The sequence below is a fragment of the Phocoena sinus genome, chromosome 8, assembly GCF_008692025.1.
Source record: "Phocoena sinus isolate mPhoSin1 chromosome 8, mPhoSin1.pri, whole genome shotgun sequence".
Taxonomy (NCBI): Eukaryota; Metazoa; Chordata; class Mammalia; order Artiodactyla; family Phocoenidae; genus Phocoena; species Phocoena sinus.
In genome coordinates, this window is record NC_045770.1 from 99429451 (window position 1) to 99556530 (window position 127080).

At 41.5% G+C, this 127080-nt stretch overlaps 3 protein-coding genes and 1 non-coding gene across 4 annotated transcripts; 1 reads left to right on the forward strand and 3 right to left on the reverse strand.

The window, feature by feature from the left end:
• Positions 1 to 15238: 15238 nt before the first annotated feature.
• Positions 15239 to 51074, reverse strand: PATL1 (PAT1 homolog 1, processing body mRNA decay factor). The gene is made up of 19 exons (XM_032639015.1): positions 50836 to 51074; positions 48749 to 48860; positions 40684 to 40901; positions 40300 to 40380; positions 39521 to 39715; positions 38483 to 38584; positions 37963 to 38052; positions 37521 to 37741; positions 36040 to 36129; positions 27139 to 27319; positions 26507 to 26630; positions 25942 to 26039; positions 25438 to 25497; positions 24252 to 24400; positions 22436 to 22595; positions 18433 to 18588; positions 16510 to 16601; positions 16265 to 16414; positions 15239 to 15947 (listed from the first exon to the last, which is right to left on the reverse strand). The coding sequence occupies exons 1-19, from the start codon at positions 50848 to 50850 to the stop codon at positions 15926 to 15928; spliced, it is 2316 nt and encodes a 771-aa protein (XP_032494906.1). The 5' UTR covers positions 50851 to 51074; the 3' UTR covers positions 15239 to 15925.
• A 6-nt stretch (positions 51075 to 51080) lies between these two features.
• LOC116758400 (olfactory receptor 10V1-like) lies at positions 51081 to 97748 on the forward strand. Its single transcript, XM_032641208.1, has 5 exons — positions 51081 to 51264; positions 52146 to 52205; positions 81166 to 81278; positions 95787 to 95898; positions 96570 to 97748. Exon 5 carries the CDS (start codon positions 97017 to 97019, stop codon positions 97746 to 97748), a length of 732 nt encoding a protein of 243 aa, XP_032497099.1. The 5' UTR covers positions 51081 to 51264; positions 52146 to 52205; positions 81166 to 81278; positions 95787 to 95898; positions 96570 to 97016.
• LOC116758922 lies at positions 78481 to 78586 on the reverse strand. Its single transcript, XR_004351303.1, has one exon. It is a non-coding gene; the product is annotated as a U6 spliceosomal RNA (small nuclear RNA).
• Positions 81747 to 82652, reverse strand: LOC116757450 (olfactory receptor 10V1). The gene has a single exon (XM_032639019.1). The coding sequence runs from the start codon at positions 82570 to 82572 to the stop codon at positions 81862 to 81864; it is 711 nt and encodes a 236-aa protein (XP_032494910.1). The 5' UTR covers positions 82573 to 82652; the 3' UTR covers positions 81747 to 81861.
• Positions 97749 to 127080: the final 29332 nt, after the last annotated feature.

The window sequence follows — 127080 nt, forward strand, 5'->3', positions numbered from 1 at the left end:
GATTAATTGTTGTTGTTTTAACTCAACTAAAGTGAATCCCTTTATGCTTGAGTCCTGCCTTTGCTACTTACTGGCTCTCTGGCTTTGGAAAAGTCATTTAAGCAGTCCAAGCCTCAGTATTCGTTTCTGTTAAATAGGAATAAAGCCTTATAGCGATTCTGTTGTGATTAAATGCATACGAACGTGTTTGATAAACTAAACAGCTACAAAAACATAAGGTGTTACAGGGACTGGAGGAACCAGATAAACAACACCCCCAAGGAGACAATCAAGTAAATAAAAAATGTGAGACATTCTATAAGACAACTGGTTTCACAGAAGATAAGATATAAAGATTAAGGAAAAGTGATATCATAACAAAGAGTCACGTGGTGATTGTTGTAACTTTTTTTTAATTTAAAAAAGAAACCCACACAATCAAATGCTTGACTGGATTCTGGTTCTGAAAAAACAAACAAACAAAAAAACCCAAAAAACTGCTTTTCAGACATTTGGGGGATAACTGGGGAAATTTGAAAATGGACTGGTATTAGATGACCTAATACCAGTAAAAAGCAGTTATTACATTTGTTCAATGTATTTGTTCAATGTATGTATGTTCAATGTAGGTATGATGGATATGAATGAAAGCATCTTTAGAATCTGGAGAAATAGCCTCTTCAATAAGTGGTATTGGGGAAACTGGACAGCTACCAGCAAAATAATCAAACTGGACTACCCTCTCACACCATATTGAAAAATAAATTCAAAACGGATTAAAGACTTAAATGTAAGGCCCGAAGCCATAAAACTTCTAGAAGGAAACATTGGCAGTATGCTCTTTGACATAAGTCTTAGAAATATTTTTTGGGATATGTCTCCTCAGGCAAGAGAAACAAAGAAAAAATAAACAAATGAGACCTAATCAAACTTAAAAGCTTTTGCACAACGAAGGAAATTATCAACAAAATGAAAAGGCAGCCTACTGAATGGGAGAAGGTATTTGCAAACAATATATTTGATAAGAGGTTAATATCTAAAACATACAAAGAACTCATACAACTCAACATCAAAAAGCCAAACTACCCAATTAAAAAATGGGCAGAGGATCTGAATAGACATTTTTCCAAAAAAGACATACAGATGGCCAACAGACACGTGGAAAGATGCTCAGAATCACTAATCATCAGAGAAATGCAAATCAAAACCACAATGTTATGTCACCTCACACCTGTCAGACTGGCTGTTATCAAAAAAACAACAAATAGCGAGTGTTGACGAGGATGTGGAGAAAAGAGAACCTTTGTGCAGTGTTAGTGGGAATGTAAATTGGTGTAGTCACTTTGGAAAAGAGTACGGAGGTTTCTCAAAGAATTAAAAATAGAACTGCCATATGATCCAGCAATCCCACTTCTGGGTATTTATCTGAAGAAAATGAAAACACTAATTCAAAAAGATGTCTGCACCCCCGTGTTCACTGCAGCATTGTTTACAATAGCTAAGACATGGAAACAGCCTGTCTACTGATGGATGAATGGCTAAAGAAAATATGGTATACACACACAATGGAATACTACTCAGCCTTAAAAAAAAAGGATGAAAATTTGAATTTGCAACAAAATGTATGGACCTGGAGGGTATTGTGCTTAATGAAATAAGTCAGAGAAAGGCAGGAAAGAAAGTATGTTATCACTTATACGTGGAATCTAAAAAAAAAAAAAGAACAAACATAACTAAACAGAAGCAGAGTCATAGATATAGAAAACAAACAGGCAGTTGCCAGAGGGGAGGGGGCTGGGGGAAGGAGAGAAATAGATGAGGGACGTTAAGAGGTACAAGCTTCCAGTTGCAAAATCAATTAGTCATGGGTATGAAATGTACAGTGTGGGGAATAAATAATTATGTAATATCTTTGTATGGTGATAAATGGTAACTAGACTTATTGTGGTGAACATTTTGAAATATATAGAAATATTGAATCACTATCTTGTGTAACAGGAACTAACATAGTGTTGTCGGTCAGTTATACTTCAAAAACAAATGGGGCTTCCCTGGTGGTGCAGTGGTTGAGAGTCCGCCTGCTGATGCAGGGGACACGGGTTCGTGCCCCTGTCCGGGAGGATCCCACATGCCTCGGAGCGGCTGGTCCCGTGAGCCATGGCCGCTGAGCCTGCGCGTCCGGAGCCTGTGCTCTGCAACGGGAGAGGCCGCGGCAGTGAGAGGCCCGCGTACCGCAAAAAACACACAAAAAAACAAATGAATAAACAAATTTGTAGAAAGAGAGACCAGATTTGAGGTCACCAGAGGCAGGGGTGGGGGAGGAGCACTTGGGTGAAGGCAGCCAACAGTTACAAACGTTCAGCCATAAGATAAATAAGTACTAGAAACTGTAATGCACAACATAATCGATATAATTAATACTGTATTATAAATGAAAGTTAAGAGAGTAATTCCTAAGAGTTCTCATCACAGGAAAGAAAATATTTTTGTTCTATTTCTTTCCTTTTGTACCTATATGAGATGACAGATGGGTTTTAAACTTACGGTGGTCATCATTTCATGATGTATGTAAGTCGAATCATTATGCTGTACACCTTAAACTTACACAGTGCTGTGTGTCAATTATATCTCAATAAAACTGGAAGAAAATAAATAAATAAAAACAAAGACAAAAAAAATTTTGAACAAATGTTAGGAGTCTGTTGATTTCTTTTGAAATGTTTAGAAAATGAAAGAAGGAAGGAAGGAAGGGAGGGAGGGAGGGAGGGAGGAAGGAGGAAAGACGGGAAGAAAGAGAAAAGTAACACAAACTTTGAAATGCTCACACACACATATCTATATATCTACATCTGCGTTACTGTATATCTATATATAAAGCAAATAGGCAAAATGTTAATTGTTGAATGTTGGTGAGAAGCATGCAGGTATTTATTGTACTAGTATCTCTACTTTTACTGTATACCTGGAAACATTTTTAAAAGGTTTTCAAAGGGTGAGTTGAGTTAATGTTGTTGCCCCACCGCTGCCTCCAGAATACAGTCCAGACTTCTTAGCCTGGCAAGTGAGCCCTTTGACAATCTGGTGTCACTTCTTTCCCAGCTTCTCTGACTCTTTTGTCTTGATATACTCCACACTCCAATTAAGTTGATCCCTATGTCTTATCCACATTTGCCCTCCACTTTCCCTCCTTTCAGGCCCAACATAGTACTCTCCCTCCGCAGAGTCTGCTCTGAATTCCCTGCCTAGAATAATGCCCCTTCCTCGGGACTCATAGAATTTCCTGTGATGCTCATTGTCTCGCTCTACAGTTATTTATGTTCCTGCCGTATCACCCCTACTCGAGGGTGAGTTCCTCCAGTGTTTCGTCTTTGGTTCCCGCATGACAGCACACAGCCTAGCATATTCATTCATTTCAGAAATATGAATTGAGCATCTCCAGGCTTTTGCCAAGTGTTGGGGGCAGAGTAACGAATGTACCGATAGGCTCTATTTTCTCATGGAACGTAAAGGATCTTGGGGACAGGCAGGTATTAAACTAGAAGCATACAAACGAATATACACAGTATTTGCATAGAGAAAATATGTACAGTAATGATATACCTGAGGTAACATGGAGAACAACCAAGGTGCTATGAAAGAGAATGACGGTGTAACCTGTTTCAAACAGGGATTAAACTCACTTTAAGCAACCGGGGAGGAGTTAGAAAAGAAAGGAAAGGATGGAGATAGTCTTTCTTGTGTGAAGACCTGAGGGGGAAAAGAGAGGCAGTACCTGAGGTAGAGGGATTAGAGGTGGAGAGTGTAGATGTGAAAGGCCTACAAGTCCTCCTGAGGAGTGTGGGTTTTGTTACAGGTACAACAGGAAGCAACTGAAGGGATTAGGAGAGTGAGCCCGTTTTTTTAGACCCACCACGTGGCATGTGGGACCTTAGTTCCCCGACCAGGGATCCAACCTGCACCCCCTGCAGTGGAAGCGTGGAGTCTTAACCACTGGACAGCCAGGGAAGTCCGTGAATTTGGGTTTTTAAGATTCTACATATAAGTAAGGGGCTTCCCTGGTGGCGCAGTGGTTGAGAATCCGCCTGCCAATGCAGGGGACACGGGTTTGAGCCCTGGTCCGGGAAGATCCCACATGCTGCAGAGCAACTAACCCCGTGTGCCACAACTACTGAGCCTGTGTGCCACAACTACTGAAGCCCACGTGCCTAGAGCCCGTGCTCCGCAACAAGAGAAGCCCGCGCACCGCAACCTTGCCACAACTAGAGAAAGCCCCGCACAGCAACAAAGACACAACGCAGCCAAAAAAAAAAACAAGATTCTACATATAAGTAAGACCATACAATATTTGTCTTTCTCTATCTGACTTATTTTACTTAGTCCATCCATGTTGTTACAAATGGCAGGATTTCCTTCTTCCTCATGGCTGAATAATATTCATATGTATATATAACATTTTCTTCATCCATTCATCCATTGACACACAATTAGGTTGTTTCCATGTCTTGGCCATTGTGAATAACGTTGCAGTGAGGGGTGCAGATCCCTTCGATGTACTGATTTCCTTTCCTTGGGGTACATATCCAGAAGTGGGATTGCTGGATCACATGGTAGTTCAATTTTTAATTTTTTATGAACCTCTATACTGTTTTCTATAGTGGCTGCACCAATTTACATGCCCACCAACAGCTATGCATCCCTTTCTTTACAGGTCCACTTGTGCTCTTTTTTTTTTAATATCATTTGGAATTCTACCTGGTCTGGTGTTTTATTTTATTTTACTTATTTATTTTAATATTTATTTATTCATTTACTTGGTTACGCAAGGTCTTCGTTGCAGCTCGCAGGCTCCTTAGTTGTGGCTCACAGGCTCCTTAGTTGTGGCATGCAAACTCTTAGTTGCGGCATGCATGTGGGATCCAGTTCCCTGACCAGGGATCAAACCCAAGCCCCCTGCATTGGGAGGACAGAGTCTTATCCACTGCACCACCAGGGAAATCCCCCCACTTGTGCTTTTTACCTGCTTTTTCACTACTCTATTTGCCTCCACTCTATCTTCCCGAATTCTCCTCACACAATAGCAGCCAGAGGTTTATTCCTACAAGTCTGTTCTTTACCTGAGTTCCCTGCTCAGTAATCCTCAACAACCCCCGCTGACTTACAGGCTAAAGTCCCAATTACCCACCTGACTGTCTAAGGCCCTTCACTACTGGGTTCAAACTTTCCTTTCCTATCCCATTGTTTTACTCCTCTGTTTAGTCCAGACTGTTTTACCTGACAATCACCAATGCTTTGGGTACTTTCATGCTTTTTAAACATAGGCTTTTAAAGAGCAGTTTTAGGTACACAGAAAAATTGAGCCAAAAGTACAGAGAATTCTAATATCCCCCATCCCCGCACACGCACAGCCTCCCCTACCATCAATACCCAGAGTAGTACATTTGTTATAATTGATTATCACCCAAAGTCTATAGTTTACGTTGGGGTTCACTCTTGGTGTTGTACATTCTGTGAGTTTTGCAAATGTATAATGACATGTATCCACTATTACAGTATCATGCAGAATCGTTTCCCTGCCCTAAAAATCCTCTGTGCTCCTCCTTCTCCCTGAACCCCTGGCGACCAGTTATCTTTTTACTGTCTCTATGGTTCAAATCCTGCTTGTGCTAAGTGAATGCAATCTTGGACTGCTGGGAATTCCCTGGCTGTCCAGTGGTTAGGGCTCCGAGCTCTCACTGCCGAAGGCCTGGGTTCGATCCCTGGTTGGGGAACTAAAATCCCACAAGTTGTGCCGTATGGCCAAAAAAAAAAAAAAAAAGTCTTGGACTGTATACTTGACCTCTCCTAGTTTCCTTATGACCATATTAATAGCATCTATTTCTCAAGGTTTCGGGGAAGGATTAAATAAAAACGCATGAAATGTGCCTGGTCTATAGTAAATGATCAATAAACGCTAACTGAAATTATTAATTATTTAAGATTATATTTGCAGCACAACATAACTCATCCAGGTGGGACCCACAGGCCTTCCTTGGGGGTATGACAAGCCTAGAAATACTGGAACTTTATATGAGGTACAAATGGATTAATAAAGTGAGGGAATAGCTTTTACTGAGTGTTAAGCACTTTTACAAATGTAATTTCATCTATTCTTTGTCACAATCCCAGTTGTTTTTGCCATCCCTTTTACAGATGGGGAAATTGAGACTCAAACAAGTAAAATAATTTGTAAAAGCAAAGCCAGCTTTCAAACACAGATATGAATAGGCCTTCAGCCTTGGCAGCCTTCATACTGCTGGTGGCTTGGAATCTTTTTTTTTTCTTAATAACAGAAACTATTCAAATAGTTAAGTCATGTGTCATCCACACAATGAACTGATGTTTAGTTAAAATTGATAACAGAAAATAGAATTAGTTTCTTTTATTTTTAAAAAGTTATCACTAGCCCTGCCCCTGTTCTTGTTCCTCCCGGGAACTTGTACCAACATTTTAACCACCCTCTTTAGGCTACACAAACCCTCCTGTTTCACATCAGATAATCAAGCATTGCACTTCAGGGAAAATGGAGGCTGTGGGTGGAGAATTCCCTCAAATTTGTAATAATTTTTTTAAAAGATTACTTAAAAAACTTTTCCCCAATAGCACTTAATGAGCTCTAATATCGAATGACTAAAAAAAAATCCTTTGGGTTTCCCTGGTGACGCAGTGGTTGAGAGTCCGCCTGCCGATGCAGGGGACACGGGTTCGTGCCCCGGTCCGGGAAGAGCCCACATGCCGCGGAGCGGCTGGGCCCGTGAGCCATGGCCGCTGAGCCTGCGCGTCCGGAGCCTGTGCTCCGCAACGGGAGAGGCCACAACAGTGAGAGGCCCGCGTACCGCAAAAAAACCAAAAACAAACAAACAAAAAATCCTTTGTAATAATTAGGATTAGGTTTATTTGCAAGTAACAGAGGTCCAATTTATGTTGGTTTAAACACATAAGAGTTTATTCTCACATTGAAAAGAAACGCAGAGGGAGGCAGTTCAGGGTTGGTATGGTAGCTCACTGAAGTCTTCAGAGACACAGCCTCCGTCTTTCTCCTCCACTGTGCATTGTTACTATTGTTGAGATTATCTTTTGCTCCAAGATGGCTGCTGGAGCTCCAGTCATTACAGCTCCATTCTAGGCAGGAAGAAGAGGAAAGGAACGAGGACAAAAGGGAATTTCCTTTCTTCCTCTCCCGTTGCGGAGCACAGGCTCCGGACGCGCAAGCTCAGCTGCCATGGCTCACGGGCCCAGCCGCTCCGCGGCATGTGGGATCTTCCCTGACCAGGGCACGAACCCGCGTCCCCTGCATCGGCAGGCAGAACACTCAACCACTGCGCCACCAGGGAAGCCCCTCCTTTCTTTTAAGGAACAGTTTTGGAAGTCCCATACAACATGTCTGCTTCTCTGTTAGATGGAGAAATGTTGGGAAATGATTGTAAATGTAATCCAGTTTTTCTTTTTCTGCCACTCACTCACTACAGTATTGGACAAATCATGTCCATGCTCTCTCTCCCTTTTCTTCCTTCCTTTAAATACAAACCAAAATATACTCATTATAAAAGATATGAAGGGTTCAGAAATGTAAATATAGAAAATCAGAATTCCCCATAATCACACCTTCCAGAAATGACCATTGTTAACAGTTTGATACATACTTTTCTACTATCCTATGGATTTTTAAAAATTAAAAAAAAATTAATGATGGAATATTTGACACCTAAACTTATTAGTTTTCCAGGACTGTCATAACAAAGTACCAAAGATGGGGTAGCTTAAACAATGGAAATTCATTTTCTCACAATTCTGGAGGCTAGAAGTCTGAGATCAAAGTGTTGGCAGGGTTGGTTTCTTCTGAGGTGCTGACTTATTTATTTTTAATTTTTTTTTGGCTGTGTGGCATTCAGAATCCTAGTTCACCTACAGGGGGTCAAAGCTGTGCCCCTTGCAGTGGAAGTGCAGAGTCTTAACCACTGGACCACCAGGGAAGTCTTGAGGTGTTGACTTTTAGATGGCTGTCTTCTCCCTGTATCTTCATATGGTCTCCTGTCTGTGCCTGTGTCCTCACCACCACTTCTTGTAAGGACACCAGTCATATTGGATTAGAACTCACCCTAATGACTTCAGTTTTTTGGCCATGCCATGCAGGATCTTTCTTCCCCGACCAGGGATTGAACTCACACCCTTGGCAGTGAAAGCTCAGAGTCCTAACCACTGGACTGCCAGGGAATTCCCCTAATGACCTCATTTTAACTTAATACATCTTCAGATGTGCTGTCTCTAAACATGGTCACATGCTGAGGTACTGAGGGTTAGGACTTCAACTTGAGTTTTTTTTTTTTTTTAATTTTTATTGGAGTATAGTCAATTTACAACATTGTGTTAGTTTCTGCTGTACAGCAAAGTGAATCAGTTTTACATATACCTATATCTGCTCTTTTTTAGATTCTTTTCCCATATGGACCATTACAGAGTATTGAGTAGAGTTCCCTGTGCTATACAGTAGGTCCTTATTAGTTATCTATTTTATATATAGTAGTGTGTATATGTCACTCCCAATCTCCCAGTTTATCCCTCCCCCCTTCCCCCCTGATAACCATAAGTTTGTTTTCTACATCTGTGACTCTATTTGTGTCTTGTAAATAAGTTCATCTGTATCATTTTTTTAGATTCCACACATAAGGGATGTCGTATGGTATTTGTCTTCCTCTGACTTACTTCACTTAGTATGATGATCTCTAGGTCCATCCACGTTGCTGCAAGTGGCATTTCAGCTTGAGTTATGAGGGACAAAATTCAGCCCATAACATTCACAGAACACATGATATATAAAAGTGACGAAGCACAAAAATAAAATGAATCCGTCAACCCACAACTCAACGTAAGAAATATAAATGACCCATTTCCTACATCTTTATACCAATCCCATTCTCTTAACGACAGCCCCCTACACACCCCAAGGTAACATCCGTCCTAAATCTACTTAAAAAAAAATTAGTCCCTCGGTCACTTTGCCTTTTAAAGGCTCGCTCTCCTCATTCTGTAGAGCAGGAACAGTGTTGTGAGGCCTTCTCATAAGTGGCCCCTTCTTTTGCCGATTTCCTTTTCCATACAACAAAGTGATTTTTATTTTTTATTTATTTTAAATTTATTTTATTTTTCGCCGTGCAGCGCGACTTGTGGGGTCTTAGCTCCTCGACCAGGGATTGAACCCCGAGTCCTAATCACTGGATAGCCAGGGAATTTCCAGCAAAGTGATTTTTAAAAAATTGAAGTAGAGTCGATTTACAATGTTGTGTTAGTTTCAGGTGAAGAGCAAAGCGATTCAGTTATACACCTATCTATCTATCTATCTAATCGTTCTCAGGTTACTTCCCTTATAATTACAAGATACTGAATATAGTTCCCTGTGCTATACTGTAGGTCCTTGTTTATCTATTTTATACAGTAGTGTGTATCTGTTGATCCCAAACTCCTAATTTATACCCCCCAGCTAGCAAAGTGACTTTTAAAAGCATAAATCAGATGTTTTGTACTTTTTCCTTAAGAACTCTGCAAAGGCTTCCCGTTGCAATGTGAATAAATCCCTTCAAGGTAGTGTGGTCACTCTACCAGCTCCCTTCACTCTAGCGACATTAACCCGCCGTGGTCCCACGAACTCCTCACCCATTCTCATCTCAGGGAGAGGCCATCTCCTGCATTTTACTTGGGATGCTCTTCTGAGACCTTCGCATGGCTGTCCTCTTCTCATTATTCATGTACCTGTTTAAATATCATATGCCCATCAAGGCCTTTCCTGGCCTGTCTAAAGTACAAATCCCATCACTCTTCATTCCTTTACCCTCGTTTGTTCTCTTCTTAGCACTTATCACCAACTATCCTCCCAGGGCAGAGCCTTTGTTTTTGTCACCACTGTACCTGGAGTAACGCTGGACATTCACAAACGCTTGTCTGATTTACCTTATCGAATTGTTCCTGACCTAGGGGCTGTTGTGATAAAATGGGTGACAATGTAGTGTGGAATGGGCCTTGCACGCACAGATTAACTTAGGACATTAAGGTCTGTCCTCTGAATAACCCCTTTAAGCTGTTTCTTCACAGCCCAACTATTTTATGGACAAGACGTTTGTTGGATGCCTGCTAGGTGTTGCCTTGTGCTGGGAATTGGGGCACAGCCGTGAACAAGGCAACTGCTGCATTTGTGGAGTTCACATATTAACGCAGTGAACTAATGAGTGAGCCAACCACCTGTGACCGAATACATCTAATACAAAAAATGCATTTCAAAATATTGGGATGAAGTGGTGTGGAAGGAAATCTCTTCTTAAATCTCCTGTTCAAGATGCTTAAACCAAAAGGGTCATACAGATGCCTGACAGCTGCCTTTCTGTGATTCAGGTCCTTATATATTGCAATTGGCTCCAATAGTTAAAACCTGAATTACCCTTTTTGGGCATTACTGAGAGGGAATTATTTAATCTGTCTACTGAAAATGAAGGCATTAGAACCCAATCAAAAGGGTTTGCAGATGTGTCCTTCAATGCTTGTAGCTTCTCAGGTGGCTCTTACATGAAACTTGAGTCCAGGAACAGGAGACTTCTTGTAGCCAGGACGCTAGAGGTGGAGCTTGAAACTTCACGGGTTAAATCCTAGTGTTAGCCCTTACTAGCTGGATGGTCTTGCTGATCTCGTTTTGGCACTGCACAATTACAGTTGCCCGTTCTATTTCAAAAAGTTACAGAGAAGATCTGAACTAGTAAGTGAATGTTAGTGTTCTTTTTACACTATAAAAAAAACCTACAGAAATGTAAGGCGATATTGTGGGTTTACCTTTGTTCACTGTTGGATGAACAATAATGACTGGCAAAAAATATTTGGAGATTGAATCTATTAATAGGGGAATTATGGCACACAGTGGAACACCACACAACCATTAAAACAAACATGATACCTCTCTATATACGAACACAGAAAGATATCCACAATGTACTGAGAAAAAAAGTAAAAAGATCTGCCATTCTGTCTATGTATGCAATTGCATAGAAAAATCACTTAGAGGACGATATGCCAAACTGTTAGCCATGGTTTTTCCAGGGTGGTGGTGGTGGTGGAATTCTTTTTAGATTGGTAAAATCTAAGCAACTTATGAGAGATTCTATTCGCAACTGGCAAAGTGCACACATCACTGATTACCTAGCCCCCTTCTAGACGTTTCCCAGCTCTCAGGTCTGATTTAGGTTAATACTGCCTTGGAGAATGAACTTGCCTAAATTGGGGAGCTTAGAGAGTCATGCTGAGTAATAAACGACAAGCTCCTTGGAACAGCCTTACATGCAACATTCACAAAATAAAAGGCAAAGTAGAGGCTGTTATGAGACCTGCAATCTATTCACAACTGTGCCTCTGCTTCAAGAAGGTAAATGGTGATTTTAAGATACGGATTCCTCAGATTAAAGACTTGTTGCCTGAAAACCCATATATAAATTTCTTAAGGATCACAGTATCAATATATTTAACCATAGCTGGGTGAAGGAAAGTATAAGACGCCTTCCAACCTCCCACTTCGACTTTTCACACAATGGACATTATTGCTCTCCAAAAGTAGATGGTGGAGGGCATCCAGTGACTTCTATCAAATTCAGAAGATCGTCCTGGCCTTCCTGCCGACTGACAGGGCAGGTTTGGTGAAAGCTAGCTGACTGGAACTTAGACCAAAATGGACTTGAGCAGATCATTCTGGAGATGGAGCTGGGATCCATCCATCTTGATTTAGCAGTCAGGAAAAAATGCAATTTCGTGTACATATGGAAGCTTACTGGGAGATATGGCTTGGACTTATCAAAGTGGTTCTTCGACCCCCTCAACTGGTACATCATTTTATTTTTTCACCATGCTGAATGGCATGTGGGATCTTAGTTCCCCAATCAGGGATCGAACCCGTGTCCCCTGCAGTGGAAGCACAGAGTCTTAACCACTGGACAGCCAGGTAAGTCCCTAGTATATCATTTTAAATGTTCAATAGTGGAATACCTGACCACATCTCAGGATAATTGCCTTGCTTTCACATATTTTTTTTCCAGCGCATTCATCTGCTACAAAGTCAAATGCACTGGCTCTGAAATCAAGTACAACTAGGTCAGACATTTTTGTCCCACTAGAACTTATTTTCTCACCAGAAAGTTGAGGGTTTACTAATTTTAGCTGTTTTTAGAGAATAACCCCCTTTTGGTTGTAACAGCAGTACATGCTCATTGAAGACAATTTGGACAATGGAAAAGCAGGAACAATCAACTACACACAAAATCCTCCACAACCCTTCCCCTTAAAGGCATCCACTGCTCTCTGATCACCCTTGATTGCATTCCTTTCCCATTTTTTTCCCCACACAGATTAAGTCATATACATATATAAAAACTATTTATACTTAACATTATATTAAGTATTTTCCCATGTAACTAAGCTCTTCAAAGACAATATTTCCTCTAAGAATATAAGCAATGCATTTTCTCTATAGAAGACTTGGAAAATACTGAAAGCAAAAGAAAGTTCCCCATAATCCCGCCATCTACAGATGGACACCTTCGGGGGTAACTGCAGGGGCATATCCTCCCAATTTTTTTCTCATCAAATATACATTTTCTTAAAAAAAAAATTGGATTCAAAGCATATATACTTTCTGCTTTTCCCCCATACTAGATCATAAACACTTTCCGTGGTTAAATATTCCAATTGTCCATGACACAGATTATCATTTACTTAGCCATTATTGTGATCTTGGGCACTTAGGCTATTTCAAATTTTCTATTATGAATAATGCTGTGATAAGTTTGAAATAATTAACATGAATTTACTATAAAGAATGACCAACTTTTTTCCACCTCTTTTGAGGAGATATGAATGAGAGCTAAGGAAATACTAACCATGAGGGCAGCTTAAGGCCAAACTGGGCTACGTGAAGTTTCTTTAAAAAGTCTCATATGCCGGGACCTCCCTGGTGGCACAGTGGTTAAGAATCCACCTGCCAATGCAGGGGATATGGGTTTGATCCCTGGTCCAGGAAGATCCCACGTGCCGCGGAGCAACTAAGCCCACGCACCACAACTACTGAGCCTGCGCTCTAGAGCCCGTGAGCCACAATTCCTGAAGCCTGTGAGCCTAGAGCCCGTGCTCAGCAACAAGAGAAGCCACCGCAACGAAGAGTAGCCCCCGCTCGCTGCAACTAGAGAAAGCCTGCACACAGCAACGAAGACCCAACGCAGCCAAAAAATTTTTTTAAAAAGTCTCATATGTCTAGAGATGAAGATGAACTGCAGTCCATCTATTGAAATTTATAATTCTGCTTTGTAGTAAAAAGTTGGAGAGGAGAGACTTCCCTGGTGGCACAGTGGCTAGGTTCTACCTGCCAATGCAGGGGACACGGGTTCGAGCCCTGGTCCAGGAAGATCCCACGTGCCATGGAGCAACTAAGCCTGTGTGCTGCAATTGCAGAGCCTGTGCTCTAGAGCCAGCGAGCCACAACTACTGAAGCCCGTGTGCCTAGAGCCCATGCTCCACAACAAAGAGAAGCCACCACAATGAGAAGCCCGCGCACTGCAATGAAGAGTAGCCTCTGCTCACCACAATTAGAGAAAAGCCTGCGCACAGCAATGAAGACCCAACGCAGCCAAAAACAAACAAACAAACAAATAAATCTATATAAAAGAAAAAGTTGCGGGCAAATGACAATGGTCGAAAGCAGCCTAGGTTTTTTTTAAAAGGCTTTTTGTTTTTTTAATATATTTATTTATTTATTTTTGGCTGCATTGGGTCTTCGTTGCTGTGCATGGGATTCTTGCTGCAGTGGCTTCCCTTGTTGTGGAACACGGGCTCTAGGGTGCACGGACTTCAGTAGTTGCAGCACGTCGGCTCAGCAGTTGTGGCCCCTGGGCTGTAGAGCACAGGCTCAGTAGTTGTGGTGCATGGGCTTAGCTGCTCCACGGCATGTGGGATCTTCCCAGACCAGGGCTCGAACCCATGTCCCCTGCACTGGCAGGCGGACTCTCAACCACTGCGCCACCAGGGAAGCCCTGAAAGCACGCTAGGTTTTTAAAGGAAAGTTATCATGTAAACCTAAGATCTTCATGTGTTGTCTCCCGTATGACAAAATAAAAAAGATAAAAAATTAGGTAATAATATCCTTACCAATCCACAACACCAAGAGGTCTATCTAAATATGCTAGAAACACATTACAAAGCATGTTCATAAGTAATAAACAGAAATGGAGGCACATATTTTTTTCAAGTATACAATTTATTTTTATTTACAATACCCTATAAAAATGTAAATTTAGAAACTTTAATTTTTATTAATTAAAACCAAACAAAAAAGATAAAGCACAGAAAAGAAGAAATAATAATCGAGCCTTCACTTGATCGGTTGTGAAGGGAAGGTAGGAAAGGCGCCTAGTGGAAAATAATGGCAGAGGGCAAGCTAGGGAATGTCATGGGGAACAGCTGGTGGAACCTAGGGCCACTGGATGGGAAGAAATGGAGGTGGAGAACAAGGAGAGCTGGATATAACTGAGGACCTTACTGTTGTACATTTATGTGCAAAATGTTCAATCTCATTAAATATCATAACCTGTCCCCCACTACATTCGAAAAGGCTAGAACAGCAAAATGTGCATCAGGACAGTCATGTGAAATTAATTCAGATTGAATTTTCTTAAGGGCTATCATCACCAGGGATCAAAACCCCTTATCCTGGTTGACTGCTGAATGGGGGAGGGATAAGTGACTAGGGTCACAGCAGGCTTGTCCCTGCTCGCATTCAGACCCAGGCCCCTGGCTGCCTGGGAATGGGACCTAGGTGAGATGAAGCAGCGAGGACGGCAGCCCTGCCCACAGTGTGGAGGAAACTGAAGAGCAGCACAGGCCGGACTTAGCTTCCATGGTTAGGTGTGGAGGTTTCTCCCCATGGCACCAAATAAAAACAGAAAAGAGAGAAGTGAGAGCATGGCTTACTGAAGTAGTCTCAGGAAGACAGACTGAGTGTGCAAAAGCTACACGGTGGAAGCGGGCTCTAGGTTAGGGTCATCTTGGGCAATCTTCCATGCACTCGAGGGGACAGGCTCAAGTACACTGCAGTTGTAGCAGGAAAAAGGCTTAACCGTGTGCTGTTTTCACTGAGGTGGACAGAACCAAAGGAAATACAAGTGGGGAGGAGATAAAGAACTTCTCAGCCTAGAGCTGGGCAGCAGCCAATTAAGAGTTCTGGTTTTATTAAACGTGCTCCATACCCTATATTTATATGAAAACAAGTAGAACCCACCAAATTCATTACAAGAGGGACGAGAATCAGATTAAAAATACATCAACTGGTTTGTGGTTAAAGAAGGGTTGTGTCACCTAAATATTTCTCAATCTAAAACTCATTCTTTAAGCATCCTTTGGAGACCACATAAGTGTGTGTATAGGGGGGTGTGTGCGCGCATATATATAGACTTCTACTTAATTGGCTCTCCTACAGTCATATTAATATGGGGCAATGAAAAAAGACTTCAGGAGGATTAGGGAAGGAATCCTTTGGCAAGCTACAATCTACTCTGAACTGGAGTAGTGGTGGTGGGATAAAGGGAGAGATTATATTTGTGTTTCTAGGGCAAAGAAAATGCAAAATTGAGAAGAATTGGGTAAAAGTAGGACATGCAGAATTGTAACACAGAAGGTAAGAAGAAACCAGCAGAAGTATCACCCAGCCAAATTTCACAGACCAGTGGGGAAATACCTGGCATTCAGAGCCAACCCCTGTGAACAGGAATCGGTCCCACAAGACGCTCTGGGGAATAAGCTACCTTCCCTCCCTCATTAAAAACAACACTCCATTGGTGGTGGCAGCAGTGCAGGTGGCAGCCAAAAGGAGGTACAGGACACATGTGGAGATCTTTTATCGTATCCCCTGAACTAGCCTACGGTACAAAGAAAGAGAGAAAGGAAACCTGTATAAATGAGTTAAAACAGAAGTCAGTCATTTGTATCAGAGTCACATCCTTGTATGAACTCTCATAACAAAACACCCACGGTATCTGTACCCTTCGCATTTATTTAACGATGAGGGTTCTGGTGCATCCAATACAGTCTTTTATATCTCGCAGATACTCGTGTGTTTGACAGAAATCTTTAATCTCTTCCACCAAATGCAGTTTTATGCCCCCCCCCCAGCCTCAACATAACTTCTAAAGTGCCAACTTCAGTGAGATGTGGAACTCTCCTGTTTCCAACTTACTGCAGTTTTGTCTCCAGCAAGTTCAGTTTCTGTCGGTCAACGTAACGAGAAAACAGGGATACTAGATTTGTGGGTATAGAGACTGGCTTGGCCAGGGCTGCCTGGGGAATCCGCAGAAGTTCTCGGGTTGCCACGAACATCACCTCCGTCCTGAAAGGGAAAATCAAAAATAACAATATAAAAAAGGAATGAAAAGATTACCTAAAAGAACTTAAAATAAGAGAAGAAACACAGTCTAGACTGACCACTGGTTGCTCTGTGTTGATTCTGAAGTGGGGTCTGAGCCCTGCAGGTCTTCCCCCCGGCTCAGCACGACGAGAAGCAGTGACAGGCCGAACTGCGAGAGGAGAGAGGGCGTCACGCGGCGCTGCACCCAGTCCTCCTGGACCGCTGCTGCGCGGACCGCCGCGCTAGACGGGCAACGGTGCTGGATCAAAAGAACCCCACTGCTGTGCTGCTCTGTGGAATCGGGCCGAGCCGAGAGGCTGTGGCCTTCTCCTGGTACAGCAGCAACAAGCTCCCTCAAAGGAAACAGGAAGCCCCAGTGTCCAGCAGTCCGCTACACCCCACCCCACCCTGACAGGACAAGACAATTTCTCCTTGCCACGGGCAATGTGGGATTTAGCTTTTCTCCTGTTCACTAGAACAGAAATGGATTAAAAAGGAGAGTTAAATGAAGACAAACTTTGATACAGAAAATTAAAGTTCATAGAATAAAAAACATTAAATAGAATTTGAATTAAGAAAAATGGTGTTAAGACCTGTGAGAAAACATACAAAGAAAGGTAACTGGGATGATCAGGGAATGAAGAGAAAATTTCCTTAAAAAAGGACACACATATCTGGAAATATAAAGGCTTAGAGAGGATGTTCAAGTCCTAGGTTAAACGTATGAATCACAGCTATAATGGACCATAAAGAGAAGCTGGGGATATTTTGGGATTCCATCCCCTCCTTTCTGAGTTCACCTCGTACAGGATAACCTTGCCTTTCCAAAAAAGCTCCCTTCATGTCATTGTCAGAAAAACAACGGGTTACATAACCTTGTCTGACTTCATGCTTTTCTACTGTCTTTATCAAAATTAAAGCTAAGAGACCAAATAACATGGAAGGCACACAACTGATTACCCCAGAACCCCTGTCTTATGTCCCCTGAGGCACCATCACCCTCTCAGCCTCTGAGGTACTCACAGCCCTGCCGAGCCATGCTTGGCAGGTTTTCAGGTATAAGAAGAAAGAGGCCTTGGGTCTACTTTTCCCTCTGCTGTAACAGACGGCCCGTAGTGAGTGCTCACTGTGTACCAGGCATTATACTGAACCGTTCACGGCTGCTTTCTCATCTAAGAAACAGGACAACTCTGACACTGACCTCATCACCTCCACATTACAGATCAGGAAAGTGTGGCTCAGCAAAGTGAAATAATGTGTTCAGGGTCACAGAGCTAGGATGTGGCAGAGAAGGAGTGGAAACCTGCTCTGTCTCAAAGCTCATGTTCTTCTTCTGTATCCTGCTTCCCCTAGGAGTCTCTGGGTCTTTAACCTGATATAGATGAAATATGAAATAGTCTCTTATGACAGAGACCGTTAATTATCTACCTAATACTGTATGCTTTCCTTCTCCTATTAGATCTGATTTTATTTGTGGTGACAATGGCGTGAACTAAAAGACGTTCTCCAGCCTTCCCTGCAGTTTAGGCATGGCATGTGACTAAGATCTGGCCATTGAGATTAAGTAGAAGTTGGTGGTTAGAGCTCCTGGAAAAGGTCCAAATACGGAGGACAGACAGCTACTCCACACCTCTTGGCCTTCTAAACACACCTCTCTTCCTGGTGCAAAGTGGAACCTTAAATTCCACAACCATCGTGGACCATCAGAGGTCACAAGCATGGCAGCCACTGCTAAGGATGGCAAAGAAGGGAAACTGAAGGAGCCTGTACCCCTGACACCATGCAGTCACCATACCAGATTTATTCCACATGAGATACAGAACGTTCTATTTTGTTGAAATCACTGTTATTTCTAGTTTTTATCACTATAAGCTTAATGTAAAAGGCCGAAGGAAGCCTTTTTTTTTTTTTTTTACAATTGCCACAGCGGTCATTATTTTTACTCATAACTCAAATTTAAATGCCTCTCAAAGTTCAGGGACATAAAAGGGCAAGGCCACCTTGTTCTGGAGCACAGCAGTGAGGTGAGGACTGGAGGGTGCTGGTGCAGCTGCACTCTGAGGTAGGTTCATTAGCTGTTGCAGAAGGCTGGTGACAGTCACTGATGGAAGATGATAGAGGAGAAGAGAGAAGGGACTCAATAAGCATGGCAGCACCTACCAAAAAAAAAAAAAAAAGGCATTACATCTCGGCAACTGTTACTTCAGTCACACCCCATCAGTGGGCAGGGATGGAAGGATGCTCAGTTGTATATTCAACTTCCCGAGGCAAGATTTAACCAAAAAGGGCTGACAAGCCTAGCAGATGCTACCAGCATTTTAACAGCGGATTCTATGGTAGCTACTGAGAACTTTTTCAACTCAACTTGTAAAGGAAACAGCATTACTTGTGTTTACCAAGGTTGTAAACATACCTTCTCAAATACATAGCCAGATTCACGATAAAACATCAGTATTCCCTCCACAAATATTTAGATGCTTTTACACATTTAGATGTGTTCCAGGCATGTGAGGTAAAAACAAATAGTAAACAGGACAGACCCTCAGGGGTCTAAGGCATAGAGGAGAAGCCATGAGTAAACTGGCAACTTTAATATATTGTGAGACGGACTCTAACACAGGTAAAATTCTCAGTGCTACAGAGTTATCGAGAAGTATTTTCAGAGTTAACTGTACCTTGTTTTATCTTTTTATAAAAGCTGAATGAGGAAATGATTAATCAATTTTTATAGATTATTAGAGAAGCTAAGTGATCAGAAACTCAGTGTTCGGTTACAAAGCTAGGAGCTAGAACCAGACTCCAAGGCTGCTGGATTCCAGCCTGCTGGTCCACTCATTCCGTTTTGCCTTAAGGCCCGGACTGGGAAGTTAAAATACAGAGCTACTGGTATAACTAGGTTATGACACTTGAAAGGAAATTGAGGGTCCTTCCAGCACTCAATGCCCATGGCATAAAAAGTGATGGCTGGTTCTACTTTAAACAGCATCCAAGGATGCAGAAAACTCCTTTTCATGATCTACTACTCTAAATAAACAGAGCTTTAAAAATGAAACCATTCTTAAACATACACAAAAGTACAAAGACCAGTATCGCGAAGTCCACACACCCATAACCTAACTTCAACAACAATTCAATCAACAACAGGTTGCCAACCTTATTAAATCTATGTGCTTCCCATATAAGACCATTCCATCCATAAATACTTCAATTGGCATCGCTAACAAAATCTCTCACAATATTAGCACACCTAACAAAGTTTAATTCCTTAATTATCATCCAATATTTATTCCAAATTCAGTCTGTCCAACTGTCTCAAAAATGTCTTTTAACAGCTGATTTATCCTTTTTTTTTTTTTTTTTTTAAATGCCATCAGTTAATATAGTCCAACACAGCAAAGGCTTTCCTCAATGCTCTGGCCAATATGGTACATGCCCATCCTAGCTTGATGGACATTCAGTCTAGGACCAGCAATGTGAATTATTATTTTTATTTTTTAAATATTTATCTATTTGCTTGCGCTGGGTCTTAGTTACAGCATGCGGGATGGTTAAACTCTTAGTTGCAGCATGTGGGACCTAGTTCCCTGACCAGAGATCGAACCCAGGCCCCCTGCATTGGGAGAGTGGAGTCTTAACCGCTGGACCATCAGGGAAGTCCCAGTAGCTGATTTATTTTAATCTTGATTCAAATAAATCCACACATTGCATTCGGCTGGTAAGGCTTTTAAAATCTGTTAATAGCTCCTTTGTCACTGTCCATCTCCTTTTCTCATGCCATTTATTTGAAGAAACTGGGTCATTTGTCCCATAGTTTGGATCTGGCTAATTGCACCCCTGTGGTGTCACTAAACAGGTTTCACCATCCTCTGTTTTTTCCCATAAAAACTGATAATTAGAGGTTCGATTCAATTCAAGTTCAATGGAGGGGTCAGGGTGGTGCATGGCAAGAAAACTTCATGGAGAGAGCTGTGTGTTTTCTACCGCATCACATCAAGATGCACATAGTGTCCGGTTGTCCCCCTTAGTGGTGTTAACAGTCAACACTGGGGGACTTCCCTGCTGGCACAGTGGCTGAGAATCCACCTGCCAATGCAGGGGACACGGGTTCGAGTCCTGGTCCAGGAAGATCCCACATGAGGCGGAGCAGCTAAGCCCGTGCGCCACAACTACTGAGCGTGTGCTCTAGCGCCCGCGAGCCACAACTACTGAGCCCACGTGCCACAACTCCTGAAGCCCCCGTGCCTAGAGCCCGTGCTTCACAACAAGAGAAGCCACTGTGATGGGAAGCCCGTGCACCGCAATGAAGAGTAGCCCCCACTCGCTGCAACTAGAGAAATCCCGCGCGCAGCAATAAAGAACCAACGCAGCCATAAATAAATACATACATACATAAATAAAACCAAAAACAGTCATCAGTGGGTTCAGGTGTCGCCTGCCTGCTCCAACCACCATAAAGGTCCCCATCCACCTTTTACCTAATGCTTTTGTAGCACCAGGAATGGTTGCTGCCTAGATTGATTGCTTTTCCATTAGGAGCTGTAAAACTGCAATTTTCTAATTTTATCATTTCTTTTGAATTTATTAGCTGATATACCTTCTATAAAGAAGAACTTTTCTATTATCACTCTCTGGTCACCATGACATTTGGTTGTAATGCGGCAGGATAAATGCTTCTTTTCCTTTATTTACCACTTTTCAGAATAATGAGTTGATAGCCTAGCAATCTCTGAAGGTGATTAGTATATTTTTTTCATACCATTATGAACTCATTAAATTAAATATATTTGATTTACTTCAATCCACTCCTATAATTTTTCTTTCTGATGCAAATTATCCCATTTTGACCAAAAGGAGACCCCTTCAAATTGGTCTGTGCATCTTTTACACAGGACCCTAGTAATCTTTTAGCTTCCATGCTTTCTGATACAAGATATTCCAGAATTATCTTGTACATTTTATGCCTCAGGACCTGGAACACGCTATTACTTCAAAAAAATGGTGTTTAGAGATGTGGTCTATTACTCTTTAACGCATACAAGTAAAAACTTAGCCTCTACACTTAACCAAGTTTTCCTCACTAGCAGATAAGCTCTACCAAAGCAGGCATCTTTGGATTCCTAACTCTCAGCACCTAGAACTAGGTGCTATATTTCTAGGACCTAAATGTGCCTGGTACATAGAAGTATTCAATAAATATTTGCTGAATGAAGAAATTCTTTCAATTCTATTATCATTTCAGAAGGAATAATTTTCACATCTTTCAGGTTCACGCTCATAAATTCTATTATTCTGAATCTCACATTGAGTAATACTAGCCCTTTGTGCTAACCTTATCAATTCCTTGTTTTGAAATTCTAAGACTATTTTAAATTGTGCTAATCTTTCAAGTATTACGACACGCATAAGCAGAGAGCAATTCTTACCAAGAGTTAACTTATAAACTTGCTAATCATGTTTCAAATTCCAGCCCAGCTTAGGTTAGATAAAATTACTTAAAAGCACTGGCCCAATTCCTGTGGGACACTATTCAACTAAGTCTACAGGTCAATGTTAGCTACTAATAACAGCCCAATGAATGATACTTTATATCTGACAAAGTAAGCATGATCGTAAGTTGCAAATTTAGTGAGCATCAGATTCAGCTGGGGATGTTGTTATAAACCCAGAAGCCCTGATCGTCTCTGTAAATTCTGATTCAGCAAGATTGGCGTAGGGCTGAATTATCTGCTTCCTAAGCGATTCTGATACAGACCACAGCTTTTACAACTACTTCAAGTAAGACAGAATTACTGCTTTCCTCCTGTTTAGGAACATGGTCTGTTGGATAAAAAGTGACATTAAAAATACAGGCCTGGAGTAAAGTTTTTGCCTTAAATAATCATATCACTCTGCCAAAGACAAAAGAATACAAAAGGGAAAAGGGGACAAAAAGAAATCTGGATTCTAGAAATCTTTTCAACTATGAAGACCCAAAGGAAAGATGTCCCACACATGGTGGATCACCTCATCTTGTGCATCCTTCTTGATAAGGAAAGGGAGGTTCCTGGCTGTTGTCATGAGAATGTCAGCTGCTTGCTCTGTGGAGAGGAAAGGAAGAATACGGGCAACCATTCTCTTCCCTTTTCTGATGCACATGATCTGTACAAAGTGGTCATCATTGGGCCTGCAGGGAAAGAAGAATGCTAACTTAGGGCAGCAAGAATAATGTAAAAAAATCCCTTTTTTCCTCTTACATGTTACTGAGTGAATACACTGCATTTATTTTCACTCTACAATTATCTGTACTACAAAATAGAATTACTTCTCCAACTCTCAACCAAATAATAAAAAGTAATTCTTCGGGGCTTCCCTGATGGCGCAGTGGCTAAGAATCCGCCTGACAATGCAGGGGACATGGGCTCGAGCCCTGCTCCGGGAAGATCCCACATGCCACGGAGTACCTGAGCCCGTGCGCCACAACTACTGAAGCCCGCACGCCTAGAGCCCATGCTCTGCAACAAGAGAAGCCACCGCAATGAGAAGCCCGCGCACCGCAACAAAGAGTAGCCCTGCTCGCCGCAACTAGAGAAAGCCCACACGCAGCAACGAAGACCCAAATGCAGCCAAAACTAAATAAATAAAGAAGCTACTGTGGAGTTTTGGTATAGTCTCAAAGAATAATAAAAAAAAAAAAAAGTAATTCTTCATTTCATAAATACTGAAAATCATCATTTCAAAAATTGTTATGTTAAAGAATTGATCAAACTATTTGCCTTAATTTCCTTTATTAACTTTTAAGTAACTACACAAATGACATGGGTAAAACAGCAAAATCTGAAAATATATATAAGAAAAAAGGAATAAAATATTCATAATCTCAGAGATAATTTATTAGTGTTATCATTTTGAAGATATTTTTGCTGTCTATTGTATATTTTTATCTTTCATTTAAAAGAAAGGGTCCATATAATTTATATGGCTTTGTTACTTGACTTTTTTCACTCAACAACTTCTTGTAAACACTTTTCTACGGCAATAAATAATACTTTAACTACATACATTTTAATGGCTGCATAACACTCAAATCTATGGATAAACCCAAACTTATTCAACCAGTTCCCTGTCAGCCCGACTCCAGAAAAGGTGTGCCGAAAAGAAGGTCCTGTTTTGAAGTTCTGTTTTGCGTATGTCCTGGCTTAGAAGAATCATCAATTCTCTTGAATGGGCAAAGAGAAAGGGAGTGATTAGGAGACACAGTCCTCTTGCATTCATCAAATAAATATTGTGATTTATAGAACATTTACCATTAGCAAGATTCTGTTCCAGATACTGGGTGGGAGAGAGATGAGAGAGATATAGAGAAGTTATATTAAGGAGCTTAGTCTCCACTGGAAAACCAACTGGTTTCCATAGCAAATAAGTATTGTATGGGAATCCCAAGGAAGTGTAAGAGTTAATACTTTCCCTCCTAGTAGGAAAGAAAATACATAAAGATCACAAGGTTGAACATTAGTAAGCATAAACCAGATGCAATCTGTAAGCTCGACAACACAAGCTAAATAATGCTCCCCACTGTATCTCCAGTGCCCAGCACAGTTCCTAGCAGATACCTGAATAGGTACTTGCTGAAAAAATGAATTCAGGATAAACAGATTTTTTTCCTGGCTGGAAAGAATTATGAAATATTTTATATGAAGTGGCATTTGAGGCCAAAAGGAAAGACTTTGAGCTTACTGAGATGGTAAGGAAGGATATCCAAAGGGTAGAACGTATAAAGTTCAATGTAGCAGAGGAAGGAGTCTAGCTAGTCTATGTTTTTACCGAAGTACACTACTCTTACCTCTCCTGTCCAGGCAATTTCCCCCTTAAGTTGTCATACATGCTACAGATTTTGTGCTTTCTTTCATCCATCAGGGCAGGTCGCTCTTCTTCCAGACTTAGGAGGTAACGCCTTTCATAATCCTCCACATCAAGGAGTAAGCTATAGGTCTAAGTGAGAGACAAAGCAGGCCTCAGCAAGCTCAGAGTATTAGATAAACAACTTCACAGTTTAGGAATACCAGATAAAGACAAAAGAGTGAGAGTGCATTGTAATAAGATTGAGAGGGAAAAAGTGCTCTTTTAAACCCAGAAAAGCATAGTGGAATAACTTAAAAAATTCTTTGAACATCATTCCCTGTACCTCCTTGACCTCTAATCCAGAAGGCAGACAGTGAAATGATTACACACTTTCCAAATTCTCCAGCAGCGGCAACAGCACCGTAAGATAAACAATGTGTACCACTGCTCCAAGTAATGCCTTATATTAATAAAAACGGTCACAGCTAATTTTACTACTGGGTGCCAGGCATACTGCTCTAAACACTCTGCAAGTACTCATTTACTGAATACTAACTCACCACAGCCCAGCGAGAAACAGACTCTTATAGTTTTCATTTTTAAAGATAAAGAAACTGAGGACAGCATAGAAAGGTTAAATAACTTGCCTCAAGTCACAGCTCTGAGAAATGGAAAAGACATGATTTGTAGACTGTTTCCAGGGTCTGTGCTCCTAATCCCTATGCTCTATGCCTTGCAATATGTATTTATGCTTTAACACTAACTGCTTATATATCACCTGATTGTCCTTAGAACCCAGGACAGTGCCCAGCACCCAGGGAATGTCCAATAAGTATATGTGAGCTGACTGAATAGACCTGAATTAATTCATAGGCAGAACAGTGTAATTTTTATTCTCATTTTCTTAGGAAGATGACCTGCCCCAAAACATTCACAGTTGTTAACTGAACAAGCCTGGACAAAAAACCCACGACTTCTAATTGCAGTGTTCTTTTCATGAGGCCATAGGTGAGGCATACCACATTCCTTTCTAGTGTGCCCTGTACACAATAGGCACTTTACACAAATATATCCATTAATTAAAATCATGGAACACTAACTGATTGTTTACTTTCCATTGTTGAGCACACATACATTTAATAGTTCCTTATTTGAAACTAACTACAGTAACAAATTCTAAAACTTACCTTCTCAATTATGACAAGGGTTTTTCGTCTTTTGTCCCGAACCTGTTTTTCTTTTGTCTCCTAAAAAAAGACAAGACTACTCAATGTGAACTCTTTACCCATGTTAAAAATAATTTACTGGCACACAGGTAATTCCATTTGTAACAATACTTTGAGAATATTGACTCTTTGAAAGTCAATACTCTAAAACAAAACTAATGTGGACAAAGGTCATAGAGTTGACTGAATCAACCCACACATAAACTGAATTCACAGACAGGCAAAAGGTAATTGCACAATGCAGTGGAAGATGAAGATATCATAGGAAAATCTTAAAACACAGAGAAAATCATAATTTTAAAAACTGGAGTCAATAGCTGATGCTGCCTGCAGCCAGACTGACCTAGTTCAAAGGCTCCTGCCACCCCGGTCCCGCCTGGCTGCCTTAGGATTCCAATCCACTGACCCCCAAAGAAGTGGTGATGACGCAGACTTTTTTAAACACACAATTCTACAGACACTTACATCATCCTCACTCCGAGATGTCACAACAGCATCAATCATTTTTCGGGGATTATTCACACTAGAGACAGTAAGCTTTCCCAAAGAGCCCTCAAACTGCACTGCAGGGACAAAAAATTTCCAACAAATAAAAACTCAGAAATGCAGGCAGACAGCTTTCAAAGATCTTTATATTCTCTATTCTTTACACAGAGCCTAACAATTTACTACAAAAATCTATGTATTATCTAAAGCAATCTCTTATCAACATCTATCCTTTCCCATTTTTTTGGTTGTAATAATAAATAAAAATCTGAAGTATTTCCCCCTTATCTATTTTATGGATACTAGAAATTATAACAGGTTTTAAAAAGTCATGGAATCTCAAGTAGAAAAGGATCTAAAAGGCCATCTGTCAAACCATTCACTCCATGCTTGAATAAGGCTGACCTGTGCATTTGTCAAGGACAATGATACTTTACACATCAGTTTCAAACATCTCTATCCAGTCATCTTTACAGTTATTTTTATTCTATCCTATCAGCAGCACCACACCTCTCCATTATGGCTGTGGGGATAAGGACCTCACCTGGCTTATAGGCGTGCTCCAGTTTGGCCACCTGAGGGGTAATGAGCTTGGTGCGCTCCTTTTTTGGGCCATCACCTTGCACTTCTTCAGCAGCTGACAGTTTCTCCAGTTTTTCAAAATAATTCTACCACATGAGAAGATGATTTCAGTTGCAACAAGCCCAGAATATGGTCTCTCTTTATCATGAAATAATACTTATACTAGCGGTAGCAACACTACTTGTACTCTATAAATATATTGATCTTTAATTTTTGTTAGACTGCTATGAATTTACTTTATCAAAAAATCCCAGCCTTCAAAATAATCATCAATGGAAATATCTTTAAAGTTAGACTGCCAATATTCTTCATTGAAAGAACCAGATTATTGATGCCGAAAAGATTTGAAAATATTGGTCTGAGAGCCTCCGTAGGTAAGAAATAAAAGGCATATATGCAAACCTTTGAGTGAATAGTGGGACAGGTTCTTCAGCTTGAAAAGAGGACAGAATTTGCTTAGTCAATTCTTATCCACTTGAAGACTACCTCAAAAGAAAATTCTATCAATATTTAATTCTACCAATATTTAAATGAGTACCTTCACCAGGGTAAGGGACTAAACTATTATCCTCAAAACTAGCACAGAGTACTTACCTGGTAATAAAAATCATCCAGGTAGGGATCAGTGCTTTGCAGCTGCACCATCTGGATTTTAGAGACCCAATCTTTTTCTCGCTGCAACATGAGATTGGCATATGGATCCTTTCGGAGATGATCCTGATGACTGCTCCGGTGACTTCCTCTATCTCCTGCACCATTGAGATTCCGATGCTGACTGAAAAAGAAATACATGCCACATTCACTCCACGTGGATGCATGAATTATGCCTTGTAACAGCACTAGAGTAAACCAGGCCAATTGAAAAGTAAGTTCCCCTTTGCTTCTGTTAAAAGAGTGAAAAAGAATCGAATCTTAACAGAATTTGAAAGGAAAGAGCTGTGCAATACATAATTAAGGAGATAAAACTAAGATCCAAGTGCCTTACCATAAGCTAAGCACTTTCACCTATGGACTTTTGTATAAGCCCCACAATAACCCCATGAGGTAATAAGGTAGATTTATTTTCTCCACTTAAGACAACAAGCCGAGGCCAAAAGAGATCAAGTAGCTAGCCTCAAGCAGGATACCAGGCAGCAGAGTGAGAGATTTTGAACACATGCCAATTTGACCCCAAGTCTATATACTTTTAAAAAAACTTGATGAAAATCATGACATACTTCAAACATATAGAAACGCCCAGCAAATACTATTTTAAAAAAATCCATTTACTCACCATCTAGACTTTATGAAAAAAAAATTATTTGGTCAAATTTGCTTCAGACTTTTAAAAAGTAATATTAAAGTAATACAGTGTGACATTTACAGTTGAAGGCCCACCTATACCCTCCAGATCATGGTTTCCACCTTCCCTTCCTTCCTATAGGAACCACTATCCTGACTTTGTCATGCAACCTCCATGAAATGTTTTTATACTTTTATTACTTGTGCATCTACCTTTAAATATTACACAGTGTTATTCCACTTTACATAACTGGTGCTAGACATACAGTTCCACTCCTTGTTTCTTGTTCAACATTATGCCTTTCATATTTATCCATGCTGGTGATAACATACACAGGCATCTACTGAAAAGCAGAGCTGCTAGGATGCAGTGTATCCACATTATCAACCTTATTATTTATCGCCAAATTCTCTCTCAAAAGGCTGTGCGTGCCATTCCTGCCAACAATGACAGCTGAGACACTTCACGTTTTGCCTGATGATATAAAATGGTTATCTAATTTGCATTCTTCTGATTACAAGTGAATCTGAAAAATCTTTTCACTTTTATGAGCCATGTAGGTTTCCTCTATTGAAAATTACATGTTTGTGTTTGATGCCTTTTGTTACACAGAAGTTTAATATATTTTTGAAATTTTATTAAAATACTTTTAAACTGCTTTATTAAGTGATAACTGATATACAAAGAACTGCACATATTTAATGTGTACAAATTGGTAAGTTGGGACATATGCAAACATTTGTGTTATCATCACCATAAACAAAGTAATGGACATATCCAACACCTACTCCTTGTGTCCCTTTCTTTCTCTTTTTTTGGTGGTGGTAAGAACACTTAACATGAGATCTACACTCTTAAATTCTGAAGTACATAATACCATAATGTTAACTGCAGGCACAAGAAGTTTCATATTTTAACAGTCTAATGTATTAATCTTTTCCTTTATGGTTTGTACTTTTTGTGTCTTAAGAGTCCATATTGGTTTTTTTCCCCCTGAAAAAAATATTCTGGAATTTTTTTGAAAGAAAAAATAAATTATACACAAAGAACCATAAAATGAAAGGTTGAAAAAACCCCTCAAAATTATGTTTAATTCTCTTATTTTATATATAAGAATGGTGATAGAATGTAAGCTCCATGAAGGCAAGGGTTTGGTATGTCTTGTTCTTCTTTCAAACCCCAAAACTGACTACAGTGCCTGGTACACAGCTGAGGTCACATATATAAATATATATTTGGATGAGGATTAAACAGAGGCAAAGATAAAGAGTGACTGTTGGCTTTACGTAAGACTCAAATGTAATGCTAGAGACTATATTCAAGATTATGTCTGAGATGAGATGGTCAACAAAAGGTAGTTAAAAGTATGGTAAGAACTTGGTAAGCAGTGAATATAAAACGTTGATTCCGCACCCCCCAGATCTAAATTGTATTTCACAATTATAGTAACTTGGAAACAAACTGATAAGCTCTTGTCATTTAAAGCTTGTGCACTGGTATGCAGGCAGGTATTAAATCTAATAACATAATTTAAAGTTCAGGGCTCCAGTTTTTGGAAGGTGGAAATGGATGGAGGACATTCCCTCCTGTGAGAGCACCAGAATCACAACTAACTGCTGAACAATCATCGACAGGAAGACACTGGAACTCACCAAAAAAGACACCCCACATCCAAAGACAAAGGAGACGCCGCAATGAGACGGTAGGAGGGGCGCAATCACAGTAAAATCAAATCCCATAACTGCTGGGTGGGTGACTCACAAACTGGAGAACACTTATATCACAGAAGTCCACCCACTGGAGTGAAGGTTCTGAGCCCCACGTCAGGCTTCCCAACCTGGGGGTCTGGCAACGGCAGGGGCAATTCCCAGAGAATCAGACTTTGAAGGCTAGTGGGATTTGACTGCAGGACTTTGACAGGACTGGGGGTAACAGAGACTCCACTCTTGGAGGGCACACACAAAGGAGTGTGCGCAGCAGGACCCAGGGGAAGGAGCAGTGATGCCACGGGAGACTGAACCAGACGTACCTGCTAGTGTTGGAGGGTCTCCTGCAGAGGCTGGGGGTGGCTGTGGCTCACCGTGGGGACAAGGACACTGGCAGCAGAAGTTCTGGGAGGTACTCCTTGGCGTGAGCCCTCCCAGAGTCCACCATTAGTCCCACCAAAGAGTGGGTAGGCTCCAGTGCTGGGTCACCTCAAGCCAAACAACCAACAGGGAGGGAACCCAGCCCCACCCATCAGCAGACAAGTGGATTAAAGTTTTACTGAGCTCTGCCCACCAGAACAACAGCCACCTCTACCCACCACCAGTCCGTCCCATCAGGAAGCTTAAGCCTCTTAGATAGCCTCATCCACCAGAGGGCAGACAGCAGAAGCAAGAAGAACTACAATTCTGCAGCCTGTGGAAGGAAAACCACATTCACAGAAAGATAGACAAAATGAAAAGGCAGAGGACGTGGTACCAGATGAAGGAACAAGATAAAACCCCAGAAAAACAACTAAATGAAGTGGACATAGGCAACCTTCCAGAAAAAGAATTCAGAATAATGATAGTGAAGATGATCCTGGACCTCGGAAAAAGAATGGAGGCAAAGATTGAGAAGATGCAAGAAATGTTTAACACAGACCTAGAAGCATTAAAGAACAAACAAACAGAGATGAACAATACAATAACCGAAATGAAAAATACAACGGAAGGAATCAATAACAGAATAACTGAGGCAGAAGAAAGGATAAGTGACCTGGAACCCAGAATGGTAGAATTCACTGCTGTAGAACAGAATAAAGAAAAAAGAATGAAAAGAAATGAAGACAGCCTAAGAGACCTCTAGGACAACATTAAATGCACCAACAATTGCATTAGGGGTTCCAGAAGAAGAGAGAGAGAAAGGATCCGAGATGAAGAGATTATTTGAAGAGATTATAGTCAAAAACGTCCCTAGGGCTTCCCTGGTGGCGCAGTGGTTGAGAGTCTGCCTGCCGATGCAGGGGACACGGATTCGTGCCCCGGTCCGGGAAGATCCCACATGCCGTGGAGCAGCTGGGCCCGTGAGCCATGGCCGCTGAGCCTGCGTGTCCGGAGCCTGTTGCTCCGCAACAGGAGAGGCCACAGCAGTCAGAGGCCCACGCACCGCAAACAAAACAAAACAAAAAAACAAAACAAACAAAAAACACGTCCCTAACATGGGAAAGGAAACAGCCAACCAACCCAAGTCCAGGAAGCACAGAGTCCCAGGCAGGATAAACTCAAGGAGGAACATGCCAAGACACATAGTAATCAAATTGACAAAAATTAAAGAAAAATTATTGAAAGCAACAAGGGAAAAATGACAAATAACATACAAGGGAACATCCATAAGGTTAACAGCTGATTTCTCAGCAGATACTCTACAAGCCAGAAGAGAGTGGCCCGATATATTTCAAGTGATGAAAGAGAAGAACCTACAACCAAGATTACTCTACCCGGCAAGGATCTCATTCAGATTCAATGGAGAAATCAAAAGCTTTACAGACAAGGAAAAGCTAAAAGAATTCAACATCACCAAACCAGCTCTACAACAAATGCTAAAGGAATTTCTCTAAGTGGGAAACACAAGAGAAGAAAAGGACCTACAAAAACAAACCCATAACAATTAAGAAAATGGTAACAGGAACATACATATCAATAATTACCTTAAACGTGAATGGATTACATGCTCCAACCAAAAGACACAGGCTCGCTGAATGGATACAAAAACAAGACCCATATATATGCTGTCTACAAGAGACCCACTTCAGACCTAGGGACACATACAGACTGAAAGTGAGGGGATGGAAAAAAGATATTCCATGCAAATGGAAATCAAAAGAAAGATGGAGGGGCTTCCCTGGTGGCGCAGTGGTTGAGAGTCCGCCTGCCGATGCAGGGGACACGGGTTCGTGCCCCGGTCTGGGAGGATCCCACGTGCCGCGGAGCGGCTGGGCCCGTGAGCCATGGCCGCTGGGCCTGCGCGTCCGGAGCCTGTGCTCCGCAACGGGAGAGGCCACAACAGTGAGAGGCCCGCATACCGCAAAAAAAAAAAAAAAAAAAAAAAAAAAGAAAGATGGAGTAGCAATACTCATGTCAGATAAAATAGACTTTAAAATAAAGAATGTTACAAAAGAAAAGGACACTACATACTGATCAAGGGATCAATCCAAGAAGAAGATGTATCAATTATAAATATATATGCACCCAACATAGGAGCACCTCAATACATAAGGCAAATGCTAACAGCTATAAAAGAGGAAACTGACAGTAACACAATAATATTGGGGGACTTTAACACCTCAATTACACCAATGGACAGGCCATCCAGACAGAAAATTAATAAGGAAACACAAGCTTTAAATGACACAACAAACCAGATAGATTTAATTGATATTTATGGGACAATCCATCCAAAAACGGCAGATTACACTTTCTTCTCAATGCACATGGAACAATATCCAGGATAGATCACATCTTGGGTCACAACTCAAGCCTCAGTAAATTTAAGAAAACTGAAATCATATCAAACATCTTTTACGACCACAACCCTATGATATTAGAAATAAATTACAAGGAAAAAAAACACAAACTTATGGAGGCTAAACAATACATTACTAAATAACCAAGAGATCACTAAAGAAATCAAAGAGGAAATAAAAAAATACCTAGAGACAAATTACAGCGAAAACACGACAATCCAAAACCTATGGGATGCCAGGAAAAGCAGTTCTAAGAGGGAAGCTTACAGCAATACAATAAGCCTACCTCAAGAAACAAGAAAAATCTCAAATAAACAATCTAACCTTACACCTAAAGGAACTAGAGAAAGAAGAACAAACAAAACCCAAAGTTAGCAGAAGGAAAGAAATCATAAAGATCACAGCAGAAATAAATGAAATAGAAACAAAGAAAACAGTACCAAAGATCAATAGAAACTAAAAGCTGGTTCTTTGAGAAGATAAACAAAATTGACAAACTTTTAGCCAGACTCATCAAGCAAAAGAGGGAGAGGACTCAAATCAATAAAATTAGAAATGAAAAAGGAGAAGTTACAGCAGACACTGCAGAAATATAAAGCATCATAAGAGACTACTACAAGCAACTCTATGGACAACCTGGAAGAAATGGACAAATCCTTAGAAAGGTATCACCTTCCAAGACTGAACGAGGAAGAAATAGAAAATATGAACACACCAATCACAAGTAATGAAATTGAAACTGTGTTTAAAAATCTTGCAACAGGGCTTCCCTGGTGGCGCAGTGGTTGAGAGTCCGCCTGCCAATGCAGGGGACACGGGTTTGTGCCCCGGTCTGGGAAGATCCCACATGCCGTGGAGCAGCTGGGCCCGTGAGCCATGGCCACTGAGCCTGCGCGTCCGGAGCCTGTGCTCCGCAACGGGAGAGGCCACAACAGTGAGAGGTCCGCATACCACAAAAAAAAAAAAAATTCCAACAAACAAAAATCCAGGACCGGATGGCTTCACAGGTGAATTCTATCAAACATTTAGAGAATAGCTAATACGCATCCTTCTCAAACTCTTCCCAAAAACTGCAGAGGAAGGAACACTCCCAAACTCATTCTATGAGGCCACCATCACCCTGATACTGAAACCAAAGATACTAAAAAAAAAGAAAATTACAGACCAATATCACTCATGAATATAGATGCAAAAATCCTCAACAAAATACTAGCAAACAGAATCCAACAACACATTAAAAGGATCATACACCATGATCAAGTGGGATTTATCCCAGGGATGCAGGATTCTTCAATGTATGGAAAACAATCAATGTGATATACCATATTAACAAATTAAAGAATAAAAACCATATGCTCATCTCAATAGATGCAGAAAAAGCGTTTGACAAAATTCAACACTCATTTATGATAAAAAGTCTCCAGAAAGTGGGCACAAAAGGAACCTACCCCAACATAATAAAAGCCATATATGACAAACCCACAGCAAACATCATTCTCAATGGTGAAAATCTGAAAGCATTTCCTCTAAGATCAGGAACAAGACAAGGATGTCCACTCTCGCCACTATTATTCATCACAGTATTGGAAGTCCCAGCCACAGCAATCAGGGAAGAAAAAGAAATAAAAGGAAATTGGAAAAGAAAAAGTAAAACTGTCCCTGGTGCCAATGACATGATACTATACGTAGAAAATCCTAAAGACCCTACCAGAAAACTACTAGAACTAATCAATGAATTTGGTAAGGTTGCAGGATACAAAATTAATGCACAGAAACCTCCTGCATTCCTACACACTAACAATGAAAGATCAGAGAGAGAAATTAAGGAAACAATCCCATTTACCATCCCACAAAAAGAATAAAATGCCTAGGAATAAACCTACCTAAGGAGGTAAAAGACCTGTACTCAGAAAACTGTAAGACACTGATGAAAGAAATCAAAGATGACACAAACAGATGGAGAGATATACCATGTTCTTGGATTGGAAGAAGCAATATCATGAAAATGACTATATTACCCAAAGCAATCTACAGATTCAATGCAATCCCTATCAAATTACCAATGGCATTTTTCACAAAACTAGAACAAAAAATTTCACAATTTGTACGTAAACACAAAAGACCCTGAATAGCCAAATCAATCTTGAGAAAGAAAAATGGAGCTGGAGGAATCAGGCTCCCTGACTTCATACTACAAAGCTACAGTAGTCAAGACAATATGGTACTGGCACAAAAACAGACACATAGATCAATGGAACAGGATAGAAATCCCAGAGATAAACCCACACACTAATCTATGACAATGGACAAGACAGTCCCTTCAGTAAGTGGTGCTTGGAAAACTGGACAGCTACATGTAAAAGAATGAAATTAGAACACTCCCTAACACCATACACAAAAATAAACTCAAAATGGATTAGACACCTAAATGTAAGACTGGACACTATAAAACTCATAGAGGAAAATGTAGGAAGAACACTCTTTGACATGAATCACAGCAAGATCTTTTCTGATCCACCTCCTAATGGAAATAAAAACAAAAATACACAAATGGGACCTAATGAAACTTACAAGCTTTTGCAAAGCAAAGGAAACTACAAACAAGACAAAAAGACAACCCTCAGAATGGGAGAAAATATTTGCAAACAAATCAGTGGACAAAGGATTAATCTCCAAAATACATAAACAGCTCATGCAGCTCAATATTAAAAAAAACAACCCAATCCAAAAATGGGCAGAAGACCTAAATAGACATTTCTCCAAAGAAGACATACAGATGGCCAAGAAGCACGTGAAAAGCTGCTCAACATCACTAATTATTAGGGAAATGCAAATCAAAACTACAATGAGGTATCACCTCACACCAGTTAGAAAGAGCATCATCAGAAAATCTACAAACAACAAATGCTGGAGAGAGTGTGGAGAAAAGGGAACCCTCTTGCACTGTTGGTGGGAATGTAAATTGATACAGCCACTATGGAGAACAGTATGGAGGTTCCTTAAAAAACTAAAAATAGAATTACCATATGATCCAGCAATCCCACTACTGGGCATATACCCAGAGAAAACCATAATTTAAAAAGACACATGCACCCCAATATTCACTGCAGCACTATTTACAATAGCCAGGTCATGGAAGAAATCTAAATGCCCATCGACAGATGAATGGATAAAGATGTGGTACATATATACAATGGAGTATTACTCAGCCATAAAAAGGAATGAAATTGGGTCATTTGTAGAGATGTGGATGGATCTAGAGACTGTCATACAGAGTGAAGTAAGTCAGAAAGAGAAAAACAAGTATCGTATGTTAATGCATATATGTGGAACCTAGAAAAATGGTACAGATGAACCGGTTTGCAGGGCAGAAACAGACACACAGATATAGAGAACAAACATATGGACAAGGACACCAAGGGGGGAAAGTGGCGGGGAAGGGTGGTGGTGGCGGGATGAATTGGGAGATTGGGATTGACATGTATACACTAATATGTATAAAATAGATAGTTAATAAGAACCTGCTGTATAAAACATAAGTAAAATTCAAAAATTAAAAAAAAAAGAATTTGTGCAGTGGAAACATAAAATAACAGCATATATGATCTGACTTAACCAGTTAAAATAAGTGCAATACTGATTACATTTACTTAAAAAGTAAACTAAATCAGTCAAAAATGAAAGCCAAATTAAGAAACCACAAAGGAGTAGGATAAGTACTTACTTCCTATTCTGTTGCTGTCTCTGATGCAAGAGTCGACGGTGCTGTGGATGAAGGTGGGTTGTGTCTGGTCTAAACATTGGGGCCTGTGATCTAAACAAAAAGGGAAAAGATGTGCAATTCTGTCATCCTGATGACTTGAAGTTTTTAACAATGTGGTCAGTACAGGATAACTTCATACAGGTTCACCCAAGGGAATGCTAAAGTCTATTCTAAGATCTTTCAGAAGGAAGACGCCACTGTATTTTTGCGTCTTCCACAAAAGCCAATTCTCAACTCCTAAGAGGACAATCATAAAATTAGAATGAATCAGCAGTAAAGCAGTTTAACTCTTTTTCTTTTTGCTCCTGTTAAAGAGAAGTCTCTAATAGATTTAGTGTACTTAGTTTCAAGTATTTGGGAATGACACTGAAACATATATGTGTGATAGTTAATTTTATATGTCAGCTTGGCTAAGCTGGCCAGTTGTTTGGACAATCACTCAACTAGATGTTGCTGTGAAGGTATTTTGTAGATGCGACTAACATTTACAATTAGTTGACCTTAAGAAAAAAAGAGATGACCCTCGATAATGTGGTTGGGGGCTTGCCCAATCAATTGAAAGGAAAACATGTTTCCCAGGGAAGGAATTTTGCCTCAAGACTAGAACACGGAAGTCTTGACTGAATTTCCAGCCTGCCCACCTGCCCTATAAATTCAGACTCAAGGTTGCAACCTCAACTCCTACCAAAATGTCCAGACTGCTGGCCTGCCCTATGAATTTTGGACTTGCCAGCCCCACAATCATGCAAGCCAATTCCTTTCAGTAAATTTCTTCTTAACTTATTTATCTATATCCTACTGGTTCTGCTGCTCTGGAGAATCCTAACTGATACAATACGATATGTAATAAAACACAATTTCACTGAAGCAGGAACTTAAACCCCTCCTGTTATAAAACCACAGTGGAAGCAAGCAACTAGCTAGCACTGAGATTAGCTGACAACTCAACATCTATATCTCTGTTCCCTTTTTTTTTTTCTTTTTGGCTGAGCCGTGCAGCTTGCAGAATCTTAGTTCCCCAACCAGGCATTGAACCCAGGTCATGGCAGTGAAAGCACCGAATCCCAACCATTGGACCGCAAGGGAACTTCCTCTCTGTTCCTTAGTATATGATAATTCTTGTTAAATGACAAACACTTCGTGCATACGTAAGTCTGTGTGTGTTTGTGAAATAAGTGAGACATAAGAAACTTCAGGAGAAATAAAAAAGGTGATTAGTAATGTGCAAATGTACACAGGAAGCATGTGACTGGAGGGAAACGTGATTCATAAGAAAGCCTGGAGACGGTCAAACATTTCTGTGTTTGGCAACTTGAGGATCAAATAACATCTCAAAATATATCACTTGCAAATATCAACAGACTTCTATGTTACAGCACTAAACGTCAATGATCAGGAGGCTTAGATGACAATGGATAAACGGAGGCATCTGTTTTGTGTACCTTAGGTTTTGCAGGTGAGGCCCTGGGCCAGGAGGGTGCTGCTGAGGAGGAGGCGGTGTAGCAGGGGCTGGAGCACTAAAGAAGGCACGGAAGCCTGGTGCTGGGGGAAGCATCTGCCCAACTCGCCCTTGCAGCAACTTGGGATTCATGGCAGCAAGTGGACTACCAACAAATCCAGGGACCCGTGCAAACTGGCTGGGAGACATCCGTCCAGGCTGTAGCTACAAGAGGCACAAGATCTCAGATTCAGTTGATCAGCAAGTCCCCTTACTTTTATCCACAGAAAAGTGAATACTGCTTCCATCAGTAACTTTGTCTGAGAAAGTAAAGGAAACAATAAGAGGCGGCAGTGACTGATTAACAGCAAAAAAGGGGGATATCAGCTAGTGAACCTTTGGAAAGTGAGAAAGCTCTTTAAGGGCTGAGCTAACCCTAGGCTTACCTGTGCTCCTCCAAGAAGCTGGGCTCTCTGGAGGGGGCTGAGAACAGGAGGAACACTAGGAGGGAAAGGGTGACCCAGTAGGGAAGAGTTCTAAAAAAAAAAAAAAAAATTATATTTATACCATGAAAACAGGTAAATAACAGGGGAACTCAATAGAAATACAGAATTAACTTAGATAGAAAAACTCTCAAATTGTAGAGCTGAGCTGTCCACTGAAGGAATATGAAAGAGTAATGCTGGAAGTTAGAAAGCACTGTGATCATGTAACGTGAAAGAGAAAGAAGTAGAATGAGGGACTATAATAGCAAGAAACCTGATCACGTCAAGTTTAGATTTTTAAGATAAGAAAAGAGTTGAGGTAAGAAATAGCTGAACGTGATGAACTATGTCTTCTGACCCGGGGACTATAAGATCCAGAAATTCAAGTATGGAGATTATAAAAAACATGTAAGATTTAGGAGATGTCTATATACTAGGCAGTGATCAAAAAATATTTTCATTAGATTGTAAAGTGACATACCGGGACACTGCAGAGCTGGTTTGGAGACATCCTCTCACCGTAGGGAGCAGGATAGCGTGGTGGCATTGGGGGTCGAACATGGACAGGCTTCGGACACAGAACCTATCAGGACAAACATATGTACAACTACACTCAGTGAAGTCAGTTTTTCCTCTACCTCTTCTTCCTCCCCTCGAGTACCGGCAGAGACACAGAACTCAATGCAAAACCCTACTTCTAAGCAAATTGCTATGGCTTTGGTCCACATACAGAACCTTTGGTCACTTCCTCTCACAAATATCAAGCAATGTGCCACTTTTAACTGAGGAAGATTTAGCTAATTCTCCAGTTATCCCCACCCTTCCATGCTATCTGAGGGAGGTACCAGCAGATATTCTGACTTGCAAATTCTCTCCAAGAGGATATATTTTGGTAGCAGTGAGGGAGATGGAATGATAAGAAAGCTGGAGGATTAACTAAGTCCTATTCTGAAGTCCCTATGATATGGCCGCCATGCTCAGCTCTTTCGTGTACGTTGTGACTCCACCATTTCATAGGATATTGAGCCTAACTAGGCCATACCAATACCACCCTCCCCCCATACCTTCCAAATTGGCCTTCCTTTTCAGCTGCTGGTTTCAGGTGGAGGAAAGTCTATGGAACAGGACTGCACAGGCTCTAGGGAAAGCAGGGATATCTTAAAGGTAAAAAGGGATGTGGACAATGCTGTGTGTTCCCACTCCCCCCAGCTTTCAGTTACCTCTCTGCCAATGTTTTGGGCAGCCAGCAAAACACTTTAAAAAGGACATTTACACTAAATGTGGTTCACTACCCTTTTCCTCCCCCAATTAAAAGGCAGCAGCAACAGTAGTAGCACCAGCAATGGGCATTGGGGAATGTGTCTCTTATTTGTACTAACTTTTCCTCTAATTGGCTACTTTTCTTTCTAATCTAATGCCTACCCCAAACTTCCACCCTCCTCCCAGCATCACCAATTTCCCAAATAATTTTGCCCAGATTCCCAATATCCTGGGCTGAGTGCCTGTTAATGAGAGGTACCTGTTGGTTGAAGCTGGGTACAGCCATCTGCTTAGGTGGGGTGCCTATGGGGACAGCTCTAACAGGAGGACTCCCAATGATAGGTGAAGTTGACCGCCTCGGTAATGCACGCTCAGAAACGTCCCGATCATCTTCTGGGCCCTGTGGGGGCCTCTGAGGCAAGGCATATTCTAACACAGACACTGTAGGCATTTCCTAATTGAGGAAGTAGTGTTAAAAAAATTAGCTACCTTGAAATGTTTTAATAACCTTTACAGATGCCAGATATCTTGAGAAATTATTTTAAAACTTTTTGTTTAGTTTTATCTCACATCCAGTAAAAATGTGTACCCTCTTTAGTGTATAGCATTAAATTTTGATAAATGCAGAGAGTCCTGGATCTAACACCAAAATCAAGACACGTAAGTTTTATTACACCCCAAACTTCCTTTGTAGTCAACCTCTCCTACCACCCCCAACCACTGGCAAACACTGATCTGTTCTCTGTCCCTATAGTTTTGCCTAAAAATGACTTTAAGTAATTCAAATCATAAGCTGTCAAATTTGAGTCCCAATGGCCCCTTTCAACCATTTCAAAGAAAGCACAGTCAAGTGAGCATTACCACAGAGTCTGGGGGAGGGCACAGTCAACAGGTCCAGCTATGGGTGCTGGGCGACATAATCAACGTTAAGACCGGCAAAGGATATGCATCCATACATTGTTCCAGTAAGGAAAGGACAACAACAGGAGCCAGCTTTGGGGTATTAGGATTTTTATACAACGAGAAAACGTTTAATACCTGAGCAAGCAGTGGTCCTCGGATTCGCCTCAGAACTTCAGATCCATCCCAGATGCTGGAATTGAGACTTCCTGGTCGGGGCTAACAAAAAAGGAAAACACACACACAAAGTCTAGAAGAGGGTGGGCTTGCTGGGCAACTTACCAGCTTTCGGTGAGCAAAGCTCCCAAAGAGCCTCAACTGCTTGAGAACAGAAACCACAGTGTTCTAGAATCGACCTTATTTCCCGACTTCATCTCTAGAATTGCTATCATCAGGAATTATACTACCAAATTTCTATAGCACATGTAATTCTCTCAGTATAGTAGGTGGAATAAAATAGCCAAGCCCAATACTTTGCTTTAATTACCAGTCTGCTATAGCTCTCAGATCACAGTAACTTACTTGCAACACTGGCCTGGTCTGTACTGCCCTCATGATAGCTGGATCTTCTAGTTCATTTTCAATCACCATCTTACTGAGCCTTTCTGCCAGATTCTCCTCATGATCACCCAACAAGTCCATCTCATCCCTTTCTCCATTGCCTGTTTGTTCATTAACCGCCACAGGCAGCTTTTCTTCCAATTCAGCCAGGCGCTCATGTGCTTCCTGCCAATCATCATCTATAAGGAAATCATAAAAAAGAAACAGAGTTCATATTGGAATAAAAGTTTTATAAAATTCTTCTGTTATCCATCTAGAGTCATGAAATAAGGTTTAAACTAAGGGGCACATTTAAAGTGGGCTTTGCACTATTGAGAACAACTAACATCCTACCAGGAATAAACTCAGACTTTTGGAGTAATAGCTTAATACATTAGCAACGATGTGCAAACTATATTCTGAAACCAATTTCTAAGTTGGTGATATAGTACAACCTGTTGGTTTGAGATTCTGTGATATTTCAGGCAAAAGCTCGCGCTAGCGTACAACTTTCTCTTAGGTAAGTGGCATCTTCTTTACAAGCTTTTAAATCCATTTGTGTCATTCAATTAGTATTTTTTGAGCATCTCTTATGTGACAGACATTGTTTTAGGTGCATGGGGTACACTGGTGTACAAAACAGACAAGGATCCCTGCCCGCCTGTGGCTTTTTAAGCAGGGAAGAGACAGATAATAGATAATGAACATAACGAATAAGTAAATTAGATACTATATTAGAAGATGATATGCTACAGGAATACGGTGGAAGAGAAGCAAATTGAAACCTTTAAATAGGATGGTCAGAGGTATGTCTCATTGAGAAGGTGACATTTGAGCAAAGTATCAAGAATAAGCTAGCCATGTGGATATCTAGGAGAAGAGTGTCGCAGGCAGAGGGACAGTCAGTAAAAAGGCCTTAAGATGAGAGACTGACGATTTTGAGAAGCAGCAAGGACTGTGCTTGGATTGGAATGAACAGGGGTGAAGAGGAGAAGAAAAATGAGGTCAAAGTGGGAGAGCTCCTACAGGGCCTTTAGAGCCACTCTGAAATGGGGGCCACTGGAGGTTTGGATGTGGCTTGACTTTTTGAAAGAATCACTCTGCCTGCTGTGTTGAAAACAGATTTGCAGAGAAGGGGGCAACACTATTGGAAGCACGGAGGCCTGTTAGGAGGCTACTACAAGTATGCCACAGGAAAGGTGAGGGTGACTTGGACCAGCGTCGGTCCTCTTCTGCTTTAACTGTCTATTTCTACATACTACTATATAATCTGTAGCACTGGCACTAGGTTATTTTGTTGTTTTTTGTTTTTTATGCTGACACAGCATTGTTTTTGGGTCTAGCTATAGCACAGATGAAAATCTTCAGAACCTTCTATCGGCTTCTCTAGAACCAGACCTTACTTCCGTCACTTCTCTCATTCCAGTTCTCCTCGACCTCATCGCTCATCATGCCCTTCTGACTCCATCATAAAAGCTCTACTACTTTGCTCCTTTCAGCATTCAAATTCAGATACCTTTCCCTCCTCACTGAAGCTTTCCCTAAATAATCTTTTCATTTTAATTCTACCTTCACCTCATCTGAACATGCACTACTTTCTAACCCACCAAAACCCCATGTATCCTTTTGTAAATGTTATATATTTTTATTCTTATTTTAGTTTTGTTTTGTATGTCCTGCAAAATTCAAAACAGAGAGATAACAGGTAATTACTAACATAAAAACACAGAATTCTGAAAAAGTGTCCTTAATGACAATCCTCTCCATATTTTTCTATATACCTCATTTAAAGAAAGGAGAAGGAAGAAGTGGGAGCACCACGACAAGAAAAAAAGAAAAAAAAAAGTGCCTGATATATACTAAGGGTGTAATTAATGGTAGCCACTTAAAAAAAGATTTAGACTTTCTGAAGGGCTCATATGCAACTTGTTAAAATACATGTTTGTTAAAAAAATTTAAACATTACACAAATATGTAACTTAGAAAGTGAAAGTTCCCCATAATTCTTCAGGTATGTTAAATTTTTTAAAGTGGGAACACATAACTACTGATAATATCATCTCATTCTTTTTCATACCTATATAAGATTCTACTCTACTAATAAAGTAATTTAACTTATCCCTTACTGATGGAAATTTGGATTATTTGCAATTTTTAATTTATTTATTGAAGTATAGTTGACATACAACATTACATTAGTTTCAGATGTATAACAAATTTAAGTAGCCTAAGTCCCTTTCAGGGTCAGATTATAAACATTTAAAATTGCTACTTTTATTATATAACAATGTATCATATAACACTAGTGATCCAAAAAAACAAGGTAAGGGATTTCCCTGGCGGTCCAGTGGTTAAGACTCCATGCTCCCAATGCAGGGGGCACGGGTTCAGTCCCTGGTCAGGGAACAAAGATCCCGCATGCCGTGGCCAAAAAACAAAAAAAACGAGGTAAGTGGGACTCCCAAATTTATAATTTGTATGATCAGAACCACTGTCTAGTCTTTGAGCACTGTGGTAGATGTGAATGTACTACTTGTGGTAAAGGGAAAAATCTACTTTAGATGAAAATTACAGCACTAATTTAAATTATCAGCTATTTAAAAAATATGCTTAAAGAACAGTGTAATTAAAAATCAATTGTGATATTAATATTTGTAACATCTTTGCTAAGGAAGAGTAAGCTAAGCATCTTTTGAAGGACTAACTGCTTTTTGCAATTTTACTGACTCAACAATGCTGGAAAAAAAAAAAAGGGAGTCTATAATCCTGAATTAAGGGATTTTTTTAAACATTTATTTCCCAAATTTAAGAAACTGATTTGTTAAGATTGATTCTAATGCAAAAGAGCTCTAATTTGCATTGATTTCATTCACTTCTCATAATCCTATTTACTAACTTTACTAGGTCCCACCAAAGATGATAATCTATTTGTCCTTAATAATTAATTTAAAAAATGCTGGTTAAGTAGCCATATTCTGTGAGAAAGGCTCTGTTGTGAATTGTTACTTTTTCAAACATGTAAGCAAAGAAACCTATGCCACAGAACACCATCATGTTCATTTTAGATATTTCTTGCTCTTGCGAAAAATCACCTGAAACAGTAATGTCAGAGATCACACGTCCTTAGTATAAAAGGATACCTCACTCTGTATCTTTTTCAAATGACCTAAAAACATACTTAGATATGCCAATGCTTGACCTCAACCCACACTGGTCAAAATGATAAAGGGCAGGGGAAAAAAATAACAGAGAAATGAAGGGAAAGAGATAACTGTTTTCCTTCAACTAATTAACCTATACCCTGAGGTGGGTTACTGAATTCCTGGCTGCTTTTATAAATGTATGCTTGCTGTGGTAATTCCCCTCAAGTCTGTCTCAGAGATATTTGCTTCTGAATAAAAACAAAATGAACAGGAAGTAGAGGTGATTTAATTTTAGAGCAATCTCAGTCCCTAAAGATTTTAGCAGCTATCAATAAAAAGGAAGTAGAAAGAATGGGGAGCCCTTCCATGTGGAGGCAGGAGATTCCCAAAGATCCCCCAGAGACTGTTAAAACATAACTGGTAGCTTACATTGACTGTATTTATAGTTACTTAACATCTCTGGCATTTTCCTTCTTCATTTGTTAACATGAGGATAATAATAGTACCTACCTTGCAAGGCTGCTACGAGGATTAACAATATACATGAAACACTCAGAATGGTCTCTAGCACATAATAAGCACCTTGTAAGTGTAAGCTTTTATTTTTAGAGAACAAGTTGAGATTACCGTGGCCCATTTACTGCTCAAAGATAATGCAAACATTTTTCCATGCAGAAGACAGTGACTAGTTTCTTAAGGAAAGGTGACATCAGAGCATCTGTAGCCAGTGACTTAAAATAACTACGGTACTAACAGGTATTACTCAAGATACTCACTCCTTGAGTTAAAAACCAACAAACCAAAATGTATGTCACAGGTCTGACATTTTATCTCCTGGTTTAAATTCTCTACACCAGCTGTATATCCACCTTTAGAAGTATATTAAATAAGTCACAGGTTGACTTAGAAAGCAATTTTCTTTTTATAAACCCGTATAGTATTTATATCAAGATGAGGAACTAAGGTTTTAACTTCACAATTCAAGTATATTATACTCTCAATGGAAAGGGCTCACACTGGGAAATCTTTTCTCCATTATAAACTTTGTTGACCAAGAAGTCCTTAATCATCCTTGTGCCTCAGGGTACAAAATAGGCTAACCATATGCTACTTCACTGCATTTACTTTTTTTTTTTTTGCGCAGTACGAGGGCCTCTCACTGTTGTGGCCTCTCCCGCTGCGGAGCACAGGCTCCGGATGCGCAGGCTCAGCGGCCATGGCTCGTGGGCCCAGCCACTCCGTGGCATATGGGATCTTCCCGGACCGGGGCACGAACCCGCGTCCCCTGCATCGGCAGGCAGACTCTCAACCACTGCGCCACCAGGGAAGCCCAACTGCCTTTACTTTTTATCACCTGTTCTTTTACTGTGTAACCCTAGGGGCTTTTTCATCACATAAAATGCAGTTCTGCACACTCTAAAATTCTTTTAAGGCAATACTTTCCTCATCTTGTGAGGAACATAGGAACTCAGAAAAAAAGACTGTCTAGCACTCTGGAAGTCAATGAGAAGGCCAAACTATTCCTCTTCTGTCCAGGTTACAAACTGAGGACATTTACCATGCTGGCTAACCTCAGCATACTTCATTTTAATAAATTTCATTTTAGCACAGATGAATTTGCTAAAAAATGGTAACATTCAGTACAATATTTTAAGAGAAAAAGAGCTCCAGAAACAAGCACAGACTGTTTATAGCTTCTATTGTATTCTATAGGTTTTTACTAAAGTTTCAAATATAATTTGCAATTCACATCAATTCCCTGCTTTTGTCATTCTATTCTATGTCCCTTTCCCTGTGATCTCCATGGATAGAGAACAGCATCTGAGATCATGTCATCCTCTTGGACAATCTCATCCCCTAAACTATGGCTGTAATCCAAAAGGTCTTCGGTTCCCTTCTGCAATAAGCCTAGCTTCTACCTTAAATGCTTCTCTTGCTGCTTCCAACAGCAGCAGTTTTAGCTCTTCAAGGAATTCTGTAAACCCTGATTGAAAATAGTATGCTCTTTCATTTTTGCCGGTTCATTCAACTCAGTCTAAGCTTAAATAAACTTAAGCTGTTTAGGTCAGTGCAAAACCAGTAACCAGTACAACTATTTTATTGTATTTTTGGCTGCATTGGGTCTTTGTTGCTGCACGTGGGCTTCCTCTAGTTGCGGCGAGCAGGGGTTACTCTTTGTTGCGGTGTGCGGGCTTCTCACTGTGGTGGCTTCTCTTGCTGCGGAGCACAGGCTCTAGGTGGGCGAGCTTCAGTAGTTGTGGCGTGCAGGCTCAGTAGTTGTGGCGCACTGGCTTAGCTGCTCAACAGCATGTGGGATCTTCCCCCACCTGGGATTGATCCCATGTCCCCTGCATTGGCAGGTGGATTCTTAACCCCTGCGCCACCAGGGAAGTCCTAATACAACATTTTTAAGACCTCTTATTTGTTTTTGATATTGAACATTTTAGGGTTACCCACTACTGATAAATTTCCTCTTCTTATTACTTAACTTGAATATTTGAAATCCCACATATTCACACATCCCAACATAAATGTGGTCATTGCTGCTTTTCAACACCAACAGTCAAAGCAAAGAGAGTTCCATGGACTCTTACCTATTCATCTTTTTTTTTTTCCAAATGTGTTCATCAAATCTTATTGAAATGGAATGGACAAAATTAAAGCTACAAGATAATATTTTAAAACAATTACAGAAATTATTTTAAAACAATACTAAAACAAAACCCCACAATACTGACAGAATTGTGGTTAAAATGTTACCTCTATAAAATGTTTTGGGTTTTTTTTTAACATCTTTATTGGAGTATAATTGCTTTACAATGATATGTTAGTTTCTGCTGTATAACAAAGTAAATCAGCTATACATAAACATATATCCCCATATCTCCTCCCTCTTGCGTGTCTCTCCCACCCTCCATATCCCAGCCCTCTAGGTGGATACAAAGCACCAAGCTGATCTCCCTGTGCTATGTGGCTGCTTCCCACTAGCCATCGGTTTTACATTTGGTAGGGTATATATGTCCATGCCACTCTCTCACTTCATCCCAACTTCCCCTTCCCCGTGTCAAGTCCATTCTCTACGTCTCCGTTTTCATTCCTGTCCTGCCCCTAGGTGCTTTAGAACCATTATTTTTTTAGATTCCATATATATGTGTTAGCATATGGTATTTGTTTTTTGTTTTTCTCTTTCTGACTTATTTCACTCTGTATGAGTCTCTAGGTCCATCCACCTCACTACAAATAACTCAATTTCATTTCTTCTTTTTATGGCTGAGTAATATTCCATTGTATATCTGCACCACATCTTCTTTATCCATTCATCCATTGATGGACACTTAGGTTGCTTCCATGTCCTGGCTATTATAAATAGTGCTGCAATGAACACTGTGGTACTGCCTATTTTTGAATTATGGTTTTCTCAGAGTATATGCCCAGTAGTGGGATTGCTGGGTCATATGGTAGTTCTATTTTCAGATTTTTAAGGAACCCCCATACTACTCTCCATAGTGGCTACATCAATTTACATTCCCACCAGCAGTACAAGAGGGTTCCCTTTTCTCCACACCCTCTCCAGCATTTATTTGTAGATTTTTTGATGATGGCCATTCTGACCAGTGTGAGGTGATACCTCATTGTGGTTTTGATTTGTATTTCTCTAATGATTAGTGGTGTTGAGCATCCTTTCATGTGTTTCTTGGCCACCTGTATATCTTCTTTGGAGAAATGTCTATTAAGGTCTTCTGCCCATTTTTGGATTGCGTTGTTTGTTTTTTTGATATTGAGCTGCATGAGCTGCTTGTATATTTTGGAGATTAATCCTTTGTCAGTTCCTTCATTTGCAAATATTTTCTCCCATTCTGAGGGTTGTCTTTTCATCTTGTTTATGGTTTCCTTTGCTGTGGAAAACTTTTAAGTTTCATTAGGTCCCATTTGTTTATTTTTATTTCCATTTCTCTAGTAGATGGGTCAAAAAGGATCTTGCTGTGATGTATGTCATAGAGTGTTCTGCCTATGCTTCCTCTAAGGGTTTTATAGTTTCTGGCCTTACCTATTCTTTTTTTTTTGGCTGCACGGGTTATGCGGGATCTTAGTTCCCCGACCAGGGATGAACCCAGGCCCTTGGCAGTGAGAGCGAAGAGTCCTAACCACTGGACCACCAGGGACTTCCCTTACCTATTCATCTTTCCAAAGTACAGTTTAATTTTAACTTATTAGTATACTTGTTCCAGGATCTTAACTCTCAAACTTTATTATGTAAGCTTGCTCCCTAAACCTTTCATCTCAGTAATTATAACTGTGGCCTCTAGTTTAGCTTGGCTCTTTAATTTTTTAACCACTTCCAACACCAGGAATATTTATCTATACCCAAGGATGAGAAAATTTCATCTGTGCACAACACTTTTCTAACTTATGAAGACTTTCTATCACCAAAATTCTTGGAATAAAAAACTTTATTTATTGAATATACTATAGGGCAATAGCAGGGTCATGCAATACATTATTGATCAACTGAATTTTAAAACATATACATCTGAATCTGAGTTTTCTCCTAATCCACTAGTTTTCCTTAAGTTCCATGTTCCACAAATAAAAATTTCCTTCTTTTAGGATTATTTAAACCTTTGTAAAATGTCCACTTCTCTAATCATTTGAATTCCTTATAGTGTCAACTTAGAGCCATAGATCATAAAGCTGGAAGGGACAGGGCTTAGAAAACACTTGATTTTATAAGTGAGGCAAAAAGAAGCCCAGAGGAGGAGGGTAGATGCTTGGAGTGAAGAACAGAACAGTTTGCCAACTTTGTGAATGAGGTTACGCCTACTTAGACAAAAGTACTTATAAAAGAGAGCATCTGAAAACAGCAAGAGACCAAGATGACATTATAAAAGAAAGACCTCACTTACCAACTGCACCTGACCCAAATGTATCATCATTGAATTGATCAATCTCTTCATCTTCCTCTCCCAGGCCCTGAAATGCATCTTCATCTTCATCCAGAGGACAATCCTCCAAAGACTAAAAAAAGAGAAAAAAGAGATCAGCTATTCATGAAGTTCACAACCTCGCTCTAAAAAAATGTTTTTATCTTCCCGATCAACACAATAGCTTCATCATGACTTTTTGTGCACGTGGCATTTTTTCTATCCCCCAATTTCCCTGACACGGGAAGACTTCAGTACCTTTTCCTTCGGCTTCTCGTTCCTATTCCTTATTTAACCTCTTTCCCCAAACTTCCATTTCTCTATTTATCAAGAATCTAATAACAGCATTTCCTCATGCAACCAAGAAATGAGGCCTGCCAACTTCCTTTACATCACTGGTTACAATAATAATGACAAGTGAAAATGAACACTTTATTATTTTGCTTGAGTTCTACCTATATTTTTCAACGAAATTCTCATCTTCCCCATATTCATGTCACCTTTTCAACTATTTTATTATTCCCTTTTAAAGCTTTCTCTTCATTTTCCTTTTCCCCTTCTGTTTTCCTACAGATCCAAACTCTGGTGATAAAGGAGAAAGCTAAGTGTTCAATCACAATTAAGTGAACTCTTGAAAAGCTGTGATGTGACAGGTTTAAGTTGTGTCTCTACTCTTACAAGTGATACCAACTTGGGCAAGTCACATCCTTTCTGATTAATTCATTCAATACCTCCTGAGCATCTATTTTGTCTCAGGCTGTGTTAGCCTCTAAGCCACAATCTCTTAAGTGGTAATGCAGGGACAATACCACCTACCTCAGAAAGCTGTTGTGAGGATCGAATGAGGCAAAGATTTAGGCAAACATTGGGTATTGTTAAACAACGCTAGATATCACCAGTTTAACCACTTAGGTGTGTTCTATCTTAAACGTACCCTCCCACCCCCATTTCAGTTTTCAACTGATTTATTTTCCAAGTTTTCTTTTCTTTTGGGAACTTTGCCTACTGCATCTCATCATCTCTCTCCATGTTTACATAAAGGCAGTTTGATCTTGGACCATTCCTATCAAATACCAAGTATACGTGTCCCCAGTTTTCAAAGACTCAGGATCGGAATTCCACACGCTCTCTGCAGTCACATTTCGGATACACCCTGACTGGCTACCTCTTAGCCAGGATGTTCCCAAATGAAAGGTTAGGTCAAACGGCCATCCTACCCATCTTAAGTCTCCCAAACTTACACAAAGCAAGCATGCAACTGCTTCCCCATCACAGGCAACTTCCAGAAGCACTCCCAAATCACAAAGATCTACTTAACCAAATCACTGCTTTTTACACTGGAAAGACTCTTAGGGGTCATCTAAACCAACCCTTTGGTTCTACAAATCCAGAAACCCTGTCCAATGATTAGGAGTCGCTAAAGGTCATACAGCGAACCAGTGACACTGTCAGGACTCTCGACTGTTGCTACATACCCGGACCGTCACCAAACCCACGTCCCCCTCCACTCGCCCAGAAGGAACTTCTGCTGGACACGCCCCTTCCCAACTCGGAGTCCTCTTTAGTAAACGGTCTTTGGCCCCAGTCAAAGGGCGAGTCCAGGCCCCCGGGACCTGACGGTCGCCGGTTTGTAAGCGGGTGTGTATAAGTAATTGGAGGGGAGATGGTTCCGGGTCCAGGGCGGGAAACGCGTCTCTGGGCTTTCTCGGGTAAAGCTTCCTCAAGAAACACCGAGGGTGGGTGCAACGCTCTCTACTCCTCACTCCTCCGGGTGTGCGGGGTGGTCCGGTTAAGGCACGTAAGGGGCCCTCCCCACCCCAAAACATAGGTCAGCTCTCCTCAGTGGCAACTGATAGGACAGTCCCGCCCCCCGAAGCCAGCTCACAGCCCTCGGATTAAACCCGCGACCCCAGACCCAACGCACTCCGTTTGGTACCGCGGGTCCCGCCGCCCGCCCCCTCCCCCCAGGAGCGCTGGACAGACGCGCGGAGGGCGAGGGAGAAAGAGGGGCGCGTGCGGGAGGGAGGGAGGGAGGGAGGGAGGGGTCACTTCCGGTCGAAACAACTCACCTCGTAGCGGAACATTCTTGGGGGGGGGAGGGAGCGGGGAGGGGAATAGGGGAGGGAGGGAAGAAGCGCTGACTCTGCGGGCTCCTCCGCGCGCGGGTCCTCCACCGGCTCGCGACCCCTGGCCGCCGCCGTACGCCGGAGCGTGCGTGGGAACGTGCGCAGGCGCGCCTCGGGGAGGGCGGCCGCCCCGTTCGGCGCCCGGCGGCGGCGGCTGCGCGGGGACAGATTTGGCGTCCCGCTTCCTAGTCTCAGCGGCGGGAAGGAGGTCCCATGGCGAGACACTGCGCACGCGCCGCCCGTCGGGGGCTTCCTCGCGATCTGGACTTGTAGCTCCGCCCCTGGCTCCTGTGTGTCCGCCCGGCGCTCAGGTTCGAGTCACGAGTTTTCCGTCACCGACGGGGCGGAGAAAAGCCTTGTGATTGTCACAGGGTAAGGCTTTGAAGAGTCCCAGGATTAGCCTGGGCTGGGAGAAATGGAGATTCCTAGACTGTTTTGCCAGCGTCCAACACGGTCTTCGCGGGTTTTGCTTGGCACTCCTCATGACATACGATAATGCGCCGAGTGGAGGGGAAAAAATAAAAGTTCAGGTCATTGAAATGGGCAATATTCGTCGCCACTTTCAGCGGCACGTCACCCGCTGAGTCGACAGCGGGTCAGGGCTGTGATTTGTGTGTCTCAAAGTGATGAGGGCGATTTAAAAAAAAAAAAAGCCGAATGCATGTTCCGGGAGGTCCCACCAGGGAGGTATTTTTAGGTCCCAGGCGCTCCAGGCAGGTGAAGTGGGAGAGCCAAGAAGGGCAGCACAGCCGTGGGCAGCAAGGTCATCGAGGCTGAGTGCGCCGCTGGGTGACACCACCTGCTTAGAGGATCAAGCCCAGAAAAACGTTTGTCCTGGGTGTAAGCCTCGGCAGCCTGCCTCCAGAAGTCTGTTTGGGGGGTATACCTCCGCTAGCACCTTGCATGCCCTTTCGGCCCTGGAGAACTCTTTCTGTCCCCATAAGGACTAACCTTGGACCGCAAAGAATTAATTCGAAGAATTAAAGAGTGGATTTCGCAACTCCTTTCTCCCGGTGTCTTAAAATGCAGCCTCGCCTAGGAGTGGCATAAATTCCTTACATGTTAGTATGACCAGATTGATCAATCAGAGTCTGAGTAGTGGAAACTTTGGATTTGGAACTAGAAGTTATGGGTGGGAATCAGTACTTTGTCACTGGCTGTCAGATGTGGAGCAGGTTATCTAAACACGTCTGAGGCTTAATTTCTTTGTAAAATGGGTTTAATGAAACCTGCCTCACAGAGTAGTGGTTCAGTGATGATTTTAATACTACTTCTACTAATGACTGAAGTCTGCCTTGTGCCAACCCTGTGAGGTAGGTACTGTAATTCTCCCTATAGATGTGGAACCTGAGGATTAGAGATGTTAATTCATCTATCCTAAACCACCCAGTGGAAAGTGACAACCAGTTCTCTCTGATTCCAAAAATCCAATCTCTTAATCACTGTGACAGTTTTACAAAAGCGAATGCTTGCATGGGCCAGGCCTAAAGCTTAAAGTGGAGCAGGCCAAGGATAAGATGATAATTAGCTTTCAAGCATGCATGGAACATTACAAAACCTCATGTAGTACCGGTAACAGCACAATGACCAAAGAACTGGTGCCATGTAGGCCAAGGGTTGGCAAGTTGTGACCCACAGCCGAATCTGGCCAGCTGCCTGTTTTTGTAAGTAAAGTTTTGTTGCAATACAACCACCCTCATTTTTTTGCGTATTGTCTTTGGTTGCTTTAGGGCAACCAAGGCAGAGTTGTATACTTACAATGGAGGCCATTTGGCTAGCAATGCCTGAAATATTTACTGTCTGGCCCTTTACACAAAGAGTTTGCTGATTCCTGATGTTGCAGATCCTGTTTTCTGATCATTATGTTAGAGATCAGAAATTAAAAAAAAAAAAAAAAAAAAAACTCCGTGCCTCTAATTAATGGACTACTTGAGAAAACATAATGGGAAGCAGAAAATATTTAGAACTGAATGATAAACTTATTAACATATGAAGACTTTTAGGATACAGCTAAAGCAGTTTATATAAGAAAATAGGAAAGCTTGAATATAAATGAACTATAGGATAATTTTAAAGAAAAGATAAGGAAAGAAATAATACAGAGCAGAGAAGGAAACAGAAAACAAGGTGTCATACAGACAATCAATAAAATTACCTGTTTTTCCCATGCACCAACTGTCTTTGAGGGAGATTAATGAGAGTCCCTTTAGGTGAATAATGTATTTTTTTGAGCTGTGTAATAGGCCCATTATTAAGATAGAGAGGATACAAATTCTTTTCACAAGTAATTCTGTAGAAATAAGATATGAGGCCCCTGGAGAGTGTCCCTTGAGTGAGTGGAAGAAAAGTCTTTCCTGCGAGCCTGGGTATATGGAAAAGGCTTTTCACAGCTGAGAGAGAACATCAGTTAGTGAAAGCCACCGTGCTTTGGTATTGTCTGTCCTTTCTCCAGAGGCTGTAAATAATCCACTGTGGTATTTACAGATTCTCTACATGCTTCTTTTTTTTTAGATCATGGTAAAAGAACATAAAATGTACTTTCCTGTGAGACTAGTTTCAGATGTTGTATTAATTTTCATTAAGTAATGTACAGCTCTACAACAGTGGTTCCCAGCCTCGCCAAGAGGGCTTGTTCTAACAGACTGCTGGGCCCCATCCCTGGTGTTTCTGGTTCAGTAGGTCTGAAGTGGGACCTAAGAATTGCATTTATGCCAAGTTCCCAGGTGATGCTGATGCTATTGGTTCTAGGACTACACTTTGCATACCGCTGCTTTAAGATATTGTCCATGAGTGCTTGCAAAGGGTTATAGAGAGGGAGAAAAAGAGTGGTGGGCTGCCCAGAGGGTCATTTCTCATGTAGCCAACAAAGTTGTGACGGACATCCCAGAAAGCTATGGGAACTCTTGGTGCAGCAGACTTTAGACAAAAGAATTAGCAATATAATGAAAATAAAAATGTATAAGATGAAACTTGTGGTAGATTAAACAAGGCTACAAATTCTTTGTTCTCTCATCAAGAGGTAGGTTCTACTTCCCTTACTCCTTGAATCTGGACTGGATTATGATGGCTTTGACCAATGGAGCAGGGGGCGGGGGGGGTGTGATGCTATGCCAGTTCTTTGTCTAGTCTTTAAGAAGATTGACAGTGTAAGTCCATGTAAGATGTCCAGTTACCTTGCTGAAGAGGTCATGTGGAAAGGCCCTGAGACTACGTGAAGAGGAAGAGGGGTCCAGCTATACCCAGCTTACCAGCCACACCAGACACGTGAATGAAGCTGTCCAGACCAGCTCAGCTAGCAACTGAATGTCATTGAGTGACCCCATTCAACACGATGTGAAGCAGAAGAATCACTCAGCTGAGCCTTTCCCAGATACCTGACCCATAAAATTGTGGTATTATAATCAAATGGTTGTGGTTTTAAACCACAAAATTTTGGAGTAGTTTATTACTCACTAATAGGTAACTGGGACAAGTGTGTTTAGAAAAATTGTACAGAACTGGGAAATAAGGAAAAAAGGTTATTGTGCGCCCCTTCTATGTTATAACAAGAACATTGTCTAACAAGCCTGCTTCAGGATAATTTGAAGTTCTAGGGGAGGCAACTTTGTTTGACTTAGTATTTACTATTAGTGAGGTACCAGACTCAGTAAAGTTAGATGTTAATTTGTAGAAGATTGCTAAATTGCAGATTAATTTTGTCCAGTTGAGATGATTTCATTTTGATAGAAAAGATAATCCCAAAGGGGACAGTTTTATTGCCTTGCCGGATATTAACTGGTATGATATTTAACATTTGAGTCTTACTCCAGCATTCTTTTTTTTAAAATAAATTTATTTATTTATTCATTCATTTATTTATTTTTGGCTGAGTTGGGTCTTTGTTGCTGCACGAGGGTTTTCTCTAGTTGCGGCGAGCAGTGGGTACTCTTTGTTGCGGTGCTCAGTCTGCTCATTGTGGTGGCTTCTCAATGCGGAGCATGGGCTCTAGGCGTGTGGGCTTCAGTAGTTGTGGCTCGCGGGCTCAGTAGTTGTGGTTCATTGCTCCGCGGCATGTGGGATCTTCCTGGACCAGGGCTCGAATCTGTGTCCGCTGCATTGGCAGGCAGATTCTTAACCACTGCACCACCAGGGAAGCCCCCTCCAGCATTCTCTTCCACACTAGTTATAGTTCATAGTTTCTTATATCTCTTTTGAACCAGCCTTAACATCCTGCCGGTTCTCTCATTAACAAGATAAATAAATGGCCCGTGCTCGTGCTGGTTCACACACTGGTCCCCCATACATAGAGGGCAAGGAGAGACTGAAGAAAGAGGCAGCCACTCCAGATTGGTAGGTGGTAGGAAGTACCTACAGAGCAAGAGAACTTACATACGGGCTTGTCTTGGGCAGCTGCAAGCAAGTAGATCTCCTTACCCACCTGCCAGAATCTTAAAAGTTGATATGGAGCCCAGAACAGGGCCAGTCACGTATACTGTCCAGGTGGTCTCAACAACATCCTACTCTCTTGTCCTTGAAAATAGCTCCCACTGTGGGAATGGTGGGCAAAGTGTACATTACAAGGACAGAGGAGGGGGTGTGTAGTATTCAATTGCCAGGGTCCAGCCCATGGCTCCATGGATGATCATGTCCTTTTCAATTATTTATTTATGTATCTTTTCTTTCTTTTTTTTTTCTTTTGACTGTCTCGGGTCTTAGTTGTGGCCCTTGGGATCTTCGCTGAGGCATGCGGGATCTTTCATTGTGGCGTGTGGGTTTTCTCTCTCTAGTTGTGGCGTGGGCTCCAGGGCGCATGGGCTCTGTAGTTTGCGGCAGGCTCTCTTGTTGAGGTGCGCGAGCTCAGTAGTTGTAGCATATGGAGTTAGTCTCCCCTCGGCATGTGGGATCTTAGTTCCCCGACCAGGGATTGAACCCTCATCCCCTGCATTGGAAGGTGGATTCTTTACCACTGGACCACCAGGGAAGTCCCGATCATGTCCTTTCAATGACAGCCTCCAACAGCTAATAATATATTTTAGAGTCTATTATGTAAAAAGTTAATAATCTGTTATGTAAAGTGTCTTGAGCAGGACGGGGGTAGTTTATTAGGTATGAGTTAAGTGCTGAATGGTAGTATATTAGTTTACTATTGCTACTGTAACAAATTACCACAAATTTAGTGGGTTAAAACAACACAAATTTATTCTCTTATAGTTGTGGAGGTCAGAGTCTAAAATGGGTTGTAGGGCTTCCCTGGTGGCGCAGTGGTTGAGAGTCCGCCTGCCAATGCAGGGGACACGGGTTCGTGCCCCGGTCCGGGAAGATCCCACATGCCGTGGAGCGGCTGGGCCCGTGAGCAATGGCCGCTGAGCCTGCGTGTCCGGAGCCTGTGCTTCGCAATGGGAGAGGCCGCAACGGTGAGAGGCCCGCGTACCGCAAAAAAAAAAAAATAATAAAAGAAATCAAATAAATAAATAAATAAATAAAATGGGTTGTAGTACTGTGTTCCTTCTGGAAGCACTAGGCGAGAATCTGTTTTCTTCCTTTTTTTAGTTTCTAGAGGTTGCTTGCATTCCTTGGTTTATGGCCTCATCCTCCATCTTCAAAGCCAGTGGCATAGCATCTCCCAAACTCTCCCTCTCTCACCCTCCTTCTGTTGTCACATTTTTCTCTCCCACCCTCCTTCCTCCTTCTTATAAATAATCTGTGATAACAGTGGGGGCAACTGCATAATCCAAGATAATCTCCTCATCTCAGGACCCTTAATCTCATCTGCAAAGTCCCTTTTACCATATAAAGTAACATACAGTTTCTGGGGATTAGGACTTGGGGGACCATTTTTCAGCCTACCACATGTGGTATGTGGTAACCATTGGGGGTGTCCAAAATGATTTTTGATAGTATAATGAGAAAACATTTTAAAGTTTTAGTGTTTGTTTTGTATACTTTTTTTTTTTTTTGGCTGCACTGTGTGGCATGTGGGATCTTAGTTCCCAAACCAGGGAGGGAACCCATGCCCCTACAGTGGAAGTGCGGAGTCCTAACCATTGGACTGCCAGGGACATTCCTATACTATTTATTTAAAGGTGAAAAAAGATTTACTAGGTGAAACTATGAAGGGCTATTAAAAGGAGAATCAAGAAGGAGTAAGAGGGCTTCCCTGGTGGTGCAGTGGTTAAGAATCCGCCTGCCAATGCAGGGGACACGGATTTGAGTCCTGGTCTGGGAAGATCCCACATGCCGTGGAGCAGCTAAGCCCGTGCGCCACAGCTACTAAGCCTGCACTCTAGAGCCCGTGAGCCACAACTACTGAGCCCGCATGCCACAACTACTAAAGCCTGCGCACCCTAGAGCCCATGCTCTGCAACAAGAGAAGCCACCGCAATGGGAAGCCCACACACTGCAACGAAGAGTAGACCCCTCTCGCCTCAACTAGAAGAAGTCCGCGCAGCAACAGAGACCCAACACAGCCAAAAATAAATAAATTAAATAAATAAATAAATTTAAAAAATCATATTAAAAAGCTACTAATGAAATTTAAAAAAAAAAGAATGAGTAAGAGAACATGCAGGCCCCCCACTCCTGCCATGGATCCCAGAAGGGGCAGCTCTGTGCTGACCAGGCCTTGACAGTAAGAACAGGTTGCAGGGACATCTCTACTGTATGAGTATGTGTTTGGCTGTCAGTTAGAGGTGAGGAAATATGATGGTTTGTTGGGGTAGATCATGGCATTGGAAGATAAAAGCAGAAAGCCAGTCTTGTTGCACATTTTTCTATTACTGAACTGGTAAGAGAAGGGGGAGCTTACAGTGTCATTGCTCCCCTTATTTCTTTTTGACTCTCTGAGCATTGCAGAGCGAGGGTTGGGGCATTGGGAACTATTCCCCTCATCATTTACACAATCTGGGAAAGGGATGATGATGATGATGATAGTGATTATTTTTGGCCGTGCAGCTTGTGGTATCTTAGTTCCCTGACCAGGGATTGAACTCAGGTCCTCAGCAGTGAAAGCACCGGGTCCTAACCACTGGACTGCCAGGGAATTCCCAGAAACTATTTCCTTTTTCTTTTTTTTGCACGTAATATGGAATACTTTTATTCACATGGAAATGGAAAAAAGCTAGGAATAAATATTAAGTAATTAAAAATTGCTATTTTTAATTACAAATAAAAATTTAATGGTAGCATCAAGGAAGATAGGATATCAATGAAAATGTTTTGAACCAGTGATACTTTGTTTCTTTCCATTAATTCTCCAAATACTACTTTCCTTTTCTTTTTTGGGTTTACTTTTTTTTTTTTTTTTTTAGATCTTTATTGGAGTATAATTGCTTCACAATACTGTGTTAGTTTCTGTTGTACACCAAAGTGAATCATCCATATGCATACACATGTCCCCATATCCCCTCCCGCTTGAGCCTCCCTCCCACCCTCCCTATCCCACCCCTCCAGGTCATCCCAGAGCACCGAGCTGATCTCCCTCTGCTATGCAGCTGCTTCCTACTAGCTATCTATTTTACATTCAGTAGTGTATATGTGTCGATGCTACTCTCACTTCCCCCCACCTTCCCCCTGCCCCACCACCTCGTGTCCTCAAGTCCATTCTCTATGTCTTTGTCTTTATTCCTGCGCTGCCCCTAGGTTCTTCAGAACCTTTTTTTCCCTTAGATTCCATATATATGTGTTAGCATACGGTATTTGTTTTTCTCTTTCTGACTTACTTCACTCTGTATGACGGACCATCCACCTCACTACAAATAACTAAGTTTTGTTTCTTTTTATGGCTGAGTAATATTGCATTGTATATATGTGCCATCTGTTGATGGACATTTAGGTTGCTTTCATGTCCTGACTATTGTAAATAGTGCTGTGATGAACATTGTTTTACATATATCTTTTTGAATTATGGTCCTCTCAGGGTATATGCCCAGTAGTGGGATTGCTGTGTCATATGGTAATTCTATTTTTAGTTTTTTAAGGAACCTCCATACTGTTCTCCATAGTGGTTCTATCAATTTACATTCCCACCAACAGTGCAGGAGGGTTTGCTTTTCACCACACCCTTTCTAGCATTTATTGTTTCTAGATTTTTTTTTAAAGAAAATAAAATATTCCTTTATTAAATTTAATGGAACATTATCCAAAAAATCACTTTTCCAAGGAGAGCAATATGAGATTTTCTCATTGACAGTTAAACAATGCTTTACCACATAACTAGAGTTGAGAAAATAATAAATTATGCCGTATGTTCTTATCTAGATCATGCCCCCAAAGGCCTAGAGAATGGGCATGGTTTAATAAATCTAAACAAATTAAATAAATGTTTTGCACTTGTAACTCTGTTACCTTTTAGCAAAAAAAAGAAAAAAAAAAAAGAATTACTTCCAGGGGAGCCACAAAATTAAAGGGACCCTGTAAACGAAAGAACAGAAGACTGTCTTCACACCAAATTAACAGAACACCAGACAAGTTACAACAGATTATTCAGTTTATCAAAAAAGACAGCTAACTCACTGCAGTTTAAATTCATGGACTATATAAAAATATATATATAAATATAATCTTATTTTGATTATTAATGGAAAAAGACAAGAAAACTTCTTCAATTTCTCAAGAAATGAATATATTTTTAAGAGCAAGATATAAAAATCCTTGAATATTCCCTTCTAAACTTATTTCAGATTCTGCTTGTGCCTACAAACCCCAATACCCATGTTACTTCTCCCTGTAATCATCTGACTATACACCAGCACGTGTATCTGAGCCTTGGCTATGTGTCCCACACTTTTTTTTTAAATTTTTATTTTATTTACTTTTTTATACATTTCTTATTAGTCATCAGTTTTATACACATCAGTGTATACATGTCAATCCCAATCGCCCAATTCATCACACCACCATCCCTACCCCACCGCGGCTTTCCCCCTTCGTGACCATACATTTGTTCTCTACATCTCTGTCTCAACTTCTGCCCTGCAAACTGTTTCATCTGTACCATTTTTTTCTAGGTTCCACATATATGCATTAATATACGATATTTGTTTTTCTCTTTCTGACTTACTTCACTCGGTATGACAGTCTCTAGATCCATCCACGTGTCTACAAATGACCCAGTTTCGTTCCTTTTTATGTCTGAGTAATATTCCATTGTATATATGTACCACATCTTCTTTATCCATTCGTCTGTCGATGGGCATGTAGGTTGCTTCCATGACCTGGCTATTGTAAATAGTGCTGCAATGAACATTGGGGTGCATGTGTCTTTTTGAATTATGGTTTTCTCTGGGTATATGCCCAGGAGTGGGATTGCTGGATCATATGGTAATTCTATTTTTAGTTTTTTAGGGAACCTCCATACTGTTCTCCACAGTGGCTTTATCAATTTACATTCCCACCAACGGTGCAAGAGGGTTCCCTTTTCTCCACACCCTCTCCAGCATTTGTTGTTTGTAGATTTTCTGATGATGCCCATTCTAGCTGGTGTGAGGTGGTACCTCATTGTAGTTTTGATTTGCATTTCTCTAATGATTAGTGATGTTGAGCACCTTTTCATGTGCTTCTTGGCCATCTGTATTTCTTTGGAGAAATGTCTATTTAGGTCTTCTGCCCATTTTTGGATTGCGTTGTTTGTTTCTTTAATATTGAGCTGCATGAGCTGTTTATATATTTTGGAGATTAATCCTTTGTCCATTGATTCGTTTGCAAATATTTTCTCCCATTCTGAGGGTTGTCTTTTCGTCTTGTTTATGGTTTCCTTTGCTGTGCAAAAGCTTTTAAGTTTCATTAGGTCCCATTTGTTTACTTTTGTTTTTATTTCCATTACTCTAAGAGGTGGATCAATAAAGATCTTGGTGTGATTTATGTCAAAGAGTTTTCTGCCTATGTTTTTCTCTAAGAGTTTTATAGTGTCTGGTCTTACATTTAGGTGTCTAATCCATTTTGAATTTATTTTTGTATTTGGTGTTAGGGAGTGTTCTAATTTCATTCTTTTACATGTAGCTGTCCAGTTTTCCCAGCACTTATTGTCCACTTATTAAAGAGACTGTCTTTTCTCCATTGTGTATCCTTGCCTCCTTTGCCATAGTTTAGTTGACCGTAGGTGCATGGGTTTATCTCTGGGCTTTCTATCTTTTTCCATTGATCTATGTTTCTGTTTTTGTGCCAGTACCATATTGTCTTGATTACTGTAGCTCTGTAGTATAGTCTGAAGTCAGGGAATCTGATTCCTCCAGCTCCGTTTTTTTTCCGTCAAGACTGCTTTGGCTATTCGGGGTCTTTTGTGTCTGTCTCCATACAAATTTTAAGATTTTTTTGTTCCAGTTCCGTAAAAAATGCCATTGGTAATTTGATAGGGATTGCATTGAATCTGTATATTGCTTTGGGTAGTATAGTCATTTTCACGATATTGATTCTTCCAATCCAAGAATATGGTATATCTCTCCAACTGTTGGTATCATCTTTAATTTCTTTCATCAGTGTCTTATCGTTTTCTGCATACAGGTCTTTTGTCTCCCTAGGTAGGTTTATTCCTCGGTATTTTATTCTTTGTGTTGCAATGGTAAATGGGAGTGTTTCCTTAATTTCTCTTTCAGAATTTTCATCATTAGTGTATAGGAATGCAAGAGATTTCTGTGCATTAATTTTGTATCCTGCAACTTTACCAAATTCACTGATTAGCTCTAGTAGTTTTCTGGTGGCATTTTTAGGATTCTCTATGTATAGTATCATGTCATCTCTAAACAGTGACAGTTTTACTTCTTCTTTTCTAACTTGTATTCCTTTTATTTCTTTTTCTTCTCTGATTCTCGTGGCTAGGAGTTCCAAAACTATGTTGAATAATAGTGGTGAGAGTGGACATCCTTGTCTTGTTCCTGATCTTAGAGGAAATGGTTTCAGTTTTTCACCATTGAGAATGATGTTTGCTGTAAGTCTGTTGTATATGGCCTTTATTATGTTGTGGTAGGTTCCCTCTATGCCCACTTTCTGGAGAGTTCTTATCATAAATGGGTGTTGAATTTTGTCAAAAGCTTTTCCTGCATCTATTGAGATGATCATATGGTTTTTCTTCTTCAATTTGTTAATATGGTGTGTCACATTGACTGATTTGAGTATGTTGAAGAATCCTTGTATCCATGGGATAAATCCCACTTGATCATGGTGTATGATCCTTTTAATGTGTTGTTGGATTCTATTTGCTAGTATTTTGTTGAGGATTTTTGCATCTATATTCATGAGTGATATTGGTCTGTAATTTTCTTTTTTTGTAGTATCTTTGTCTGGTTTTGGTATCAGGGTGATGGTGGCCTCATAGAATGAGTTTGGGAGTGTTCTTTCCTCTGAACTTTTTTGTAAGAGTTTGAGAAGGATGGGTGTTAGCTCTTCTCTAAATGTTTGATAGAATTTACCTGTGAAGCCATCTGGTCCTGGCCGTTTGTTTGTTGGAATATTTTAAGTCACAGTTTCAATTTCATTACTTGTGATTGGTCTGTTCATATTTTCTATTTCTTCTTGGTTCAGTCTTGGTAGGTTATACCTTTCTAAGAATTTGTCCATTTCTTCCAGGTTGTCCATTTTGTTGGCATAGTGTTGCTTGTAGTAGTCTCTTAGGATGCTTTGTATTTCTGTGGTGTCTGTTGTAATGTCTCCTTTTTCATTTGTAATTTTATTGATTTGAGTCCTCTCCCTCTTTTGCTTGATGAGTCTGGCTAATGGTTTATCAATTTTGGTTATCTTCTCAAAGAACCAGCTTTTGGTTTTATTGATCTTTGCTATTGTTTTCTTTGTTTCTATTTCATTTATTTCTGCTGTGATCTTTATGATTTCTTTCCTTCTGCTAACTTTGGGTTTCGTTTGTTTTTCTTTCTCTAGTTCCTTCAGGCGTAAGGTTACATTGTTTATTTGAGATTTTCCTTGTTTCTTGAAGTAGGCTTGTATAGCTATAAGCTTCCCTCTTAGAACTGCTTTTGCTGCATCCCATAGGTTTTGGATAATCGTGTTTTCAATGTCATTAGTCTCTAGGTTTTTTTTTTTTTTTTTTTTTTTTATGCGTTACGCGGGCCTCTCACCGCTGTGGCCTCTCCCGTTGCGGAGGACAGGCTCCGGACGCGCAGGCTCAGCGGCCATGGCTCACGGGCCCAGCCGCTCCGCGGCATGTGGGATCCTCCCAGACCGGGGCACGAACCCGCGTCCCCTGCATCGGCAGGCGGACTCTCAACCACTGCGCCACCAGGGAAGCCCTCTAGGTATTTTTTGATTTCTTCAGTGTTCTCTTGGTTATTTAGTAACGTATTGTTTAGCCTCCATGTGTTTGTGTTTTTTACATTTTTTTCCCTGTAATTCATTTCTAATCTCATAGCGCTGTGGTCAGAAAATATTTTTTATATGATTTCAATTTTCTTAAATTTACTGAGGCTTGATTTGTGACCCAAGATGTGATCTATCCTGGAGAATCTTCTGTGCGCACTTGAGAAGAAAGTGTAATCTGCTATTTTTGGATGGAATGTCCTATAAATATCAATGAAATCTATCTGGTCTATTGTGTCATTTAAAGCTTCTGTTTCCTTATTTATTTTCATTTTGGATGATCTGTCCATTGGTGTAATTGAGGTGTTAACGTCCCCCACTATTATTGTGTTACTGTTGATTTCCTCTTTTAGAGCTGTTAGCAGTTGCCTTATGTATTGAGTTACTCCTATGTTGGGGGCATATATATTTATAATTGTTATATCTTCTTCTTTGATTGATCCCTTGATCATTATGTAGTGTCCTTCCTTGTCTCTTGTAACATTCTTTTTTTTTTTTTGAGGTATGTGGGCCTCTCAGTGTTGCGGCCTCTCCCGTTGCGGAGCACAGGCTCCGAACACGCAGGCTCAGTGTCCATGGCTCACGGGACCAGTCACTCCACAGCATGTGGCATCTTCCCAGACCAGGGCATGAACCCATGTCCCCTGCATCGGCAGGCAGACTCTCAACTACTGCGCCACCAGGGACGCTCCCTCTTGTAACATTCTTTATTTTAAAGTCTATTTTATCTGATATGGGTTTTGCTACTCCAGCTTTCTTTTGATTTCCATTTGCATGGAATATCTTTTTCCATCCCCTCACTTTCAGTCTGTATGCGTCCCTAGGTCTGAAGTGGGTCTCCTGTAGACAGCATATATATGGGTCATCTTTTTGGTATCCATTCAGCAAGCCTGTGTCTCTTGGTTGGAGCATTTAATCCATTCACGTTTAAGGTAATTATCGATATGTATGTTCCTATGACAATTTTCCTAATTGTTTTGGGTTTGTTTTTGTAGGTCCTTTTCTTCTCTTGTTTTTCCCACTTAGAGAAGTTCCTTTAGCATTTGTTGTAAAGCTGGTTTGGTGGTGCTGAATTCTCTTAGCTTTTGCTTGTCTGTAAAGCTTTTGATTTCTCCTTCGAATCTGAATGAGATCCTTGTCGAGTAGAGTAATCTTGGTTGTAGGTTCTTCCCTTTCATCACTTTAAGTATATCATGCCACACCCTTCTGACTTGTAGAGTTTCTGCTGAGAAATCAGCTGTTAACCTTATGGGAGTTCCCTTGTATGTCATTTGTCATTTTTCCCTTGCTGCTTTAAGTAATTTTTCTTTGTCTTTAATTTTTGCCAATTTGATTACTATGTGTCTCGGCATGTTTCTCCTTGGGTTTAACCTGTATGGGACTCACTGCACTTCCTGGACTTGGGTGGCTATTTCCTTTCCCATGTTAGGGAAGTTTTCGGCTATAATCTCTTCAAATATTTTCTCTGGTCCTTTCTCTCTCTCTTCTTCTTCTGGGACCCCTATAATGCGAATGTTGTTGCATTTAATGTTGTCCCAGAGGTCTCTTAGGCTGTCTTCATTTCTTTTCATTCATTTTTCTTTATTCTGTTCCACAGCAGTGAATTCCACCATTCTGTCTTCCAGGTCACTTATCCATTCTTCTGTGTCAGTTATTCTGCTATTGATTCCTTCTAGTGTAGTTTTCATTTCAGTTATTGTATTGTTCATCTCTGTTTGTTCTTTAATTCTTCTAGGTCTTTGTTCAACATTTCTTGCATCGTCTCGATCTTTGCCTCCATTCTTTTTCTGAGGTCCTGGATCATCTTCACTATCAGTATTCTGAATTATTTTTCTGGAAGGTTGCCTATCTCCACTTCATTTAGTTGTTTTTCTGGGGTTTTATCTTGTTCTTTCATCTGGTACATAGCTGTCTGCCTTTTCATCTTGTGTATCTTTCTGTGAATGTGGTTTTTGTTCCACAGGCTGCAGGATTGTAGTTCTTCTTCCCCAGAAGCTATTTCTTTCTTTCTTTCTTTCTCTTTTTTGCCGCACAATGAACTCATTTGGGGAACTTTATTTTTTTTTTAACTTTTTATTTTATATTGGAATATAGCCAATTAATAATGTTGTGAAAGTTTCAGGTGCACAGCAAAGCAACTCAGCCATACATATACATGTAACCATTCTCCCCCAAACTCCCCTCCCATCCAGGCTGCCACATAACATTGAGCAGAGTTCCTTGTGCTATAGAGTAGGTCCTTGTTGGTTATCCACTTTAAATACAACAGTGTGTACATGTCAACCCTAAACTCCCTAACTATCCCTTCCCCCCACCCTTACTCCCTGGTAACCGTAAGTTCGTTCTCTAAGTCTGTAAGCCTGTTTCTGTTTTGTATATAAGTTCATTTGTATCATTTCTTTTTAGCTTCTGCATATAAGGGATATCATACAATATTTCTCTTTCTCTGTCTGACTTACTTTCCACAGTACGACAATCTCCAGGTCCATCCATGTTGCTGCAACTGACATTATTTCATTCCTTTTAATGGCTGAGTAATAGTCCATTGTACATATATACCACATCTTCTTTATCCGTTCCTCTATTGATGGACATTAAGGTTGCTTCCACGTTTTGGCCATTGTAAACAGTGCTGCAATGAACATTGTGTTGCATGTATCCTTTCAGACCATGTTTTTCTCCGGTTATATGCTCAGAAGTGGGATTGCAGGGTCATAGGGTAGCTCTATTTTTAGTTTTTTAAGGAACCTCCAGACTGTTCTCCATAGTGGCTGTACCAGTTTACATTCCCACCAACAGTGTAGGAGGGTTCCCTTCTCTCCACACCCGCTCCAGCATTTATTGTTTGTGGATTTTTTGATGATAGCCATTTTGACTGGTGTGGGGTGATATCTCATTGTAGTTTTGATTTGCATTTCTCTAATAATTAGCGATGTTGAACATCTTTTCATATACCTCTTGGCCATCTGCATGTCTTCTTTGGTTAAATGTCTGTTTAGGTCTTCTGCCCATTTTTTGATTCGGTTGTTTGTTTTGATGATATTAAGCCTCATGAGCTGTTTGTAAATTTTGGAGACTAATCCCTTGTCAGTCACATCATTTGCAAATATTTTCTCCCAATCTGTGTGCTGTCTTTTCGTTTTGTTTTTTATGCTTTCCTTTGCTGTGCAAAAGCTTTTGAGTTTAATTAGGTCCCGTTTATTCATTTTTGTTTTTATTTCCATTATTCTGAGAGATGGATCAGAAAAGATATTACTGCGATTTATGTCAGAGAGAGTTCTCCCTATGTTTTCCTCTAGGAGTTTTATACTGTCTGGTCTCACATTTAGGTCTTTAATCCATTTTGAGCTTATTTTTGTGTATGGTGTTAGGGAGTGTTCTAATTCCATACTTTTACATGTAGCTGTCCAGTTTTCCCAGCACCACTTATTGAAGAGGCTGTCCTTTCTCCACTGTACATTCCTGCCTGCTTTATCAAAGATAAGGTGACCATATGTGTGTGGGTTTATCTCTGGGCTTTCTATCCTATTCCATTTTCTCCATAAAGTCTTTCCTAATAGCATAATCAGGAACAGGCTTTTCTTTAAACTTATATAAACCTTCCTTATGGCCTTCTGTCTCATATTATAGATAATATTATGTACTTAAAAATTATTTGACTACATGTCTGACTAAAATCAAACACAATGGTGAGCTTTTTTTTTTTAAATTCTACACATGTAGTTAATGTATATTTGTTGACTTAATTTAAATCAATCTTCATGGGCATATAAATAATGAGACATCAAAGAAGGTCTAATGATATGGGAAGAACTACTTTAGACTGGAAAGCCTTGATCATTCATGAGACTCAAAGTAGATTTTTGTTCAACAAATATTCGTTTTGAGTATCTTCTTTGTGCTAGATGATATATGAGCGTTTAAGCAGGCAACTGACCTGAGAAGTGGAGATAATAAACAGGAACCTAGAGGAACTGTCCCCCAAAGGAGCAGAACTTTGAAACAGAAAAAATTGGGGACTGCTCTTAGTGAGAGGAGAGATTTTAAAAGAAGTAAACTTCATGGGAAAATGGTATCACTTAATGAGAGCATAATAAACAAGAGAAAACCTAGCAGGATAGGTGTAGATGCTGTAGAAGAGCCAAAGATGAACATGTCAAATTACTGTAAAAATTAGAACAACTTAAAAAAAAGAAACCGGTTAGTACATATGTTTCAGGCAAATTGAACAAATCAGGGTTCTGAACTGGATTTTCTCGAGCTCAGAGCCATTGAAGCTTTCAATAGAGAGAAAAGTCAATATAGGATCAACAGAGAGTTGCCAAAATCCGTAAAGAATGCAAACTATCTTTTTCTCCAGAAGACCAGGAACCAGAGACCAGAGCGGCTGCAGAACTTATGTGGAGTAAGACTGAGACCACAGTGGATGTTCTTGGGGTTCATCTTGAAACCAAGATAAGGAGCAGATTTGCAGTGGCCGGGTGGTGGGGGACAAAGGTTATCTCCAGATGCAGGAGTTCTGCCAATCCTGATATATCTTATGATAGAAAAGAAATTTTGTGCAATGTCTACTTTTCAATTTCGAATGGAGATCAAAAAAGCAAATGAAGTTGGATACCCCACAAGTTGTACCTACCAAGTCCATCTGTGGTTAGACTTTATTTACCCTAAAATAAGAAATCTAAGTTTTATAAAACCATTACACTTTTAATTTTAGCTTTGAGATGAGGAAACTTGAAGATATAGGGATTTGAGGGGGGCGGAAAGTAAGCTTTATTTTGTGAGACCCCAGGATGTGAAACAAAAACTAAAAATAAGAAATTACGGAGAGATAGCTTTTAGTTCAATAAAAAAGGAATATCTAGATTGGTTCTGGTTCTGGGCAAAATAAAGTAAGCATCATCTACCCCGTCCCTCCCACCGAATGCGGCTATAAAACTTGGACAAAAAGCAAGGAACAGTCATTTGGGGACTCTGAAAAGCAAACAGTTGCAGGCAGTTTGGGGAAGAAGACCAGAATTAAGTACTACCTAACTTGGGCTTCCCTGGTCGCGCAGTGGTTGAGAGTCTGCCTGCCGATGCAGGGGACACGGGTTCGTGCCCCGGGCCGGGAAGATCCCACATGCCTCGGAGCGGCTAGGCCAGTGAGCCATAGCCGCTGAGCTTGTGCGTCCGGAGCCTGTGCTCCGCAACGAGAGAGGCCACAACTGTGAGAGGCCCGCGTACTGCAAAAAAAAAAAAAAAAAAAAAAAAGTACTACTCAACTGGTGGCTGGTTTATCGCATTTTGTTCCCTCTCCGGTATTCCTTGGCCTGGACTCAAGGCAGCCTGAAACCCAGAAGTGCGTTTTGACAAGGATAGACAGGGCTCCAAGAGAAACCATCTGGTGCAGACTTGAAGAGTGAGAAGGGACCTGCTGGTGGTGACAATGGCAGCAGCGGGAACCAAAGGCACCTAGAACTCCGAGGGAGGGTACTTTCTTCTCCAATCAAAGGACCTGTTGTCCTAGAAGGTAGGTGAACCCCTGTCGATTTCTTCTCTCCCGTCTTCCTGCTGCTTGGACTCAGACTTGGGTGCTGTCAAGGGAAACTCCCTTCAGCGTAGGGTAAATAAAGCCTCAGCTTTCTGACCCAAATAGGAGAACCTTAGGGAACTGAAAAGTACCAAGGAGATTTTGGAGAGGGAGGAACTTAGGAAAATGACCTGATCAGGTTGTTTATGAACTCCTGGGCTCACCCCTGAGCCACATTCTAGTGGAAATGATTCCAAACAGCATACTAAAGACTTTGAGAACTGAACTAACAGATAAATTGCTTTTCAGGTGCCAGATTGGCCACTGGGTGGAACACATGTGGAGCGTATCTGAATATCACATTTTCGTTTTGAAATATCACTTATTGCTGGAAATGGAACTGACGTTGAAACCACAATGTAAAGGGGTAGTGGTGGTAAGAGAATTTCCCACACTTTGACTCTAATAACCAGAGAAATTACTGAGACTTGTGGTGATAGTAACCATGCCAACCCTAGTCTCCCAGAAGAGAATGAGGATGGGGAACAGATGGTAAAAATTGGGGGATAGCTGTGAATGTTGATCGTGTCCCAGCTGGGCTACTTTCTAGAGCAGTGGATCTTAAACTTTATTATGTATCAGAATCACGTGGAAGGCTTGTTAAAACTCAGGTTGCTGGACCCCACCTTCTCCAGTTTCTGATTAAGCAGGTCTGAGGTAGGGCCTGAGAATTTGCCTTTGTAACAGGTTTCCAGGTGATGTGGATGCTCCTGGCCTTGGGAACTGTGCTTTGAGGATCGCCCGTTGTAAAGTAGCATTGCAGAGGAACCAACTTGGTTCCGGGTGCATATTATTAATTGGAATAAGTGAGAAGCCAGACAGACTCCTCTGTGATTTAACATTTTTGTCTAGCAATTATGTGTTCGATATTACACACACGCACACGCACAGTTTGGTCCCTAACCCTAACTCTAACCTCCAGGAACAGCTCCTTCTTCAACTTTGCCTTTTTTTCCTTCATCTCCTCCCCCTCCCCACCCCCATCTTCACTCTCATTTTCTTCCTTCTCCTTCTTCTCTAGCAACTATTGCATTAAGTATTGAAAGAATATATATAATTTCCCTGACCTCCAGGAACAACTCCTCTTTATCTCCTTCCCCTTCCTCTTCCTCTTTCCCTTCTCTCTTCTCCTTGCCCTCTCCCTACTCTACTCCCTCCTTATTTTAGATACAGTAACAAAACATAGTTGGAATTTTCATGAGAACAATTAGAGTTCTCAGCAGAGTGATGACTCAGAGGAGGTCACAGAGTTTCTCTCCAAAGAATTATTCACAAGTGGTTGCAACATTGGACACTGGGTTCCGTTGCCCATAGATACTATAATACCTTTTGGCCCATTTAGCAGTTAGCCACATATTCCTGAATTTTCCAGGTGGAAAATGGATCTAGGTGGGATTCACTGATTCAGTTCCAGTTTTTGTAAACGGAACATATGACATATATCCATTAAGATCGATCAGTCTCTAGAAAATCAAACGAAAGGGCCCTTTTATTTGCAATGAAGCCCACCCACATCAACATGGGATGCTACTACTACACAATCAGGCCTCTGTACTTCTTTTGTTCTTGGAATTTGGGAAGAAAGAGACAGAACTTGAGAAAGACTACAGATGAGCTAGTTTTATCAAGTTCCATGAGAAAGAGGAAAGAATCTTTTTGAATGTCAAGAAAGAAAACAAAATTATATTTACAATCTTTCTGACATTAAGAAACAAAGCATGAGTTTGTTCTAATTCTTTTCATATTTTTCCTTTTTAGAAAAATAGCCACAAATAAAAGTTTCTCAACCCACATAAACAGCATCATAACAGCATATCTGAACTTAATGATCAGAAAAAGGGGAGCAGTTTTATGTACGAAAACATGTACGCTATTTGTATTATTAAAAAACTGGAAATACCTAAAATGTTTGGTTTGGGGAGAATGGTTTGACTCTGTGTTAATCAGCGATTGCTGCAAAGATGTTGTATAGCAAACCAATCCCAAACCTAGTGACTTATAAGCATGAATTTATTTATCTACTTAAAAAAATTGTGCAGGTGATTGTGTGCCAGCTTGGGCAGCTCTGCTTCAGGGTGAAGGTTGGATAGACTTGGCTTCAGGCTTCAGATTGTGTTTAGGTCTTCTGCACATGTCTTGTTTTGGGACCAAACTGAAGGGTCGTGCTTCCTGGGGCATGGTTTCCTCATTGTGATACAGGAAGGTAAGGGGTGAGTCAAATCAAGCAAGCATGTCTGAAATCTGTGCTCCATCATGTGTGCTAACATTCCATTGGTCAGAGAGAGTCACGTGACCAAGACCGCCGTCGATGGAGCCTGCCAATTTACTCTGCCTCCTCTAGGGTACAGCCAGGTTATGTGGCAGAGGGAGAGAGTAATGAATTGAGAAGGACAATCTAAATCTACAACACACTTTTACAGTCACATGCTTGAGACAGAAAGGGGGTAGGGCACAATCCTTAAAAGGATGACATGGCCATTGAGGACAAACATAAACTGGTTAGAACCGACTAGGTCCAAGATGGCAGACAAGTCGACTTCCACTAGACCTTGAGCCTCATTATACGCTCACTCTAATACATCAGCATATGCTAAATGACACACCCACAAGCATCATGACAGTTCCGAGGCCGACCATAAAAGGCCAAAAAGTAGGTGGTGACTCAGTTCCTGGAAAATCTCCACCCCTTCCCCAAAATAGTTGGAATAATCTCCTTCTACTCATTAGCCTACAAAATTACCTAGCCCATAAAAACTAACTACACCATATTACGGGGCCTCTCGCCTTCTGAAATGGCCCACACTCTGTCTGGGAAGTGTGTTTCTCCCAGGGCCGCTCTCACATTCTGAGATGGACCACATTCTGTCTGTGGAATCTATATCTCTCTAAATAAACCTGCTTTCACTTTACTATGGCTCACTCTTGAATTCTTTCCTGTGCAAAGCCAAGAATCCACACTTGGTGGCCGTCCCAGGACTCGCCTGAGACCCGGGACATTACCATCCTCTGATGCCCCCACTTTTCCCTGCAACATGGTGAGGTGTTTTCTTTAAAAAGAACTTTTTATTGTGGGTAATGTCAAAATACCCAAGTGGCAAGAAGAGTTCAATGAATCCCTGGGTGCCCATCACTCAGCTTCAGCAGTCATCAACTCCTGGCTTCCCTTCTTTCATCTGTATTTCCATTCACTCCCCTAGTTGGGCTATTTTAACTCCTAGGTACCATATACTTTAGGATCTATCTCTAAGAGGTAATTTTTTTTTAAAAAGCATTAGTCATAATCCCTTGAACAAATAATTTCTTAAGAACATGATAGAATCTTAGTTATCAAAAACTATGTCTACAATAGGTCTGTAATGACATAGGAAATGAATATAACTTTGAGTGAAGGAGGATAATGTATGACTACAGGTACATTAAAAACATGCTAAACAAGAGATCAAATGGAAATTTAACAAAATGTTAATAACAGTTTTTCTTTAGTAGTGGGAATAAATGTGATTAAGAACTTTTAATTTTTATCCCCTTAAACACTTTCTTTAATAATTATGGATTATATTTATAATGAAAATAATGATGCCAAATTCAAATTTAGACATAAACTTAAATTCCTGGGCAAGGCAACTTACCTATTTGGATATGCAATCTTCCCTAATATTCCTATTACTAGTTTACTGAAAAGGAAGCATAAAAAACTAGAAAGAGCATATACTTGCCATCAGAAGACCTTGGGCAAATCACTCAAACTCAACAGAACCTATGTGTACTCCCCATTTGCCAAATGAGGATAATATAATAGCAAACTAGGAACATTTTGGTCTTGAGGATCAAGTGCACGTGAAAACATTTTGTAAATGGAAACTTGCCATACAATTGTAAGGTATTATTATTATTTCTGAGACCAGTTTCTGAGCTAGAATCTGAAGGTTGATAACCATGATAGCATGTTTTAGACAGCAGGCTGTGGGAAATTGTCTTGTTCTTCTGTTTCATGTGATCAGTTGGAAAGAGTACTGGGCTGATGACCGGGTTGGCTTGGGTTCTAGGTCTGGTGTTGTCATCAACTAGCCTTGTAACATTCTGAGAGTCCTTTCCACTTTTTTTTTTTTTTGTAAAAATTAGGAGGTTGGGTTAGATGATCTTAAAGGGTCCCCTATCTATGACAGACAACTGATGGCAAAATGCCAGCATTTGCTTACAGTAATTAGGTTAATTTTTTTTACTGTCTGCTGGGTTGATATTCATGCAAATTTGCACAATTCTGTTGAGAGGAAATGGATGAATTAAAATGTGGAATCCAAGTTTTCATAATGTAGATGACAGAGTAGATCATCGAGTTTCATATTTAGAACCACACAATATACTGAAACATCGTTTTGGGAACTTGTATGCTGCCTTCATTGTGAGCTGGACTTAATCAGAACATTTAAGTTGGTATTCTACTCCTGTCTCTTACCAGCTGGGTGACCTTGGACTAATCCCTTAAGTGTCTTGATGCTCCATTTCTCAATTTGACAAATGTGTATTATAATGTCCGTTTCATAGGGATTCTGTTAAGAGGGTAAAAATGATAATATTCTTGGAAGAACCTTGCTTATGGAAAAGTACTGTACACATGCAAAGTCTCTACTTTGACGATCAGGGGTGAGTCATCTGAAAGCATAGCATTGCCTGTTTTCACTCATTTTAATGAATGAAGCTGGTAAAGGGAATAACCAAAGGCCATGGGTGTTAAAAAAAAAAAAAAGTAAATAAAAGAAATAATTAGTTTCCAAAGCTGGACAAGAACCAGAAATGGAAGCTGGAGTTTTGGAGGTTGACATTGGGGCAAGAGATTTGTCAGGAGACCAGGGTTTCAGTTCAGTGATTATCCACTCCCTGGATTCATTACCCTGAGGCTTATTAAATGGAGTTAGAACCTTTAGGGATATATATGTGGGCATGTTATAATAATTCTCTGTTGGCACTGTGTCACCTTAAGGCATAATTATCCGACTCAAGAATGAAGTTGAATTTGCATTAAATTAACTCTAGCAAAGAGAACTCTGATAACAACTGGAAACAAAGATTTGGCACACATCTAAATAAAGTATGCCAGTTCTCAAATATTGGGGCCAATAGTTCAGAGATATTTTCTTGTTTCATGCACTGACACAACTCATTTATAAGACTGTACAGTTTATATTCTTTTCCCTCTTTCTCATGTCTTACAAAGCCCTAGTATCCTGATTATTTCATTCCTTGTAATCTTGAGGCCTTGGGAAAATAAATATACTTTTTCCCCTAATGGTAAAATAAGCAATTCTGTTAGTTCCTCACGGCAGTCCAAATGTCAATCTCTCTCTCTGGAGTGTGCTTCTCCAATTATTTTCCTAGAAAACTCCAGCTCAGCCTTCCTCAGCTGCTCCAATGCCACATCTTCTGTGAAGGCTTGCTTGGTTACCCACATCTTCTGTGAAGGCTTGCTTGGTTACCCCAGACTGTAATTCACTCCCCACCATGCCTCTCACAGTACTTCATGCATGTTTCAGTTTAGCCTTCGTTGCATCAAATCATGGTGGTTTGTTATCATGTTTGTTACCCATTCTGGACTATAAGATCCTTAAAGAGAGGAGCATGCCTTTTTCCACAGTTAGGTCTCAAGATCTCATACTATATCTGATGTTGGATATGGGATGAAATCAGAAGAGAGGGGGAAGAACTCAGTGCCTGAACACTTAGTCTAATTTTGACCTGCATCTCTTCTCTGAAATGGATGTATGCTCAAAAGACAGAGCCAAGAAGTCTCTTCATTATTATTCATCTCTTTTCTTGCTTCCTGCCATTCCCCATTTCTCCATTCCTTCCTTTCTTTTATCTTCCCCCTATTCTTACCTGTAATAAATAAAAATATTCACAGTGTAAAAATATAAAGCAGTACATGGATTATGACCTAAAGGACAAAATAAATATTCATAATTAGTTGCTGATACAAATACATAATTGAATAAAATTAAAGGGGGAGAATAGACAAATCTCCCATACAGTAGAATTCCAAGTAGTAGATACTTCCCTCTCAATTTGGGGGAGAATAACTCCCTATTCCTTAAGTGTGAACTTAAGTGGTGACTTCCTTCCAAAAAATACAATTTGGAAAGGGAGAAAAAAGGGTAAGTTTACACTAGAGAACCTGACAAACACTACCTCAGTCGGGTGATCAAAGTCAATGGCAATAATGAAGTTATGTTTTGAGTATGTACCCTTGACATGATGTGATGAGAATGGTGTTTTACCTCCATGTCTTTCTACCCAAAACTCATAACTCCTTGTCTAACTGTCAGACAAATTCAATTTGAAGGACATTCTACAAAATACCTGACCAGAACTTCTCAAAACTGTCAAGGTTATTAAAAACAAGGAAAGTCTAAGAAACTCACAGCCAGGAAGAACCTAAAGAGACATGACAGCTGAATGTTCTGTGGTATCCTGGATGGGATCCTTGAATGGAAAAAGGATATTAGGTTAAAAATAAAGTACTCTGAATAAAGTCAGAACTTCAGTTCATAAGAATGTGTCAGTATTGGTTAATTAGTTATGACAAATGTACTTTAGTCATGTTACCAATAGGGGAAACTGAGTACAGTGTGTACATACTCATTCTTATCTAAAATAGACATTCCTATCATTTATTTCCTATTGTGTTACCATGTTGATTGCCTTTATGGCAATTATCACAGTCTGTAATTATCTTTTCTGTTGTTTTAACACCAGAATTTAATTTATTAGCAAATTGACACAAAAATGTACAGTAGGCAAAGACTGTTTTCATTGCATCTTTTCGTTTCCTTACTTCTCTATATACCAGGGGATCCTGATTAAAATTTAGAGCCACTGCTTCCTCCCAGAACTCACAATGAAGCATCATATATAGGCCTTTTGCTTTTCCTTTTTTTTTTTTTTTGCGGTATGCGGGCCTCTCACTGTTGTGGCCTCTCCCGTTGCGGAGCACAGGCTCCGGTCGCGCAGGCTCATCAGCCATGGCTCACGGGCCCAGCCGCTCCGCGGCACGTGGGATCTTCCCGGACCGGGGCGCGAACCCGTGTCCCCTGCATCGGCAGGCGGACTCTCAACCACTGCGCCACCAGGGAAGCCCAGGCCTGTTTCTTAATAGCATCTTTTCTTTTTCTTTGTTTTTTTGAGCAGAGAAAGGTGTATTGCAGGGCCAAGCAAGGAGAACAGGTGGCTTGTGCTCAAAAACCCAACTCCTTTTAATAGCATCTTATGCAATCCTTCACCTTAATTCAACTGAGCAACCCTTTACAGAGATTCCATCTTGAAATGTAATTATCTACTTTGTTTACTCTATGTCTCTCCCATTAGACTGTAAACTCAATAGAGCAAAGATCTTCTCTGTTCATTCACTGCTGCATTCCCAGTATGTTCCAGGTTGCCACACATAGTAGATACTCAGTAAATACCCATTGAATGAATGAAGGAAGGAATTATTGATTGTTGTAACCAAGACTCAGTGGATCATTGCAACTGGAGCAGAACTAACTCATTACATTACATTATAAATAGAATATACTTCATGCTTTCTCTAAAGAGAGGTAGTAGAGAAAGTGCCTTTGACCTGGGCTCTATTTCATCTTCCCTCCCTCCCTCTCTCCCACCTTTCTTTCTCTCTTTCTTTTCTTCCTCCCTCCCCCACTTCCTCCATTACTTCCTTCCTTCCTTCCCTAGTTCCATTCTTTCAATAATAAAAACAATAATATCCCCGAGCATCCCATGAAGTGTGAATAACATGATATTGCCTGGAGTTTCATCTTGGAAGATGTGTAAATAGGTTGGTAATGTACAATGTTAGGAAGTTACTTCTAGGAGACTCAGCCTTTCTCTATCGAAAGGTTGCCACTGAACCACAAGCACCTAGCTACTAAGGATAAAGAAAGTCTCTTTCTGTGCACAGCTGGGGGCTTTCCCCATCCTGGGATCACTGAAAGCAAGGATGACAAAGAGGCTTGGGAATCTTGAAAGACAGTCACAAAAGAAGAGTTGGATGTTAGAACCTGAGCATAGTGCACCTTCCTACATGTTTAATGAAGAGCAGTGGTGGATAACTAACAAAGACAGTATTTTGTATAGTCTGTGTTAGTCTTTGGAGTATTTCTGTGCTTTGATTGGTGTGTTCAGTTTCTTCCGTTAGGTTATTTAACCTGTACTTCTCCAGATGATTTTTTTTTTGAGTGTCACCCATCATTGTGGCAAACTTATGAGATATTTGATGATATATTAGGCAGAGTCTCTGGAATCAGTGAGGTCAGCATCTGACTTGGGAGATAAAACACACAGGCCAGGAATGTTTCCCTAATAATGAAGTCCAATGTGAGACTGTCCCTTGAAAGTGATGTTATCATAGTTGAGAACAGAGGGATAATAAGAGTCAGGTAAGGCTTTACGGTGGAGGTGAGCTTGCCCTGAAAGAATGACTGTGAATTAATGATTAATGGCTTAATTTGATGTTTTTGAAATCTCTAGACACCAAGCTAACAGAAATAGTTACGTTCTCCAAAGAGGTCAGAGTGTACATGAGCACTACAATGTTACAGGTGCTGTGATGGAGTTATACTCAAGGTACAGAGGGAGCATGGCGGAGAGTGTGGTCACTTGTTCTGGCATGGGAAGCGTGGTCAGGAAAGCCTTTTGAGATGACGTGTTGCTGGGCTAAATAGCTCAATAAAAAATACATATCTTTACAAGATATCTAATAGGAAAACGTAGAGGTATATTGTTTAGGTTTTAACAATCCTCTGTATTTTAAACAGAAAAGATTGGATGTAGTGAGATGTGTGCTTACCAAATCATTGAAAGGGATGGAGAAGGTGGCTCTAGGCTGGGACTCTAGGAAAGACTTTATAGGCGCAGAACTGGACACCAAGAGGAAACATGACATTATCTGAAAGAGTCTGGGTAAGGATTGCATCTGAGTGGTGGAAAATTAAATAACATCCTAAGTTGTTAGGGAGTCTAGGAAGTCTAAATCCTTTTAGGTTCTGAGTTTGTGAACACTCACCAGATGGTGGTTGGAACAGATTATGTACAGGCCAAGTTGCCTCACAAGTTGTACATCGACTGCAAAAGTCAAAGACCATCTAGTACCATACCCCTGGGGTAGGTAGGCTGTCTAATTGGACTGGCAAAATACAGATCAGAAAATTGTCCCATACAAGACAAACACATGGAGAATATTCAAGTTTGTAATTTAATAATTAACACACACACACACACACATGCGTACACACAGCCTAGCTGGTTATCTGCTGTCCACATTGCTATCATGCACATTTCTTTTATTTTTAATTTTCTTTATTTATTATAGAGATATAATCGACATATTATATTAGTTTCAGGTATAAAGACATAATGATTCAATATTTGGTATATATTGTAAAATGGTCATCACAACAAGTCTAGTTAATATCTGTCACCCACACATAGTTACCAAATTTCTTTTTCTCATGACAGAGAACTTTTTAAGTTCTACTCTCTTTAGTAACTTGTAAATGTACAATTCAGTATTATTAACTATACTCACCATGCTGGACATTACACCCCTAGGCTTATTTATTTTTGGAACTGGAATTTTGTAGCCTTTGACCCCTCTCTTCACCCATTTTGCCTCCTCTCTCCCCGCCCCACCACCTCTGACAACCACCCACGTGTTCTCCTGTAGCTATGAGTTTGCTTTTTTGTTTTTAAAAAATATAGAACACTTCACAAGTTTGCGTGGGATCCTTGCACAAGGACCATGCTAATCTTTTTCAGTATCATTCCAATTTTAGTATATGTGCTGCAAAGGAGCGCTCATTTCTCTTTTTTCCTTTAGTTAAAAAAAATTGAGATATAGTTTGATTTACAATATTATTTAAAGTTTCAGGTGTACAACATTGTGAGTCACAATTTTTATAGATTATACTCTAGTTATTATAAGATATTGGCTATATTCCCTGTGCTGTACAATATATCCTTGTAGCTTATTTAATTTATACATAATAGTCTGTACCTCCTAATCCCCTACTCCTATCTTGCCCCTCCTTCTTCCCTCTCCCCACTGGTAACCACTAGTTTGTTCTCTATATCTGTGAGTCTGTTTCTTTTTTGATATATTCACTGGTTTGTTTATTTTTTATATTCCATGTATAAGTGATAACATATAATATTTGTCTTTCTCTTTCTGACTTATTTACTAGTGGGTTTCCAAACAATAAAATAGCTGTCTCAATGCAATCTCTAGTAAAATTCTGGAAGTGCATGATTGGGCAGATAACTTATAAGCATTTGAAAAAACCTGGTGATGATTAAGAGCCCATAGGAAGTTACTGAAGACAATGCACCTCACTTTAAAATAAGGCTTCTATGGGCTTCCCTGGTGGCGCAGTGGTTGAGAGTCTATCTGCCGATGCAGGGGACATGGGTTCGTGCCCGGTCTGGGAAGATCCCACATGCCCCGGAGCAGCTGGGGCCCGTGAGCCATAGCTGCTGAGGCTGTGCGTCCGGAGCCTTGTGCTCCACAACGGGACAGGCCACAGCATGAGAGGCCTGCATACCGCAAAAAAAAAAAAAAAAAAAAGCTTCTAAATGGTTAAGTTTATATAAGTGCTACAGTGTATTTTGATTGTATGGAAGGATTTGGTATGCTTCCTATGATATCCTTCTTGGAGAGATGGTTTATTATAGTTGGATGGCGAATTGGTTATTTTTTTGCTGCAAAAGAAACCACTCCAAACTTAAGGGCTTAAAATATCAATGATTTTATTTGCCCATGCTTCTGTGGGTCAGCATTTTGGCCTAGCTCAACTGGGCAGTTCTGCAGGTCTTACTGGGGTCACTAATGTGGCTGCAGTCATCTGGTGGATTGACTGGAATTGGTCTAGGGAGCCTCAACTTGACATCTAATTTGTGTTCTACAAGGTGGTCATTCTAGGCCTGGTTTCTTCACATTGTTGGTCTCCAGGGCAGCAAGAGAGGACAGGCACCAAAGGGTAAGGGTAAAACCCTGCCTGCAACAAAGCAAGTCACATATCCATGGGTGACAGGGTCACCTAATAACATGGATACAGGATGATGGGGTCGACAGGGGGTGGCGATCATAATTGTGACAGTGTATCACAGATGGTGTTAACTGAGCAGGTTTCTATCTAGTTGGACAACAGTTGTCACAGAGGAGGACTACTATAGATGCTGCATTCATCCTGTCCTATTTTAGATATTTGTTAATGACTTAGACAAAGGAAAGGAAATATGATTGCAATTTTGACCATGACACAAAATTATGATGAATAAACTAAATCCCGAAGATGATTTGTCAGTTTAGTCACTTGGCCAAAACTAATAAAAACACAATATATCAGTGTTAAATGAAAAGTCCTCCATGTATGTTAGTAAAATAAATTATGATAAGGCAGCATTGAAAGACATATGAAAACTATATTTGATACCATATTTATGAGACTAAAAGGATCAAGATGAATTAATAGAAATATAGTTCACAGGTAAAAGTAGCAGTTCCCCAGAACAAAATATTCCCAGTGTATTTTGTTTATTTCTGAAAATTCGTAGAAGAATATGGAGCTAGGGAAAATCTAGGTGACTTGTATGATGAGAGGGTTCAAATATAATCTCCTGGAAAATGGTACAAATGAACCGGTTTGCAGGGCAGAAATAGAGACACAGATACAGAGAACAAACGTATGGACACCAAGGGGGGGAAGTGGTGGGAGGGGTGGGGGTGGTGGGATGAACTGGGAGATTGGGACTGAGATGTATAGACTAATATGTATAAAATAGATCAACTAAATAAGAAACTGCTGTATAAAAAAAATAAATAAAATAAAATTAAAAAAAAAATTATTATCCTGGAGGAAAAGTTGATGGAGTACTTGCTCTAGAGAAAAGAGGACTGAAGACTCATAGAAGATGCACAATCGATCCTAATACGTGTGAAGAGCTGTCATGTAGAAGAGAGCTCTTAGGGAGGAAAAACAGGATCAGTGGGAGGAAGTTGTTTGTAGATAGACTTTAGCTCAAGATAGGGTACAGTACTTAATAACTTGGAGTTGCCCAGCGAGGAATGGAGTGTCTTACAAGTAACGATCTCTCTCCTTGGAAGCTCAAGCAGAGTCCTGGAACACTCTGAGGTAGAAGAGATCCTCAAGGAATCCAAATTCAATGATGCCCACTTTCTTCCTCTCCTTATATTTTCACTTATTAAATTAAAGAAACATTTTCCTCCATTATTACTATGCTTTTATTACTGGGGTGCTCTTTAAAACGTTATGAACAGAATCATGAGTGTTCATTTGGTTAACAAAACAGGAAATGTAAAAAAAATTCCTCCTTCCTTTGGCTAACGGCAAAACCTCTTTTTTTTTTTTCCCATTCAGGGTCTGCTGGGCCAATATTTAGAACATAATGTTATGACCTTGGAAGGAACACATCTCTGCCACTCAGAAATAAGGAAAACTGAAGCCTAGAGAGATGGAGAAACTTGCACGAGGTAACGTATATTCTTACTGGCAGAGCGAGCTTAGAACAAGGGGAGTGTCATTGCGTGAAGACAGCTTAGTCTTTAGATTTCCGAATACTTGTGTTCTCATCCTGGATATGTCTTTTGTTAGCTACTTTAGTTTTCTTTTCTAAAAATGAAGACAATGATACTTATTATAGGCTGAGTGAGATAACCCACATAAAGTACCTGTTACGCAGTAGAGGTCCAATTAATAAATGCTGAAGCTCCTCCATCCATGCCCAGGACATCATGTTACCCTATGTGATAAAGCTTTATATCAATTAGTAGTATTCATTTCCTCCGGTGCATTCATTATTCTTCTAGAATACTATGTCTCGGTTTGTTGAGGACAGTCCTGGCTCATGTATATCATCCCAGCATAATTATTAATTGCATCCCATTTCATTCTCAGAAGTGTCCTGATTTAAATAAGTCGTAGAACCATCCTACCTAGAACTTGCTTAGTGCCCTCCTTAGGGCATCTTTCAATTCCTTGCTCCTCATACTATAGATCAAGGGGTTTAAAATGGGAGTGATAGAAGTGTAGACCACAGACACCACCCGGTCCATCTCAGGAGAGTAGCTGGAACTGGGGGACAAGTATATAAAGCTGGTGCAGCCATACTGCGGGAGGACCACTAAGATGTGAGAGGAGCAGGTTGGGGAAGGCTTGGTGGTGCCCTTCTGCTGACTGGATCTGTAAAATGGCTTCCACGATGAAGACGTAGGAGATGGAGATGACTGAGAGGGGGATGCCTAGGACGATGAAGCTGATGATATACAGAGCAGTTTGGTGAACGTGCGTGTCTGCACAAGCCAGGCGCATGACGGCAGGCATGTCACAGTAGAAGTGGTAGATTTCGCTGTTGTTGCAGAACGGGAGATGGAAGATTAAAATAGTCAGTGGTAACGACAGCAGGAACCCCAGTACCAGGGATCCTACCATCAACTCCACGCACAAGGGCCAGTTCACAATGAGGGTGTATCGTAGAGGGTAGCAGATTGCTATAAACCGGTCATAAGCCATGACTGCAAACAGGACACAATCAACCCCACCCAAGAAGACAAAGAAAAACATTTGGGTGCCACATCCAGTGATACAAACAGGAGTTTTGCCCATTGAAAGAAGGTTTTCCAAGGCCAGTGGGGCGATGGAAGATGTATAGAAGATTTCCAGAACTGCCAAGTTAGCCAGGAAAAAGTACATGGGGGTGTGGAGAGAGTGGTTGATCTGGACAGTAACTGCAATGATGGCATTTCCACTGAGGCTGGTCAGGTACATCACCAGGAAGGCCACAGAAATCACCACCTGTACGTTTGGGTCAGCTGAGAATGGACGAAATAAGAATTGTATCTTTGCAGTTTTATTTTTTGTATCAAACAGTTGTTTGATTGTATCAAACAGTTTTATTTATTTCTTCCATTGGTATGGCATTGGACCTACAAAAAGGAAAGATGACACAGTCTCTAGGTACCTCTCATTTAATACGATGCTTTCCCAACGTTTCCATTCATGGAAGTACTTTGGCAATTATGTGCACACTTTCATTTCAAAGCAGATCATGGAACACTATAGTGTGTACATTTGCCACCTTTGCCCTCAAGTACTGAAGACTGAGAAATCCTCAGTGGTGGGGATTTTGATGATCTTTGCTTTAATTCCAGTGCCTAGCATAGTACCTGATAGAGAAAGTTTTCCAAGAAGTATTTGCTGAATGAATTAATGAATAAAGTCAATTTAAAGTTCAAAGTTACAAAATAGATAAAATAGGGCTTCCCTGGTGGCGCAGTGGTTGAGAGTCCGCCTGCTGATGCAGGGGACACGGGTTCGTGCCCCGGTCCGGCAAGATCCCACATGCCGTGGAGCGGCTGGGCCCGTGAGCCATGGCCGCTGAGCCTGCACGTCCGGAGCCTGTGCTCCGCAACGGGAGAGGCCACAACAGTGAGAGGCCCGCGTACCGCAAAAACAAACAAAACAAACAAAAACAATAAAATAGGTTATCAATTCATTATGGGAAACTTGAAATGTGAAATTTTAGGAATGTATAAATAGCTGTGTGTCGTAGTTTAAAGAAAATCGTGCTAGAGCTACATCGTGATATTGCATCGCAAGCTCTGTAATTTAGCTCAAAACCTAGAGACTTTATTGATTCATTTTGCTTCGTCTCCTTTATCCAATAAATACCAGAATTCATTTGTCCCTAAATACTGATAGTCGGTCCTTCAAATTTTTCTCATATCAAAAAACAAACATTATATGATATTATTCATATGTGGAATCTAAAAAAAATAATAATACAAATGAACCTGTTTACAAAACAGAAACAGACTCACAGACTTAGAGAATGAACTTATGGTTATGGTGCGGGGGGAAGGGTGGGGAAGGAGGGATAAATTAGGAGTTTGGGATGGACATGTACACACTGCTATATATAAAATAGATAACGAACAAGGACCTACTGTATAGCACAGGGAACGCTGCTCAACATTCTGTAATAATCTAAATGGGAAAAGAATTTGAAAAAGAATAGATACATGTATATGTTTAACTGAATCACTTTGTTATATACCTGAAACTAACACAACATTGTTAATCAACTATGCTTCAATATAAAATAAAAATTTTCAGAAGTTCTCATATCTATTACTTTGGTCCCTTCCCACTGCCCTGTTAGTTCTATCCATTGTTACCTTACATTTGGATTCTTGTGATTACCTCCCATCTAATCTTCCATTTCCCTTCTTTTCTCTCTATAATACATCCTGCTCTCCATTATCATATTATTCATCTGCTTGAAAATTTTCAAGGCTTTCCTATGTATTAAATGACAGCTTTCTCACTCCTCTGCTGAGTATTCCAGTCTCTCCTGGATCAGACTTTTTTTTTTTTTTGCGGTACGTGGGGCTCTAACTGTTGCAGCCTCTCCCGTTGCGGAGCACAGGCTCCGGACGCGCAGGCCCAGCGGCCGTGGCTCATGGGCCCAGCCGCTCCGCGGCATGTGGGATCTTTCCGGACCGGGGCACAAACCCGTGTCCCCTGCGTCGGCAGGCGGACTCTCAACCACTGTGCCACCAGGGAAGCCCTGGATCAGACTTTTTTAGGCTAATCCCACTATGGCCCTCAATTATCCCTGTCATATACCATGTGGTCTACTCATTGGCTTCTTATCCATCATTCTCCTTTCTGCTTCATATAATTCTATTTTCCTTCTAGCTAGAAATCTTCTCTCTGTTGTCTGATTCAAATCCTGCCCACTTTTAAAATTCTAGGTTATGTTCTTCTTTTGCAAAGTCTTTCTAGGCCACTCCAGTTTAAATCTCTCTCTCCTTTCTCCGAAATTCTATGTCACTCATAATGTTATGATTTTAGAGCTAACATACTGTCTTTACTGTATCGGTATGTTCCGTCCCAAATTATATTCTAGGTTCCTGGAGGACGAGGGCTCTGTCTTATGACAAGTTATCATTTATTCCATGTGAAGTGTTAGGCAAAGTGAAAGTACTTAAATGGGTTAGCTTACTTCATCCATTAAACCACTTTCGTAGGCATGTACTATTATCATACCCATTCTACAGATGAAGACATACAGGATTAAAAAAAGTTAAAAAGTGCTTTGGGGCTTCCCTGGTGGCGCAGTGGTTGAGAGTCCGCCTGCCGATGCAGGGGACACGGGTTTGTGCCCCGGTCTGGGAAGATCCCACGTGCCACGGAGCAGCTGGGCCTGTGAGCCATGGCCACTGAGCCTGCACGTCCGGAGCCTGTGCTCCGCAGCGGGAGAGGCCACAGCAAGTGAGAGGCCCGCGTACCACACACACAAAAAAACAAAACAAAACAAAACAAAAAAAAGGTGCTTTGAAGTCACATAAGTTGGAAATGGGAGAGCTGGGATATGAAAGTTTGTCTATAGAGCTTTTGTCCTTAATCTTTGTTTATACTACACTGCCTCCCCTATACTTTATATCTCCTAAGTGGTTTTGTTATTTGATTGGTTATAGTTCAGCCATAGGTAGAACTCTGGATGGTCTATTGGAAAAAGAGCACCTAAGAACAGAGACCAAAAATGTTTGATTACAGTATTTCCAGATAAGAGAAGCATAATTATAATTTAGACTGTGGTTTGTCTAGTAAATACTGCCCTTGCCAATGCAGCAAAAAAAAAAATCTCCCTTCTTTCTCTCATAAGAAGCAGAGGGAAAGTGTTTGGTTAAAAATGATGGGGGCTTCCCTGGTGGTGCGGTGGTTAAGAATCCGCCTGCCAATGCAGGGGACACTGGTTCAAGCCTTGGTCCAGGAAGATCCCACATGCCCAGGAGCAGCTAAGCCCATGTGCCACAAGAGCCCGAGAGCCACAACTACTGTAGCTGGTGCACCTAGAGCCCCCATGCTCTGCAGCAAGAGAAGCCACCGCAGTGAGAAGCCCATGCACCACAACGAACTGTAGCCCCCGCTCGCCACAACTAGAGAAAGCCTGTGCGCAGTAACGAAGACCCAACACAGCCAAAAATAAATAAATGGATAAATTTATTTAAAAAGAAAGTTTCTTACTCACTGTGGTCTCTTCATTGTGACAAGATAAAGCTGTAAGTTATGTTTTATCTGGAAGCTATCTCAACTTTAAAATATATGAATTGCTTTTGTTATTGCAAAGAAGAAACCAACTAGACACATTTTTCAAAAGATGGTCTGGAACATATTTGTTTTAAATGATGCCAAAATATTGAACCAAATGTCGGGCATCATGCAAACAAATAACTGAGTGCTTTGCTTGCTTCATTCTTTATGTAAATCTGGAGGGATAGTAGGGGTTATTGGGATCCACGTTGTGCTTCCTAGACTAGAATGTATATAGTCTAGAATCTAGAAGATACAGAGCTGTGTCTAGAACAAAGTGAAGTCCTAGCATCCACATAGCACAACTTTTTTAAAAAGTCAATTTTAATGTGAAAATTTTTGGATATAAAAAAATAAAAACGTGGAGATAGTACGCATAGAAAAAAGATCTGCATGCCTTTTGGAAGATAAAAACATAAGATTTCCGAGAGATTTCTTGGTGGCTGATCACCAAGACCTTAGGAATGTAAATTGTCTCTCGTGCTAATTAGATTACCTAAGTAGAAAAGATCTAAAAGTACTGATTTAGACCCTAGATTGGCTATTACTCAGTGGAAAATATAATTCCCCAAACTTCCCAAATATAAAACCTTGACTTGGAACACCTCCTCCTTTATTATTCCAAAGAACACAACTAAAGTAGTAGTCAACACTTTCTAAGATAGATATGCCTAGAGAAAACTCCCAGGGGATAACTAGTCTTTGGAAAGATGGTTTATCATCTCTTGAGACTGTTTACAATCATGTGACCAAGAACAAAGCTTCATGAGTTCTTCATCCTTCACGTAAACAAGTTGACTAGTGGCCATAAAAGATCACACATACCCACAGAATCGGAGCTCTGCCAGGTTATATGATCCATCTCTTCCAAAGAGATTGCCTGACTTGTTCAAGGTTGCCCCAGTAGGTCATTTTTTAATTCATCATTTAAATATACAAGGTACCGTAGAGGATGCAAAGATGACTGAGATGCCGTCTACTTCATGGAGTCAGAGGGACAAGACTGTCAGCCAGATTTTCCCTTATTCTTGTTCTGTTTGCAACACCTTCCATCCTCCCTTGTCAGTTTCTCTCAATTTAAATTGTAGACAACATTTAATAACAAGGGGGAAAATGTAGTGAAAAGGTGATCTTTTACCTAAGTCAGTCAACTGTCTCTTTGATTATACAACCAGATTTTAGGAGAATGCATTCAGTAAAAAGAGCATACAAATTTGGGGGAGATGATGATTCCAAGCAAGATGGTGGAAGGTAGGCTATGTTGGAATTGAATGATGTGTATTAGGATCCCAGCTTTACTACCTATTAATTTTGTGATCTTGCTAGCTCGTTTGCTCTAAGACCCCATTTGCTCAGAATAACACCTCACTACTTTACAAGATTGTCATGATGTGCAGGTGAAACAATGTCCATAAAAGAACCTACAGGAATGTCTGGCACATAATAACTGTTCAGTAAAGTACATTGATTCATTGATTCCTTCATGATCTATCCTGAGACTGAAAAAGATTTACATGGCTGCGTAGACAGAATGCCTGGCCGGTCTATCTAACATTTTCTGGGAGAAATTTTGTATTACATCTGGTTCCACTACTAGTTTCCTGTGTCACCTTATATTGCAGAATCCCTCTTTAAGTAGAATGAAGGATGAGCACTGTTTCGTCTACTTATAAATGAGTTGTTACAGTTAAAAGATAGTTTATATAAAATGTCCTGACTTTAGGTTTATCTACATGGCCTAATTGAAATTTATGTTATACCTGTTAGCACAAATTTGGACTCACCTGAAGAGGAAAATGAAATCTTAATTTGGGAGTTTTGACTGTGGGATAAACAGGGAAGGGAGAATAATATTCCAGCTATCATTCAGGGGACAAAAGCCCTGCTTGGAGCACAGGTATTTGTTCCTCCTGAAGGTACTCATAGCAGCTGGAAGATTCCAACATCAGATGGATATATTTATTTTTACAAGACATCTTTGAATAACATTTTCTATATGTTCATATAAATGAATTTTATATGTGAATTTATGAATTCATAAATATTCATAAAATTAATTCATAAAATAAAATACGAATTTTACATAGGTCGGTAAATCTGAAGAAATTATGTCTGAAGAGAGTATTTTTACTTTCTGGAAGAGACTCTAAGAGTATTTTCTGGCAGCAGCATCTGGAAAGAAGAGCTAAAGTCGTGTCCCTTTACAATTTTTTTAAAAAATTTATTTTACTTCATTTTAATTTTTTCCTTTTTTTTTAAAAAATTGAAGTATAGTTGATTTACCATGCTGTGCCAATCTCTGCTGTACAGCAAAGTGGCTCAGTTATGCACACACATATATATATACAGTCTTTTAAAATATTCTTTTCCATTATGGCTTATCCCAGGAGGTTGGATATAGTTCCCTGTGCTACACAGTAGGACCTTGTTGTTTATCCATTCTATACATAATAGTTTGCATCTGCTAATTCCAGACTCCCAGTTCATCCCTCCCCGCCATCTCCCTTGGCAACCACAAGTCTGATCTCTATGTCTGCGAGTCTGTTTCTGTTTCATAAATATGTTCATTTAGATTCCACATATAAGTGATATCATATGATATTTGTTTTTCTCTGTCTAACTTCATTTAGTATGATAATCTCTAGGTCCATCCGTGTTGCCACAGATGGCATTATTTCATTCTTTTTTATGGCTGAGTAATATTCCATTATACATATCACATATTCTTTATCCATTCATCTGTTGATGGACACTTAGGTTGTTTCCATGTCTTGGCTATTGTGAATAGTGCTGCTATGAACATGGGGGTGCATGTATCTTTTTGAATTATAGTTTTGTCCAAGTATATGCCCAGGAGTGGGGTTGCTGGATCATTCCCTTTACTGTTAATAGGTTGAGTCATATAGAATTTGCTTCTGAAAGTCAATAATGGTAGCATATAGGCAATCCCACATAATACTTTTCAGCATAATACTTTCACAAGCATAGTTTGAGTATATCAAATGACATATTCAGACACTCAACAAAGAGTTATCATTCTCCTACTGCATAATAATAGGTAACATTTATTGGGTACTGTGCACCATGCTAATCATTTTACAGGCATCCTCTCACTTAAGGGGTCCTTCAGTCCTATGCAACATGTACCTTTATTGTCTGTATTTTTTTCAGATGAAGAAACTCAGGCTTAAAGGTTTAACCAACTTGCCCAGCTCGTAAATGGCAAAGTAACACAATTCCTAGGTCAGTCAGAAGCAAGTCTAAGCTTCTATCACAAAAATAAATTGTATCTCACTGAACAATGCACTACGTGTAAGGCTGACTGATAGGTGTCCTAGAGAGACAAATCCTTTCATTCTAATTGTCCTTTATCTACAAGCTATTTCACTGTAGAGTGACACACCACCAGCCTTTCTGAGATCCTTACAAAGTCTGTGCTCAGTGCCCTGATCTGTAATCTCTCTCTTTCCTTTTTGCTCCTTCTTTTCGTCCTCTCTCAACAACTACTCATTTAATCAATATTTATTCTAATAAATCTTTAAAAAATATTTATTAAGACCCTCCTCTATGTAAGGCATAGCTCTAGTTTCTAGGAGAAGAGGGAAAAGTGTAGAGAACGAGAGGGAGTGTCAATACACAAAGAGGCCAAAACTGAATGAGAGATAAAGTAATAAAAAGAATACAAGTCAAATTCAGCTAAGGGCTGTTGTAAAAGGACAATGTGTTAGGAAAGTGCAGGCGTATCTCTCTTTTCCAAAAATGGTTTTTGAAAAGTTGCATGTAATTAGAATTATTTTTTAATGCATACGCGGGATTCTTTTTTTTTTTAACAGGAGAAAATCAAATTTAATTTTGTATGTACCGGAGCATATGGGGGATTCTTAATGAGAAGAAACCTTCTAGCCATTCCTTTTATAACAGAAGTCGATATTCTCTAATTCTTCAGCTTCTATTGACATTTGGGATGACAGATGTATTTTTAAACTGGAGAAACCTTGAAAGTACTGACATTATATTTCAAGGCCAGTTAGTTTCCGACTCAATCTGATCTAGAGCATATGATCCCTTGACTATTTTGGACAGAGCCTCCTTCTTGCCATCAATCATTTTGAAGAACATGGATTTCACAGTATGCATTCTTGAATTCTCCTTAAACTGTCTAGTATAGGACACTGGTTCTGAGTCAAAACTGAACTTTGACTCTTTCTGGGAAAACTCCACTCCATACTTAGCTTCTGTTCCTTGGCCAATGTCCACAGCAAGCCCTGTCCTGGTTACAAGCCAGGGATTTTCCTAATCTTCTAAAATCTGGAGTCTGGAAGGAGATTCTTACCTTTTAATATACTCATGTGGACTGCAAGCCATTGCAGATTTACATGGATCCCTTGCTAAATGCTGAGGACCCCAGTGGTCTGTCCTCAGAAGATCTGTGGGCTGGCATGCTTACCACTTCTAGATTCACGTATCTCACTGATTCAGGGCACTGTGTTAAAGCTCTTCTCAAACTGATCTCAATCAGATCTGATTCCTTATCTGATCAATTCTGGGACTGAGAGTATGGTCTATCCTGCTGCTTCTTTGTATAAGGTAACATCCGGCTATACTTACATCTCTGTAGCCTGGAACTTACCTTTGAAGTTCCCTTGATATTTGGATTTGAAATTATCATCAAATAATGACATTCATAATAACTAAGCTGGCTAAAGTGACACTCTTGGTCCCTGAGATGACTTGGGAAGGTCTGCTTGGGAAGCATAAAACAACAAGATTAGATTCAGTGTTCCTATATTCCATTATTCCATTTGGTACCGCTGCCCTAAGGATTATTTTTTAGTCACTTGTTGATGAACTCAATGATGAGGTCAGTTGAGGAAAGGAAAATTACTATTTTCACTTGATTTACCTTGAGATAACATTCAAAAAAAATTTCCACATGCGGCATTATTCATTGTTTTTTTGTTCTTTTCCATATTCTGCAATATCCCCTTTTCTCTTTGCTTCTGGGAAATTAATTCCTCTTGACTTTACTCTCATATCTCTGATATTCCTTCTTAGTCTACTTTGCTGGCTTCTATACTCGCCCTAACTCCCACGCAGGCTGGATCTTGGCCCCAGGCCCTCTTTTCTATTTACATTTTTTTGGTAGGTAATCCAGTTTAGTTGTTTGTTTTTAAATACTAAAGCGGGCTGATAACTCTCAGATATGTCATTTGCAGCCTAACTTTGTCCCTGAACTCCAGACTAGTATATCCACTGTCTAGCTGACATCACTATTTGGATCCTAGTAAGTATCTCACATTTAACATATCAAAGCCAGAACTTTTCACCCACCATCTACTTGGGTGTTCTGTACTGAACCATTCAAATCCTGACGGTGGTCTCTCAATTTACTTGACATTTGGGACTTTCTTGGTGGTGCAGTGGTTAAAAATCTGCCAGCCAATGCAGGGACACAGGTTTGATCCCTGCTTGGGGAAGATCCCATATGCTGCAGAGCAACTAAGCCCGTGAGCCACAACTACTGAAGCCCGCGTGCCCTGGGGCCTGTGCTCTGCAACAAGAGAAGCCATTGCAATGAGAAGCCTGTGCACCACAACGAAGAGTAACCCCTGCTCGCCGCAACAACGAAGACCCAACGCAGCCAAAAAAAAATTTTACTTGACATTGATGAAACTAATTCTTCGTTCAACTTCATGTAAAGCACCTGAAAAGATGGTTTTCTTTCAGTGTCTCTTGGAGAAATGGGGACCATCTAGAGCTTCTTTTTTTATTTAAAAAAAAATTTTTTTTAAGGTTTTTCATGAAATCATAGAACTAGAAGGGATTTTAGAGGTCATGTAGTGGGTGACCATATCTTGGATCTCCATATCTCAAAGGGCCTTCAAGGTTATTAATGGAGTTTTCAAGGTAATTTTAATATTTCAAAAGCCCTAGCATATGTCATACATTTTATTGGGATACATCTATCTTTTTTTTTTTTTTTTTTGCGGTACGCGGGCCTCTCACTGTTGTGGCCTCTCCCGTTGCGGAGCACAGGCTCCAGACGCACAGGCTCAGCGGCCCTGGCTCACGGGCCCAGCCGCTCCGCGGCATGTGAGATCTTCCCAGACCGGGGCGCGAACCCGTGTGCCCTGCATCGGCAGGCGAACTCTCAACCACTGCGCCACCAGGGAAGCCCTATACATGTATCATTATTATTACTACTACTCTTTGTTTTTTGTTTGTTTAAAAGATAGAGTTAGGCAGATAGTAATTTTCAAAACTTGGGGGTTGGAGTTAATACATAAGAACGGTTAAAAGAGTAGGTCTAATTCAGACAGACTTGGACGCAAACCTTGGCTCAGCCACTGACCGTATGTGTGCCCTCGGGTACATTAATCACATGGTCGAAGGCTTGGTGACCTTATCTGTAAAGGGGCAATGAGAGTGATGTTCTCGTCTCATAGAGAAGTTGTGGAGACTGAATGAGATAATGCATGTGCAGTATTTGTTATGTTACATAGCACTTTATTAGCTTTCAAAGGATCATTACGGGGTTTATGGAGAAAACACTGTAAAATTCATACGGTGCAGAGAATGCTGAGAGCTACCAATTATTCAACCTTCCTTCCAGTACAGACACTTATGCTCGATATTTTATTTTTCAGCTTTGTTGAGGTATAACTGACAAGTAAAATTTGTACGTATTTAAGGTGTACAATGTGACATTTTGTTATACATTGTGAAATGATTACCACGATCAAGCTAATTAGTATAACTTTCATCTCATAGAGTTGTTCCTTTGTGTGTGTTGAGAACACAATATCTACTCGCTTGGAAAATGTCAAGTATACAATGCATTGTTTTTCAATTTAGTCATCATGTTGTACATTAGGTCTCTGGAGTTTATTCATCTTATAACTGAAAGCTTATACCCTTTGGCCAGCATCTCCCTATTCCCCCTACTCCCTGACCCTCGGTAGCCACACTTCTACTCTCTGTTTCTATGAGTTCAACTTTTTTTTGTTTCCACATATAAGTGATATCACCACTTATTTTTCTGTCTAGCTTATTTCACTTAGCATAATCTCCTCCAGCTTCATACTTGCTGTCACCAATGGCAGGGTTTCATTCTTTATTAGGCTGACTAATGTATATATGTTCCATTGGTCAATGTGTCTGTTTTTGTGCCAGTACCATACTATTTTAATTTCTACACCTTCGTATTATAATTAAAAAGCAGGAAGTGTAGGGGCTTCCCTGGTGGCGCAGTGGTTGAGAATCTGCCTGCTAATGCAGGGGACACGGGTTCGAGTCCTGGTCTGGGAGGATTCCACACGCCACGGAGCAACTAGGCCCGTGAGCCACAAGTACTGAGCCTGCGCGTCTGGAGCCTGTGCTCCGCAACAAGAGAGGCCGCGATAGTGAGAGGCCCGCGCAAGGCAGTGAAGAGTGGCCCCCGCTTGCCACAACTAGAGAAAGCCCTTGCACGGAAACGAAGACCCAACGCGGCAAAAATAAATAAATACATTACTAAACTCCTACCCCCAACATCTTCTTTAAAAAAAAAAAAATCAGGAAGTGTGATATCTCCAGCTTTGTTCTTACTGTTCAAGATTGCTTTTGCTCTGGGGTCTTTTCTGGTTCCTTCCATTTGAGTTCTAGGATTATTTTTTCTACTTCTGTGAAAAATGCCATTGGAATCTTGATAGGAATTGCATGCATCTGTAGATAAGTTTGAGCAGCACAGACATCTTGAAAATGTTAATTCTTCCGACTCATGAACACGGGTTATCATTTCATTTATTTGTGTCATAGTTGCCTTCTTTCATCAATGTTTTATAGTTTTCAGTGTATGGGTCTTTTACCTCCTCATTAAGGTTTTCACCACTACTTCTGCATTCTTTTCTTAGTGCACTGAATTCATACGCTATATTATTTAATGACTGTAGAACAGTTAGATAGTTTTGTTCCCTATATGTTGTGTGATCTGCTTCTTTCTTTTAGATACAGAAACAATACTACTAGAAATAGCTTTATGTGAATACCTTTTTCATCCCTTTGACTTCTTTAGAATTAATTCCCAGCAGTAGGAATATTAAGTGTCTACTTTTTTTTTAAAGATTCCCAACTAGGAGATGATGTACTGTCTCCTCTAGACAGAATATAGCAAATCATTATTCTTCCCCAAGTCCACATATACAAAGCTGAAGCCTGCAAAGGAGACAACTATGAGGACATGTTCACGGCAAGCCAACACGGAGTAGTGGTTAAGTGTGTACAGTCTGCAGTATTTGGCCAGGGTTGGAGTCTGTGCTTTGGTTTTTCTCATCTGTAAAATAAGGACCATAGTGGCTCCTACCTCATAAGTTTATTTTGAGGCGCACATGTGTTAAGCGGCATAAAGTGCTTGGAATAGTCCCTGACACCCAATAAATGTCAGTCATTATTATTTGCGATGCAGTGGACGTTAAGAGGCACTCAGTACCCGTTAGCTGGCATTTTAGCTTTATTTTGTTTTACAGTTTCCCCTGCTGCGACTCAGGATACTAGGCTTTGTCAAGTTGGCTTCATTATTTTTAAAAAATTGAGTTGCATTTACTGTATGCAAATTGTGTGTGAGTATGTGTGTTAAAGCAAACGAAATATAGAAGCTGCCCTCAAAGATGCTAATAATGTAATGTGCAGCCAGGGAGACAGGCATTACACAAATAACTCAAGAGGGAACAGGGTGGAGGGAAAGGAATGTGTTGACCATGTACCAAGTGTGAAAGAGCCGGTTTCAAGCTTGCAAATCAGCACTTTCCTTTGAGGTGCTCGGTGCTTCTGGCCATGATGGCTTTGGTTCAGATGTTTCCATAGAATAGCTGATGCACAGGGATTGTTCTGCAGTAGGCATTCCGGGAAAGCAGCCTGGCTAGAAAAATAAACTTCCTTCAGTTCCAATTCCAGGGGTGATTGATGATAAGTTACCTGAATGCAGGATAAACTGTGCATTCATGGAATGACACTTTTCTTATTGAAAATATAGTGACCAGTTGTGGTTAGACAAACTTTTTTCTTAATTTCTGTATAAATTGTTTATTTTGCTTTAAAATTTTGCAAAATATTGTACTCCACAGTTTGAGGACGACACTGCTTGTTTCTCCTTTTGTCATGTTATAAGTTTGCAATTCATTAAAATGATAAGAGTATTGATGTTTATTAAAGAATATTAGAAAATGTAGAACAGGAAAAACACTTTTCAGGCTCATAACTCAGAGTGCATTCTTTCTACAGTGTGGTGATCCTCATTTTTAAAATCTCATTTTCTGTTTAGTATTATATCACAGATATCTTCAGGTTATTACATTGTCTTTATAAATATAACTTTAAACGATTGCATAGTATTTCATCCACTGAATCTAGCGTTCCGTATTAAGTTGTCTTCATTATTCCCTATTAAAATTATGCTATGATTTTTACCTTGTATATAAAGGTTTCTGTTGTTGCAATTGTCATTCTAATTTCAGATTAATTTCTAATTTTAGACTCCCGAAGTGTGATAACTAAACTCAAATGCTAATTTTTTATTTGGCAAATTTCAAATCTACACAAATTAAGAGGTTAGTACTACGAATACTTAGGTATGCATTACTCACCTTGGAAAACTGTCCATATTTTGACAAAACATGAGCATCTACAAATATTATTATTTTTCTAAAGTGTTGAACCTCTCACCTCTCCACCAGCGAGCTTGGTAATGCTCATTTGTCCACAACGTTGCCAGCGCTGGGGATCACTGTTAACAAGTAAACCAAAAGAAAACACAATGGTAAAACTTGGTTCACTTGTTACACCAAAAAAACAATGGTGGTTGAACGTTCTAATTTGCATATGTTTTTGGCCCTGCCCCTCTATTTTAGCAGGAAAGTGATTTTGGCATGGCCCAGCCTCTCTGAGAATCCCCCTGAAAAGATCAATGCAAAGACCCTTCTGCAGGCTGCTACCTTCGGCTGTTTGAATATCATTGAAAAGGTAATCCATAAACACAAGAAAGTATGTTTGCGTATGTACAAGTCTACCTTGCAGCAAATTAAAAGAAAATTTAAGAGTCGTGCATAAGGACTGAGCGATTTAGAACAAAGGTGTGGTGGGTGAGATGGGACAGTGGATTTTGGTCATTGGGGGATTTCCTGAAGTTATACCCCAGGTAAGTCATGCTAGTTTCACTTATAAAATTATTTTGTGATAACTGTATGTGATATCACAAGAATAAGAGATTCCTTTATTATTTTTTCTTCAGTTTTATCGAGGTATAATTGACTAATATATTTGAGGTTCCTTTGCTTTTTAAGTTTAGGGTCAGAGTAGAGTAATATAATTTTAAAAGTGTTTAAGAGAGGTTAATCTAACAGTATGATAAGTTGGGTTGGTGGGCAGTGAGCTAAACACGAGGGGATGAAAGCCTTATTTAGGGTGGACACCCTAATAATGCAAACGGAGGCAGATATGAGAAAGAAGGTAAAACAAGAGTAGGGTTAGTATTTGGTAAAACAAAACAGAACAAAATTGGATTGTTCAAAGTTTAAGAAAAAAAAACAAAACCAAAAACTACGATACCGAAATTGCGAGTTTGGGAATGGGGAGGATAGCAGTGTGAGCTGTTTAGCTTATCTGGGCTTCTGGTTTCCACCTTTGTAAAACAGGTAAAGGAAACACCTGTGTTGCCAGCCTTTTAGGGTTGATGTGAGCATCATATGCTCTTTGTACAAATATGTACTTTTAAGGTGTCCTGGGGGTGCTTGGACAGTGCAGGAGGCAAGATCACATTAACTGAACTCCAAGAGAAGCAATGAAGGTAAGGAATCAGTGACTGCGAGCTGTGTTTCTAACACAAGCAAGCTCGAGGACACAGGAGGATCACTTTGCCCATGATGTCCTTCCTGGCGCCAGGGCTAATGGAAGAGCACAACCAGACGGGAGCGGTCCATTTCCACTTCCACCCCTTCTCAACAGACCAGGCAGTGGTGGCCCTCATATTCATGGCCTTCTTGCTGTTGTGCCCAGGAAGCCTCATTGGAAATGTCACCACTGGGCTCTGGTGAGAACACTCCCTCCATACCCCAGTGTACTTCTTCCTCTTTGCACTGGCCATGCTGGAGACTGGCTACTCCACCAACATTGCTCCCTTGACTCTGGCTGGCGTCCCTTCTATGGGGAAGATGCTTATCTCTCTCCCTGGCTGTGGAGCCCAGATGTTCTTCTCCATCCTTCTCGGGGAATCTGACTGTGTCTTTCTTGCTGTCATGGCCTATGACAGGTACGTGGAAGTCTGTCATCCATTGCATTACAACCTCATCATGAGTTGGCAGCTCTGTGGGCAGAAGACTTTAGGTTCTCTAGGTCTGGGATTCCTGTTGGTGCTGCCTTTGACCATTCTGATCTGCCACCTTTCATTCTGTGGCCACAGTGAAATCTATCACTTCTTCTGTGACACGCCTGCCGTTATATGCCTGGCCTGTGCAGACACCCACAGGCACGAGGCAGCTCTCTATGCCATCAGTGTGGCCGCTGTGGCCATTGCCTTGCTCCTTATCTGCCTCTGCTATGGCTGCATTGTGGCCACCATTGTGAGGATGGAGTCAACCCAGGGAAGGCGCCGGGCCTTCTCCACTAGTTCCTCCCACCTCATGGTGGTTTTCCTGCAGTATGTGTGTTGTACCCTTATCTACCTGTGCCCCAGCTCCAGCTACTCCCCAGAAGAGGGCCAGGCAGTGTCTGTTGTCTACAACTGTTTCTCACCAGTGCTGAACCCCTTGGTCTATAGCATAAGGAATCAAGAAGTGACTAATGCAGTGAGGAGACTATGGCAAGAACGTACTTGATCAGGGAGCCAGAAATATTCCTTCTTAGAAAAAATATTCCTCAAATCAGAAGTAGGGACATGATCTGAAGGACAGGAAGCTCAAACGGAAAAAGGAGGGAGTGGAGAGATGACTGTGCCATGGCTGTCTCGTCTGTGAAATGCTAATCAGTACTAATCCATCCACTTTGTATTAGATTCCAACGATGAAACCTTAGATTGCCTACAAAACCAGCCTCCTCTCTCACCACAGTGCTTAGAATAAGGACTAGCACAGGAATGTCAGTGAAGGAGAGAATGATTGAATGGAAGGATAAGATGATGACAGCAGTTGATAAAGCAGACGTTTTGAGAACGGGCCATCATGCACATTTCAGGCTACAGGTAACATTCTCTTACAAAGGTGCAGAGCCAGCATGACTACACACAGGCAACAGAGCACAAAGTTTAGAGCTAAAGGAATAGATTCAATATGGAGTCAGGTTTGTTCTTCTTTGTAACAGTAGTGTTACTGACCCAGGCCCTTGTACTCTTTTTTTTAAACCCCACATTTGTTTATTTTTGTTTTGGCTGTGTTGGGTCTTCACTTCTGTGTGAGGGCTTTCTCTAGTTGCGGCGAGCGGGGGCCACTCTTCATCGCGGTGCGCGGGCCTCTCACTGTCGCGGCCTCTCTTGTTGTGGAGCACAGGCTCCAGACGCGCAGGCTCAGTAGTTGTGGCTCACGGGCCTAGTTGCTCCGCAGCATGTGGGATCTTCCCAGACCGGGGCTCGAACCCGCGTCCCCTGTATTGGCAGGCAGATTCTCAACCACTGCGCCACCAGGGAAGCCCCCCTTGTACTCTTTAATCAATAGAAGTTGATAAGAGGCCAGACGAGAATTTCAGGCAAGTCTTTATTGGGGCTTGTGCTGCAGCGTGAGGGAAAGAAAGTAAGTAACAGGTGCCCTTGTTTGCTCCAGAAAGGAGCTGCTTGGGTCCTTAAATGCGGTAACGAGCGGGGGGCGGGTCCGTGGGTTGGGCAGGAGGTGTAGCTTAGGGGGTCTGCCCACCCACTTGGCAGTGCCGTGCCTATGGGGCACGCGCAATACCCTGCTTTTGCTCCCAGCACGTCAGAAGTGGCGGCTGGTTTGTGGCCTTTTTGTATCCTCTTGTTCATAATTGCCCCAACTGTGCATGCTTGCAGTTCTTTTTAGTCCCTTATAGTTTCTCTGAATTCTGTTGCTCAAGGAGATGTTTGTCCAGGGACGAGCACTCTGGTAAAGGGTCCCAGGTCCCAGCCTATCACAGTAGAGTCATCTGCTTCTCATGGCAGGAGACTGGCTCCTGTGACCCTTGCAGGAGAATCCCAAAACAACAATAGCCAATGAGCAGGGCTGTGGTGGAGATTGGTGGAGAGGACCAGAAGGAGGACTGAGAGCAGGGCAAGATACTTCCGAGATGCCATCCTTAAAGAGAAAAGGAAAAGAACCCCATTCTTTTCTTGATGTTGCAAATGCAATAGATGATAAAAGCCACCCTATTCCATATCTGATTGTGCTACACACAAGAAAGGGGAGAAAGAGTATGAAAACCTGATGACAAGAATTCTTGGGACCCTTGGCCAGGCAGCAACATTAAGAAGTACAGGAGCGGGCTTCCCTGGGGGCGCAGTGGTTGAGAGTCCGCCTGCTGATACAGGGGACACGGGTTCGTGCCCCGGTCCGGGAAGATCCCACATGCCGCGGAGCGGCTGGGCCCGTGAACCATGGCCGCTCAGCCTGCGCGTCCGGAGCCTGTGCTCCGCAACGGGAGAGGCCACAACAGTGAGAGGCCCGCGTACCGCAAAAAAAAAAAAGTACAGGAGCATGCAGAATCTTGAATAGAGCTAGTGTGGAGAGTCAATAAATATTTTATTGATAACAATGGTATTTGTTGAAATTAAGTTATTTCTCTAATTATTTTTAATTTATTCTATTCCCAGTATCCTTATACAAAAGATGTGAAGCGGCTTAGAAATACATTGAATACAAAAGTTAAAAACACATTGTCAGGACTTCCCTGGCAGTCCAGTGGTTAAAAATCCTCCTGCCAATGCAGGGGACACGGGTTTGATCCCTGGTCCAGGAAGATCCCACATGTGGCGGAGCAACTAAGTCAGTGCGCCACAACTACTGAGCCGACATGCTGCAACTACTGAAGCCGGAGCGGCAAGAGCTCATGCTCTGCAACAAGAGAAGCCACCGCAATGAGAAGCCCGTGCACCGCAACGGAGAGTAGCTCCTGCTTGTCTCAACTAGAGAAAGCCCACGTGCAGCTACAAAGACCCAGCACAGGCAAAAATAAAAAAAACAAAAACAAAACAAGACAAAAAAAACCCCACATAGTCAAGTAGATCAGGGTGAAGGCAAAATTCAGGAAGAATATAGTAGTAAGATTTCTATGCAGAAATGTAAACCATGGGCTTCCCTGGTGGTGCAGTGGTTGGGAGTCCACCTGCCAATGCAGGGGACACGGGTTTGAGCCCTGGCCTGGGAGGATCCCACATGCTGAGGAGCAGCTAAGCCCATGCACCACAACTACTGAAGCCTGCACGCCTAGAAGCCACGACAGTGAAAAGTCCACGCACTGCAACGAAGAGTAGCCCCTGCTCGCCGCAACTAGAGAAAGCCCGCACACAGCAACAAAGACCCAACACAGCGAAAAATAAAAACAAAAACAAACAAACAAACAAACAAAAAAGAAATGTAAACCATGTGCTTCTCTGCAGTTTATAATAGTGGTCACCTAAAGGCATCTGAGCTCCCTAGTAGCCAAAGTAAAAAATAAAATACAATTAAATTTGAGAGCTTCAAAGGTCATATAATTTCTAGACATAGGGAGAAATTTAACACTTTTTTGGGGTTAAATCTCAGATGTAAAAGAATCTTTTCTTACTGCTTTTCAAAAGAGAATACAGCACATTTAACAACATACCAACAATTATAATAATAACACTAGCTATCATTTATTGAGCCCTGAAGTATGAGCCAGATATTGTTTTAGGTGCTTGGTACACATTAACTTACTTGAATCCCACAAAGTCTTAGGAGATAGGTACCATTATTATCCCCATTTTACACATAAAGAGCTGAAGTTCTGAGAGGTTAAGTCATCTTCCCAAGATCACACAGGCAGTAAGTGCTGGCACCGTTTCATTTCAGAGCCTGTGACCTTAACCAGTATAACATATAGTAAATTTGAAATGAATTTTCTAGGGCTAATTCTCAATGTAAACTGATGGAGTGACACTGATGTTCAAGTCACTTAACGCAGTTCTGGAAGGAATGATCACAGTCAGCAGAAGAATACAGCTCTCTGATGTTCCAACTTGATTTTAGTTTAGGGAATAAACCTAAAACTATTAGAACCTGATTGGTAAGCATGTCTTTCAGGAAGTGCTTTCGCAAACACTATTTTACTCAAGCAGGGTCTTGATGAAATGAGTCTGTTGTAACAGAAACCAGGCTGTGAGGAAGTAAAACAGGTGAGCAAACTGAAAATGCAGCCAGTTAGACCCATACCCTCTTCGCATTACCAAACACAAATCCTTTCAGATATATTTGAAGATTTGATTGTTATCCAGATAAGTTTGACCTGGGAACTAAAACTTCAAGAACAAACAGAAGAAACGATTTTTTTTGTAGTGACATTCAGACCTCGCCACTACTGATCTTTCCCCTTAGGAAAAAAAAAAAGATCTTTGGGGCCACACAGCATTTGCTGGAGCCTGTCTCTGCTTCCTCTTCCTGGAGAGGTGAGATGTGGGTCAGGATAAAGGTCAAGGCTTCACTGAGAAACAGCAAGGTTCACTGGCCCCCTTCAGCCCACAGAGACACTGCACATACCTGTCAACTATGTCCACTGTGGTTTTCAATTGCATTTGGGAGAACCAGGTTGAATGTTGGGGTCAGCTGTGTACCTGAGCAGGACCCTAGGGGCCCTTCCCAGGGCAGACCTCTCCCCCATATCCTCTGCTTTAGCTCCTTTCTGAGGTACCTAGATAATAGTATCTGATGCACATTTCCTGAGTTTTTTACAGACGCTAAAACCACCACCAAATGGAAGAAATTAACTACTTGATGACCATGAGCACGTAGCGTCATGTCTTCGTGGACTGATAATGTTTAACCCCGGTGACACTGCCTTGTTACCTCACCATCAACCAATCAGAGAACTGTGCATAAGCTGATCACATACCCGGGGACTCCCCTCCCTCACCTTGCCTTTAAAATGGCTTTGCTGAAACCAATCGGGGAGTTTGGTTTTTTGAGCATTAGCTGTCCTGGACTCCTTGTATGGTGCCTTACAATAAGCGTTGCACTTTCCTTCACCACAACCTGGTGTCAGTAGATTGGCTTTACTGTGTGTGGGCGAGCAGACCCAAGTTTTGGTTCGGTGACAGCTGGAAAGACTCAGTGAACCAGTGGGGAACATGGGGAGAGCATCCTGGGAGAAAATGATGCATTGGTCAAAGAAATAGCTTCGTGGCCTCACTGGGTACAGTCATTTTCTCTTCTAAACTCCGTGGAGTCTGATTCTAGAAGAAGGATCAGAAGATGACTAAAAGCTAGTGTCACTAAGGAGTTGTTACCGAACCAGGTTGTTGGCTTGACATGCAGCAAGTCAAAACACTGAGACGCCAAGATTTGCAGCAAAGAAAAGGTTTAGTCACAAGACAGCCAAGAAGGGAGATGAGACAGAAAAACCAGTCTCAGCTCCATCTCCCTGAAGGCCAGGGGCCTGAGATATTTATGGGATAAAGAACCAAGGTAGACTTCCCTGGTAGCGCAGTAGTTAGGAATCTGCCTGCCAATGCAGGGGACACGGGTTCGAGCCCTGATCCGGGAAGATCCCACATGCCGCGGAGCAACTAAGCCCGTGTGCCACAACTACTGAGCCTGCACTCTAGAGCCCGCGAGCCACAACTACTGAGCCCGCGTGCCACAACTACTGAAGCCCAAGCGCCTAGAGCCCGTGTTCCACAACGAGAGAAGCCACGGCAACGAGAAGCCCGCTCACCACATTGAAAGAGTAGCCCTCGCTTGCCGCAACTAGAGAAAGCCCGCGTGCAGCCATGAAGACCCAACATAGCCAAGAAAAAAAAAAAAGAACCAAGGTGGTCTTAGACATGGGGAAAGGTGATTTGAGGTAGGGGAAAGGTGAGGCAATTGGTGTTCCGGCAGGCGTATCTGAGTTACATGCTTCTTCATGGGGTGTGTGTTCAGAATGGTGGTGTTACACATGATCTGAGGGTGGAGTTTTGGCCTTGTGATGTTAGAAGGTCATTAGACACCTGCACAGGCCCAGTTTTAGGGTCAGTGGTCCCAACCAGTCTCAGCCAGCTAGAGGTAGAACTACACACAGCTGACTCCAAGTTCCTAGGGCAAACATCTTACTGTTTAGGCTATGTGAAGCTTGGAGGGTATGCAATTTGCAGCAAAATAATTCAGGTGAACTTGCTCAGTGAAGGCAGGCGCCAGGCAGAGGGGTTTTTAGCAAAAGCTTTAAGACAAGTTCGAGAATTTCTGTGAGTCACCAATTTCTGTTAACCCTGTGGGGCATGGTTTCAGGGTCAGTAGATTTTTCTCCCTACAGCCTTTTAAAAATGAATAATTACTTAGCACCTGTAAGGTATAGGCACATTAAATTCAGCAAATAGAAAATCACGGGGGACTAGGAAAAAAAGAAGAGAAAGAAAGGCAAAAGAAATGGAGAGAGGGAGAAATGGAACTGAGAGGCAAAAATGGAGAACTTAAAGAAGAAAGGTTAAAAAGTTTTTGTGTGGCTGGAATTAAAATGTAGACCGCCAGATACGGCCTGTGGTGTCACTCAGAGATGACCGTGGCTCTGGCTGCAGTGGAAAGGGTCTAGACTCCAAATAAAGGGAGTTCCAGCTCCAGCATGGCAGCTGTTCTGTTATATAGCATTCTGAAGTGTTCAACAGTGTAACAAAACTGCTGAACAGGAGCCATCTGAAAAGCCATCCACCGCCTATGTGTAGCGTGTGGGTCAGCAGCTTGCAGCCTCTGCTCCAGAGCAACAGAGTGGCTTTGTTTGTTCTCCTCTGAGTGGACCACTGATACTTGCTAAAATATGTCCCAGCTCAGTATACACACAACTAGACTTTCAAGTGGCTGGTGGTTGTTTCTTCTGGAATTGTTTTGCATTTTTCTTTCAAGATTGCTTTGACAAACTCCTGCCAAGTTCTCTCTCTCTCTCTCTCTCTCTCTTCTCTCTCTTCTCTCTCTCAATCTCTCTCTCTCTCACACACACATACACCTGTAGGCCTTCATTTCAACAATATTTCCAGTTTTCAGAGCTACTTGTCCTTGAGATGAAAGTTTTCGGTGATACATACATGAGCATTTAAACATTTTTTTGTATTTATTTAAAAGTGAGGGATAAAAAATATAGCCAGTACAATGATGCTGTTACATTAAAAAAAAAAGTGAGTGAGGGACTTCCCTGGTGTCGCAGTGGTTAGGAATCTGCCTGCCAATGCAGGGGACACGGGTTCGAGCCCTGGTCTGGGAAGATCCCACATGTTGCAGAGCGAATAAGCCCGTGTGCCACAACCAGTGAGCCTGCGCTCTAGAGCCCACGCGCCACAACTACTGAGCCCACGCGCCACAACTACTGAAACCCGCGCGCCTAGAGCCCATGCTCCGCAACAAGAGAAGCCACTGCAGTGATAAGCCTGCACACCGCAATGAAGACCCAATGCAGCCAAAATTGTTTTTAAAAAAGTGAGTGAGCTGAATTTAAGTCAAGAAAAATATTAAGTAAATTATACTTATAAGTTAGATAAAACATAAATCATGAAGGTTGTTCGTGAATGGCCAAACTTTGAAAAAATTTTGTTTCTACATTTTATAATGGCCTTGACCAAAATCACTAGCGGCCACTGGTATAAAACACATAATTTATAGGGAGTGTGATAGGATCTTGGTTGATATTGGTGAATAAATAAAGGAATGCCCAGTGTTATAACATTCTGCAATCAATGAATACTAGACATCCATTAGGTGCTTAGCTCCATACTAGGTGATGAGATGCAATTGAACTGAGTTGAACTAGTCGCTCCCATTGAGGACCTATCCTAGTAGAGGTTGAAAAATGAGTGTATAAACGCAATGCAGAGTGATAAATGCTATAACTGGGGTGTGCACAAAGCCATCATGGAGCATGGAGCAGGGAGTAATTCTTCGTTTTTGGAGGAGTGTGGGGGAAGGTATGTGAATCAGAATAAGGCGTCATGTAACAGGTGACACTTGGCTGAGTTTTGAAGGATCTGTAGAATTTGTCTAGGTATACAAAATTAACCTCTAATTGAATAAATTAAAACTGTATGTCTTGGACTTCCCTGGTGGCGCAGTGGTTAAGAATCCGCCTGCCAATCAATGCAGGGGACGCGGGTTCGAGCCCTGGTCCGGGAAGATCCCACATGCCACGGAGCAACTAATCCCGTGCGCCACAACTACTGAAGCCCGCGCGCCTAGAGCCCAAGCTCCACAACTAGAGAAGCCACTGCAATAAGACCACACACCGCACGAAGAGTAGCCCTCACTCGCCGCAACTAGAGAAAGCCCGCATGCAGCAACAAAGACCCAATGCAGCCAAAAGTGAATAAATAAATAAATTAAAAAAACAAACAAACTGTATGTCTTTCTAAACTACCTCGAACTTGGAGGGTAAAAATGTAGGCAATAATTAAAATATAGCTAAGTCTAGCAGCAATTAGACCAGTTTAGAATATCATGTCCCTAAACAATTCCTGTTTGTGTTCAAATATTGACCTACAGGCTACGGTCAAGTTAAAAGCTAAGATAGCCTCTTGGGGCTCGGTTGAACCAAAGTAGGCAGGGAATTCTCCAGAAATGAGATGAGAAGGGGTGAGAGTTGAGAAAGAACCCAGAATTCTGACTCTGCAAATCCCAAAGTCCCACGTTCTTCCCTTGAGATGTAGCAGCAGGGAGGGATTAATGGTATCTAGATGTGTGCTTTCCTCAGTTCTCTGGGTAGTTTCTCAGAGATTCAGTCTCAACGGTTCCCAAGGTATTAAGAAGAGGATTCCACCTTGGGCTTCACTCAGCCTCAGGGAAGGATGTGGCTGCCAGCCTGTCTAGGCAGAAGGTAAGGAGGGTAAGGGAAGACCAGGCTGATTGAGTTGTTGTGTGGTCCAGACCCTGGGGAATGAACCAATGAACCCTACTGACCTTGGGCTTTCCTGATCCTGTGAGGGGCTTCCCCGTGTGGAGATACAAATGAATTAGAACATTAGTTAAACCTCCTGGAGCTAATGATGTGACACTATTTATGTCAAATATACTAACAACAAACAAGTCTTCAAAAGACACTCCACTGCTGAGGGTGAGAGAAGGAAACTCTGTCTCTCCCTAGAGAGACAGAAATGTGTCCCATTTCATAGGTTGTCTGAGATGGGTATGAGAGAGTTGTTCAAAGAGAACTACATGCTTTGTTGGGACACCCAGAAAACATAGTGTAATCCACTCAGTTTTCAAGTTACACACCCAATGCCTAGTTGATAGTAGCTGCTAGATAAATTCTTGTCAAATAAGTGAATGCACGAACAGTCCTATTAATTACACTCAGTGAGGGGAGAAGGTAGATGAGTATGCAAAGATCTTTGCGGAAAAGGAAGGGCTCTCTGTGTGAAGAATGCCATGTCTTTGGAGGCAGGGCTGGTGCCACAAAAGAGACTCATCAAAGAGGATGCAGTGTTACTGAGGGTTTATAGTTCCTGGGTAAGAAGAGGTCTGGCATTTCCTGATTCACATAGCAAGGAGTTGTGCAATAGCAAAGGCAGGACAAAGCAGATGGTGGAAGAGAACATTTAACCACAACCAAAGCTCACAGTATTGTTATTTTTATCCCATTGAGAAGACCCCAGAGGAGAAGTAAACTTGGAAGTGAAGAGGGGAGAGATTTCTCACTGACTCATCAGTGCCTTGGATGAAGACACAAAAGGCAAGAATAATTTTTTATTTGTATAATATATTTATTATTCTTTGAATACTCCTAAAAATAGAGTGCCTTACAGTAAAACCCTAGCTACGGTGAGATCAAGATCAACTTATAAAAGGCACTATAAAAGACAAAAGTTACATTGGGCTTCCCTGGTGGCGCAGTGGTTGAGAGTCCACCTGCCGATGCAGGGGATGCGGGTTCGTGCCCCAGTCTGGGAGGATCCCACATGCCGCGGAGCGGCTGGGCCCGTGAGCCATGGCCGCTGAGCCTGCGCGTCCGGAGCCTGTGCTCCGCAATGGGAGAGGCCACAACAGTGAGAGGCCTGCGTACCACAAAAAAAAAAAAAAAGACAAAAGTTAAATAGAAATGAAGATATTGGGGCTGAGAAATGCTAAGCGATTGAATATAAAACTTAGTTTTGGGCTTCCTAGCAGCTAAGGCAAAAAGGGAAATGAATTATGTAGCTCTCACAGACAAGTAGCATGACTTATATGTGTTCATTAAGAGAGAAATGTATGTGTCTGGGTGAGGGTGTGGGGAATGCATTGAGAAGTCAGGTGAGTCTTTATCCCAGGCATGTTGAACATCCATTGTATAAACAATGTGATTGTTTGTTGCAGTGGAATTCACCGTAGTTTTTAAGTGTTCCAGAGATATTCCACACAGAGAGCCTTGTATTTTTAAACTGATTTGAAAACTGACTGATATTTTGAAGAAAATTTTGAGGGATATTAAGGGCAGTATGCTTGAGGGATGTGGCTTCCTCGAGCTATGGTCTAATGCACCGTTGCAGCTTTGGGAAGCATGTTCATTAAATTTGTAGATGACAATGGGGAGAAATTGATTATTTGTTGGAGTAAAGAATTGTAATTCTCCTTAAGATCTCAATGGGCTAGAATGATGAGCTAAATTTGAAAAGTTGACTTTAAAAAGAGATGAGGGTAAAGAAAAAAAAGAGAGAGGGAAAGGAAAGTAGGAAGAAAGAAAAGGAAAGGGATGGAAAAGAAAGGGAAGGAAGAAGAAAGGAAGAAAGGAAGGTAGGAAGGAAGGAAGGAAGGTTAACTACTTAACAACAAACTCAGCCCAAGTCAAGGTTGTGGTATGTCTGGAAATGAACAAGCACATAAATAAATAACTAGATTTAGAACAATTTTGGACAACATCATTGGCAAGTGTGCAGATTTTGTGGCTATATTTAGGTGTTAATCCTCATTCTGACAATTCCTGGTTGTATAACTAGGGGTATGTTATGTATTTCAGTGTCCTTGCCTTTCAAATGGGAATTTAAAAAAGTAATAACATTTTTAATGTTAAAAATAAACACATATTATTCACAGAAAGTTTGACAAATGGAGAAAAGCATGAAGAAAATAGTCATCTCTCATTTTTCTCTAAAACACCATTGAGAGTTTATTGTTTCCTTTTAGACTGGTAGCAGAATTGGTGTCATGCTCCGCATGCAATGTTGCCTTTTCATTTTCTTCATTTAATATTATATTGTTAGCACTTTCTCACTGTATTAAACCTTATAATTATAACAATTTTAACGTCAAAATGACAGTTCATCATATTAATACACCTCAAGTGACTAGAATGTCACCTCTTGTTAAGTATTTGTTTTGTTTCCTTATAAAGATTATTATCACAGCACACTGCACGTATCTTTATGTATTTGGCTCCATATTCCAGACTACTACCTCGGGACAGATCCTTCAATGTGAGGGTGGTGATTCAACACATATAATTTCTTGAAAATTGCTGATTTTCTTTCTGGAAGGGATATGCTCTTTTAGCATCAGAGTACGAAGCTGAAGATTATCACTTCTACTTCAGAAGTACTGGGTAGTAGTCATTGACATTGATAGAACCTCAGTAGCTCTCCAGTGTTCATGTCAATACAGAGTTACATGGTACCTAGTGTTGTGCTAGGTCCTGGGTATTAGTGAAGAACAGAATCCAATCAGTCCCTGCCCTCATGGAGTTGAGATTCATGGAGGGGACAGAGGTACACAAGTGATCACAGAGGCAGACACATCATTAAAGGAGTGGTGAGATCCCTGGTTATAGATAATAGTTCTCTTTCTTGTGCTCGACTTGTCCCTTAATGTCTAATTCACGAAGGTTGTTTGGGGTAGAGGGTGTGTTGGTGGTCTTTACCCAAAGTAGGAAGAGAGACAGGCAGGTGTGTGCTCCAATGCTGCTCCTAGAAAAAGAATTAAAATTCTCAAGGAACAGTAGTCTTAGAAACTTCCAAGTGATAAATTTCCCACTATGATTTCACCCATCTTCCAACCCTCTTTCCCCACACAAGGCTGTGCCCAACAGATGACAGTACAGAGGCAGAAGCACTTAGAAAAGGAAAGAAAAACTTGCAAAACATGCAGGGAGCCAGACTTTAAAAGTACCGATCTGCCAGAATAAAAAAACACAACAAATATTCAAAAGAAAAAATTGCAAATCAGCAAGAATACTAAGGATGTGTTATTCTGTTTGTGGTGGAAAACAACAATGTCCTTACATGATTATCATACTCATAAAGGTTGTGATATATCTTCAGACATCAGCACAGCAAAAGTAAGCAAAAATACATTCTTTGGTGGGGGGAACAAATCCAGTCAGGTGATCCTGTTAGTTTTTTTTTAACTCAGGGTGCAAAGTGTCCCCCCTGCCACCCCACTTACTGGGGCATGTGAAGTATTGACACTTAATCATTGGACGCAAGGCCAAGTGTCAGTTTTTGCTTCTACAGCAGATATGATGTGTTGGTGTGTGTGTGTAGTCAGGATATGTTGTTTTGGATACCACGTACACTTGCCCTGAAATTCTTTCCTACCGATCATGGGCAGCAGAAAGAAAACTGGATAAAGAGATTCTAAAATAAATTAAAATATAAGATTCTTTTCCTTTATGCATTCAACAATCATCTGTTAAAATGTTCTCTATGCTAGTCATACGGACAGGACTTGGCATTTAATTTTGGGACCATTTATAGAAGTGAGGGCAGAATTAAGGGCACTCACTGTTACCAGGTCCAAGCTCGGACTGTTCACCGCAAGACAGGACAATAAGTCGAGAGACAAGTTGTTGGGGCAAGGAACAGTGACTTTATTCAGAAAGCCAGCAGACTGAGAAGATGGTGGACTCATGTCCCAAAGAACCATCTTGCTAGGGTTTGGATGCTAGTTTCTTCTATAGAACAAAGAGGGGAAGATGAGGAGATAAAGTAAAAAAGGCAATAAATTGTTGCAAATATTTCCTGGTTCCAGCCAGGTTCCCAAGAAGGTGTTAATTTCTTCTTTCCTGCAGTCATTCATGGGTGGGCCTGGTCAGGATGTTTCCTGTGAGCTAAACAAAGGTATTTTAGCTTAAGCTCAGGCATGGGAGGCAGGGTTCCCAGAGATGGGCCATTATGTATACTTTAAGCATATAGCCAACACTTTAGTGATTGACTTGTAGCAAAAACAATAGAAAAAAAAGGTTAAATGAAAAGAAAAAGGTCCAATATAGACTTAGATTTATTTTTCCTTGTTATACTGTAAGGGACGGTGAGGCACTCAGGGCTAGCAATGGTAGGAAACTGTTTGTATCCTTGGGCCTGAAGTGACAAGGTGAGAGAACACTGTTACTGGAGCCCAGCAAAAACTGGAGCCATGGAAGATGGGCCATGCAACAAGAGCTGTGGTCATAGAACCATCATGGTAGAGGGAGAAGGGGGTAGTGGTGTGTGTATGGGGAGAGGGATAAATACCCTACATACCTTTGTGCTACTCTTTATTTTCTTTCAAGTACCTTCATTGGCCACATCCAACCAGAAGCCACAGGGTGAGTGAGCTCAGATGATTCAGTCCTTAGTGACCAGCCTCCCAGGCAGCAGAGCAGGGTGGAGAGTGGATCTGGGGGGTAGACCTAGATTAACCAACAAAACCTTCCCTTTGCATATCACTAAGAGGAAGAGCAGTCTCCAAAAGTGATGGAAACATAGTGTCCAGAGAGGTGGGAAAAAAAGTTTGGGTAGAATAGCATCACAGAGTCCTTGGGTGAGGAATTTCAAGGAAAAGGGAGCCTCCAGTGCAACAGAGATCAAGTCAAAATGTAGCCACTGGATTCAGCAATTTGGAAGTCATTGGTGACCTTCATTAGAGTGGTCTCTGGGTGTAAGACCAGAACCAGACTGTGCTAAAGAAAGAATAGGAAATGGTTGAAATGCAAAGGAGACAGGGAGCCTTTAGAGGATGATATAAGATGAAGGGAAGTTGCTTTTTGCCATGAGAGGTAAAGTTGCTGTAGAGGTGGAGCAGAGGCAGATACTGGAGACAGACTGAATGATTGTGAAGCAAGGTCACAGAGGAAGCAGGAGGGACTGAGGCCACTAGCTTCGCAGAGGAAGGGGACACTTCTAGAGCGGCATATGGGGATTTGCTATTGGGTATATGGAGAGAGAATGTGGTGGGGCTAGAGCTGGTGAGCGTAATGATGAGTTGCCTCCAGGAAACTTCTGTTCTTTTTTCCAGTGAAGTTGGAGGCTGGGTCATTACTGTTGGTGAGAGAGGAGGTAGCGGAAGAGAGGTCTTAAAGAGACCAGGGAAATTTGCCCCGGTCCTGGGACCCGAAGGAGCAGCTGATTGAGAGCCTTGGGGACCGCACTGGGGTTGATAATACCTCTCTATCCCTACCGTGGCACCAGTCAGCAGAATTTTGTGATCTTCTTTAGTCATGTTCAGCCTGGAACGAGGATGCTGTATATTACAGAAGGTAACAGGGTTGGCAAAAGATCAAAAGGAGTCAAAGACAGTGACAGTATTGGTAAAAGACTGATGGAAGAGATGGACCATAGATCTTGGTTGGATGGCGCACGGAGGAAAGCCCAAAGGAGGCTTATTTGGGGGAACTGGAGGCATCAAAGGTCGTCTTTTTTTTTTTTTTTTTGCAGTACGCGGGCCTCTCACTGTTGTAGCCTCTCCCGTTGTGGAGCACAGGCTCTGGACGCGCAGTCTCAGCGGCCATGGCTCATGGGCCCAGCCACTCCGCGGCATGTGGGATCTTCCCGGACCAGGGCACGAACCTGTGTCCCCTGCATCGGCAGGCGGACTCCCAACCACTGCGCCACCAGGGAAGCCCCAAAGGTGGTCTTGAAAAGGTGGAAGAAGAATAGTATTAATGATGATTGCTAACATTTATGGAGAGTTTCCTAGGGGCCAGACACATTTACTCCTCACAGCAACCCTACCTGCTGTGTCCTGTATCGTCTTCACAGATGAAGAAATTGAAGCAGAAAGCTTCAGCAAGCTGTTCAAGGTCATACTGTTGGTCAATGACAACCAGACAAGGGATTGAGGGCGTAGAGATTTGTGGTCTAGGAATAGTATACTGTGGGTTAACATTTCATTGCTGACTTGAACAGATATTCATACACCAATTTTCATAGCAGCATTATTCACGATAGCCAAAAGGTGGAAACAATCCAAGCGTCCACGAACAGATGAATGGATAGCAAAATGTGGCATACACACATACAATGGGATATTATTCAGGCATGAAAAGGAACATGGTACGCGGGCCTCTCACTGCTGTGGCCTCTCTCGTTGTGGAGCGCAGGCTCTGGACGCGCAGGCTCAGCGGCCATGGCTCACGGGCCCAGCCGCTCCGCGGCATGTGGGATCCTCCCGGACCGGGGCACGATCCCGTGTCCCCTGCATCAGCAGGCAGACTCTCAACCACTGCGCCACCAGGGAAGCCCAAAAAGGAACCTAATTTTGATATAAGCTACCACATGGATGGACCTTGAAAACATTATGCTTAGTGAAATAAGCCAGACACCGAAGGACAAATACTATATGATTGCACTTACATGAGGTACGTAGAATAGGCAAATTCACTGAGACAAAGTAGGATTGCGGTTGCTAGGAGCTGGGAGGAGGAGATCATGGAGGAGATCCTTAGTTTATTGGGTAGAGTTTTTGTTGGGGATGATAGAAAAGTTTTGGGTATAGATGGGGTGATGGTTACACAACATTGTGAATGTATTTAATGTCACTGAATTCTACACTTACACATGGTTAAAATGGTAAATATTATGTAATGTATATTTTACCACAATTTAAAAAAGCAAGATTTCAGTGGAGAGCTACTTCTGGGTGATTACAACAACAAAAAAGCTGTTGTAGAAGTAAGCTGCTGATTTGGAGGTAAAGATGGTTTTAGTTGAGGGAGAAAGGGAGAGGCCAGGAGCTGAATGGGTCATCCAGCAGGAGCCCTGTGTCCTGACACTTATCTATCCTCAGGGGGCAGCGCCTGTGCCATCAGCAGGCCCGATGCATTGAATACATAGAGGATGCAAACCAGACTGGAATGATTCAGTTCCACTTCCACCCCTTCTCCAAACTCCCCGAGGTACAGATGCTGATTTTCGTGACCTTCCTGATTATGTACCTGGTCAGCATCAGTGGCAACCTCTCCATTTCTCTCATCATCTGGATTGACCGTTCTCTCCACGCCCCCATGTACTTCCTCCTGGCCAACTTGGCTGCTCTGGAGATCTGCTACTCTTCCACCATTGCCCCTCTGACTCTGACAAGCAACCTGTCCATGGAGAAAACCCTCGTCTCCCTGCCTGGCTGTGGTGCCCAGATGTTCTTCTTCATATTCCTGGGCAGTGCTGACTGCATTCTGCTGGCCGTCATGGCCTATGACAGGTCCGTGGCCATCTGCCACCCTTTGCGTTACACCCTCGTGATGAGCTGGTGATTTTGTGCCCGACTGGCCCTGGGCTGTCTGATGTTGGGGTTCATCTTGGCCATGCAGCTGACTGTGCTCATCTTCCAACTCCCCTTCTGCAGGAGCAAAGAAGTCAGTGTGTTCTACTGTGATGTCCTTCCTGTGATGAGACTGGCCTGTGCAGATACCCAGGTCCACGAGGCCACTCTGTTTGTGGTTGGTGTCTCTGTCCTCACCATCCCCTTCCTGCTTGTCACCCTGTCCTATGTCTTCATCGTGGCTGCATCCTGAAGACTCGCTCTGTGGAGGGGAGGCACACAGCCTTCTCAACCTTCTCCTCCCACCTGACTATGGTTCTGCTTCAGTATGGAGGTGCGAGCCTCAGCCACCTGTGCCCCAGCTCCAGCTGCTCTCCAGAGAGGGGCCAGGTAGTGTCTGTGGTTTACACATTCATCACCCCTATGCTGAACCCCTTGATCTACAGCATGAAGAACAGAGAGCTTAAGGATGCTTTGAAGAGAGCATTGATGAGGTTCCTGCCATCCTAAACACAACAAACACCCTGGATGTTCCTCTGTAACATTGCTGAGTAGAGACAAATGGGTATACTCTCTGAAAGATGGGAGACAGGGCCTAAGAGGTCATCGGTTTTACACTCTTACTTCTTCCTAGTCATTTTTTTTTTTTTTGCGGTACGCGGGCCTCTCACAGTTGTGGCCTCTCCCATTGCGGAGCACAGGCTCCGGACGTGCAGGCTCAGCGGCCATGGCTCACGGGCCCAGCCGCTCCGCGGCACGTGGGATCTTCCCAGACCGGGGCACGAACCCGCGTCCCCTGCATCGGCAGGCGGACTCTCAACCACTGCGCCACCAGGGAAGCCCAGTTTTTGGAACGGCATTTTCCTTTTCTCATTCTTAGACTCCTCATCTCTAAAATAGGGATTCAAATGCCCACAAGACCTAAATTCTGGGATAGTTATGATGATCAAAAGATATATTAAGTGGAAATACTTTGTGACTTCCATTTATTATTATTATTATTTTGCCGCGGGGCATGTGGGGTCTTATTTCCCCAACCAAGGATTGAACCTGCACCCCCTGCAGTGGAAGCACGGGAGTCTTAATCGCTGGACCGGCAGGGAAGTCCCTACTTTGTGACTTTTAGAGGGAGAGGTAGCAGTGTACCTCATTATCACTATTCTCAGCGTCAAGTGCAAAGTCTGTGCTCTGCTTTGGACTTCTCTCCAGAGGCAGTTCTCAGGTTCTTAGCGTTGCACGTACGGGCAGGGGCAGAGCTAAGAATAAGAGGCAGATCAAACCAGGACCATCGCAATCATGATTCCCGTGATGTAAATGCTGAGTTTGTGCCACTTTGAATTATTTCTCTTTCATCCTAAATTATCTTCCAGGGAAAAGTGATAGGGAAAGCACTAGAGTTTTAAAGTTTTGTTAGTTTCTCTTTGTTTAACTTTACACCTGGAGCTAATCTGTCTCCATCTCAATCTCTGACTCTGTTAGTCTGATTCCAAATCCCTCTCCCTTTATCCATTTTTTCTCTTCCCCACTCTCTGTCCCTTTCTTCTCTCGTTCTTGCTCTCTCTTGCGCGCACACACACACACACACACACACGCATACACACTTATCTCCTATTCTCCCTTTCTGCCTACCCCTAGTTGATATGGTCTGAATATTTGTGTTCCTTCCAAATTCACATGTTGAACTACTAATGCCCAGTGTGATGACATTAAAAGACGGGGCCTTTGGGAGGTGCTTAGGTCATGAGGGTAGAGCCCTCGTGAATGGTATTAGTGCTCTTGTAAAAGAGACCCCTTAGAGCTCCCTAGCTCCTTCCGCCATGTGAGGATACAACGAGAAGTCTGTGACCTGGAAAAGGGCCTTTACCCAACCATGCCGGTACCCTAATCTTAGACTCCTAGCATCGAGAATTGTGAGAAATCAATCTCTGTTGTTTATAAAGCCACCCAGTCTGTGGTATTGTGTCACAGCAGCCCAAATGGACTAATACTAGTGTATGTATTGTGCTAAGTATGCATAATATGGAAAAATTGCTTTGTTCACTAAGCCCCTTGGTGTAGAAAAGAGGCAGTGTTGGTTCAAATCTGGATTCAGGTAAAACAGAGCTAATTCTGTGAAGACGCACTGACTGGATACCTCGAGGAGGTGAAAGGTCATTCACACGGTTCCGATACGGTTCCGAGCAGTCCTAGAACGATAATCATTCTGATAATGATCGTTTGTCTCAAGGCAACGGCGGCAGAACACAGATGCTTTACTCTCTTTTTGTAAGGTAGAGGAAGCTCACTCATTCTTCTACCTGTTGATCACTGAGGGCTTTATTTATTCAGCAACATTGAAAGAGACAGTAAGCAATGATTTATTGAACTCTGCTGTGTACTGTGCTCCCACCTGTGGTAGGTGGAACAGGAAATGGAAAGGTAAGTAAGAGGCAGCTCCTGCCTGGAAGGAAGTTAAAAGTCCAGCAGTATGTGAGAACATACACCACGATTACACCAAGGGCCAAGTGATGCAATGCTATGAGCCACCAAAGGAGGGTCAGCGAAGGGAATCCAGGTTAGTTTGATGGGGAAGGTGGCACACGCGCGGCACCACGCCAGGTCTTCAGGTCTGCAGGTACGCAGAGGGGCAGGAAGGGCATTTCTGGAGGAGAGAACTGTGGGGGCACAAAAACAAGGGAATCTACGTAGGGAAACAACCTCTGTTTCCCTACCTGGAAAAGCATAACACGTGTGCCATGACATTTTTCTTTTATTTTTTCTGACGTGTATCACAGGCCTACAGGGCAGAAACCATGACCAGAAGTCATATTACATGAAGCTGAAATGTCATCTTACTCTTTTGAAAGACGAGGACCCAAAAGCATCTTCTTTGGTTCACTTACAGAGGCTTGCTGCTCCTCCTATGTTCTACTGCAGTATTCTACTAGGTCAGTGTTATTATCTGTAGGACACCAATCCTGTTGGATAATAGGTGTTTGGAGGAAATGAACATTATACGGTCAAACAAATGTGAAGGATACTGTGTTGATTAAAATAAAGCTAGTGGTTTACTGAAGGTTTATTCAGTGCCTGTACTGAGCAAACGTGCAGTCATGACACTCCAAGATGAGGGATGCATGTTGCATGTTTCCTAAATTGTCACCACCAAACTCTTTTATTCCTTGGAATCTCTTAGGAAATATTTTATCTTGTTGAATCTACTTTGGAAAATGCTGCCGTGGCTAGGGCTGACTGGATAAAAAGAGGACGATTTCACTAGTGATTGAAATATTCCAGGCACTTTTCAATTCCCCACGCTCTTTGAGAAAACAGTGCAGTTATGAGTTAGCAGGCTTCTTTTCCAGTGATTGAATAAGGGAATTAATGATTGCCATATACCAACCCATTTATCATCATAATAACCCATGAAATGCGTGTGATTACTATCTCTGCTTACATATAAGGAAACTGAGACACAGGGAGGCTAAGTAACTTGTTCAAGGTCACACAGCCAGTAAACATAAAACTGAGATTTGACCTGGGCAGCGTGGTCACCAAAGCCTGGGCACAAAACCACTCTCCCAACATGCTATGACTGTCCAATAAGAGCTTGGGAAAATCGCTTCATTTTTCTGACAATTCAGTTGCATAATAAAATGGGGACAATACTATCTACTCTGTCTCCCCGAGTTATTGTGAGATCTCCAAGGGAAAAAAAAAACCTAAACTGTAAAAGGATAATAAAAGAGGCAGCATGGTTATTCAAACATCGACATGGAGAAATACACTAGATGGCTCATTTTTTTAAATACCAAAAGTTTAAAGACATAAGTGTTCAATTCCTTTCAACTAAGGTTTCCCTATGTTTATCCTGTTACTCTTTTTTTTTTTTTTTTTTTTTTGCGGTACGCGGGCCTCTCACTGTTGTGGCCTCTCCCGTTGCGGAGCACAGGCTCGGGACGCGCAGGCCCAGCGGCCATGGCTCATGGGCCCAGCCGCTCCGCGGCATGTGGGATCCTCCCGGACCGGGGCACGAACCCGTGTCCCCTGCATCGGCAGGCGGACTCCCAACCACTGCGCCACCAGGGAAGCCCCCTGTTACTCTTGATAGGTGTTTCACAGGTGTTGTAAGAAACAAGCATGTCTTCTGCAGCTCAGAAGTAACAGCAGGCTTCTCTGCTTGAGGTTTCCTCACTGAGTCTTCCCACTTACCTTACCAGGCTCCTCGGAGAACTATGTGCTTAAGGGCTCCAGGGATTGAGGAGTTTGTATAAACATAAAAACAAATGAATATGGTGCAAATTATTTATACTGTTAAATCATAGGCATAGGTATGTGGTATAGGGAGATTCATGTTAGGAAAACATCTGAACAACATGATATAAAGCATCTTTATAAACAAAGCACATTATTTTTAAAAAATTTATTGAAGTATAGTTGACTTACAATGTGGTATTAATTTCTAATGTATAGCAAAGTGATTCAGTTATATATACATATACATCCTTCATATTCTTTTCCATTATGGTTTATTACAGGATATTGAATATAGTTCCCTGTGCTATACAGTAGGACCTTGTTGTTTATCCATTCTATATACAATATTTTGCACCTGCTAATTCCGAACTCCCACTTCATTCCTTCCCCACCCACCCCCCTCGCCCCTGGCAACCACAAGTCTGTCCTCTGTGTCTTCAAAATACATTGTTTTAACCACACAGTTCAGTGGCACAGGGAGTTGCAATTGCATTTAGTTTTAAGATCCAGGAAGGATCTTCTTTCCTCCTTAGGGAGAGGAGAGGAGAATCCCTAGGGAGTGTGTGTGTGTGAGTGTGTGTGTGTGTGTGTGTGTGTGTAGTCACACACTACATAAGAATAGTAGTCGACTATTCTTTGATTTATCCTCCAAATAATTGCAGTGCACCTACGTCACACTACCCCTGGAAGGTGAATAATAAAATACCTGGTCATTGCTCTCAACAGATATGTAAGCAACGAGGTATAAGACAACCCAGGGTTTTTTTTTTTTTTTTTTTTTTTGCGATACGCGGGCCTCTCACTGCTGTGGCCTCTCCCGTTGCGGAGCACAGGCTCCGGATGCGCAGGCTCAGCGGCCATGGCTCACGGGCCCAGCCACTCCGTGGCGTGTGGGATCTTCCCGGACCCGGGCACGAACCCGTGTCCCCTGCATCAGCAGGCGGACTCTCAACCACTGCGCCACCAGGGAAGCCCTGCTTTTAAAATAGATCTGGGGGGGGGATCTTGAAGATGGCGGAAGAGTAAGACGCGGAGATCGCCTTCCTCCCCACGGATACACCAGAAATACATCCACACGTGGAACAACTCCTACAGAACTCCTACTGAAGGCTGGCAGAAGACCTCAGACCTCCCAAAAGGCAAGAAACTCCCCACGTAACTGGGTAGGGCAAAAAGAAAAAACAGAGACAAAAGAATAAGGACGGCACCTGCACCAGTGGGAGGGAGCTGTGAAGGAGGAAAAGTTTCCACACACTAGGAAGCCCCTCCGCGGGCGGAGACTGCGGGAGGCAGAGGGGGGAGTTTCGGGACCGCGGAGTAGTGCACAGCGACGGGTGCGGAGGGCAAAGCGGGGAGATTCCAGCACAGACGATCGGTGCCGACCGGCACTCACCAACCCGAGAGGCTTGCTGCTCACCCACCGGGGCGGGCGGGGCTGCGAGCTGAGGCTCGGGTTTTGATTTTGGACGGAGCTCAGGGAGAGGACTGGGGTTGGCGGCTTGAACATAGCCTGAAGGGGTTAGTGCACCACGACTAGCCGGGAGGGAGTTCGGGGAAAAGCCTGCACCGGCCGAAGAGGCAAGAGACTTTTTCTTCCCTCTTTGTTTCCTGGTGCGCGAGGAGAGGGGTTTAAGAGCGCTGCTTAAAGGAACTCCAGAGACGGGCGCGAGCCGCGGCTAAAAGCGCGAACCCCAGAGACGGGCGCGAGCCGCGGCTGAGGGCGCGAGCCCCCGAGACGGGCGCGAGCCGCGGCTGAAAGCGCAAACCCCAGAGACGGGCGCGAGCCGCGGCTAAAACCGCGGACCCCAGAGACGGGCGGGAGACGCTAAGGCTGCTGCTGGCCGCCACCAAGGGGCCTGTGTGCGAGCACAGGTCACTCTCCACACCCCTCTTCCGCGGAGCCTGTGCAGCCCGCCACTGCCAGGTTCCCGGGATCCAGGGACAACTTCCCCGGGAGTACGCACAGCGGGCCTCAGGCTGGTGCAACGTCACGCCGGTCTCTGCCGCAACGTCACGCTGCCTCTGCCGCCGCAGGCCCGCCCCGCACGTAGTGCCCCTCCTACCCCCATCCCCCAACCCCCGGCCTGAGTGAGCCGGAGGCCCCGAATCAGCGGCTCCTTTAACCCCGTCCTGTCTGAGCGAAAAAAACAGACGCCCTCCAGCGACCTACACGCAGAGGCAGGGCCAAATCCAAAGCTGAGCTCCTGTGAGCTGTGAGAACAAAGAAGAGAAAAGGGAAATCTCTCCCAGCAGCCACAGAAGCAGCGGATTAAAGCTCCACAATCAACTTGATATACCCTGCATCTGTGAATACCTGAATAGACAAGGAATGATCCCAAATTGAAGAGGTGGAATTTAGGAGCGAGATCTATGATTTTTTTCCCTTTTCCTCTTTTTGTGAAGGTGTACGTGTATGCTCCTGTGTGACATCTAGTCTGTATACTCTAGCTTCACCATTTGTCCTAGGGCTCTATCCGTCCATGACTTTTTTTTAAAAAATTCTTTTTCTTAATAATTAAGTTTAATTGTAATAACTTTATTATACTTTACCTTCGTTCTTTCTTTCTTTCCTTCCTTCCTTCCCTCCTTTAGACAACGAATCACCCCAAATTGAGGAGGTGGTCTCAGGGAGCAGGATTTATGATTTTTCCCCCTTTACCTCTTTTTGTGAAGGTGTATGTGTATGCTTCTGTGTAAGATTTTCTCTGTATAACTTTGCTTCCAACATTTGTCCTAAGGTTCTATCCGTCCCTTTTTTTTTTTTTTTCTAAAATATTTTTTTAATTCAATAACTATATTATACTTTATTTATTTTACTGTATCATCTTTCTTTCTGTCTTTTTTCCTTCTTTCCCTCCTTCCTTCCTTCCTTCCTCCCTCCCTCCCTCCCTCCCTCCTTTCTTTCCTTCTTTGCTTCTTTCTTCCTTCCTTCCTTTCCTCTTTTCCTTCTTTCTTTACTCATACTTCTCCTAATTCTCCCTACTTTTTCTCCCTTTTATTCTGAGCTGTGTGGATGAAAGGCTCTTGGTGCTCCAGCCAGGAGTCAGGGCTCTGCCTCTGAGGTAGGAGAGCCAACTTCAGGACACTGGTCAACAAGAGACCTCCCAGCTCCACATAATATTAAACGGTGGAAATATCCCAGAGACCTCATCTTAACACCAGCACCCAGCTTCACTCAACGACCAGCAAGCCACAGTGCTGGACAACCTATGCCAAACAACTAGCAAAACAGGAACACAACCCCACCCATTAGCAGAGAGGCTGCCTAAAATCATAATAAGGCCACAGACATCCCAAAACACACCACCAGACGTGAACCTGCCCACTAGAGAGACAAGATCCAGCCTCATCCAGCACAACACAGGCACTAGTCCCCTCCACCAGGAAGCCTACACAACCCACTGAAACAACCTTAGCCACTGGAGACAGACATCAAAAACAACGGGAACTACGAAAGTGCAGCCTGCAAAAAGGAGACCCCAAACACAGTAAGATAAGCAAAATGAGAAGACAGAAAAACACACAGCAGATGAAGGAGCAAGATAAAAACCCACCAGACCTAACAAATGAAGAGGAAATAGGCAATCTACCTGAAAAAGAATTCAGAATAATGATAGTAAGGATGATCCGAAATCTTGGAAGTAGAATGGACAAAATGCAAGAAACAGTTAACAAGGACCTACAAGAACTAAAGATGAAACAAGCAACGATGAACAATGCAATAAATGAAATTAAAATCACTCTAGATAGGATCAATAGCAGAATAACTGAGGCAGAAGAACGGATAAGTGACCTGGAAGATAAAGTAGTGGAAATAACTACTGCGGAGCAGAATAAAGAAAAAAGAATGAAAAGAACTGAGGACAGTCTCAGAGACCTCTGGGACAACATGAAACGCACCAACATTCGAATTATAGGGGTTCCAGAAGAAGAAGAAAGAAAGAAAGGGACTGAGAAAATATTTGAAGAGATTATAGTTGAAAACTTCCCTAATATGGGAAAGGAAATAGTTAATCAAATCCAGGAAGCACATAGAGTCCCATACAGGATAAATCCAAGGAGAAACACGCCAAGACACATATTAATCAAACTGTCAAAAATTAAATACAAAGAAAGCATATTAAAAGCAGCAAGGGAAAAACAACAAATAACACACAAGGGAATCCCCATAAGGTTAACAGCGGATCTCTCAGCAGAAACCCTACAAGCCAGAAGGGAGTGGCAGGACATACTGAAAGTGATGAAGGAGAATAGCCTGCAACCAAGACTACTCTACCCAGCAAGGATCTCATTCACATTTGATGGAGAAATTAAAACCTTTACAGACAAGCAAAAGCTGAGAGAGTTCAGCACCACCAAACCAGCTTTACAACAAATGCTAAAGGAACTTCTCTAGACACGAAACACAAGAGAAGGAAATGACCTATAGTAGCGAACCCAAAACAATATATAAAATGGAAATAGGAACATACATATCGATAATTACCTTAAATGTAAATGGACTAAATGCTCCACCAAAAGACACAGATTGGCTGAATGGATACAAAACAAGACCCTTATATATGCTGTCTACAAGAGACCCACTTCAGAACTAGAGACACATACAGACTGAAAGTAAGGGGATGGAAAAAGATATTCCATGCAAAATGGAAACCAAAAGAAAGCTGGAGTAGCAATTCTCATATCAGACAAAATAGACTTTAAAATAAGGACTATTAAAAGGGACAAAGAAGGACACTACATAATGATCAAGGGATCGATCCAAGAAGAAGATATAACAATTGTAAATATTTATGCACCCAACATAGGAGCACCTCAATACATAAGGCAAATACTAACAACCATAAAAGGGGAGATCAACAGTAACACATTCATAGTAGGGGACTTTAACACCCCACTTTCACCCATGGACAGACCATCACAAATGAAAATAAATAAGGAAACACAAGCTTTAAATGATACATTAAACAAGATGGACTTAATTGATATTTATAGGACACTCCATCCAAAAACAACAGAATACACATTTTTCTCAAGTGCTCATGGAACATTCTCCAGGATAGATCATATCTTGGGTCACAAATCAAGCCTTGGTAAATTAAGAAAACTGAAATTGTATCAAGTATCTTTTCCGACCACAACGCCATGAGACTAGATATCAATTACAGGAAAAGATCTGTAAAAATACAAACACATGGAGGCTAAACAATACACTACTTAATAATGAAGTGATCACTGAAGAAATCAAAGAGGAAATAAAAAAATACCTAGAAACAAATGACAATGGAGACACAACGACCCAAAACCTATGGGATGCAGCAAAAGCAGTTCTAAGGGGGAAGTTTATAGCAATACAAGCCCACCTTAAGAAGCAGGAAACATCTCGAATAACAACCTAACCTTGCACCTCAAGCAATTAGAGAAAGAAGAACAAAAAAACCCCAAAGCTAGCAGAAGGAAAGAAATCATAAAAATCAGATCAGAAATAAAAAGAAATGAAGGAAACAATAGCAAAGATCAATAAAACTAAAAGCTGGTTCTTTGAGAAGATAAACAAAATAGATAAACCACTAGCCAGACTCATCAAGAAAAAAGGGAGAAGACTCAAATCAATAGAATTAGAAATGAAAAAGGAGAAGTAACAACTGACACTGCAGAAATAAAAAAAATCATGAGCGATTACTACAAGCAACTCTATGCCAATAAAATGGACAATCTGGAAGAAATGGACAAATTCTTAGAAATGCACAACCTGCCAAGACTGAATCAGGAAGAAATAGAAAATATGAACAGACCAATCACAAGCACTGAAATTGAAACTGTGATTAAAAACCTTCCAACAAACAAAAGCCCAGGACCAGATGGCTTCACAGGTGAATTCTATCAAACGTTTAGAGAAGAGCTAACACCTATCCTTCTCAAACTCTTCCAAAATATAGCAGAGGGAGGAACACTCCCAAATTCCTTCTACGAAGCCACCATCACCTTGATACCAAAACCAGACAAGGATGTCACAAAGAAAGAAAACTACAGGCCAATATCACTGATGAACATAGATGCAAAAATCCTCAACAAAATACTAGCAAACAGAATCCAACAGCACATTAAAAGGATCATACACCATGATCAGGTGGGGTTTATTCCAGGAATGCAAGGATTCTTCAATATACACAAATCTATCAATGTGATAAACCATATTAACAAATTGAAGGAGAAAAACCATATGATCATCTCAATAGATGCAGAGAAAGCTTTCGACAAAATTCAACACCCATTTATGATAAAAACCCTCCAGAAAGTAGGCATAGAGGGAACTTTCCTAAACATAATAAAAGCCATATATGACAAGCCCACAGCAAACATCATCCTCAATGGTGAAAAACTGAAAGCATTTCCACTAAGATCAGGAACAAGACAAGGTTGCCCACTCTCACCACTCTTATTCAACATAGTTTTGGAAGTTTTAGCCACAGCAATCAGAGAAGAAAAGGAAATAAAAGGAATCCAAATCGGAAAAGAAGAAGTAAAGCTGTCACTGTTTGCAGATGACATGATACTATACATAGAGAATCCTAAAGATGCTACCAGAAAACTACTAGAGCTAATCAATGAATTTGGTAAAGTAGCAGGATACAAATTAATGCACAGAAATCTCTGGCATTCCTATATACTAATGATGAAAAATCTGAAAGTGAAATCAAGAAAACACTCCCATTTACCATTGCAACAAAAAGAATAAAATATCTAGGAATAAACCTACCTAAGGATACGAAAGACCTGTATGCAGAAAATTATAAGACACTGATGAAAGAAATTAAAGATGATACAAATAGATGGAGAGATATACCATGTTCTTGGATGGGAAGAATGAACATTGTGAAAATGACTCTACTACCCAAAGCAATCTACAGATTCAATGCAATCCCTATCAAACTACCACTGGCATTTTTCACAGAACTAGAACAAAAAATTTCGCAATTTGTATGGAAACACAAAAGACCCCGAATAGCCAAAGCAATCTTGAGAACAAAAAAAGGAGCTGGAGGAATAAGGCTCCCTGACTTCAGACTATATTACAAAGCAACAGTAATCAAGACAGTATGGTACTGGCACAAAAACAGAAAGATAGATCAGTGGAACAGGATAGAAAGCCCAGAGATAAACCCACGCACATATGGACACCTTATCTTTGATAAAGGAGGCAGGAATGTACAGTGGAGAAAGGACAGCCTCTTCAATAAATGGTGCTGGGAAAACTGGACAGGTACATGTAAAAGTATGAGATTAGATCACTCCCTAACACCATACACAAAAATAAGCTCAAAATGGATTAAAGACCTAAATGTAAGGCCAGAAACTATCAAACTCTTAGAAGAAAACATAGGAAGAACACTCTATGACATAAATCACAGCAAGATCCTTTCTGACCCACCTCCTAGAGTAATGGAAATAAAAACAAAAATAAACAAATGGGACCTAATGAAACTTCAAAGCTTTTGCACAGCAAAGGAAACCATAACCAAGACCAAAAGACAACCCTCAGAATGGGAGAAAACATTTGCAAATGAAGCAACTGACAAAGGATTAATCTCCAAAATTTACAAGCAGCTCATGCAGCTCAATAACAAAAAAACAAACAACCCCATCCAAAAATGGGCAGAAGACCTAAATAGACATTTCTCCAAAGAAGATATACAGAATGCCAACAAACACATGAAAGAATGCTCAACATCATTAATCATTAGAGAAATGCAAATCAAAACTACAATGAGATATCATCTCACACCAGTCAGAATGGCCATCATCAAAAAATCTAGAAACAATAAATGCTGGAGAGGGTGTGGAGAAAAGGGGACACTCTTGCACTGCTGGTGGGAATGTGAATTGGTTCAGCCACTGTGGAGAACAGTATGGAGGTTCCTTAAAAAACTACAAATAGAATTACCATATGACCCAGCAATCCCACTACTTGGCATATACCCTGAGAAAACCAAAATTCAAAAAGAGTCATGTACCAAAATGTTCATTGCAGCTCTATTTACAATAGCCAGGACATGGAAACAACCTAAGCGCCCATCATCGGATGAATGGATAAAGAAGATGTGGCACATATACACAATGGAATATTACTCAGCCTTAAAAAGAAATGAAATTGAGCTATTTGTAATGAGATGGATAGACCTAGAGTCTGTCATACAGAGTGAAGTAAGTCAGAAAGAAAAAGACAAATACCGTATGCTAACACATATATATGGAATTTAAGGGAAAAAAATGTCATGAAGAACCTAGGGGTAAGATAGGAATAAAGACGCAGACCTACTGGAGAACGGACTTGAGGGTATGGGGAGGGGGAGGGGTGAGTTTTGACAGGGCGAGAGAGAGTCATGGACATATACACACTAACAAACGTAGTAAGGTAGATAGCTGGGGGGAAGCAGCCGCAAGGCACAGGGATATTAGCTCGGTGCTTTGTGACAGCCTGGAAGGGTGGGATGGGGAGAGTGGGAGGGAGGGAGACGCAAGAGGGAAGACATATGGGAACATATGTATATGTATAGCTGATTCACTTTGTTATAAAGCAGAAACTAACACACCATTGTAAAGCAATTATACCCCAATAAAGATGTTTTAAAAAAAAAAATAAATAAAAAAATAAAATAGATCTGAACAAGTACTGTTTGGGGCGGGAGGGCAGAGGGCCAGGGAGACGTGAACTGGAGAAGGCTTCGGTCTTGGAGGAGGCGTAGGGATTTGTCAGACATGAAATGGAAAAAGGACAAATCAGGCAGAGATGGCTGGGAAATCCTGGGCATATTAGATGCAGAGAAGAGGTGGGTGTTTGAGGAAGCTATAGGTGGGGCTGTGTGTGTCAGGGAGTGACAGTACCTTGGGCTGGGGCCAGACTGCACAAGGGCTTGAATGCCATTCCAAGAAGCGTCTGGACTCCCTAATCTTGTAATAAGGAGCCACTGATGAATTTTAATCAGGAGAAAGACATAATGGAGCCATATGACAAGAAGCTTCATTTAATTAATTTGGTAAACCCTAACTCAGTGCCTACAATGACGTTTTGGGGCCGAGGCTGAGGTCTGGGTTCGCATTAGTGAAAAGGAGAGACAAGGCTGCTGACCTCGCAGAGCTCATAGAAGGTACAGGAACTAGACCAGGTTACACAGTGTGGTAGGGCTATCTTGAAGTCCAGGCTGTCAGGGAAGCATGTCTGAGGGACACTTAATCCTAGAATGGGTCAGAGTTGTCCAGTTCAGATACAGGGGAGAAGAGAGCTCTAAGGTGAAAGGGCATAACTGTGGCATGAATTTGGGATTTGAATTGTGTTCTAGGCAGCTGCTGAGATGGCTCT

Coding starts and splice junctions, on each gene's coding strand:
- PATL1 (XM_032639015.1), bottom strand. Junction 36,130..37,520: donor CCTCACCTGCAAAACCTAAG/GTACACAAAACA, acceptor CTTTTTGTTTAG/ATCACAGGCCCCAATGTTTA. Junction 26,040..26,506: donor GGAGCACGCCTATAAGCCAG/GTGAGGTCCTTA, acceptor TTGTCCCTGCAG/TGCAGTTTGAGGGCTCTTTG.
- LOC116757450 (XM_032639019.1), bottom strand. CDS start 82,572: ATGTACCTGACCAGCCTCAGTGGAAATGCCATCATTGCAGTTACTGTC.
- LOC116758400 (XM_032641208.1), top strand. CDS start 97,017: ATGCTGGAGACTGGCTACTCCACCAACATTGCTCCCTTGACTCTGGCT.